The sequence below is a fragment of the Zonotrichia leucophrys genome, chromosome 3 (assembly GCF_028769735.1).
Source record: "Zonotrichia leucophrys gambelii isolate GWCS_2022_RI chromosome 3, RI_Zleu_2.0, whole genome shotgun sequence".
Taxonomy (NCBI): domain Eukaryota; kingdom Metazoa; phylum Chordata; class Aves; order Passeriformes; family Passerellidae; genus Zonotrichia; species Zonotrichia leucophrys.
This window is the reverse complement of record NC_088172.1, coordinates 50025059-50139993: the sequence shown is the minus strand read 5'-3', so window position 1 is coordinate 50139993 and position 114935 is coordinate 50025059. Positions and strand designations below refer to the sequence as shown.

Below are 114935 nucleotides of genomic sequence, written 5' to 3'. Positions count from 1 at the left end.
AACTTGTGATCAGTTTCACAGGTGAGCTGTCCTTGGTGAAGGTGGAGCTACTCAGTGCTAGGAAAAGCTGGGAGCATAACAGGGCTTTCCCTTTGGGCTCAGCTGCTAGGCTCTTAGACTCCTCCAGTCTGCCAGTGAACAAGTCCTGCCATTTTATTAGAATGTGAATTATTATGAATTTATTATTAGAATATGTAACATTTTTGAGTATATGGTATTGAGAATGACTACTGCTTGAGCTGCTGTGTGGCAGAAGTGGTATATTTAATTGAGTTTTTATTTAAGTTGGAAGTGATGTCTTTGACCTTTCTAAGTAATTGTGAAAAGCTGTTTTTTCTTTGACCCTTCATTGCAGGCATGGGTTATTAGGAGAATAAGAAGCCAGAAGCCAGTGTAAAGAAGAAGGAAATTAGGATTTAGTTTCTTTTATGACTAAAAAGAGTGAGAAAAGCCTGCTCTTAGTTAGTAGTATGTTTTCTTACTGAAGTACAAAGTAAGAGTACTTAGACTAGCACGTAAATAGTTAAATTTCAGGCAGCACAGGCTTGCATGAGACTGATGTACCATTTACATCCCTCCTAAAGTTTCAGAATAATAAATATAATGTGTGCTATAGTGCTTTCTTCTGTCAATGACTGCCATATGGATGGCTTAAAACCAGCCTTGAATCAATTCTGGATTGACATACAGTCTGGGAATAAGCTCACAAGAACAATACAACACTGCCAGCCACTCGATGACAGCACAAACAGCTTTGAGAACTAGCACAATGTGGAGGCAGAACACAATGCCCTGCAGTGCAGATCTTGGTCCCAGAACCAGCCCACTGTCTCCAGGACCATCCTGCAGCAGTGTAGCATCAAAAAGTAAATTCCCTGCTTGGCAGTTTTTAACGGTGCTATTAGATCTGCTGTTACTTTTACTGCTAAGTAAAAAGGAGATCCTGCTCTCACCAACTTACACACCTCTGCACTTCCAGCTCCTGCTCCCCTTTTCCCCTTTGCTGGTTCCATTTTACTGTACAGTGGGTCAATTCAGGTCACTGATCTGGCAGAAAACAAATTCAGCGATAGAAAAAGAGAAATAGTTCTATAGCAGATTAGTGACTTGGACAAACTCATTATGTGATGAGTACCAGAGCATGATCTGGAAAGAAGTGGAGACAGTGGCCTGAAGCAGAAGTTCCGTGTGCTGGGGAGCAGGATCCCTTCTTTTGAAGGCAGCAAGCCTGGTTAGATAAGTTCAGCTGTAACACACAAGCCCAAGAAACACTTCATGTGTACGTGTCGCTACATGTACATGTACTATGCTACACATAGTGCATGTGCACTACAGGAAGGGAATAAATTCTGTTGTCTGTCCTTTCAGAGTTGCTCACACTACTACAGGTCATGTTGTGACCATGTACTCACAGTAAATATTGGGACTGTTAATCGTTTTGAAACCCTCTAATTAATATCTGTGAGGTAGACTGGGTAAAATAAGGACACAGGCCCTCAGTGTGCACCACGCTCAAAAGCTGAGTGATCCACATAAAAATGTGTACTCTCCCATAGGAGGTTGCTCCTGGAGTGGTGTGGGTGTGTGTCTTTCATTTTCCATATTCCCTTCAGGACAGGCTCCCTGGCAGCCTACTCACAGCATTGTCCACCAAATCAGATTCATTACCTGATGTGCAACAAGCCTATAGTTACACACTCATAGGGAGTGCCCTAGGAGTTGATAAAAGGTATGTCCTGCCTTGGAGATGGAGATCAACTCTGAAAAGGATGTGTCCTATTAAAAACATTATAGTATTGTAAGTAAGCATCATCTGTTTTACTTGAAAGGTGGCCAGTTTAGGACAAGGCAGTCTCATAAAAAACAGCTATTCATTGTATTCTAGAGCATATGATCCTGAATGGAGAGGGGGCCCATCCATATCACCATCACCATCATCTCATTCACAGAGTGCAAATCCTGTTGGATACTATCAAAGGCAGGGAATAGGATAAAACCTTTCCTTCTCTGTGAATCAGTCCAGTGTCAGTGTCCTGCACTGTAGCTGTGACACTGCAGCTGATTTCTTTTCAGCTAGTGGGATTGAATTTTTTTTCTTTGTGTTCTCATGCAATGCATCTGAACATTTCCACACATATCTATGTAGAGAAGATGCATATTTGGAAATGAGATCTAATGTGAAAATAGATGTCAGCACCTAAATTTATTTTTTTTGTATTTTACAAACTAACTGTTGTGATACAGAGCACAATAAGCAATTAAAGCTCTTTGTCTGTAAACAGGACTAATATTTTGTTTTCGACTTCATATGATTGTTGTGAAGCTGCATAAGTGAAAAGAATATTGAGTTCCTAAATGCAGACTTTTGTTAAGTGCATACCTAATTTTCTGTGGCCATCAGCACAAAATAATAATAATCATGTAGAATAATTATCTTGCAAAAAGCATATGAAATGTGAACCTGTGGTGCTCTGGATGTTGTTAGAAAAAAATGGAGGACATAAGTAGTTTGGGAATTAAGGTAAAGTTTCTCTGCATGGGAATTGATTGTTTCTCCTTGTTCTGACCCCATCACTCCTGCTGCACCTGAAATCTGTTCAGAGTCACAGAGCAGCCAGGTATTGCTCACCTTGCTGTGACCTGTGCAGTTAAAAGCTGCCTTTTTGGTGCAACAGAAAACAGCTCTTACAGAAGCACAGACTACTGAGGCCAGAGCTTATGTTGGGAAATTCAGCTTTCTCCCACCTCCTGTCAGTCTTTTCCTGTTTGAATATTACCTGCTCCTGAGTGTTCTCATTTCCAAACTGCTGGGAGCATGAGTCTCCATAGAGCAAAGTACTTTGCAGTAGACCTGGTTAGAAGCTTTTTAGATGGAAGTCAGAGGGAGGTTTGTGTTTACTTACTGAGGACTCCTGTGGTCTTACCAGAATGTGACAACAGTCCCAGCAACAGAAAATCACGATGACTCTGGCAGTCTCCTGAGAAATGGGAAATGCAGGGTAGGGCCCGCTTTCCCAGATTCCAACAGGAATCCTAATGGGAATCTACTAGGAAAAGGGATCATGTTGCAGAAGTCCCAGTGGTGTCATAGCAGTGCCAGTGCTGCTCAGGCTCTGCAGAGTCCTGTTTGGAGGCACCAGGTGCACTGTCAGTGTTGCCTGGTGTGCCTTGGGGTGTGTTTGTACAGAGGACTGGGAGCCTGGGTACTGGGAGCTGGACACTAGGGACTAATATCTGGGGTTTGGTGCTCACATAACAAACACTGACAGAGACAGACCAGAAAGAATAAGAAAAGCATTATGGACTGAGACAAGAGTCTTTATTTCAGTACAGAACAGAGAAATGGGAGTTACTTTGCTTTGAATGCAAGTACCAAAACAAAAAAATGAAGCACATAAAGTACATTTGTGGAGTACTAGGAATCCTTGGATGTCAAAGCAGTGAAAAATTATAGCTGTTATGCTGCAGCATTCAAATAAATATTTACATATCTTTAAACTAATGCACTACTACCTTGATTTATGTTATATCACTGGTAACTTAATTTCCAGCAGTATAAGATACTACCACTCAAAAAGCTGTCTTAGCCATCAGTCTTTTAGCCAGGAATTTCTTCATGTTTAAAATGCATCGGTACAGAAGGAACACTCTTTACCAAGCCGGCTCTCCAAAAGCCCAGCAAAATCAGTCTCTTGTTGGTTTTTTTCCTTCCAAAAGAATGAATTTGATCCATTTTGTTAATTACATTGACCACTGGTTATGTATAGTAATACTGTAAATAGTGGGCCCAGTTCAAAATCAAGTAGCATGAATTCCTAGTAAGGTAATGAGAAAGTATTGTTTAAAGAAAAAAAGAGGTTGCTACACTGTCATCCTGCAGAACCAAACACAATGGCTGCTCAGGACTGGGCTTTTTCAATTATAGCACTGTTTTTCTGCTTGAATCAGGACAGGTCATTTGTTTTCTTAATAGATGTAGATGATTTACATCTTCAGAGGTACCAAAGCAGACTGACATAGTGGTTTGCAGCAGAGTCAATAGCCCCATTTACTGATTCAGGCATGCTTTTCTAATAAATACGCATTAATTACACAGGTATTGCTGTGAACCAAGCCCATTGTCCAAAGGAAGCACATTTCTTGCCTAATTAAAAGTCTTTACATAGGAATATGTTTTTATAATGGATTTGAATTTATAATGGATTTGAAAGCTGCTGTGCAAGTTATTAAAATCATGTGTCTTCCTGCTCACACTTTGTACCAACACAAAAAAAAAGAATAAACATGCAGTAAAATGTATCACCATTTAGAAAATAATGTGTAAAACAAAGGTAGGGATTTCCTAGCACTGTGCTGGGACATCTTGCTTCCTTTGGTGGGGAGGAAGATAAAGGTGTAAGTAATGAAATGGCTTCCCTCTCTTGCAAGTGTTCAAAGAAAATCAACAGGTGCATTTGGTGGAAAATGTGGTCTTTTTTTGCATTCATAGTCTTCTCCCAAACTGTAGTGAATAAAGACTGTGTAAGATTTCTGTTCTGCTATAAGTTATGTGTTTGGCTGCTTCTTCAAGGCAAAGTCAATGAGTGTCTCCTAAGACCACGTTGAAAAGGAACATCTTTATTAAAGTGTTTGTGCAATATGTATGCATATGTCATGTTTTTCAACCAGCCTTTCCAGAGCAACGTTTCCAGTGGCTGCAGCTGTTAATGCTGCTGAGCTGTCCTTTTCTCCTGATCTGGAAGTGGCAAGCTTTAGCCACAGCACAAGCTCCAAGCTCCCCCCTGTGGCACCACAAATTTTATTGTGCAAGGAACACACTTTGCTGTGAGGAATTCATAAGCAAGAGCTCTGAACGTTGAGAAATACTTGAGCCTGTTCTGGAATGATTTGGATACAGCTCATCCTCCTGAGCAGACCTCTGCATCAGGGCAGGAGAGCCCAGGGGTTTGCTTGTGCAGCTGGGTCTAGCTTAAGTTCTTTTGAGTAGAGGTGAGATGATAGACTGGGGAAGCATGAGTGAAGATGGATGTGTGCCACATCATTATTTAATTGTATCTTCTTTTTAAACAGTGAAGTCTTGCAGACCTTCAAGCCTTAATTTGATTTCCTCTGCCATGATTGAATTCACTGGATTTGTATTTACTTTTCCCACAGAAGTGAGAACAAAACCAGGTCACTCATCTTTCACAGCCTTTCTCCTGTTATAAATATTCTAAATAGTGCACTTTGTGCTCAGCTATATCTAAGAGAAAAGTAATTTACTGGCCAAAAATAGACACTCACCTGATCATCACTGTGTGCTGCCTTCTCCTAGTAAAACGGGAGCAGTTCTTGGGCTGAGAGATGGCAGTCATCCTGTGTGAAGAGAAGTGTTTTGTTTGATGTTTTCTTTTGCTGGGTGAGGGTAGCACAGGGTGCAATACATTTTATGTTCTGTTTCACAGCACCTTCTCTTGACAGCAGTGGATGTGGAACTTTGAAAGTCAGATTATGGACAGAAATAAAATGTAATGATCCAAGCCATGGTCTTCCTCAGCAAGATATGGTGGCCAGCTGTTTCCATTTGTGCTGACAGATCTTCATGCCTCATTCCACATGGAAAGGAGACTTGACTATTATAATCATTAGAGCATTTCCCTTAAAGAGAGGAATTTTCAGTTTCTCTCCAATAGGACTAGTAGGTGAAAGTATTACCATATTCTTATAATCCTTATTCTTGGTATTGGTGAGTGACTTTAAAATTTCTGAAACAACAAAGGTAGGTGACTTTACAATAAGAGAAAAAGATCTTGCTGGTTTTCCTTTCTGGCTCTTCCTCCCAACATCTTTCACTGGGGTTATTCGGGAACATTTCTCATCTCTAGTTCCATCAGGACTAAAACAGTGTCTTGTTAAGTTTGAGCTGCTAGGTATTAAAGACTTTGAAAAATTGTGCCCAAAGGAGCTGGAACTCTCTTCCATCTTTATTCATGGCCATACATAAATTACAGATTGTGTTTCTGTAGCTTGCCTCATTTCAGAGACATTTCACTGTGGCTAACAGTAGTTGCTGTAGTTTAGATGGGAAAAAAGATAGTGATGTGATTTTGGCTTAATGTAGTATCTCTAAATGAGGTTTTAAAATCTGTGCCTGAGGTTCTTCAGTAATTTTAAGAGATTTCAGAAATGGATTCTTTGTCCTCTTGGTTAGCACAAGTTAGTGAGAAGCCTCTCTTCAGAGGGTACTTTTAAACTGAAAAGCACCTTCTTGGGCCATCTCCCTGTGTATTCCTCCTCTCTCACAACTTCCTAGAGTCATCCCATGATTCATCCTGTGGTTATGATCAGAATGGTTTTGATTTCTGTGTGCTCACTGCCACTACTGAGAAGAGAGAAAACTGCTTAAAATATAGAGTCTATTTTATAGCGTGACAGTTTATATCAAGCAAAGAAAATGGAACTCAACATGACAAAGCTACTTGATGCCTTTTAAAACTATTTTTTCTGACACTTTGTTGAAGATCAGTGGATTCTCCTGAAGAATCAGGCATTTTTCTATTTTAGTGATGTTGTCTTGAAAACTCCTGTTTTAACTTGATTCGGAGTGTTGTCTCTCCCTGCACTTTAGCCATTCACCAGAAGGTGGGGCTTAAGGTATTGTCAGTGAGCTAGAACTGAAGGAATTTCACAAAATCCTTTGGATTGGAGAGTTTGGAATGTGTATTATCTCCTCCCTGTTTTGCAGAGGAAATCCTGGATCAGCATGACAGCTCCTCAGGCCACAGCACCTCGAACTCAGGAATCTTAGTGGTCCCAGACTGTCTGGTACCAGCACAATGTAATTAAGCCAAAATATCATCACCTAAGACACATCAAAGAACAGAATCATTGTACAAAAAATGAGGATGATTGTGTCCCTGCAGATGCTAGTGATGTTTGTTGGATTACTGGGAAATTAATGATTGGGAGAGAGAGGAGTGTTTCCTTGTGTTTCTGCCCCAGTCCCAGCAGGCACCGCTGCTACAGAATGACAGAACAGTTTGGGTTGGAAGGGTCCTCAGAGATCACCCAGTTCCAGCTCCTGTGTCATAGACAGGGACACTTTCCACTAGACCAGGCTGCTCAAAGCCCTGTCCATCCTGGCCTTGACTTGTGTCCCCATGGGCCAGAAGAGACTCAGCTTGATTCCTGTGTGGGGGTTTGCCATGCCCCACACACCTCTTGGCCATCTCAGGCTCATGCAAGCTCCCGGGGAAGACTCTCTGGCACCCAAACCACTGCTGCCTTGACGTAGAGTTGACTTGTCAGCTGCAATCCCTGCACTGCAGTAGCAGGAAGCCTTTTGGACAGCGGGGACCCAAACCCCACAGTGCCTTGGGGAGAAGTGTCTCAGGTGTTGAACCTGAATCAATTCTCTGTGAGGCTCTGACAGAGCAGCAGGGTGTCCACAGTGACATGTGTTACCGGGATGCTGCACACCAATGGGTTGCATGGAAAGAGCATTCTTGTGGCTTTCTGCTTATATACACAAGTTAAGTCCAGTCTGGATCATGCTAGGTCACATTCAGTAGATAACTGGAAGCTGGATAGATTTGTCTAGCTGCTTTATGGATGTACTCAGGATTAAGACTTCATACTGAACAGTTCTTGACTAAAAGCGCAGCATCTCCCTTAGCTTTCCTCAGCTCTAGTTTGGGAGGAAGGATAACTGCCTTCTCTGCATGATGCAGGGATAATTTGACTCACAGCAGCCGTTGTTCATGCTCTTTCTGGGTTAGAAACATGCAGTTGGGGTCCAGTTATTTGGTGGAAATTTATGTAGATCCTTTTCCTAGACGATGTGGATGGGATGAGCTTTTGACCATTTCCCCTATATGAGCTTTCTTCTGAAACTTTGACCTGAGTAGCTGCTCTCTATAGTGGCAACACATGTCACAGCACCAGAAATATCTTTTTTGGGTGAAACAAAAGTTTCACCTAGATCCTGTTTTGTCAATGTCCTGTCTTTGGGAATGGCTAAAGGCTGATGCCTAGGGAAGAGGAGAAGAATAGAGCAAACATAAAGCAGTTGTTCCCTACAGTACTTCTCTGATCAGCAGTGATTTCCAGCTGATGGACTCATTGAACTAGAGATGATGCCTTTATGTTCAATTGTCCTTTTAGAGACTTGGAACAATTCTAGTGGGCAGTTTTCCCAGACCCTGTTAGTCTTAAGGCTAATCTCCCACCACCTCAACTGAGAAGCTGTAATGGACCCATTGGAAATCACTTCAGTGTTGAATGTAACAGATTCCCTTGGTTAGCCATCTAGGTGCTGACAACACTGATTAGTGAAGATTCAATTCCTTCAATTTTACACCATTCCAATGAATGGTACAAAATCATTTCCTCAAGATAGGAAAACCCATGAGGGGTGGCAAAAATTTTGACCTATTGAACTGGAATGAGTGGTTTGATGTCCTCATGAAAAAGAAATGAAAAATAATTTTCTACCTATTTTATTTCAAAACAATAGACTTATCTCTGTTTCAATTACATGTCCTTTTTGAACAGTGAAGATAAGTTCTGCTGTGTATTCAAAACATCAATCCCTTTCCGGTCCTGAAAAACAATCAATAGGCTCAAAACATTATTGGCACCTAGCAGAAGCTAACCACAACTAAGAGTGAGGTTAACAAGGCCAACTCACTTGCTCAGGAAGTTTTTGAGACAAATCTGAAACAGTGTTCCTGTCTGGCAACAAAGAATAAATTTAGTGTTTTTCTTAGCTCTTAAAATGCATTTAAATGCCAGCATTCTCATGGGGGAAATTGGTTTCTGAAAAGAATTTGCATCAAAATTATCTTTGTACCCACTTCTTTAGAAACTGAGTTAATTGCTATTTATTTTCATAATCACTGTGCCAAGTATTCCAAGTATGAGGAAATACTGAATTGTGCATCTGACTTGCAGCAACAGATTTGCTCAGACAGCCTCATCTCCCAGAAAACTGATAGCTGTTGCCCTTGCAGGGTGGCTTGGATGGAGTGCTGCAGCCCTTACTCTGAGGCAGACCTGCTGTAGACCTTGTTTGTTCTGCTGCTGCCAGAGTCCAACAGGGGTGGTCTGCTTCTTCCAGGTTTCTTACAGCAGGAGAAAATACATTAACCCTGCCAAGAAGTACAGGCAAAAAGAGGAAAGACATACAAGAGCAAGGCACCAGAGGCTGGCAGGAAATTACCATGATGTGGTAAGGGTTTTTCAAAGGCCTGTGAAGGTAATCTAGATTGCCTGGAAATATAAAGGTGAAGGGAATTAGTTAAATTTCATCTGTCTGCACAGGTGTTCTTGTTTGAAGTGAAGATGACCTGGTTGATTCCATTAAGGCAGTTTCACTCCACAATTTTCAAGAGTTCCACTGGAGTTTTCTTGAGTTTTCCATGGCAGACACATCGTGGTAGTGTTCTCTTTTCCAAGCTGGGGCTGGAAGAAAGAAGGATAGAAGGAAGAGGAACTATTCTTCTAAGGGTCAGAAATGAGAGAATTGGACACCTTGTTAAAGAGATGAGGCTTAAGCAGAAATCAACCCTTCAGAGCAATTTGTCACTTGCAGAAAATCTACACAAGAGAAAGCAAGGCAACATCAAAGGCTGAAGGATGACAGAGGCTGAGAATGGTCACCTAGGGAAGGTTTGAAAGGTAAAAAGAGAAACCTTGGTGAGGTATAACCAGTGAGTGCTAGGAAGCAAGAGAACAAAAATAGAGTTAAGAAAATGATTCAGAATAATGCTCTGAAGGGAGTCGGTGCAAGACAAAACTGGAAAGGAGAAGGGCTGTGAAGGGATGTGAGAGGAAATGAGAGATTTTAGGGAGGCTGAGGAAGGTAAGAAAGTTGAGACATAGAAACAGTCATCCAGAGGTCAGCATAAGGGAAAGATGATATGCAGGAAAAGGGTGGAAGGGACTTAGAGGAATCTGGTATTGACCAGTCAAACACAGAGGGCAGTGCTAAAGCAGAGCAGTGAGGGGTAGTCCAAGGCAAAGGTGAGATCCATTCCAGTGGATTAATTTTCTGTATGAAATACACACCATATCTGCAGGGCAAATCAATGAAAGAAAGATGTCAGGTAATCAGATGGGCACCAGTATGAGAGGTGAGAGTTGGCGAGACTGTGGTTGAAAGGTAATGATGTGAGGGAAAGGTGATGACTTCCAAGTTGTGCCCTCCAAGGGAGGTCATCCAAGAGTATCACAGTGTCAGGATGGGACATGCAGAGAAGCTGGATGAATTGGTGATGACAGGAAGAGGGTGAGAAATAGTAGAGAAGTGTTGGAATTATTGATAATGAGAAGAAAAGCCCAGCAACCTCTTTCCACTTTTTATCCCTGGAATAATTAATTGTTAAGAAAGATGTGGGAAAGAAAATGAAGGAGTACAGTGACCACAAGAACAAAGAAATGGTGAGATGCTATTTGAGGATAAGGAAAGAAGAGCCATTAAAAAGGGAGGAAATATGATTAGGGAAAGGAAAACTGAGAGAAGACAAAACAATAGCGCTGGAGAGAACAGGGCAGCATGTGCAGTTGGAAAAGACCTTCTGAAAATGCCACTTGGACTCCAGGGTTCTTACAATTCTGAACAGAAAGGTATTGTCATCTTATTGCAGGGGTTCCATGCTGTTGTCTCCTTATCACAAAAGTTTCATACCTTCTTGGTGTTTCTTATGGGCACTGACTCTTTCTTCTTTACAAAGCAGCCAACCAACTCCAGTTCCCTTCTCAACCAGCCACCCCACTCTTTTATAGCACTCTGCTTCTCTTTGGTTACAGCTGTGGCCTGTTAAAGTCAGGCCTGTTCCTAATCTTTGATGATTGGCCCAGCTGCAGCTCCTTAGGGGTAAGATTACTTTCTACACTGTCTTTATTTTCTTATATTCTATCCCCCCACAGAAGGGGAGGAAAATGCAGGTCCTTGTGACTCAGAGGTGACTCTGGCAGCTGCACTGTGCTCAAACCACTACTAGTTTTTCCTGTGACAGGCTGAGTTCCCTCTCCCTTTGTGGTGCCTGAATCCCAACAGTCCATAATCCACAGTCCCATGCCACATGTCTCAAATAAAAGTGCCATGTCCCTGAAGTAGAGAGAGAACTTCACCAATGCAAAACCTAATGACAGAACACTCTGAAATACACAAATATCCCAGAAGAGCTTTGGCCTGTGCTGTGTTTCCAGACTGGTGCTTCAAGTATGCAGAGCCACCATGCATTGAAAAAACTTTCTTCTGAAGCAACAGCAAGAGAGCTGCGCCCCTCACAGCATGGTGGTGTCACATTCAACAGAGCATCCTCCGTGCCTGGGGCATGGGCACAGCTGCCCTGTGTTGGTAGTGCCTTCCAGCCCCATTGGGCAGCCCCAGGTGTGCCCAATCATGCCCTCTGAGCTGCCCCTGTGAGATCAGCCAGGCAACACTGGGCCACTCTGGGGGCATCCATCTAAAGCAGGCCTTCAAGTGACAAGTCCTAAGGGCCAAATATCAATCAGGAGCAGCCAGCTCTTGTAGGGTGGCAGGGCTGCACATGGATCTGGCCTTCCTCATGTCTCTGGTGACAGGAAGACCATTCATGAAGAAATCAAGAACAACCCTTCAATGTTTTGAGGATCTGCTTGTGCAATGGCAGCATTGTTTCTAGTCACCAGGCTGACATGAAGATTTAGGCATGGAGCTGCTCAGCAGGAGAGCTCTTTCTGAAAAAGAGAAAGCACAAACATCTCAGTGCTGCTGGAGACTTGCTTGGAGCATGTGAGGAAGCTGTGGGGCTTTGGCTAATTCCTGTATGCAAAATGAACAGGAGGGAGGACGCCTTGGCCAGGATCTCCCTTTAAAGATAGCCTTAAATAGCCTGCTCTGTGCATGGTTCAGAGAATTTCATAGGTCTGAGTGACAGTTTATTCTCATCAAGCAGTGTTTTGTAAAGCTCTTTGAGAAGCCCTGACTTGAAAATATATATAACATTGCGGGGGGAGGGGGGGAGGTGAATGATATTTTGGGGATGATTTCTTGACCTCAGAAAGTTAATTTATTCTTCTTTTCTATTTAATTCATGAAAAATCATGTCTGTTCCACACTTTTCCAATTATCTGTTTAAGATCTGCAACCACAAATATTTTGAGTCTACGCAAGTCACCCTAAAGGTTGAAAATCCTTTATCTTTCTTCCAAATATCAGTAGATACACCCACAGTTAATTTCAGGTCTTAAATACCACAGAAGCAAAGTCACTTCACTCTGCAGATCACGGTCGGCACTTTACCGTATTGTCAGGGTACTGTTACTGAGGGATAACGTGACCTCAGCAATGTGACTGACAGTAAATTCATAGGGTCATGCTGTCTAGCAACTGGAAGAATTAGTCTTGACTAGTGAGATGCCTCTCTGCCTTGTAGCTGTCAAAATCAAACACTAGTTTGAAATTCATTGCACTGGGTGCCTGCCAGAAAATGCAGTGCAATGCAGTTTATTTGAATTCCAAGTATCCTGAGTAGGGCTGAAGCTGGAGTAAACAATATCCCTTAAAAAACACTGTGAGAGCAAAGCAGTTGTAGTCATTAAGGAAACAGTAAGCCTAAGCTGTGATCAATCCTAGTTCTTTTCTTGCCAAACAGAGCCATAACAATAGCCTTCTCTTTTAACAGAAGGATCTCAGAGAACAAATATCCTCTACTGCTCTAAAATTACAGTTGTCCTCTCACTCCTAAGTTTCCAGGATCATGAGTTTCATGGAGGTGCCTATCAGGCATGGGCTGTCACTCACTTCTAGTGGTGGGGCAACAGGAGTGTTAGGGCAAACAAGCTTGGACAACTTTGTAAATCGGTGCAGTTTAAATGGGCCCAGGAGACATTTATTGGTTGGGAGATCAGTCCTCTGAGGCTCTCAAATTCACAAAGAACATCCTCTCAGAATCCTGTGACTGCTGACCTTGGTGAGAGCTCTTTCCCCACAGGACCAGAGCTCCCCATCTCTGTCTCTGTCCCCATTCCAGTCACCCTCCCTGTGCCAGAAGCACATAAGTGTTCTTGCAATCACTGAGCTGCTGGCCATGGTCTCATCAGACAAAGAGGAGCAGTAAGGATAACCCCTCCTGGACTGTGTCCTTCAAGCTCCTGGTTTCTGTCAGAGTAGCTGACTGCTGTAGGAGTTAAGGAGAGGAAGGTGAAAATGGGGGTCTAGAAATCCTAAACTCTTCATCAGGTAGACAGGCTGTGCTGCAGGGCCAGTTCATGCAGCTCAGATGGCCTCTACCCCCTGGAGTTGTCACAAAAATCTGCTTATTTTGGCAAAATGGCAAAAGTCAGGGGTTTGTGTAGAGCCTCAAACTCATCAAGTCTCTACTGGAAGCTTTTTTTTTCTTGTGTCTCAAAGATACCACCATCTGCAGTGTGGGGGGTACAAGCACTGTGCAGGAATGGCAGCTCAGAATTCCTCCATGTGCCTTTCCAGTTCAGTGCTCTTCCACTGTGGAGGGCTCAGTAGAGAGGGATGAGGCATTTTTCCTGTTTTAGAAGCAGCCACAATCATGTTTTATTTGGAAGAACCCTGTTTGCCCTCCATAGTAAGAGAGGCCAAACCGTCACACCTTTTATTAGACTGCTGCTTGCCGTGATGAAGCTTTCAGGACTCGACACCTCATTGTGCTGACTGAGCTTTAGCAGCTGAAATGGCCTTGAACCTGGACAGGCAGTGCTGCATCTCTGATGGCGCCCATCATCAAAGCCTGTGACAATCAGTGTCTCTCCTGGCAGTTCCCAGGGTGTGAGCACTGATGTCCAGGCATCACACTGGCAGAGATCTGGTACCACTGGGGATTGCATGCTTCAGGCAGTCAGCAGCACCCAGGTTTGACATGCTGCTGGACTTGGGTTTTGTGACACCAGGCAGGAACACAGGCAACTTGTTCGTGAGGCTTTAAATACAAATTTTGCAAAGACTTTCATAAGTAGCACTTATATTCTGCTATTTTAATGCTGACTAGTTGCAGTGTTGAAAGGTGTTTGGCAAGGCAGCAATGGTTCATTTATATCAACTCAGTCTCACCAAGAGATGAGGAATAGGGGATCATGACATGGCATTATTACATTCACTGTTCTGACAAACTGCATGGTAGAATAACACAGCTCTCTCCATATGCATAAACACTCAAAGGAAAATATTTTGCTCCAGAAGCTGAAGCAGTTTAATGGAGAGGTGCAGCATTACTGCCACTCTCTATTGTGTATGTGACAAGGAGTGGGAGAATTACAGGTGTGGCTTCTGTGAGAAGCTGCTAGAAGCTTCCCCATGTCTGATAGAGCCAATGCCAGCCAGCTCGGGAACAGATCTGCCAGTGGTCAAAGTTGAACCCTTGAGTGACAGTGGCAGCACCTCTGGGATGACGAGTTTAAAAAGAGGAAAAAATCGCACAACAGCAATTTCAGACAGAGAGATGAGAATGTACGAGAGAAACAGCTCTGCAGGCACCCAGGTCAGTGAAGGGGCAGAAGGAGAAGGTACCAAGTACCCGAGCAGGGATTCCCCTGAAGCTCCTGGTGAAGACCCCTTGGGAAGTACGCACTGGAGCAGGCTCCTGGAAGAAACTGTGGACCCGTGGGGAGAGAGAAGCTCACAGTGGAGCAGGTTGGCTGGCAGGACTTGTGACCCAGCCCCAGAACACTGTTCCTCAAGGATTGTATCTTGTGGAGAGGGCCCACACTGGAGCAATTCATGCAGCCTGTGAGAAGAACTCACACTGGAGAAGTTAATGGAGGAGTGTCTCCTGGGGGAGAGACCCCACATTGGAGCAGAGGAGTATGAGGAGTCCTTCTCTTAAAAAGGAAGGAGCAGCAGAGATGATGTGCTGAACTGACCACAGCCTCATTCCCTGTGTCCCTGTGCTGCACTGGGGGAGGAGGTAGAGAAAATCTGAGTGAAGTAACCTGGTGAAGGAGAGAGGGGTAGGGGGAAGGTGTTTTGGATTTATTTCTCATTACCCTACTCTGATCTGATTTGTAATAAACAAATTAATTTTCCCAAGTCAAGCCCGTTTGCCCATGACTGTAACTGTTGAGTGATCTCTCCCTACTCTCATCTCAACCCATGAACCTTTTGCTATATTTTCTCTCCCTTGTCCAGCTGAGGAGAGCAGTGATAGAGTGGCTCTAGTGGGCACCTGGCATCCAGGAGGAGCTGCTAAAATGGAGCTTAACAGAAGTAGTGTTGGGCATTTTGTCCATAAAGTCATAAAATCAGAGAATCATTTAGTTTAGAAAAGACTCTTAAAATCATTGAGTTCAACCAGTGATGATCTTAACACTGAACACTGACATTGCTAGAGAAGAATGGCATGGAAAATACATGTTTTCAGACATAACACAAGAAACAAGTCATGCCAGCTCTGCAGCTGCCTAAAAAACTTTAGTAACTCCTTGTTTGTTTGCAGCAACCTTTAATGACATAATCTCCTCTTCTTTAGTTTTTGTTTCAATGAGTCTACCAGATGGGCATAAAAGAATTCTGATTCCACTGACGCTCATCTGGCATTTTCATTTAACTTAAGCAGGTTTTTATTTTCTTCTGGCAGGTTTTTGTTTTTTTTTTTTAATCTCTGCCTAGAAGCTGGATTGGGTAAATACCCCACATATCTTCAAGAACACATGCCTAAACCATTTTGTTATTATAAAACCAGAAATCTGTCTTTTGCTTTGAGTGGGAGGGTTACCAAAACATATAAATGTAAATAATTAACAAATACATTAAAGAAACTGTTTCCAGGCAAATAAACCAGTGCAAAAGGCAAAGTTCAGCAAATAAATTATTGGCTACTTATGACTTGCCCGTAACAAGTATATATCTTCTATGCTGTCTTCTTTTTTTAAAATGAGCATTTATTTTACATGATGCAGCTATTTGTGCTGCTACCAACATACAGCTCACACTGAAAAAGGCAACCTGCAAGGAAAAGTAGTGGTTACCAGGTGCACGTAGTTTTACATTGCTGGAAGGTATTTCCTGTCTCTCTTTCAGTCTCTTCTCTCCGTTAGTAGCCTTCAACAGAATTGTACATTTAAATAATTGCATGATTAACATGCTTTAAACTGTTTCTGTTCATTTTGGAGTAAAATAGACACTTAGATTTATGCATTTCAATATTCCTAGCATTTTGTGCAGGTTTAGTGTTAAAACAGGTGCAAAACATTTACAAAAGAAGGGTCTCAGATCCTTTAAACAAAATGGTGTGGAATGGTGGTTGCAATTAGAGTAAGTGGTCAGAAACTGCTTGGCAGTGTTTAATGTGGCAATCCTTCCTTCTCGTGCATAAATAAAGCAAATGTCACTGGAATTTAGTAAAAGGCTGCTATGTTTTCACTTGGATCTGAAACTGTGATTGCAGATGGAGTAGAAGACACTCCACAGCAGATGTGGCTTTAGCTGCAGGATGCTGAGCCATGCCTGTGTTGTAGCCCATGCTGCCATAGCTGGGCTGATGCTGGGGCTGAATCCTGCTTGCTTGTATCCAACTGAGCTGCAGCCAGTGCTATAGAGAATTACAGAGGAGAGAAACTCTCTGTACAGAGCCCTTGAAATTGCTTATAAGTATCTGACAATTTGGCTCACTAAAATTCTTCCTTTCTATGTCTCTGCCTGCCTGTGTCTTCCATTTGTAAACCTGCCCCTACAAACTGTTTGGAGTATCATTTTTATCTCACAGCCTGCAGCTATCTTTCCTTTGCATCAATGACAAACATTCTTGAAGTCAGGAATCAGTAAGTTTGTTCACCAAATGCAAAAAGCTGTTCAATTAGCTGATATAAATAAAAGAGCTCCATAGAAAATGAAAGAAGGTGAGGCAAGAAGCTTTGCTGGACTGTGCCAGCTGAAGACCTGTTTCAATGGGTTTTCTAGAAATCCTGAAAACAAACTGCTGGTGCGTTGCATCTTCTCTACTCAGGATTTTCCAGCATATAGTGATTATTTGTCTGGCCTCATATGGCTTCAAGAGTATCCACAGAAACAAGACAGAAAGAATCAGCAAACCCAAATATCCCTTGTCTTGGTTTAAACTATAATTTAATCTAAAATGTTATGTTAGTATCAGCTGGGCTAATTATGGAAAATTAATTTCCTGCAAAGAACCAAATTTCACATTGCCATAGGAACAAGTCCATACTCACTGCAGTATGGTGTCTTTGTTGTTTCCTGAGTAATCCTCATTCTCAATGGAATTCTGTCTTTTAAATGAAAAACCTCCAAGACTGCACAGCCTACACAGGTGAGCATAGTGGATAGTTTCATCCAGACAGATGGCTGCACCCCTGCATGTTCCACCCTCTGTCTCTCCTGGATGCACTTGCATAGAGCAAGCAATGAAGAAACAATCGAGGAAAATAAAACCCCTTCCAGATTTGTGTACCCTGGAAAGATTCACCCTTTCCAATACACCTATATACTGTTTTGCCTCCAGTTAGTAAGTGCCATGGTTTTTCCCTTTTCAGAGCTGTGATTCAAAAAGCAGCAAGTGGGCTTGAGCCTACTGAGTAATATCATGCTTCCATGGGGATCCCTCTGCCCCCATGACCGGCTGGGGTGTGAGGAGGGCTGTGTGGGTGCTGGAGGGGCATGCTGAGTCCATTCCTCCTGCCTGGCCAGGTACCACTTTATCTTAGGCCAAGCTCAGACATCCTTGTCAGGGAGTGCTTGGCGCAGTCACCTTGTTCCACTAACTACATCCACTGCAATTCCCAAATGCCCTCCATGCACAATGACACCTTCCTCACACAGAACAGCTCTTGCTGCAGATAACAGGCAGGATTTGGATTTCTGTGATGCTGAGATCCCTGACTCTTATAGGTACTCTTTACCCAGGTTTACTTCCTAAACATTTTCATCTGAATGTCCAGATTTCTCAGTGTGGCTGGTTTTGGTTATTTTCTCTAGCTGTCATGCTTTGCTAGTGAAGTGTACTTTCTCTTAGAAACAGCTGGTGTGCCATGTGAGAATTGGATATCTTTAACCAGCCAGTGTTCAAGTCAGTCCTTGATTCATAATCCAGAAAAGGCCTTTCAGAGCTGCACTTTGGCATTCCATTCCTCACGATATGACTGATGGTATTGCAGTGGGAACCACATCCTTGAGAATGCCACTTAGGAAGGAGAGAAGCAAAGCTGAAAGGGGATAATGAAGCTGTGATGCTCAAGCAGGAGGGGTACAGTGACCAGTGATGCCTGGTGTGATGCAAAGCCAGGAGGCTGCAATGGACAGCAATCTACTAAAAATGTGACATTACAGATGTGCCTTAACTTGAGCTTCCTGAAACGCTGTCATCTAGAGACTCCTTCTGTTTGCCATGCTGTTTGGTTTTTAAAAGCCTGTCCCAGGCTGTAGCAGTCAAGTTCTAGGAAGAAATATTCCAGGAGTGGTGAAAGACAGCCTTCTGGAGATGCCCACATCTCAGCATTCCCTTTGCTTGTCCCAGTGTGGTTTCCTGCTTCAGTTCTGGATTACAGTCCCTACCTTGTGCATGGCTGCCACAGTCTCAGCTTGCTCCCAGGCTTCCTTACAGAGAGCAGTGATCGCCTTGCAATGAAAAAAAACCCCAGGTGTGGTTCTTTCTGCAGGAGGCTGCCCCATACCCACTATGGTTAAGCAGCTGCCAGGTTTGGCCCCCTGTTCCCACAGAGCTCTCCAACACCATCCCACTGTAACATTACAGGGAATGGAGCCTACAGTGTGTTCTGCTGTGAATACACATTCAGCTCATCAGTTAACACTGTCTGCACCTCATTTTGGATGCTGCAAACTATGAAAATGCACATATGTAACACAGGGCACAAAGGATACTGTGTTTTCACTGATACCAGTGAGGATGTGGCCAGTATGTCCCTGTGGGCTGGGGACCCTGAGCAGCTTGGCCAGGAGGGCCAGAGTGGTGAGTAGGGCCAGAGTCCCAGCAGTAGCTATGTCCAGCAGCAGAGATTTTGGAGCCACTCTGTGCCAGTCCTCGATGGGCTCAGCCATGGAGCTGTGTGGCAGCATGCCAAAGCCAGTATCTGGGCAGAAGCAGGTGTGGAGCCAGATTCCTGCGCAAACCCTGCCCCTGTTATTTGCCTTTCTTTGATTTGTACTTTTGTTTGTTTGGTCTGTTTGTTTCTTTGTTTTTTTTTTTTTTTTAAATAAAATATGATGTTTATTTTTCCTAGTATCTTTCCTCTCCCTTCATAGCAGGCAAGAACTTTTATGCTCATTTAGTTTTGCTTTGGTTTTATTTTTGCTTAGTTTCCACAGCAGGGGACCCATTATTAATTGTTACAGAAATATCCTTCAGCAATGCAGCAAAAAGTAGATGAGGGGTGTGGGCTGGAGGGTTGTAGGAAGAGACAGAAAAGTCGGACTGGGAAGTGCCTTGCAGATCTAACAGTATGTCCCTCCAGTGCAAGGCTACTGAAGTAAAAACCCCGTCCCGATATGGGGTGGAAGTTCAGAAAGAACAAAAGATGATGAGAAGAAGGAAGGACAATCCGATATAGAAAGTTCTGTATAGGGATCCCTGTGCCCACGCGGGACTGAATACCCACCCCAGCTGGGAGGGCACAGTGCCACTAGAGGAGAAGACAGAGGGCAGCACGAGGTGCGGGTAACACGCTGGGGGCCAGCTGAATTTCCCCTGGCTGCTGAGGGGCAGGCTCGGAGCTCTTCGGCTCCTTGGGGAGACGCTTCCCGAAGGAGCCAGGTGCGCTCCCGCCAGGGCAGGGGATGCTGCGGGCGCTGGCCGCCGGGGCGGGCCGGGGCCGGGGCCGAGGCCGGGGGGGCGGAGGGCCGTCTCTCGCCTCCGCGGGGCCGCCCCGCTGGCTGCAGTGTCCCGGCAGCCCGGGAGGAGGAGACGGCGGGGCGCGCAGGCAGCAGCGGGGCAGCCCCGCCGAGACGCTCTCCGGGCGGGCGGCAGCTCCGCGCCCCGCCGCTCCCGCCGCCCGCGCCCCGCGCCCCGGCCCCATGGCGGGGCCCGCCGCACCCTGCGCCGCCCTGCTGCTCCTGGCCGCCCTGCTGCCCGCCGCCCTGCCAGGTACGCGGGAGCTGCCGCCCCACGCGTGTCGCTGCCCGGCGGGGAGGTGCCCGGGGCGGGGGGCTCCGGGGGGACGCGGTGCTTGGGGATGCCCCGCGGCGCCGCTCTCGGCCCCTGCCCGGCAAGGGGACAAGCACAGCGGGGACACGCCGGCCGAGGCGGCCGCCTCCCTGTCCCGCACAGGCACCTGCCGCTGCCCCCGGTGTGTGCGGGCCCCTCGGCCGGTGCCCCCGAGCGGGGTCGGGAGCTGCAGAGCCGGGCAAGCCTCGGCACCGAGGGTCACCCAGCGCTCGGAGAGTGGCCGGGACCCTCCGTGGGTCGGCCCGCTGCGGCTCTGCCGCGTTTCGGGCAGCTCCGGAGCGCAGGGCTGCAGCCCACACGACGCTTGTGGCCAGACAGGAACAGATGGCACCGGAGGGTGACAGCCTCCCGTTTGCCTTCAGCCCATGGATGCCTCTTTCCCCATGGAACCTCGTGCTGGTCCCACCGTCCCGTCTGGGCTCTGCTGAGGAGCCCCTCTCAGCCCCGATGAGCGGCGCTGACACCGGGCAGCGCAGCGCTGCATTTCCCCGGGAAGCCAGGAGAGATCTCTCCTCTCTTCTCCTCGTTCCCGCCGCCGGAGTCCCGCGGATCGAACCCTGCATCAGCCTGGGCGAGGCTGGCGCTGCTGTCAGAGCTCCCCGGCCCGCAGGCTCAGGTTTAAGCTGCTCTGGAGGTGGCAGAGGTTGTGGGAAGCAGTGGCAGATGTGCCCTGTCCTTTCCCTTGTGGAAGCAGTGAGCGATCACTGCAGCCCCCGCGGCGCTTGTTGCACCGCAGACAATGCTGAACCGAATCTCCCCAGCTTGTGGCCGCAAGGTGTGCATCAGATAAGGACAGGGTATAGACACACATGTGGAGGCATTTCAGCGCCAGAATGTATCTGTCGGGGTTACAGTAGCCAGGGTGGCACAGGGACACTTGCCCCCAGGCTCCGGATGTGGCGGCTGTCCAATCTCCAGCCCCGTGTAGTCGCAGAGGAGCCGGCCGAGGACCATAGCATCCTCCCTGACTCTCCTGCAGCTCTGGGCTGTGCGGCATAGCCTGGGACTTCATGTCACCCGTGGCTCCTGGTGAGTTTCAGTGTGCAGCTAAACATGCAGAAAGAAATGATCTCCTTACCCTGGAACTGTGGTCTCTCTGCAACTTGCTGTGCACATCTGGGTTAAGCTTTGGATCACACTCCTGGAAGCGGTTTTATAATAGTGCTCCCTTGTGGCAGTGGTAAATGGAGGGGGAACTGCATCTCTGGGGCTGCCTGCTGAAAAGTGAGAGGAGAAGGGAAGGGAGCAGGGGAGTTTTTGTTCTGCTAGTGAGGGAAACACTGTGAGAAATGTCATAGCCTCTGAGGAAAAGTGTTAGCTGTTGAGCGCATGCAGGCTCTTGCTTCCCTGACTGTGTAATGTCTAAAGTGATTCTTGGAGATTCTGATACTTCACTAAAATTTTTGCATGTAATATCCATCTAGTCTTTCCTTGTTTGCAGTCCCACACCAATGTGCTGTAAAAATTAGGCCAATTTCTGAACAAACCCAAATGTGTTGGCATAGTGCTGCACAGAGCTCTGCGTGCTTCCCAGCTATGGAACTCTGGAGCACACCAAAACCTGCTGGAGTGGGAATACTGAGCTTTAACCCCAGAGTGGCTGGAGAGGACTGGATGTGGGCTGCATGGGTACTCCCTGCCCTTGTTGGTGTGCTGGCCATATTGAGTGGACACCACTTTCCTTCTCCAGTCTAGAGAGTAGTTTATAAGCTGCAAACACAGTTTATAAGCTATAAACACAGGCTGTGTCATGAGCAAGTGCAGTCTTAGACAAGAGGGCTGGTGGGTTCTGGAGTTCTTTTTCAGGGGGTAAAGCCATTGCTGAGCATTTTTGCTGCCCTTGGTCCTGTTTCTCACATTCTAACTGTGTTTGAAATGGTCCTGCTGACCACCTTTGCTGCATGTGCTCTGTCTAGGGGATCTGTCCCAAACTCACTCTGCACTTTGGAGCCTTTGTCCAAGTACCATGTCTGTGAGACAGGGAGGCTGCCTTGGCTCAGCAGACAGGCTCCAATGAAGTGAAAAAGCCCTTCAATTTCTGTCTGTGGAAAGAGAAGAAGGATTTTTCCCCAGTAAGGGTCTGGCATTGGGCTGGTGCTGTCATTGACTGTGTTCTGTTTATCAAAATAGAAAATCAGTGTGGGGCCTGTGCCCAGGATTGTTGTGGCAGTCCTCGGGCCAAGAAAGTGTAAGAGAAGGGTGTTGTGCTGGAGCCAGCTCAGGGGGCAGATCCCATTTGTGAATTGCCAAGAGGGATTTGTTGCTTGCTGCCAGATCCCATGTGTGGAAGAATGGATACTGACTACAGAAAACAGTAGTCACCCACCCACCTTATTAGCTTAAACAAACAGTATTCAGGAACCACCTGCAGCCAGCGGGAGAAATTTGGGAGAAACATTAAGAAGAGTCTATGGTCAGAGAAAGAGCCTTTCTGACAGCAGCACTAACTCTCATTTTCCTCCCTTGTCTAGACTGTCTGACACAAACAGAGAAAGCAGAAGGGTCTCCAAGGGAATTTTCCACTTCATTTAGCTCTAAGGAATGTATCTTCTCAGTTATTTAGGACAGTGCTGTAATGGTCTTAACTGTATAGCTCTGTACCAGCCTCTGGGTGTGTCAGATGTATGAAAGCTCCTGTGCTGTCCAAGTCTGTCATTCCAGCTCTTCACACTGCACATGGACTGATTTTGGCTGGATGTGTGGTTAAGATGCTTGCAGAAGCTGATCTATACAGAAAGAAATTTAGAAGGGAGGGCTGAGTCGATGATGCAGCAAGTCAAAGACACACCAGCAGGGGGAATGGGATCTTGTGTCTGTGATCCAGTGTCTTGAGTGAGCATTCAGTTGCACAAAAATGCAGCTCAGACACATTCAGTGATCATACTTCCCATGCAGGACACTGAAAAGTGACTTCTAAGTTCTCAAGATAACTTAGGTTGGACTTTATATCTGCTTCACATGCTATGCAGCTGTCTGCAGGTGGGCTGTTGTCTTCACATGAAGTCAGCATAGCAGTATCTCCACCAGGTGCAGTTTCTGGTGCCTGTCTAGGACCCATGGTTTCTCTAGCTGGGAGTTATGTAACACATCTCTGTCTGTCACTGAGGAAGTGCTCAGGAATGTGGCTAAGTTGGCATTGGGATGTGCTTGCACCAGGCATTAGGTCTCTTAAATTTATGCTGTTGCAGCTCAAGTATAATAGGACTGGAACCTCTTCCTAACCAAAGACCTCTAGATGGAAACTGTGTTTAGTAGCTTGGGTGTGATCCCAAATATGCAAAAAACTGCAGCCAAACCAACATTTTTCCCCTCCTTAGTTTTGAAGTGTCAGGATCAGCTTATCTTGTTTAACTTGAGTCACCTGTCTTCATAAATTAGTATTCCTTTACTCCCCCTTCACCTGCCCAAGTGAACCATGGCTAGGTGCATGCATGTATCATGGGAACCTTTACCTTTTGTTGTGCGTTCTTCTGGGAAATAGGAGGGGACATGCATGATAGGCAAGTCTCCCACAGACTGCTAATGCACTAAGCAGGAGAAGTGGTCACTTCCCTAGAGGAGATGGTGTGGACATCGATGTGCCTTCCTCTTGGGAAACCCCATGCTGCTATTTTCTCCCCCAAGCTGTAGGTGTACCACACTTTTGTGCAGCCTTGAGAGAGTTCTCCCAACCCTGCAGACTCTGTACTGATCCTTCAGGCAGGTGCCAGCACTCCCTGTTGTCTTTTTCTACCCCTGAATTGCCACGTGTCATTTCTCTTTTACAGCTCCCTAAAGCAGCAACACTTTCACTGATGTGCCGCACTGTGGGATTGTTTTTATTCCTTTGAATGCACATGAAATTTAATTCACTTGCAACTATGAGTGTTTTCATTATTCCCCAAGATGAGAAAGATGGCTTCATGTCTGCAGCCAGTGCCCCTGCCCAGCATGAGAGGGAGGGGTGAACTGCTGGGTTGTGAGGCAGTGGAATCCAGAGGAGAGCAGCAGATTCTGAAGCTGAGATATCCTTTCCCTCTGTAAAAACCTAAGTATTTTGCTTCCATGTGGGTTGAGAATTTTGGCTATGTTTGCACTAACTTCATAGCCTCTGAGGAGTGGTATGTCTTACATTTCCAGTTCAGTAGAGGAGTGATGGGTGTCTTGAAGAAATGTGAGGTTGTCTGAAAGATCATTTGTTGTGCGTGACCCAACAGAAAACCTTTGAAATCGTGTTTGCATTTTCTTATATGTGTTTGCTATACTGCTGCTTATTCTGCTGCACTGTTGGCTGCAAAACCTACAGTCTGTGTTGAATGTTCACAAACTGAAGTGCCAAAATAAGCACTGCCAAGATCAAGACAGTGGCTTAAATTGCACAAGATTTAAAGAAAACCAAGAACTGCTGAGATCTTCTGCTTTGCTGTCTGTTCTCTGAGTCTCAGGACACACGTTTCTTAATTTCCTCCACACCCTGGATGCCTAGGGATTTAGAGGAGTGGTGTGGTGTACTCCTGTGTCTCTACTGCTTGACTCTTACCAAAGAGGCATTTAGACCAGCAGGATTTTGCACTGCCCTTGTACCTGGCAAGACTGACTATGCACACTCTGACCCCAGCTCTCACATTTATTCTTACTTGAGGCACCAGCAGCTTTTGCCTGCAGCACCTCTCTAGTTGGATTCATTTCCTTTGGGGGTGTACAAGCACCTGGAAAGTGTCTGCTTTCCCTGATTTCTCTTTAAACTTTAGAGAAGGTTGTAATGAAAAATAACTTTTTCCACAGTGTACCACATGGTTGAGTGCTTAACTGCTGCACCAGTAGCAGAGTTAACGAGAGCAACATCAAAACAGTGTTTACACAGCGTCCCCCTCATTGCCTGCTCTTGGTTTGCCTGGGGAGATGAGAGCCTGTGCTGACAGCTCATGTGCTTCTGGTCCCCAGCAAGACCTGTGCAGGCTGCTGAGCTCCCTCTGCCTCCTCTCTGCTGGATGGGACCTGGTACCCACTTCTCTCCAGACCACTTGTCCTGTGTCCTGCCCTCCTAAGGCACGTGGCTGCTGGCTCACATAGCTCTGGAAATGGCAAATTCTCCTCCCCAGTTCCCTGGAGCTGCTGTCTGGGATGTCATATAAGGTCTTTTCTCCTACTCAGAGTTTCTGCAAATGTGTGTTTAAACTTCAGCATGTTTTGTACTGTTCACAGCACTTTCAGGATGGTTAAAACCACTCTGGGTTAAATTGTACCTTTCTCAAGCAGCAGTCACTGTACCTCACTCTCATTAAACTTGTAACCTCTGGCCCACTGTTTGCTCTTCATAAATGACATCTGTGCAGTGGGACACAGAGGCTTTTCCCACGTGCCAGGTTGGGTCGTGTACCCTGGCAATGTCACATCTGCATGTGCTGTGGTCAGAGCTGAGCACTCTTCAGTGCCTCTGAAATCAGCCTGAATGTGTCTCCATTTTGGTATAGGTGCTTGCATTTGGCAGGTCTGTATTTAAAGCAAATAGACTTAAGGAGTAGAGAAGCAAGGAAAAGTGGAAGAAAGACCCAAGATATGTAGAAATAGTGTGCTTTAAACAGAGACCTTTTCCTAAACAAAGAGAAATTGTTAGTTACATCAAATGTAATACTGAAATCCAGGGGTAAGGAAGGCAGTCCAAGCTTCTCCTCATCCTGGAAGAACCATAAAACGTACATCCAAATTTAACTATGTACACATTAAAAAGTGGTCTGGAGAAGTGTGCATTTTAAATCAACTCTCTTCAGTGAGTAACTCAGTCATCAAATCAGCTCTTCATTAAACAGAGTAAATTACTCTTTGAGGACTGTGGAGTGTGTTCATATTTCACAGTTCCAGTGCAGCTATTCCACTATTACATAGTTATTAAGTCCTCTTGGGCATCCTGCAATGATCCTGGTTCCAGCAAATCTTTCCGACTGTTGTATTCTTCCTGCACTGAACTGATTATTTTTCCATTGGAGGAGTTGGTTGTTCTTAATATATACATTTGTTGTAAAATAAGAGGCCGCTCTTCAGATGGTTATTTGTCATGTTTACTGTAGAGTTGACTACAATATTTTGGCTGAAACTTTTTTGGGAAAAAGTGCAGGACTGCTGGAGCTGGAATGTTAGTGTTTCTTCATCTCTAAAAAAAAGAGACAGAAATAAGAGAAATTGAATAGTCAACATAATTTGTTTTGGTATTCTGTTATGAAGTGCTTAATCCCTTCTTTCAGAGTGGTGTCCTTGGAAGGGTGTACAGAAGGGCTGGTATCGGGGAAAAACTACTGAGTATGCCTTAAAAATCCCACAATGGAAAGCAGCAAATGTAACTGGCAAAACACGCTGCCATGCATGTTTTATGGTACCAGAGAACAGCCCAAGCCCTGCTACCTGCCTGGCCAGCCCTCTCAGAGCCCCTGGATGCTCCTGCTGCTGAGGGAGGGGAGGGTGGGAGCAGCACCCAGTTCCCAACCCCAGCACCCATCCTGCAGCCTGAGAAGCATCCAGGCTTCCTGTTTTCAGCCTCGGGAAGACAGTGTTTAATTTTGCCTTTGCTGCTGAGATCTTGGGGCAGGTCTGAGAGCAGGACAGAGGCTGTAGTCAGATGGATGGAGAGCTGGATTTAGATGCTGTAGCTCCTGCGGGGTAGTGTCTTGCTTCATGTGGCAGCCCTATGGAAGCCCCTAACAGCATCAGAATCTGCCCCTGCATGAGTAACTGAGCTGCACTTTCACAGTCTGCATGTCTTTCCCTTTGGTCACCTTTTGAAGCCATGCCGAGTTCAGTGACATAATTGTGTGGTCTTTAGCCCGGGATGTGTTGCAGATGGCCTCAGCCTCAGGCTCCAAGAAGTTGGAGCAGCCTGAGGCTGACAGTGATCCAGTGACTTGGCCGAGGGCTCGCTGCACTTTGCAGGAGTGGCTGCTCTGGGTTATGTGTTTGCAGCCCTGCTGGCTGTATCAGCTGATCTTTGTGTCCCAGCTGTGCCATCGCTCTCGTGTTTCTGGTCTCCCAAAGGAGAGGTGCTAAAAACAATTTAAAACCAAATGGCAGTGATGGAAATGCTCCATTTGGCTTTGCTGGTCTGAGACTCCAGGCTGATTTCAGGTTGCATGTATTTTTAATATATGTATTTGATAAGTGTCTAAGGTTGTGTTACTGGGGAGGTGGGTTGGGATCACAAGGCCTGGTTTCATCCAAAAGTCTGAGACAGACTTTGAAAGTGACATCTCACCTTTCCTGAGCTCCACTGGCCCTGTTTTAAAAATGAGTTGAATGCTTTTTCCATGCTATGCTGTGCTGAAGAACTGCCCAAGCTAAGACCCTACTCCCTTCTACTTGAAATTTTCCAAACAAGAAGTAATGACTGATGTCTTGTGAATTGCCCAGTTGCCCAGAGCTAAATGTATGCAGAAGCAAAATTGCTGTCTGTACAAAGAAACAAAGTCAAAAGAATGAAATTAACCAGAAAAGCTCTTCTGTGATAGCACAGCAACAGTGTCGAAAACCTAGAAAGTCTAAACCTTAAACAGCAATATTAGCAAGCCAAATTTCCATGCTAGATGTGTACAGTGATGTGTTATTTTGTTTGCAATGTGGTGATTGCTCTGCTGGGGCGCTGAGCTCCTTTTCTTCACTCGTAATGACTACTGTAAGTCAAGCCAGTCCTCCAAGAGCCTGAGTACATGCTTAAATGGCAGTCAGGGGACTGAATGCTCAGTGAGCATGTACATGTTTTCATGAAAGCCCTTCCCAGTCAGGTCAGAGCTGCTGGGTTTCAGCTGCTGAGCACAAATTTATTGCCACAAGATGTCTCAGACCATATGTGCTCCTCATCTGCCCTCCCAGCAAGTCAGCCCCTGGTGCAGAATGTGCCGTGCCCCTTGGAAGTGCTGATTGCTGAGGGCCAGACACCTCTGCAAACACACTTTCTTGCCTCTGCAAAGACACCTGTTTAAATTACCCTCAGGGAGGGATGATGAGTGATATGAGACATTGTGGGATTCTGGTTGTGTTTGGGATCACATGGGGCTGGAAACCTGCAGCTGATGATGTGATGTGAGAATGGGACCAAGTGTGAAACCTTGGAGGGATGGAAACTGATTTCAAACTGCTACTTAAGTGAAATGAAAAGAGAAATGGCTTTGAACTGGCTTAAGTCTTTCCTTGTGGTGGTGACAAGGCAGCTGTCCCGTGTTATGCTAGCACAGGGCAGTCACAGGCAGCATAGTGTGGGCACAGTGGGAGTGTGTCTGGGAGAGGATGGTGTCCACGTTCCCACTGGGAGTGGAGGGAAGGAACCATCCATGTGTGTGTCAACAGAGGGAAGGGAGAAGGAAATACAAGAAAAAACAAGTTTGGTTTTTTTTCCCTAACACTAGCAGGGGGAGATGAAGGTCTCAGCCCAGTGGAGAGAGCTGAAGTCAGAGCTGAGGGAACTGATGGACCTCAGGGTCTGGTGGATGTAAGCATCAAAGTATCTGATGAGTTAGTGTGGATGTTTCTGAAAGAAAGTGGTATGTTTGAAGATGGGAGAGTGATTTTTAGCATATTCCTACTGTTCAACCTGTTGCTTTCCTTTGGGAGAAGCAAGATTTTTCTTAGGACTGGACACTTACAGAACAAGCTGCTAGTAATTGTAGTGAGGGTGGCAGAAGCAGACCCTATGAATCCAATCATAAGAGCCTCATAAAATTAGACACAGAGTTTGCAAGATTTTTGGCAATATGAAATGAACCATTTGGCTTTTTCAGCAGTTGGACCTTTTGCAAATATATTTTTTCTCTGCTTATGTTGTACAAATATATTTTTAAAACCCCCAAACTTTTGTTATGCTTGCAAGTAGTCCCCATAAAAACCAAGAGGGCAAATAGTGAAACTTCAAAATGCTTGTAGGAGCTTTTGAGTAATTTGGGGCCTCTTTGTATGGAAGGAAATCACTGTGTTTCAGGAAGCTTTGCAGCTTTAGCAAAATGTTTGTGCTACTGAATGGTAGCAGATGGCCAACCCGCAAAAGGTTAGCAAGTTGCTTAAGTTACTTGTAAAATAGCGCAAATTTCCTTGCCTTGCTCTTAGCAGCCAGCCTTGGTTTGAGGGATCCAAACTTGGACCTTGTCTCTGCTGTTGCTGCAGGGCTGCTTCCCCAGCACTGGCCACACAGAACACCCAGGTTCAGGCTGCCCAAAACCCTGTTGGGTAACCTGTCCTTGCCATGCAGATCCAGTCAAAGCCCTGAGACAGCAGAGATTGCCACTGCCACAGACGTAAGGGTTGGTTTTCATCAGAAGCTCAGGTTTGAAGAGAGAGGGGATTATTGTTCATCACCACATCATTATAGGTCACCAGCATTGGTGATGGGTGGGTCAGAGCTCACAAGCAAAGCAGGCAGTGCTGGTGGGTGTTCTGGTGTTAGAAAGCTTCATTCCTCTGAGCTGCGCCAGTGCCAGCTTGGTGTCACACGTCACCTCGCAGCAGTCACAGTGGCCTAATCAATGCACCCTTCCACTGCATCCTTCCTTCCAAATCTCCTACTTGGGGTGTTCAAACACCAAGCATTAATAACATAAAATAGGAGTGCATGTACATTGAACAGCCTGCAGGCTATGGCATGTTAAAGACTCTGGAAGTCCTTCCTGAGACCTGTTCTCCTGATTTTTGCAGAGACTTTGTTAACAGGAAGCATTGATTTTCTTCTTCCCCAGAGGCTCCTCTTGTTGTACATCCCAGTGGGCAGGGATATTCTGTGCTCTGTGGGGAGAAGCTGCAAGTCTTGAACGTCAACGTTGGAGGCAAAGTCAATGTAGCTATGTGAATTTTCTGTTCTAAATATCCCTGGGCTTACCCAAGGAAGATGGCATAGATTCTCTTTTACAAACCTGCCGAGCTGTGACTGCATCTTTTTGATATGTTCAGATGCTTTTCAATGTTATTAATTGGGTAAAATCTTTGCCAGCTGTCTCCCAGTACTTGACAAATCATGATGAGGTGAATCCAAGTGGCTGCTGCCGTATGTCTCAATTGTGTCTGCTCAGCTATGATAGAGTTGCTTATAACTTGTGAAACAGCCCAGGGCTTTGCATGAAGACATTGCTTTGAATATGACTGCAGAAAGTTGCTCTTTGGAAAAGAAATCAAACAAGGAAGTAATTTATCAGTGAACGAAGATTTGTGCCTATCTGAGCCCAACCTAATACAGACCTCCAAAGAATAGCAATCATAGTATTCTGTGCATTTCCCTGGCATGCACTTTATCTAGGATCTATGAGTTTTGCACTTTGGGAGCCTTGGAGGGTGTGCCACCAGCTTCCCTTTTAGGGTAGAAAGCTATATGTGTGCTTTCTGAAAGAACTTCTGCAATAAATAATGTGGAATAAAGTTAGAAGAATCAAAGCAGGTATTACTTCAAGACATGAAACGTGAGCTATTTTGTATTAGAGATAGATAAGTAATATTTTAGTGGGTTTTATTTACATTTTACATTAAGAGGAAGCAGCAAAAGCTATGTTAGTTTATGTTTTCCAGTCTCTGTAAAGAAACTTAATCTCTGACTGCTGCTAATGAAAGAGCAGAGACTAATGTTAAGCCTGAGTTTTATTCTTAGCAAACCGGCACCTTGGGAAACTAACTCTTCGAATTTATAAAAGGCTTTGAAATGTGAAATAAAAATGAAGTTTCAAATTTTATTTTCCTTCTATGCATGATGAAGCTTGAATTCCTACTCCCTGACTTTGTGAGTCTGAGGCATTTTTGGCAGTTTCGAATGGAAAGTTGAACATGCACTTCAACTAGAGATGGAATGGAAAGACTTTACATAAACATATGAATCTCCAGTAGATTAAAAAATCTGTGCTATTTCACTGGGTAAGGGAACAAATTTATCTGTATTTGAAGTGGTTTTGGAGAGAAGTGTAAATCAACTGTCCCAAATGTAAGTAGGATGCTTGAGGATGATTTGGTGACATCTGTGGTATGCATAAAGGAATGAACTAAATGCAGAGCCACAGCATCCAGCCCTTTGGATTCAAACCCAGTCTTCATTTCAGAAGTATCCTACTGATCATCTTTCCCCCCCCCTTTTTTTTGTATAAGTGAAAATCAGTTTTCTGAAATTTTCAAAATGCTAGATTTCTGAATAACAGTTGAAGCCATGAGGTTTTTTTTCCTAGTTGTGGCTTGGTTAACACTTGTTGCTGTGTCCACAAATGACAGATGTAATCCATTTGCTCAGTATTAAAGTGGCCAAAATTAACAGGTTTTTCAGGGGATGTGAAGGTGACTGAGAGTTGTCACTTTCCTCCCACAGCCTGTCACAAACCAGTAGAGTTTGGTTTGTAGTCTGTAGGCTCCCATTTGTCTCCTGCTTTGAGGATGGGCCATGAAACATCCCAGCAACCAATAGCTGGAAGAAATTTGGAAGGAAATTGGGTGTTTGGATAGAAGTATTTAATTGAAAATAAAATTAACAGATAAAGTGAATAATATGAATGAAGCATATGAAGCTTTGTGCTTTATGGATGTTGGTAACCGCTGTCTGATGAGGTTGGAGTGAAAGCTGGTGCAGAAAGAGAGCTGTGCTTCCTCCTGTGACTTCCCCTAAGCCTAGTCCATATCCTCCATCAGGATAATTATATACAATGTTTTCTTCAGCCTTTAAGTGAGCAGGGCCTCATTCTTCACTTGAGTGCTTCTATACATACCACCGGTTTTAATGAGATTGCATGGATGTGAAAGGAGAGCAGATTTAGGTTCATAAGAAATGATCCAGGTGCACAGCATAAAGATGCTGCCACGGTTTAGTTAGCCTCCTAATGAGCAGTGCAATTTTAATGGGTGTGTTTTCCTTTCTGGAGATCTATGGCCATGGCTGTGGGGAGAGGACAGAGCTTGGCTCACAGAGGCGCATGCTCTGGCTCTGCCTTGTGTCCCCTGCCAACCCACTTCAAAGCTGCCTGCCTCGGGCTGTGGGCACAGGGGAGGGAGCAGTGGTGGAGGGGATGCCTGACAGCCTAGAAACAATGCTCTCTTTTTTTACTACCTCACCTGTGGACATCCTTTGAGGTCCAGCTAGAGGGAAATAAGCTGTCTCATCTGCAAGCCTGTGTGGGGGTGAGGGTAAATGTCCTGGATAAGCTGCAGTGCAGTAACTCACACACCCAGAGCCCATGTCCAGTCGGGGCAGAGCAGCATCGTGCAAGCTCCATGCTGGTGTCAGTGCTGGAGAGAAGGGCGTTTGTGGGCTTGTAATTCTGTCATCCTTCCCATCTAGCCATTCCTGTGTGGCCATCAGCTGTGGTTGGAGTTTCACCTTCGACTTAAAGAAAGCTCTGCATATATTTCCTCGTGTGGAAATGAAACATCATCTCAGTGGCAGCTTCACAGAATGTGAGAAAGCCACTTAGACTAAGTCAGTCTGAGCAAATATTCTTACTTATTCCAGGTTTTCATGAATGGGGATGTCGCTGCTCATCATGGGTGATGCAGCCGAAATCCTGCCTGGATTCCAAGTGGCACTTGAAATATCGCCAAAAGGATATTCCCCTTTGGGATATTCCCAAAGGCTGCCTCTGACAGCCTTTGAAATGTTTGAGGGACAAGCAGTGGACTGGGGTAGTGGTGAGCAAAAGGGAGCCCTGCGCTCCAGGAACTTGCATGGAAGAGGCTGTTAAACTCATGAGTTTGCCCCTGGCACCAGTGGCAGATGGATGCATGAGTGCCCTTGCAGTGCCCTCAGGAGCCATGGAGCTGCTCAGGGGGATCCTGCTGCCTTGGAATCTCTCAAGGATTTCTTCTCCTACCTTCTCCTGCAGTCAGAGAGAGCAATATGAACTGTGCTTAAAACCCACTTCTTCCCACTAAGGAGAGTGTTGTCACTTGTGATACCAGTGGGCTTCTCTAGCACTGAGTAAGCTGTTCCCAGGGCCAGTGCTGTTAAAGACCCCAGCCTTTGTGGCTGTGCAGAGAGTGTGAGAATGGTACATCAGTGCAGGTAGAAGTCAGGGATGTCCCAGGGAAGATGTGGCTTCCAAGTATTCAGGACCATGTTGTGGGCTTCTCTTCTGTGCTGTCCACTTCTCTTAAGTGAACAGTGCGTTCTCAATACTTTCTTCGACAACAAAAATACACATTAGAACATAGTATGAGTCAAGTGTCCCTAATTTTAAAGAGGAAACTAACCAAAATTGTAGTTCTTTTAGCTTTGTGGCAATGTTTTTTTTGCTCTTAATTTTCCTGACATGATTTTGATGTATTGTGTGCTTCATCTCAGACTGTTAGAAACAAAGAAGTTATCACAGTTTATAGTAAATTAAGAACATGAATATGAAAACAACAACAAAGTGTAGGTGAAAGCAATGTGGTAACTACAGCCATGAACATGGTGTGAAAAGACACAGACTTTGAAGGGAGGTGTTTTATTCTGACAATGTCTTGCCACGGCATGAGTTGCTTGGTGTGGGTTCATGTTCTAATTTTCTCAGGCAAGTTTTCCTTCCTGTCACTGAGCTTCTGACTAGGGCTGGAGGACAGCCTGTACAAGGATTACCTGGGGGAAAACAAGCTCTGTTCTAGCTTCATCCTGTGCTTTTGTCATGTTTGTGGTTGCAGTCAGACTAAATTCAGACTGCACCATTTGAAGCAACCTCAGGCTCTGATTTATCTCAGAAACAGGGCTTAAGATGTTATAAATTGATATTTGTGCTATTTCTACAACTGAATGTCAACAGGACAACAGGAGCTGCTAGTAGAGACAGCCAGGAGTCTCATGAGGCAGTGTGGTATCAGCACTGGGAAACCTCAGGTGCATTTCAGAGGAGAAGCACTAATATTCCCTTTATCCTGCAGATGAGGAGTTGAAGGGGCACATATGGAATCATTTGGGGTCAATGGCTTTACCAGATCCATTGACACCTCAAGCTCTTCCTCCTTGTTGATTTAAAAGAAATAGGTGTTTAGTTATAGCTATAGTTTATAGCTTTGCTATAAACTTCTTTTTCTGTAAAATCAGTGAGTCTCCCTTCTTGCAAATCAAATTTCCAGTGACAGGCTTGCTGAAGCAGAGGTTTCCAGTGAAGCCAGGGAGCTTTGGGTCAAATTGGAGTACCACAGGCATCTGTCCCTCCTTACAGTTTTCCACTTCTAGGTTTAGAAAAGGTTAGACTTGAAATCAGTCAACAAAGATTGAAAGGATACCTGTATTAACATTTAAAACTTAATCAAATAGTATAGATCTGATTTTTATTTGTTATCAAAAACTAAAAGGCCGTAAGCATAATTCTGCTGATGGTACCACCTAATCCTCAGGCTGTTTTCTGAACTCTCAAAGAACAGCTGGAGTCAGAATTATGACTCTGTCCTGCAGAGAAAGAAAAGTCTTTATGTTGTCAGTCATTTTGGCAGTACCTCTGGCTGATATGGTTAAGCCATGCAAAAGAGAACAATCCACCAGAAACAAAATTATTTTCACCAGATGAAGAACTTCAAAGACTTCAAATGTAAGCAAACTAATATTATCAGGACCTTGAAAGATGCATTGATGAGAATCCAAAAGAAAAATAGACTAACATCAGTGTGAATTGGTTTTAGACAGCCAGGTGGAGGAAATGTATCTAGACAAAGGGATAGTCTGAGTGATAGGTTTATAAGCTGCCTTTCAGTGCTGGTTTTGGAGTAGCTGGTTTCAAAAACTCTTCCAAAATGGATCTGCCAAATGTTCAACTTCTTCTATATTTTACTTATTAGGGAATTGGGAATAATTATAGTTTTTATGACATACAAAGTACATTCTTCATAAATGCTGCTTCCTTTTCTGTTAGTGATTGAGGATTTTATTTTAGAAGGGTCACCCCCCTACATACTGTTCCTGATTTACAGAGTATGCTATATCCATCCATATCCATCTCACTGCCTGATGTTTGGAAGCTTTCAGGAGGCCTGCTGCTGGAATTGGTTTTATGTTTTGGACTCCCAGAAGTGGCTGCTGAGTTGAGCAGTGGGCTGTATTTCTCCAGGAGCTGAAACAGTGGCCTGATGTAAACCATGTGTTTTGGAGCCCAGGCCATGCACATTAGTGTGGGTGGCAACAAGGAGCCCCAGGGCCAGAGCTGTGCAGCCAGGAGAGCTTGAAAACCACCTGCTCAGTTCTTCTGGACTGTCAAGGGTTTCTGTCCTCTCATTGGACCTAAAGGAGCAATGACTTGGTGCCTCTAGCTCTGGAGCAGGGGTGGATTTCAAAATAAGTTGGAGACAAAGTGTGCTACCATGGCTTCAGCTGGGAACTCGGAAGGTTTAAGCTGTGAGAGCAGTGAAGAGCTTTGAATGCAGTCTTGAGTTGAAGAACTCAAATGAATGTGGTAAGGAATATTTTTAAGTGCTCATGAGACTGATATCAATCTCCAGGTGACAATTACAAGTGAAAAATTGTGCTGTAGTGGCACAGCTATGTTAAATAAAGCAAGGGGCTGTTTTTAAGCTATAGCTGTCCACGGCAACTCTTGAGAAGAATGTGGAAATAGAAAGATGGAAAATGCAAGTTTTAAAATAACAGTGGTGTTCTGGGAGCTGTATGGCTCAGAATGGATGGCTTTTGCTGTTGCAGCTCCAGGCCCAGTTGGAGGAACTGTTTCCATAAGTTTTTGTTGCTTGGTTAGAGCATGCAGCAAAGCACAGCTTACTTAGTCTCAGTTCTCCCTTGCCAAGTGTCATGATTTTACCCCCTTGTCATGCTGGCTGAAGACACTATCCATGCCTTTGTAGTTGTCATTTTAGAGGGAACCTCAGGTGGGCCCTTATCCATCCCTGCCTTTCTCTATGGCAAACCCTTGCCCAGCTATATGCTGTGGATGGTTCAACTGATACAAATGATGCTTTTCCATCACCTGTGATGCCTGTTCAAGCCAACCAGTCACACCTGCAAGGCAGCAGGGTTAGAAGGCAGCTCTGTCCTCCTGGTGACTGGCAAGAGGAGGCTGTCCTGCCAAGGAATGTGCACAGCCACATCCCTGTTGTCCATACCTCACCTGTGGTTGCAGTGACTGTGCACTTCATCTGTTCTGGTGCTGGAGTTCTTTGTAGTGTCCATACCTGCCTGGTGAGCAACAGGTCACTGATGATCTTCATTGTAAAGGTTTTGGCTGTATAAATATGCTGGCAGATGTAGACTAGCAACTTCATGGTTAGGGCAAGATACTAAGGGTGCAGTCTTCAGGGAGAGCAGACAATTATAGCGCAATAAGTTAATGGAAAGAGACCCCCAGCTCAGCCTGTGGATGAAGCCAGTAATGGTGAGGGCAACCCCATGCCTTTGCCAGATGGTTTCACCTCCTCCGTCCCCTCAAGGAACCCCCTAAACTGTTGTCACTCCAGTACTGCTTTTCCTCCAACTCAGTGAACAGGCAGGTGTTGGACAACACCCTGAATGGGCACTGCAGACCAGGGCCATGGCTGCAGTGTGCTCTGACAGCCTTTGTGGGGTTCCTGTGGGCCTTTGCACACTGGTTTGATCACTGGAGAAGCCCAGATGTGAGGCCTCCAAAACCAGTTGGTGTGAGAGGTAGGCATAGCCCAGCCTCAGAGGGCTCCCTTCAAAGGTCACTGATGCAGAAGGAAGCCTGTGCATTGATGTCAGTGGGAGAACGTGAAGCCTTTGATAACTCACTGTTGGTTTTTCCTAAGTCGTAATACACGTGTTAATCGTGTAGAATTACATTCCTGAGTTTGGAAAGTGCCCTGGTCCACTGTGCTCAGCATTCAGAGGGCTCTTCAAAGGGAGCACTGGAAACTTCTGTTGATGCTGTCAATTTAAAGAATGTCCTCCGGATGCCAGGTAACTCCTCTACAGATGTATAATTCCTTAAATCAGACATTACCGCTGGATGCTGGTCCTCTGCCTGAAACTCCTGACTGGAGCCCAGTGAATTATGGCACAGATTCCATTGTGCTTTGCAGGAACTGAAGCGTTCCAGTCCCTGCTTTCTGTGCCAAGCAGAAGTGTGTGGAAATGTGCTAAATGATTTTTTCTTTTTTTTCTGCAAGAAACAAAGGATGTTTATGTCTCTCGCCTCTACTGCTTTAACTGATTAGCTTATTTCCAGGAGGAGATCTGAGGTTGAGTGTATAAATTAGTGGCATTACAAGAGTTGGTCAGCCCACACAAGGGAAATTTGACAGAGCGTTTTAAAATGCTAGGGGACCCACCGACCCAGTAAGCCTCAGGGTGGATTTATTTTTCCATTTCAGTCCTACTTTCTCTTAGGTCATATACTTAGGCTTTTACATGTGTTAACTGCTGCAGTACTCTGAAGATCCCCACTAGAGCTCGTGTTCTGCTCTGTGCCAGGGCAGGTCTGAGGGAAATCACTGATCCCAGGGTCTTGTGCATTTAGAGCAGTCAGCACATCGCAGTTCGGAGGGCCACATCAGCACTGTTTGAGCTGGCTCACCCACTGCAGGAAATATCTTTGCAGAGTGAACTCTTCTTGGGATGGCCCCAGTCCAGCCCTCATTGAAGCTGGTGGATTGCTCACATTTTCTTAACTGAGCTTGGGTCATCAACTTAAAAAAACCCTATCAACTTAAAAAAAATCCAGTGACACTTAGACAAAGTGGGACATTAATTTTTGGGTGGAAAACACCTGTCTTCCTGTAATACTGTGTTTGTGCTCTTTCTTATTTTCTTTTCTGCTGATGTGTCTTGGGGGTAGCTATATAGTGACAGGTAACAGTCAGAGTATGTGAAGGTGAGGAGGAGAGTAGCCACCCCTGTGTGGGTTGCTGGATGAGAAAAGTGAGATATTCTTCTTTCCCCTTTGCTTTTTATTTATGGTAAAATGACATTTTTCTTTTCCTGTTAATGAGTAATCAGCAAAGGTTGAAAGCCTTAAGTTGCACAAAGGACTGCAAAGCTTAGATGCCTGGCTTTCCTGGTAAAGCTCTGCTTTCACCTTGCCAAATAGACTCTGTTTCATAATCTATTTCAAATCGGGTGAAAAAATAAGATGGTGTATCTGAATTGCCCCAACCCTTAAAGCCAATACAAAAGTGATTTACCTGTTGGAAGATAGGATGTGGGAAACAACACCTGTTGGGGGCATGAAGAAGAAAGAAGTGATCATGTTGCAAAGTATTTTTGAAAACAAAAAATTTTTCCTGGTGAAGGTCTGGCCATGATACAGCCAGTACATGAACACTGCCACATGGATGTGGCGGTTTGCTCTCTGACTTTCCTCACAAGCAGCCCAAAAAGGGCACCTGTAGAGTTGCCCTAGGATGTGTTTGCCATGTGTGCCCTGAACTTGAGTGTCAAGGCTCAAGCAGTTGCATTTAGCAGTGGCCAATACAATAGGTTTTGTGAGTATTAATATTTTACAAAGAGTCTAACCTCACAAATGGAATTAAATTTAGAATTGCCCACTAAGGAATTGCAAGATAGTGTCTCTTTTTTTCTTGTTCATTAGTTAACTAACATCTTTTGCTGCAAATACTGTTGACATCTTCATGGAGGTAGGGCTTGGACGCTTATGGAAATGCATATTATACAGAGTGTTGTTTCCCACAGAAATGGCTCAGAGATCTAGGAACTGCATCTGGCTGAGGTACTTTTCTAGTCCTGATGGTGGTTTTGAGTGGAAAAGCACAGGGTGTCTGTAAACTGAGTTGCTCAGCTCTGAAATTGGATTGCAGATTGCCAGTGGTGCAAGGTTCTTTCCTCAAAGGACAATTAGTTGAGCTTAGGGAGCAGTTAAAGTCTTCTTAAGACAGGAATCTGCTTTTTGAGAACGATAAATGAACTGAGTAGTTCTTTTCTTCTGAACTGCTCTTCTGAGCAATACTTTTTCTTTAACCTTTCATACTGTTTCATCTGGTAAAGCAGCAGTAGACTCAAGTACAGGGTTCAGTAAGTCTCATTTTATGCTTAGAACTTAATTTAAAATAATAATAAAGACCAAAACACCACATTTCCCCTAAAAAAAGCTGCAAAAATCCTGCCAATTTGCTGTTGCAATGCAAATTCTGATGATTTTTGGTCAAGTTGTCCATTGCAAAATTTCATTTACCAGCTACCATTTTTGGTCTTTTCTGATGACTTGTTATGTCTTAGCAGCTACAATTTCTGCCTCCAAGCTGTTACTTTGGTCATGGCTGGGTCACTGTACTCAGTCTCCCAGGCTTCTGCCTGTAAAAGAGAGATTGATAGTTGCTTATAAACTATATGGATGTTGTCTACTGGCTGTACCAAATTATGTGTCATCTCTGCAGCAGAACACATTTTTATAGGTCCAGTTTTCCAGTCCTGAAGTTATGGTGCACAAAGTGTAGAAAAGTTTTTGTTGACTATGGAGGGCAAAAGGAAAAATCTGTACCTGGACTTGTGGTGGTAAATTGAAGTGCCTGATTTTTTGTGACCTCAAATTTCAGTGACTTTTTGTACCTTAATAGGTTTGTCTTGTATGTTTTCCCCTGCAGTTATAGATTGATTGCTAGGGGTCAGTACTTCCCTTTTCTTCTGGAACTATTTTGTGTTTTCCTTTGCTAGATAATTGATGAGACCCTCTGAAGAATCTGTATGATTTGGCAAGTGTAAGCTGCCTCCTTGTGTGGTTGTTCAGAGGATGTTTTACCCTCAGCTTAGACCTTGTGCTTTGGGCTTACATAAGTTGTAAAATGCTTTCCTACAGTACAGCGACATTTTGGCAATACTAGTGGACGTTTCATCTGTGAGAAGTCAGTCTCAAGGCTTTAATCAGCCCTAAATTTTTAGGGCCAAGATACTGTACAGTTTTAGGGCCAAGATTCCTGCAGTTCTAAGTAATGTTGAATTTCTAGACTGAAGAGAGTGAAAGGGAGTGACTCTTTCTCATTTTTGAGACTATAGGAAAGCATTTTATTTTAATGTAATTGCAGGTAGATCTTTAGATGAGTTCTGAAGAAGATTACCAGATGATTTAGTTTGACCAGAGTGGAAGCTCAGAAAACTGTTAAATCAGTTTTGGAACAAAAGAGAAAATGCTTACAGGGGTAAATAATGGGCAGATGAGGAAGACCCAATCTTAAGTTCAGTCAAGTACTTGGTTACTTGGTAGCTAATTATTTTAAGACTGTTCCTGGGGAGTTCAGTATCCCCACAGGAAGGGGCATCATTGGGAGTTGAATGACTTAAATTAAGCATTGGATTTATTACTTCCTTCTCCCATCCCTTCTCTAGTGAGTGTAGCTTGTTTATGATAGTTCTGATTTTTTGATGTGATTTTTGTTGGTGGTGGTGGTGGTGGTTCTGAGGGATTTTTTTGAACATGAATAAGCCTGGCCAGGAGGACAAAACTCTGGTCTTTAGGATACAATGAGTTTCTCTTGTTGCTCACTGTCTGCAGAACCAGGGTTACCCTGCTTGTGGAAAATCAGATTTTTTTTTCCCAGAGCCAAGATGAGAGCAGGAGACCAGGATAAGGGGATGCTGAGGTTCAGGGGCTGTGACTGCAGAAGACAGTGACTCTGTCTTAAGGAGTGTGAAATGTCCTTCTGACTGGGAAGTGCCAACTCTTTGGCATGGCTAAACCTTGTGGGACAGCAACTTTGTAGGTACTTCTGTGGGGAGGTGTGAACCCAACTTCATCTTGCCCTGTGTGGCTGAGGTCAGGGCCTTCAGCCTTATCCCAGACCAGACTGATGGCTCCTAGGCTGTGGTGAGCTCCTGCTGCTGCTCTTCATTTTTAATGAGAAGTCCCTTTCTTGTAAAGCCTGGAACAGACTTCACACAAAAACGCTGGTTTTGATGGATCAGCAGTTATCAACAATGCTATTTTAACCATTGCTGATAACTCCATCTTGGATGCCTTTAGACTCCTGCCGGTCAAACTGTGATGAGAAATGATAAATAGAAACTGGAACTAACTAGTGAAATGGGAACAATGGTAGTAAAGTGTGGTGCTACCACGAGGAAAGTAATTGAATCCTTGGAAAGCCCTGGTTTTAAAATCTCAGCTGATCCCCTGCATTCAGCCTTAGGGTCGTACAATTCTCTTTGCCTAAAACCACATTTGTTTCAGATTGAATACTTTCCATATGGCTCTCTGGCTGGGCTGGTTCCTTTTGTATCCTTCATCCCTTGCAACTCTATTTTAATTGCAGATGAAAGCTGCAGCTTTGACTGGGGAAGCAGTGTTCTTCCCAAAACATACAGGGCTGCTGAGAGAAAACCAGCACAGTGTGCTTCCACTGCAGACTGGAAAAACTTCAGGCACCTGGGAGAGCGTGGCTGGTTGAGGGGAGGTGTTATTTCCCTCAGCCAGGGCTGGGATGCTCAGGAGAAATGTTGGGATCGAGGGATGTGGTGGCTACCAATGGCACATGGGCTCCAGTGAGAGCCTAAGGGAATGGGGCTGGCTCAGTCTGACAAATAGGAGGATAGGGAAACATCTCTCAGCAGCCAGCTGCTCCTTGATGGGAGGCTGCAAAAAGCCACTTCTTGGTGGGAGCAAGGCACATGTAGCCCTGTAATGCTGGGCACCAGCTGCAGGTAGCTGTTCAGGAGGTTTGGGTTGGAATTGAGGAAAATGTATGAGAAATAGCATAGCAGCAGGACTACGAAAGGGATCATACCCCTGCACTTGGACTGGTGATACTCAACTACTTTGAGTTATGTGTCCAGTTTTGGGCCACTCATTACAAGAAAGTCATTGAGGTGCTGGGGGAAGTCCAGAGAATGGCAGCAAGGCTGGGAAAGCTCTGGAGCACAGGTCTTATAAAGGAATATTGTGGGAACTGGAGTTGTTAAGAATAGGTGAGAAAAGGTCTCAGGGGAGACCTTGTTAATCTCTACAACTGCTTGAAAGGAGGCTGTAACATGGTGGGAGTCAATCTCTTCTCCCAAGTTGTAAGTGACAGAACAAGAGGAAATGGTCTCAAGTTGCATAAAAGGAGGTTTAGATTGGATACTAGGAAATTTTTTTCACTAGAAGAGCTGTTAAGCCTTGAACCAGTGTAACTTCTTAAAAGAACGCTGCCAACTTGTCAGCAAATGTTAAAAAATACCCAACTTGCATGAGATACCTTTTACAGTGCTCAAGGGATCATATAATGGGAGTTTGGGAAGTCAGGAATGAAGGCATGTGCAGAACAGATATTTTAGATATGCATCTGTTGGAGAACAGAACAATTAGAGATGGGTTTAGGAGAAAAGAACCTGCTTTTAATAGTAAAACTGTCTTCTGCTTCATTTTACACTGAACTTTAGCTCTTCCCAAAAAAATAATGTACCAGTGTGCCTGAAGTGGGGAAAGTGGGTTTAAAAAAAGAAAAAGGAAAAGATTTAAACAGGAAAGCTACAAGACATCCCCAGTTTCTGGCAGGAGTCCTTGTATTACGATATGTTTTCACTTTTAAGGTCTTGCACCAGTCTGTCTGAAGGGCCTGGGAAAAGGCACTGTTGAGTACTGTACATCCCGCTTGGAAATCTTGTTGTTTCTCCAATTTGGTTTTATAGAAACAATTAAAAAGCTGTAAAAATTATGCCCTTTGTTCTGATCTTCATAGATGTGCTTCCAACAGACATATGCGGGCTGTTGATATCATGTGCTCCATAGTAACTCTCATGGGGTTTGTGTGTGTGTTTGCTTATTTTGTGAAGAGAGAGGCATGCCAAGCAGACCTCTGAGAGCGCGAGCCCAGTCTCCAGATGGCAAGTTACCTTTTCGGTGGAGACCCCCTTATGGAGCAGGCTTCAGGGGTCCACACAGCAGATCCCAAGGCTATCCCCGTGGATATGGAGAGAGCAACCGAAGGATGAGCTATGCTCCAATGCCACAAGAGCGACAAAACCAGGAAGCAAGGAAACTGGGTGAGTGAAATTTCCCTGATAGCATCTGGCTTAGCTAGCACGCTTCTCTAGTCCCCTGCAGCTGCCAGGTGAGCACAGATAATGTGCTGTCCTAGGTATCAAAAACCCTTCTTCCTATAAATGAAAACACTTGTTATAATTGTGTCCTGTATCTTAGCAGAGTGAGGGCATTATGTAGAGAATCATGTAGAAATTGTAGGAGAACTCGATGCTATGTTAAAGAGACACCATGTGCAAGTTGTTGTATTAACACCAGAGGGAAAGGGTGGAGAGAAGAGCCATAGCTCAGATTCTGCTTGCATGTGGTAGGACCACTCTGAAATCCATTCTTTCTTATAAATGAAAAAGGTTACAGGAAACCTTCTGTTTTTTCCCTGCATGCACAGCCTCTGAATCAGTTCATGTGGTTTCACTACCATCAAGGAGCTCACAAGGAAGGAGCCAACCTGTCTATAGGTCATCTTTAACTAAAAGAAAAGTCACAGGTATGTTTCTTTCACATCTGCTGTCAATGAGTGGAGACAATTGGATGCAAAGAGATAGCTTTGTGATTTTTACACGGAAAGTCTTGGTGCTAGAGCTACTATGTTTTTCTCTTTGTGATAAAGAGCTTGATGGATGTCTCTAATTCTCTAATTCAAGCAGGATTAATAAAATAATACAATTTTGTAACATGGTTGGTTGAGTTTCTGAGGTCCTGTTTATTTTTTTTTCTTTAATCTTCTCCTCTCTGTCTACTGACAAATGTTACGCATTGCAGTAACTGCATGAGAAGACTTGATTAAATCAAAGCCAGCCCCCCCAAAATGATATGCCTTCTTTCTCTCAGATCTATAACCCTGTTTTTGAAGGGTTGATTACCAGAAGCATCAGCCCAGCAAAAGTTTTCACTTATATTGGAAAGAAGTGATTGCACGCTGCTGCCACGGTTAAAAAGGATGACTGAGATTCTGAATCATCTCCATGTCAGTGTGCTTTTTCACCCTCTCACACTGTGATAGGAATAGCATGGGAATGGCAAAGTGTTTAGGAAGTTTTGATGGTGATAAACAGCTATGTCAGAACTGAGAATTTTGGTTGAACTGTATTGAAATCCCATCTCACACCTTTTCCTTTCTCATGCTCACTTTCTTTCTTCAGGTGCTCCCATTGCAAAACTTTGTCAATATGCCCCCTAAGCTACTTGTGGGTAGTAGATGGGTCCTCTTGGCCATTTTGTATGGTAGCTGTTCAAACAGGTTGTTTGAAGCACTCAAAAACATTAAATAGACACTAATTCTCCCTTGTAAAAAAATTTTTGAAGAAGGTTTTATTGCCCTTCAAAATGAAACCCGATTTTAAAATCTCAGAATTTTCTTTAAGACAAAATTTCTGCTCTCCAGGTACCTCTAGCAGTGCATTTGCTGGAGATGGTGAATATCATTATGTTATAAAACATTTGCTGTGGGTAACAGTTTGGGGACTAATAGAGTATTGAAGGACGGTAGAATGTATTAGTACTGTAGTCTTGATGGCACACAGCTAACAAAAGAAATTAGTTTTCCATTAAATACCATCAGTAATCAATGCAATTACTTTTCTACACCCACCTGTATTTCTAAATCAGTTGTGATGTGTGAATATTGCATCAGTTGAAGACATTTGCTGGTTTTTATGAGAACTCTAGTGTTGTCAATGATATGCTGTTCTGTTTTGCCTTTTCAGAGGAGGAAGAGGTGGAGGTGGCACAAGACATAACTGTTCGAGTTATGTCCTCTCAGTCTGTGCTTGTTACTTGGACAGACCCACTGTATGAAAAGAGGAAGGTTGCAGCAAATAGGTACTTAGCCCTGGGTTTTTAAATGGGTGCTGAAGGGGAACTGCTTCCAATGCTCTACTGAATGCTTTTGCATTCATTTGATTGCTGTTGGTTATGAGAAAAATTTAGCTTGCCTCCTAGCACCCTGCTCGTTAGAATTTAGAGACTTGTGTGAGTGTTGTACTCCAGGGATTTACATCTCTTCTGAAATGTTGCCAGCACCAGCTCTGGTATTTATTTGGCTGCTCCAGTGTTGGTGTGTCACCACAGCCAGCAAATCCCCAAAGATGCATGGGCAAAGAAGGAATGGGGGACAAGGCACAGCTCGCAGAGGCGAGGTGTTGGCTGAGTTGTCAAAACAGACTACAGCTTTGAGATGACCATGCTGTGGGTGGAGTGGGAAAGACACATCACTGCAGTGGGAAAGATACCCATCATTGCACCCTGCATCCTCTGACCCTCCAGGAACCCCATGCAGCTGAGGCTGGAGCAGGCTGGAGCTCCTGTGAGTGAGAGCTTGGCTTGTGGCAGCATGCTGCAGCAGTTGGAGACCAAAACAAACAAGGAAATGGGCTGGAAACTGCCAAAGATCTGAAAGCACTGGATTGTGTTGCTCGGCCTGGGAACACTGATGAGCTGTGCAAACTGGGGCTGAAGTGCCCTGAGAGTCACAGCAGGAAAACTAGTAATTTTAGATGTTCTCTATTGCTTTGTGGAAGCAGTTATCAAGGCAGACAGGTGGGAACTGAGCCACTGGTGCTGCTCTGGGAGCAAGGGCCTGCCAGCAATCCAGCCATGCCCATGGCCATGGGGCAGTGAGATAGGGGTGTGGAACCACCCACTATGCCTGGCTCAGTTTTGAATAAGAATCTTGAAAGAGCCATCTTGAGAATCCATCCTTTGGGATGAAAGCAATCACACTCCATTAGAGAAAGGAAAAAAACATGCAGGGTTTTGTTGTTGGTACTTTGTTGTTTGCACTTTGTTAGGTTCTTCCCTAAGCCCCAGCAGGCTACTTGAGGGCAAAGCATCCCTGTCCCACTCCAGTTCTGCTATTGCTGGGCTTCCACATGCTCACTTTCCTTTTCCTGTGTTTCTGGTGCCAGGCAGTACAATGTTCGCTATCGGGAAAAGGGAGAATCGGCAAGGTGGGATTACAAGCAGGTGCCCAACCGGCGGGCACTGGTGGAGAACCTGCTGCCAGACACTATGTACGAGTTTGCCATCCAGATCCTGGAGGGAGAAAAGGAAGGCAAATGGAGCGTGTCCGTTTACCAGCGGACCCCAGAGGCAGGTATGCATTCAGAGGGTCCTTGGGCTAACACAAGGCATAGGATTTGAGCTGTGGAACAGGGCTGACTTGAGGGAAAGCCAGCCCCAAGTGATTGCTTGGGGCAGCAGAGGGTTGAGAGTGTGGGAAAGACCTCAGTGCTGCTGCCTGCATCCCTGTGGTAGTGAAGCACACCAGGAGAGCGCACTCAGCTGCTCTTGTAGTGCAAGGAGAACAAGGGGAAGTGGCTTAAGTATTTTTGTGGGATGGTTCAGCACCTTGGACCCCTGCAGCTATATGTGCCCCTTCCTTTGAGAAGAGCAACCTAGCTTCCATTCCTCTTTGTGGACAGCAAATTAAAATCCTCCCTCCACCATGGAGAAGCTGTCAGACCCTTTTGGTACAGGGAAATGCTCCATGACAAACAAATTACCGTGTCATTCTGGCTAAGCCACATAGCAGTCTTGTGCAGACTTCCTTTTTTTAAAATTATGGAATAAAATTTTGCTATGGCAGTCTGAGAGAGAGATGTGACAGAGACAAGCATGGACCTGAGCCATGTGTACTCTTCACATTTATCTTTGAAGTAGCTGTATAGGAATCTCTGCTATGGAGCAAAAGGTGTACGCTGTGCTGATTCTTACTTGCCTCTTCTGTGTATGGCTGTTTCCCAGCTCCTGCCAGCGCACCTGAAAATTTGGATGTTTGGCCATTAAAGGGGAAACCAACCTCTGTAGCAGCATCCTGGGATGCTCTTCCAGAGAGTGAAGGAAAAGTCAAAGGTAAGTCTTCACTGTTGGTTTCTAACTCCCTCAAGGAGCTGTTTTTCTCAAAGGCAGGCTGCTGCCCTGCAGTAAGCTGGAACCTTGGCTGTGCTAGGATTCTTTCACTTGATTAAACCCAAGCAAGATTTTCATGTTTCCAGCCCAGTGTCTCCACAGTGCCACTGAGAAGCCACTGTCACTGTCTGCCTGGCATGTCACAGAGGTTCCTGGGGTATCATGCATGCACATTTTATGTCTTCTTCCATTAATAGGCAGGTCAAAATGAGGCTCAAGAAGGAAGTTTCCAGAAAGATTTTCAAGAATTAGTTGTAGAGGAAAAAGTTGGGTAGTTGCCAAGAAAGTGAGTGGGTTTATGTTGTGTTTTATTTCTAGTTTGTCATGGAAGGAAATCCTCAGCTTAAGAAGCAAACACAAATCTGATTTCAGAAGATCTCAGGCATAAATCTTGTGTACTATAATGTTATTGGACATAGTCATAAAGATAGTTTGCCAGTTGGCTAAGATTTGCATAGAATTAAAGAAAAAGCTCTTTCTGGGATTTTTCCCTGTTTCCCTCTGAAAATGAGGCTGATTTTTTAGCCTCCTGTTCTTCAGTGGTTAACGAGATTGTGTTCTCAAATTACATAAGTTGTTGGAGGTCCCTTATCAGTGCTACAGCATCTCAGGATTTGAAAAATCATTGGCCTGGAGGGAGGTACACTGTGTCTGCAAGACCTGCTTTATGTGTTCTTCAGGACAGTGGTGGAATTCCTTCCCTTTTGAAGTCAGTAGAAGTCTTGCCAATTACTTCAATGGAGCTGCAGTTGTGTCCAAGAATCATTATTTCTGTAAGAAGGGTCATGCAGGGACATTATCTGATATTTCAAGTCTGCTCCTAATTTTGAACAATCTGTAGCCCTTTGTGCAGTTTTGTCTGCATTCTTATTAGATCCTTCATCCAAGGTAATAAAGATACCTAATATTTAAGGGCTGAATGCTTATACACATCTAATATATCATTGTTTGAGTATGAAGTGTTACAGGAGATGTCTTATTTTTAAACTAAATAAATGACAAGATATTTTTACTGGCTAAATAAAATCACTGAATTAGCATTCCATGGTCATTTTGATACCATGTGGTAATAAGGAATTTTTTTCTTTTGATCCTTTTGTTTTTCAATCCTGTCCTTTTTTGTATTTATACCACATATTAAAATAATGGGAAACAGTGTTCTCCAGTAGTCATTTAAGAGTTATCAGAAGCTACACCAGTGTCTCCGCCATGGAAGCAATGCCTGTGTAAAAAGAAGGAAAAGAAAAAAGATTCAAAGAAAAAGGAGCCGTGTCTTCTGATACCTTGATTTGTTTTTCAGTGGAGCATTAAAATCAATGATTTTTCCTTGATTTTGATGAACTGTGCATGCCTTATTTCTTAACACAATAAATATGGGGTCACTTTCAGAAAAAAAAAAAGATGCCGTTATATTCTAGATTTTTCTCATTGTGGCACTGCGGCTCCTCAGGTATTATTGTGGGGTTTTGTGTAGAGAGAGAAAGCTGGCAGCCCGTGAAATTTATTATCAAAACCCTGGTTTTGTCTGATACCTGTGCCTCTTACAGAGGATTTGAAAAGAAAACAGAGCTTGCATATATCTGACATTTCACCTGCACTTCTTGGGAGTATAATGGGAAGATTCCTCTTCATGCCCAGAATTGTATAGGGGTGAAATTTCTCTCAACACAGAAAGCTAAGACAGAGCACAGGTATCACAGTGATTCAAAACTCGAAGGTGAGAGCAAGGGGAGTTTCAAAGTGTCAACCAGACCTTGCTTTGCTCTCTCTGCCGTGGTGTTTGACCCTAGCTCTGGCTAAGCACAGTGTGTCATATTTAGAATTTGTTGGACAGACGTGATGTTGCTACCATTTGGCAAATCTGCAGTGCAGATATTTTCTGGTAGAAGTATCTCTTCTGAATAAGAACAAATATTCAACTTAACCTACATATATACGTGTATCTCTCTCTCATGTCTTTACACTCTAGCTGTTGACTCGGCGTGCATTGCCAGTGTATTAATTTTAGTAATGCACGTTCTAATTCATCCTACCCATACAGTCTGTCCGCTGGAAACAGGACTGTTTTCAGTTTCCTCCTTCCAACCGTCTGCCAAATCATTTCAGAATACATTCTTTCATACGCCCCGGCTCTCAAGCCATTTGGAGCAAAGTCCATCACCTACTCTGGAGCTACAACATCAGCCATAATAGATGGTCTGCAGGCTGGGGAGCGCTATATTTTCAAAATTCGTGCGGCAAACAGGAGGGGACCGGGTCCTCAGTCAAAAGCCTTCAGTGTCGCCATCCCAGCAGGTGAGCACCAAGCCATGAACCAGTGATGTAGTTCACCTACTCTTGCCTTGGTCCCAGTTGTGTTAATTCTTACTGACTCAGCTCCTCTGCACTGTGTCTGACCTGTGGGATTTGAGTTCCTTGGTATTGTTTTTGCTTGCTCTTTTCATCATTATATTGCCCAAATAAGTCTTTGTCACTCTGCAGCATGCAAAAAGTTATTTTTATGGACATTTTAGCCTCTTAAATAAATGCATGCCATAATCTATGACAACACTATGTGTTCTTGTTATCCAAAAGCCAAAGAATGCAATGCTCTGGGGTTTTGACTACTCTGTTCCTGACAGCTCCCACTCTTAAAAGTCACTTTAGTGTCTTAGATACTACTCCTTGTGTTTGGCTCTTGCAAAAAAGTTACTGTTGTAGGGACAGAATATTTGCTGTGTTAGCTAAAAAGATGGGCCACAGCCTAACGTGGGATAATGCAGCACCATGTCATCCACATGACTAAATTCTCCTGAAGATTTGGTTCCCCTGAAATGGTGTTGCAGTTCCTGATTTTAGAGATTTGATTTTAATTGGTCTGAGTTTTATCCAAGCTGTAGTAATTCCACATAGGTACCTTACTACAACCCAAAATTTATCTTGGCTGGACTCCACGGCTTGGTTGATGCAGTAATAATTATTGTCCCATATTCTCTTAAGTTTTGTTCTTGCTACCTGGGTGTTTTCTGCTTTTGGTCAGTTCTTATGAATCGTCTATTGTTGTGAATAAACACTTTTCTTTTTGCCTCTAGCTGCTCATGAGGATTCAGTTGCTCAGCAAAAGACAAATATCCAAGATAATTCAGAGGCTAAAAAGACTGGGAATGCTGGCTCATCTCCTTCTCAAAGTTCTTCTGTTTCTTCAAAAGCCCAGCTGTCACCTTCTTCTAAGCAGCTGTCTGCTCATTCACCTAGTGTTAGTGATAAAAAGAGTCTTCTTTCTGAATATAAGAACAAAATCTTGACTCGAGGGGTCCTAAGTAAATCTCAGTTACCTTCTAGAAAGACAGGAGAGCTGGAATCTGACCTCCAATCCACTGAGGTGACAGATGATCGTGATTCATCCCAGGAAGCTACAACGTCGCCGCCAAAAGCCCAGGATCAGAGGAGGAATGTTAAACCCTTGTCCCCTAGTCGGCCAATCCACCCTGTCCTTGCCTCAGGAAGGTTGTCTGTCCAAACCCACACATCTGAGGTGTCGAGCCAGATGAGCACAGAGGAACGTGAGCCACCAGCACTGTTACCATCATCAGCACGACACTCTTCTGCCTCGTCCGTTCCCAGATACACAGACAATGAAACCAAACAGTTGAGGCAAAGCAGCAACAATGTGCCTTCCAAGACCTCTTCCCAGCCTCTGCCTGCCAAAAGTAATGGTCTTGTGAGTAATGTGGAAGGGAAGCCTGACCCCGTGCTGGTGAAAGTGTCTCCTAAAGCTTCAGACTCCGGTCGCCAGGCCTCGCCATCGAGTCGGCAGTCTGCTGTCTCTCACGAGGCTGTCTCAGGCCATCGCAGTAGGTCTGGCTCTCTAGGCCGTTCACACCAACCTGCTTCCAAATCAGCAGACTCCCACACTCATGATAGCCACAATGAGTTTGACAGTGAAGAAGCAGAGGACAGAACAGAACAGCCAAGTTCCAGGTCACAGCAAACAAGGCTATCCTCAGGCTCCAGTTCCCACACATGGAAGGATTCGAAATCAGCTGCGGCGGCAGGCTCATCAAGGTCTGCTGTTCCTGGTTACACTTCACCTCACTCTCGCTCCTCCACCAGTGCCAAATCCAATGGAAAGGATGTTGATAAGAATTATAGGGAGGACTCACAAGAGGAAAACCCCTTATTTCCTTCTTTGCCCTCTTCCAGGCAGTCTTCTTCAGCAATCTATTCCAAGAGAAGAAATCCTGGTCCTGATTCTCGCTCCAGAGAGACACATGGTGAAAAATCACCCCACTCTGACTCAGAAGAACAACAAAGTCAAACAGCTGCTCCAGAAAAACATTCTCATTTGCAGTCTTCTCTTTCCAAATCCAAACCTGAAGAGCAGGGCAATCGAGAGGTAAAAGAAAAGCTTGCTCGATCAAAACCAAATGAGTCTTTGCCTAGAAAGACACTCTCTTCTCGTCTGCCAGTGGAGAAGGCCTCCCACTCAGAGCCTCCACAGAGGGCACAAACCAGCCCTTCCATCCTGCATTCAAGGGGCCGACGCCTCCCATCCCACCGTGCCGTCTCATCCCAAAGTAATGAAGAGTTGCAGGAAGAGGATGATGAGGATGAAACAGAAGGCAGTGACAGAGCAAGCAGGCACTCTGTGTTTCTTAAAGAGGTGTCCTCTTCTAGGGGATTATCTGCTTCTTTCTCTCAGGGAAGCTCAAGTTCATCTCAATCAAAGCAACAGCAGACAGGTTCTCAGGTACCTTCCTACAAGCCGAAACACACTCAGCCAGACTCCAGTTCTGCCAGTGATGCAGCAAAAGACAGCCAGTATAATCAAAGGCTGTCACACACTTCGAGACAAACTCGTCCTTCGTTGCCTGCTCGCTCAGGAGTTGCTACAAGAACAGCATCCCAAACAGAGAAAAAAAAGGGCTTGTTGCCCTCAAAAATGTCTAACACTGAACTTCCTCAAAAAGTTCTTTCCCCTTCTTCATCTAAATCTCATCAGTCAGTTTCTAATGAAGAGGATGATTATTACAGTGAATATGATCAGAAAGAAATGGAAGAGAAACCCACATCTTTGGCTGCAAAACGGTCCCCTTCTGTTTCTAGAGGTAACAAAAATGCATATGAAGACACTGCTAGCAATAAAAGAAAATCTATGGACACTCTTCTACCTCACAAACTAAGTTCTGAAGAAGAAGAGATGGAAAAACCTTCAATATTAAAAATGTCTCCTCGTGAATCACCAAGCAGCTCTGCCACAGCATCACAGACTACTCAGTCCTCTAACAAACATACCCCATCTAAACCAAGCTTTGTCTGGCCACGTTCTTCTGCATCTACCACCACACACACCATTTCTCCAGCAGTTTCTTCCACTTCATCTCCTCGTCAGCGACTACTGAACTCCCGGCTAGGGAGCCCTTCCCAGCGCCAATTTGTTAGACCTCCTTATAGACCAGGTATCCTGCCCTTGTTGTAATAATGTCACTAATTGTGTTTTTCCTAGAATCAGCAGCCAGATGAAAAGTCCTCCAGCAGGATACAGCTTCAGTTATTTAGTATAATTTGTTGCTTTTTATTTTGGTGGTAGCTGGGAAGCCCAGTTCTTGAGGACATTGCCTATTTGGTGTAATGTGGTGCCCCAGACCCTTTTTCCTGTGGTCTAATCTGCACAGGATCCCATGATCCGCAAAGAGGGTGACAGAGTTAGGGGCTAAATTGGAAAAGTTCCTTATCGAGCAATGACTTCACCAAATGCTCATTGTAAGCTCATTTGTACTCAGAATATGCCAGCCTCTCAGGTACATAGCTCTTCATCATGGATTGCTAAAAGCCTTTGTAGGTTCCACGGCGCCCATGCCTAGACAGTGAGGTGTTTCCTCATGTTTTCTGTGATGAATTTTTAAGCCACTTTTCTCTTTTTCCTAAGTAACAGCTCAGGGTTGCCCATGCCCATCACATCTAATACTTTTATGGCTGTGGTTTACCCCAAAAGTTAGAGGCTTGTTTCTGACAGAATATCTGCAGACCTAGTAGAATAGAGGGTCCACTACAGATCAAGGTATTTATTCTTCATGTCACCTATGGAAAATCCCTGACAGCCTCAGTGACCTTGCTAGGTAGAAATACCTTTTCTCCCTCCAATGCATGGACATCCAAAATAGTATTTAGTGACCTGAATGTTTTAGTAAATACCTTCTGTGTTTTCTGTAGGTAGTAATGTTTGGTTTGAAGTGGCCTTCCTGTTACACAATGAGGACTGTATATCTGGGCTGTTGCATCTGATATGCTTTAGTCAGACTCAGTGTTGTGTAGAGATTCACCAGCTTAAAGAGCTTTAAGGTGGGAGTAGACCTTGAATAATACCATGGGGGATGAGATGTATGACTGAAAAAAATAACAGATTTCTGTATGGAGGTTATTTAAGGTTACTACTAGCAATGCAAATTGTGAAGTTATAGCCAACAAGTGTTCAGTTAAATTTTTTCCCAGTCTATATTTTTTTCCCATTATATTTTTCTGGAAGCAAGTCTCTGAGATAAGATGTGAAAGTTGCTGCCCTTTCAGAGCTGGGGTGCCTACAGCTCAGTGCTACTGCTTCTCCACTTTTGACATGACTGTACTTCTGTTCAGCAGTAGTTTTTTAGCTAGAGAAGGAGATTCCTTCATTTCCCAAGTTAAAAATAGAGGAGTAGAGATAATTCCTATGCCCTCTCCTTTCAGTTTGTCACTACAGCTTTGTATAAGGATATAATTGAACAAGTGGTTGTGTTTAATAATGGTTTCTTTCTTCATCCCATGTCTGAAAGATCATTTACAAAGATCACAAACATTTTAATGACTGTAGTGCCATGAAGAATGTTGCCCTGCTTTCTTAAAAAAAAAAAATAGACCAAATTAACAAGATAGAGATGAACAATGAGTGTTTAACCTCTTCAGAAAAACAATTTCAGATTCTCGTGTCAGTTGCAAAAATCTGACAGTGTCACAACAGTTGCTCCAAGAAGAAGTGGAGTGCCTGGTTTGTGGAGTGTGGTGAGGCCTCTTTCTATTCTTGTTTATACTCAGACCAGCCAGAAAATGCATTTACTTGCAATTTAAAATATGGCTTGTAGGTTGCACAACTTTCTTCAGAATAGTTTGTTTTCTTCCCTGTTTCAGGTTATAATGGCAGACCAAATCTTACAATGAAAAATAGAAATGGAAATGGAAATGGTAAAGTAATTCCTGGTAATAATGGAAAACCAAGCGGACAGAAAGTAATCAATGGCCCTCAAGGAGCAAAGTGGGTAGGGTGACCTTCTCTCTAAATTCAAGATGTTTTGACCTTTTATTGTATTTGTATTTTCATTAAGAAAAGACAGGCAAGCAGTGCCCTCAGTCAATGCAGCTTTAAAGTGCTATTCTTAGTGGTTTAGTTTCCCCTGTTCCACTGAAATCTAAAGACAAATTCTGGGTTTTGTTATTTTAACATTTTAAATTTAAATTTAAATTTAAATTTACATTTAAATTTAAATTCAGCCTGATGGGTTGAATTTTAAACTATAACATTACTCCTGTTAAATTTAGAGAAACAGTTTTTCATCAAAATCAATGAGATTTGTGCTCCCCAGTGACTTGGGGACTCTTGACACAGTGGGCTCTTTGGTGTGCACTGTGAGCGGAGATTGCCTGAAATAGCTGCTGTGCCAAAGATGTGCTCAGCAATGCTTCTCCCAGACTCTCACTCCAGGTAGAAGCTCCTGAGCAAGACTTCTGAAATAAAAAGTGCCTCCATAACTGTCACAATGCTTTAAATGCACTTATGCAGGTTTTTGTTTCCTCATGTTTCCAGAGGTATATGCAGAAGAGCTCAGATACCATTGATAGGAAAGCCCCACAACCTGCATACATGCCCACACATTGTCTTTTAACATCCTTTACAATGAGTTTTTAACGAAGGAAAGCAAGGTAAAGAACTGGTGCTTCCTGTATGTTTTCCCAAGAGCTGAGCAGTAGGATTCTGTGATCAGCCTCCCTGGCATCAGCAGAGCTGCTTGTACCTGGCATGACACAAAAAGTCATTTATTTTATGGCCACTTCAATCTTACCATTTTCATTAGAGGAACATTAAAAAGTGCATCAAGTGTGTCACATTCAAGGGAAGCATTTTGACAAGGATGCCCAAAGTCCTTCAAATGGATTCTGGAAGTGGGCTAGGAAGGTCCTTGGAATGCCATGGGGCATTTCTCTGCCTCTTGAAGGGAAGGCATTGCTGCTAGCAGGATGAACACCTTGCAAAGCAAGAGGATCTGTGCCAAATCTGGTGCCTGGAGGGCTTCAGAGACTGATCTCATAATCTGCTGTCCTTCCTGCTGCAGCCTTTTTCTCAGCACCAGATGTAAGTCTGTCTTGCCAACCTGGAATTGCTGTTTCTGTCTCCTTCCCAGTTTCCTCATAGTACTTAACACCTTTTGCATTTTTGTGTTCTGTGGCTGAGTGTCTGTTACCTCAGGTTAAAACAGCATAAAGTTCAGCTATTTTGGGTTGAAATAGCAAAAAGGACTGAATTTTAACTGCATTTAGCTCTGGAATTCAGTCCAAGCTCTCAGATATATTTGCTTTTCGAGACAGAGGCTTTTCTTCAGTCTCCTACCCCAGTTAAAATCTTACCTACTTTGTTTTCACTACCGTTTCAAAATAAAGTAACTAGTCCAACATTTAATTTTTTTTTAGTTAGACATAATTCTAAATCCCATCTTCAAAATGGCTCAGTGTCATACTGAAATCAGTACTACAGGACTTCACCTTAGGAGTGGTGCAGCCCAAGAAAATCAAGGGATTTGCTCATTTGCACACGAGAGCTACAGTAGGTGATATGAATATGACTGTGCAGCTCTGGACCCCAGTTCCTGGGAATCTGCTTTATTCAGCAATCGTACTTCAGTGATTACTGTACATAAGTTTTAAAAGTTCCAGTGTGTTGTAGCTATTCCTGAACATCACACTTAGTGTCTGAATTTCCCCAGGATTTCTGTTGCTGTGAAATTTCATTTCACCTCCTCTTGGGTTAGCTAAACTTGAGTCCATCTATTGCTTTTAGATTGTAGATCTTGACCGAGGGCTAGTGTTAAATGCTGAAGGAAAATACCTCCAAGACTCCCAAGGCAACCCTCTCCGAGTGAAATTAGGAGGGGATGGACGCACAATTGTTGGTAAGTTACAGCTTCCTTCTTACAGAGAAAAGCTCTATAGTTGTTGTACATATGGTACAAATCTTTGAGCTGTTGAATGCTTCAGGCATCCCCAGGTCCCCTGCAAGCCATTTGGAGTGGCTTGTACCTCAAGTCAGCACATTGCAGGACCTGGGGAGGCTTTGAGTCACCCCGTGAGACTCCAGGATACGAGGCTGCCAGAATCACTCAAGTCCATCTCACTTGTATCAGCATTAGAAAGGACTGCAGAACTGAGCCAGACTGATGACTAGAATAAGGGTTGATGATTGTTTATATCTTTGTATACATAGGAGTAATTTTTCCCCACTACTAGTGCTGTACCAGCCATATGGATATGTTAGTTTCATTTTTTCTTCTAAAGCCTACCACAAATAGTAAGAAACTCTGTTTGTGTTCTCTGAAGACTGCTGTTTGCATGTCAGTTCATCTGTACAGACCTCTTGAATACAAATTCAGTCTATTGTTAACCTGGCTACCATGAATATTTATAGTACCCAGAATTTGGCACACAAGTTTATCTGCAGTGACAGCATCTTACCAGCTCATCCCAGATTTTCCTTGCATGTGTTTGACATTAAGGAGCAGAATATGGATTCATCATACATTTCATCAGCAGTTAGTTGATGAGAGTGACTTAGATGAAATGCCATCATTGTCTGCACACTGTGATTCTGAAATGAAACCTCCCTGGAGTGTTTATCAAACAGCTGAAAAATGTGAACACCACTGTGGTTTTTTTTGAGGTTCTTCTAAACCACTTTCCAGCTTCCTTAGCCATGGCTCTTTCCTAAGTAACACTCTCCTTCTCTGTCAGTTTACTTACAGAAGGCTCTATTCACTCTATTAAGTGCTTTTGTGGCATCTACTGTGATAAAACACAGTAATGCTTAATCCTATAAGCCTGAAGTGGATTGACGGTGAGATTTTTTGGTTTTGTTCTTTCTTAGATGAAAAGGGTGCTCCAATGGTGAGTCCTGATGGATTGCCTTTGTTTGGACATAGCAGATTCAGTAAACCTGTAGCGAGTGCACAAGATAAACCAATAATAAGCCTTGGAGGAAAGCCTCTGATTGGTCTTGAAATGATTAAGAAAACAACCACTCCCTCAACTACTACTACAACAATACCTACAACAACTACCACGACCACCACCACAACCACTACAACTGTTGCTACAACCACCACCAGCACCACCACCACTCCAGAGCCGACCACCACTGAGCCACCCACCGAGAAACCCGCACCAACCTGTCCTCCAGGCACCTACGGGGAGTATGATGATGAAGGCAACTTGCTCCTGGGCTTGGATGGCCTGCCAGAGTGCAATGCAGAAGGTAATTTCCTTTTGTGCTGTTTGAATTCCCGTGGCTGTGCTGTTTGTGCAGCACAGTTACACAGATGTGGAATGGTGGAGAATCTGCCTCTGAAGATTTTGGTCCATTTGATAAGGTAGGAGCTGAGATTAGAGCATATGAAGAAGTGTTTGGGTGTTAAATGGATTTTCACTGGCACATGCCAACTTTCACCAAAGCTAAGGTTTTTTGTGAAATTGTGTTGTTTTCAGCAAATTTCTTACATTGCGTTGGATCCACTTTTATATGTTCACTCACAGGGATACAAGTCTAAGCAGTAGCTTTGTGGTCAAAGCAGTTACATATAAGTTTTTCTCATTCCATTTCAGGCCAGGGAAGGAGCTGGAGGAGCTATACATTTTGTCTATGTTGTGTTCTCTTATCACAATGAATTCTGAAAAGTCTCTCTTTTGAGCCATGGTGGAAACAGCATTTGCAAAGTGAGATACTTGCTCTCTTGCCACCTCTTGGAGATAGATTGTCTAGCAGGAATGCAGCACAGCACAGATGAAGCTGGTGAAAGGCAACCCAGGCTCTGCACAGATAAGGCAGAGAGTTGTACACTAATTTCTTTAATATCTGAAGATATGAACCAGTGTCAGTGCATGTCATTTTTTGCTGTTGCTGTTATACAAGCTTAGGTTGTGATGCCAAACTGAAATCCAAAGTAAACAATATAAATGCACTATAAATGCAATATAAATGCACTAGAGTCTTTTGGTGTTGAGCCTCTTCTCTGTGGTGTTTTATGCTTTCAGCACCTGGATTGCAAGTGAGTTAGCTGCTTATTTTAATCCTCAATTCATTCTACCAGTGGGCAATAGCAGCACAGCCATAACTTTACCAGCATGTTGGCAGTCAGACATCTGACAACTGCAGCAGCCAGTTTTAATGGCTAGTGAAGCCCCTTTACCTTTCTCCTATACACCTGTGTCTCTTAAGTCAAAGTAGATTTACAAGTAGGTCATGAAACCATGGCCTAGGAAGCTGAACTATCACTTTGAAAAGGGCTGTGATATAGAAAGGTGTGGCTCCAGCAACTCACAGTGAGTCTAAGGATGGAAAGGCTTGGGAGAAGATCTCAGAAGCAGAAAACAAAATTCCCTTACCCACAGCCCATGACAGTTAATGAGTGAGAGATGTTAGCTCCTTGTGCAGGTGAAATTACAATGAGTTATAGTGTTAGTATTTATTAAAATTAGCCACCTCTGACACTGTGCAGTTACAGAAGCATGCTTGCATGTGTAGATATGCACAGATGTGCACACACACACACACACACACACACACACACGCATGTAAAAATCTTATCATCATTAAATATTAATATTAAGAGTTTTGCTTTTCCCTATGGAAAGTTCATAGTTCTTAGTGTTACAAATATTGTTATATATGGTCACTCTCATACTTCCAAAGTTGCCTAAAGGGAGCCATGATTTTTGGCAGTTAGAATCCCTCCCACAACCCGCAGCTCCTTTTACTTATCTTAGATGTTGATTACATCCTGTAACATTTCCTCTTTTTTGACCTGTGCTATTTGGTACCTGGAGGGCCTCTTCTGAGAATACACATTGTAAGAGCAGCAGAAATTCATGACATACATCTGGGGTTAAACTGAAGGTAGGCTCCAGAAGCTGAGCAACAAAATCCTTTGCAGTGTTACGTTTAGCAGAGTTGTAGGCTGGGGAATTTTCATGTGATTTTCTGAACACATTAAAAATTCTGCTTGGGCTTTTTGCCTTCTACCAGATGGGCTTGTTGAATCTTTGAACTTGATAGAGGCACGAATGAAAATTAAGTTTTTATTCAGGCTGTGTGTTCAATGAGAATGGCCTTGAAGTAACTCATAAACTGCCTGGCATTTTGACAGTGTGTTTGCCAGTGCCTCACAGTGGAAGGCTGAAAGGATGGTGCTGGATTTTTGCTTCTTACCTGGTTCTTAAGGCTCATTTCCTTATAGCTTTTGCAATACTAGTCCCTACCTGGGAATTTTGAAAGCCTCTCTGAGGAGACTTTTTCCATTTTTTTAAATCTTAGTGAGCTGTTTCAGGATTAGATAAACACAGGAAAACAGTCTGTCTGTTCCACAAAGAACTTGCTAGAAAAGTAAAGATCTTTGTGGTATTTATTTAATGATGGCTGTTATTGTTTAACAACGGAAGTGTATATTTCAAGAGTGGTAAACTACTACTCAATTATCAAAACAATGCAATTTTCACTTGACCATTTCCAAATTACTTTAAATTATATTTTTATGTTGTCTTTCCCTTTAATCTGAGTCTAGAAATTACTCCACATTGTTTAGTAAAATACTTTTTCTGCCAAAGCTTGATATTTGTTGCTAAGTGCTTTATTCACAAACAGGGTCTGCAAGTGCCAAAACCCAGCTACAAATGTTCTACTTAAGCTTTGGCAAATTCTTTTATCTCTGTCAGGATTTCTTCTTGATCCAGCAGAATTTATTACCAGCTTTTCACTATATTCGTCAGTCTTTAACTCTCAAGGAGGAGTTTGGCCACACAAGCGTGATTTGTTGGTGAAATCAACTAAACTTTATTCACGAGCTCACAAAGAAAAAAACAGATGGAGACTTAACCACACATTACTTGTGATAAAATCAAGTGATGGAATTTGTAAAACAAGTAAGACAGCAAGACTATCCTTACAGATGCCAAAAGTCTGTGGCAAGTGGTCATAGGAAGATTTGGCCCCATTTATTACAGGCAGGGTTTACTCAAGAGATTCAGCAAAGAGTGATGGTGCAAGGTGAAGAACTGCAGCTGGAGTGTGTACAGAAAATAATAAAATGAGAGGTCTGTTGGGAAGTGCTCTTATTGTCACCATGACACAGCTAATGCTAAACAAGCACAGTAACTGAAATTGAATACAAAAATAGAAAATTAAATTAGGCTTTGCTGGACTGTACATAGGCCAAGGACTTACTAGCTAATACGCATGGATGAGTTGAAATCTGCTCGTGGAAGATTTCAAATTTCTGCATATTTGATCCTCTTTATTCCTTGGATATAGGCAGTCAAAGGTAAGTGCATATGTTATAGATGTTGGTTGATGTTGGCCAGTTGTGGGTAGATGTGCAGAATTCAGCAAAGGATCTACTTTGGGACTGACTACCTTAAGAGAAGACAAGTGACTTCCAAGGGGATCATCTCCTGAAGAGTGCTGCAGAAGTCTACCATGAGGAAATATCAGATTCTTATATATGAAAGTCTGACAAGAATGAACCCATTTCCTGTGTTTTAAAGCATATTTTGGCATTAAAATCATGCAGTGTATTTAAAATAAAATTATGTTAGGAGAAAAAAAGCAGTTATACAATAATTGTTGGTTCAAAAAAAATCAGCAAAATTAAAATGTGTCATTCAGATTATATTTGTGAGGTATTTAACATTGACAGTTGAAACTTTGCACTGTTTGCAGTTCTGGTTTAGTTGAAAATAACACTATTGCTTCCATACTGAGTGTTACAGAAGTGTGAGCAATATATATGAAGTGTCTGGAGGTCAAAGCTGTCTTTCTCTCGTCTTTGTTCCAATGCTGGCCACTCCCCAGCCCCAGCAGTGCATTGGAGACTTCTGATGGTGCCTGCAGTGGGTTACAGCACAGTGCTTTTGTTTTGTTTGCATGGCTTTTTATGACTGTGCTGAGCTTTGGGTACCCTTTGGCTTCCCTAAATAATGTGGAGAAACACTTTCCTCAGAGTGTGCAGGAAAGCCTTTGGGATTCAACAGATGAGGTACTGGATGGTTGATGTATCTGGTGCTGAATTCATGTCCTGCAGAGATAATGAGATAATATCATGGAATAGTCAGCTGGGAAGTCTACTGGTGCATCTGCATTGGGTTTTGGGGTGCCTCAGTAGAGAGTTTTTGATGTGCACCTCATAATCATCTGTCCTTGCTATGCTTTCATTTGCATCCTGGAGCAATCTCACTCTGATTTCCTGAACTGAATTCATGCTGGATGAAACTAATGCAGAGCAGTGCTTCAGGATTACTCCTATGTGGCCCAACCTGTAATGGGCAGCCATTCCATAGGATCAGAGTAGAGCTAGTGCAGAGTAAAACCCCAGAAAAATCCAGCACTAATTACTTCATTCTACAAATCCATTCCTTTTGGGCTGCATTCCTTGCAAGACCATTGACATGGGCTATAAATGTCATGGCTCTGTGGGCTGTTTGTTTTTATACCTCCATAAAAATATTTGGGTAGAAATATTTAATTCCTTGGTTGGTTTTTTTGGCATATAATGTTTTCACATTTGCTGCTTCTGAGACTATAAAATATTGTCAAATCCAGATGTGATCTTTATATAGTTGCTGGCAGCCTACCTTTGCTCCAGAGCAGCTGGGGCCTGGGGCAGAGCTTCTGGAAGGTGATTACTCTTAATTTTATGTAGGAGCCCTGAGCTCAGTTTTCCCCAACAAAACTCCTGACTACTGCACTTGGCTTGTCATCTGTTATTCTCAATGTGCAGGGCAGACTGTCACTGCATTATTTGGAAACCAGGAAGTTATCTTTTTCTTTACAATTCCACTGGCTAAATATTTTTATATTAAACTTTATTCCAGAATTATTTTATTGAATTCTTACAGCATTTTTGTTTTCTTTCTCTGTCAATAGATACATTCTCAGGACTGGATTCAGATGTGACAGCAACTCCAGAAGCTTATGTGATATATGATGATGGTATGGGTAAACTGTAGGAGTCTATTGCAAGTGACATATTGCCTTTTTCTCTGTCTTCTTTCTTTGGAACTGGGTTCAAGGAGGCAGACTGGTAAATGGGAGCTTAAGCAAGTGATGGTGAGCTGGAAAATGGCTCTGCATTACATGTGAAGAGAAAGGATCTAAAACCATCTGTTTCTAGACATAAAAGTCCCTTTCTATCAGTCCTGCAATCTAACAGGAACATATTGAGGAAATAAATTAATTTTCAGGGCTGTGTCATACAGACAACTGCTTCAATCCTAGATTTACTTTCTCTGGTACAACTTCTAACTCCAGCCCTGTCAAAGTCAATTGCCTCCTCTAAAATACAAAATCCAGATAACATTCAAGCCCTGAACAATCAAAATACCTTAGTGAGTTGTTTCTTTAATGTGTAGTCTGCATTTGGACAATTAAGCATGCTCATACTGAATAAGATCACCTACATATAAAGTAAATGATCTGCTTAATTAATGTGGAATTTATATCAAAGAGATTTGAAATCAGATTAAAGGAAAAGAGGGAAATATTTTTTTAGAGTTAGATTCATGCCATCTTGATATTGTAATCAAGGGCATAACAACCTTAGCTAAAGAGGAAATGTCAAGTCACAGCATTTAATTGTAAGTTTGCATAGGGACTGCAAATTCTCAGTTATTGGAACTGAAATTCACTTTCTGCCATCTGTGACATCGGATGTTCTATCCCTCTTAGTCCTCAAATTCCTGCTCCTGCCCCCACATATGGAAGTGGCTTAGTACAAACCTCAGTTACACAAAAAGTTTTTTAGTAGAATTTATGGTTCTAGAACAATGAAAGATTTTTAATTTGTGGTTGTAGTGCTGGATCTTTAGTCTAATCAACAACAGAAAAACATTCAGAATGAGAGTGCAGCAGCTGAGTGGAAGATATTATAGACATTTGTACTTTTAATGCTGATCACTTCATACTGAAACTGACATTTAGAAGGTGGGGAGGAGGGAATGAATGAGGAAGTGCACAAGACATACATCCCATTTCCCTTACATCTCCATGGATGCAGAACATCCTCAGTGCACAGGTCTTTTCCCAGGCCTCCCCTTAGGTGCAGGTCACCTGCAGAAAACACATGCTTTAGCAGTTTAAGCACAAAACACTCAAGGACATGAGCTGAGTTTCCCAGCCTGCATGAGGTCATGGCAGAGATGCCAAATGCTACTTTGTTTTGTGTGCAAGTCAGGTAGCACAGCAGCTTTTCAAAAAGCACTGAGTTAAATAGGACTGAACATAATGAGGCTCATGTGGGACAGTTTGCCTTCCTTCATGGCCACAATTGGAAAGTTCCGGACTCAACACCTCCCGTCACAGGAGGGTTTGAGAGCAATATTGGACCCCTCTAGGGCTTTAGAATTGCAACGCTGAGTTTTCTTAGAAAGTAATTTTTTTCTCTCCCTTCTCTACTTCCTTTGACATCTGAGGGCTTTGGCCAGGGATTCAATTACTGTGCCATCTTCTCTTGGGGTTTGTGAGAGGAGGTGGCAGATACACATTCAGGATATTGCTTTACAAATACATTTGTTATTTTTGTCCTGTTTAACTGTGTAAGTGAGGTCTAAATCAGCAGTGACATGAGTATTCTGGGGCAAAGACTCCTCTCTGTCCATGACTTCGGTAGAAACTATTACAAGGCTGAACTTTGACCAACCTCTACAAACAGTTCTGTAAGGAGTGTGCAGTGGCCCCACCGGGCAGGGTGTGTAGCACTTCTTTGGGACTGTGGCCATGACAGAATTATTTCCCTTCTCATAGTTAAGCCAAAATTAAATGAAGCATGCTAACACTTTCATCTTGTATTTTCTCTGAAGACTATGAGTTTCTTGAGAGCACTTTGCCACCAACCACCACCACTGCCACCACTACCACTGCTTCTACCACGACAGAATTGGAGGTTGTCTATCCGGAGACCGGTGTTGGTGGCACTGGCCCTGTGTCAGAATATGACATTGCTGGGAAGAAACGCTTCACTGGTAAGGATGCCCTTTGCCTTATCTAGCTTACTACTTGTGCTGCAAAGAATTCTTGTTCCAGCTAGGCCAGCCCTTCAGCTGAGACCATTGCACAAACACATCCAGTAGACATGTGTGTGGTCCTTTTAAGGATTTCCACCTTGGAAACCCAAACAGCAGTAGTTATTTCCTTGTTTCAATGCTTGCTTGTTTATGCGTGGGCCCACAATGGTTTTGTTGAAACGGTAAAAACCTCTTTGTACTTTCAGTGTAAGCGCTCTGTTCTGTGTTCTGCATTGTGTTTGGTCTAGCTGAAGTGAGTAAGAGAGCAAGAGAGTGTCTACACCAGTTCAGCTTAACTGCATCTGACTTCACACCAGCATTTCCAGCAGGGCAAGTCTCCACGTAGGTGTGAGTCTGGGGGACCTGATTATTTTCCACTGATCTGTTCAACCTCAGTGATTTCACCCACCTTGCACTAGCATGTGTGCTTCAAAAGGTGCTCCAAAGTCAAGGAATGAATGGCACTTTGGATATGAACTTTCAAAAAAATAAATCCAGTAGAGATAAGTGTGATTTTGGTATTTGGACATTTTCTCAGTAGAAGACATTTGGTGAAGGAGCCCCCATTACATGAGCCATGTCTCCTGTGTACACGAGCCATTCAAGTGTGTAGGTTGGTGTTGCAGCACTGACTTCAGAGCTGCTCTGCTTCTCTGTCAGCTGGGGGCCAGAGGAGGGGGATTTGGAGATTGTAGGGAACATTCCAGCCTCCACCCCAAGCTGGTGACACCCCCTGCAGCCCTTTACATATTTCTGGCACTTGAACTGAGGTCAAGTCAGCTGCTGACTCACCTGGCATTTCAGAAAAGAGTTCTGGGGATGGAGAATCATCTTTGACATATCTTGGCTTCCCTTCCAATATCCACAAGCTTCATGTGGCTTAGAGCAAAACTCTGCTGCTGGAGAAAAAGACTTGTTTTTATATATGCCAAAACTTTTTCCAGTGCATCTTCAGTTTCCCTGTCCAAACAATTTCATGATGTTTCTATTCAGCTCTCTCACTGACAGTGCTTCTTGATTCATTTAGCTGGAGAGGCTAAAATTAACTTCATTGCAAGATCTGGAAAAAATTCCTTTAGGGCATGAAATCCAATAAGATAAACCAAGAAACGTTGGTTTATGAACATTTCAAGGCACTAGGGAAATAATATTACCATTTCAATGAATTGTATTATTGCAACTGAATAAACATTTCCAAAGCAAGTTTTATAGTCCTTCCTTTGAATGTTACGGTGACTTTTAAGGCAATAAAAAGATGGTTTAATCTTTTCCTGAACTGAAGTGCAATTCCAGTCAGTATAAAGCTTTTAAAAATAGAAGTTACAGGTTGGGAGCACATGCCTGGAAGGTAGGCACTCATGGCTCCTGGTCCCTTAGTACCCAGCGGACCACAACAATCCCTTTAAACTGGTTAGACTTCACCTTGGAATTACTCTTCATGTTTCTTTTGTTGTTTTGCTCCAGCTTCAGGATGTTTGTGTAAGAACCAACCACTTAGACCTGTAAAGTCTTAGATGATTGAAGGCTGTGTCAGGGATCTGTTCCCATGTTGGAAAGGCAGAATTTGGGTGACATTTTCATCCCACCTTCCGGAGGAGCTGGAGGTAGCAAGCAGAGGGTGCTGCAGTCAAACTGCTCTCTTCTGCCTTTTGTAGCAAAGACAGTCCTTCCATCTTTGCATAATTTGGTAATAAAGTTGTGGGTGTGGGGTAGGTAAACCTGAATGTTGGCATCCCATTCGTCCTGCTCATCAATCAATTTGGCTGTAAGCCATGCTTTGTTGGCAGCAGTCTCTGGGCTGCAAGGTGAGGAATTTTAAAATGCACCACAAAACATGACTCTCTTAAGGAAATTGCCAGCCTGTGTGCTACTCTGGGATCCCTCAAACTCCTTACTAAATGCTGCCCTTCCCTGTCTTTTCTAGCTCCTTATGTGACCTATCTCAATAAGGATCCAGCAGCTCCCTGCTCCTTGACAGAGGCCCTGGAACATTTCCAAGTGGAGAGCCTTGATGAAATCATTCCCAATGACTTCAGAGAGAAAGATCAGCGTCCCCTGAAAGCCCCTCACAACATCACCGTTGTGGCAGTTGAAGGCTGTCACTCCTTTGTCATTGTGGACTGGGCCAAACCTGCTCAAGGAGACATGGTAACAGGTACTCTCCTGAGGGTTCCTCTCCTGATTGGAGAGAGGAGAAGGGGAAGGTTTTCCTACATGACCACTTGTACTGGTGTCTGCACAGTCAATGTGTCACTTAAAACAGTGAATGCATTACCTCTCATCTTTTTGCCTTTACTGTTTTTAAAATCAAAATTCACAACTGGGTGCTGTCCTCTGATGTAATGCTCCATCATTATTAGCTAATGATAAGAAATTCTTACAGGCCAGGATTTTTCAGGAGAGTTAGGCATGGAATCACTTTCATATTCAAAGATGTTTCAATTCCTTTTATCCTTAAAATGTACTGTGACACCTAGGGATATCATTTATTTAAAATTTAATTAGAATCCTCACGACTATTTCTCTTTCCTGTTTACAGGCTATCTGGTTTACAGTGCATCCTATGATGACTTTTTAAAGAATAAGTGGTCAACCAGGACTGCAGGGTCTACTCACTTGCCCATTGAGAACCTGAAGCCCAACACACGGTAAGGATATGATCCACTCCTTTTCAGTTCTGTTAAGGAAATAAAGCAAATTTTGAGAGTTGTAATTTGTTTTTCTTGGTCTTAGTATAAATGTTTACATCTGGTTTAGATTTTACTCATTCTGTTGGACAGCAAATTGTTCTATAAACTGCACAACAGCCTGATATCTTTACGGTATTAACCCTGGAGCAGATAGCAGTGTGTACATATGTTTGTGTGTATGAAAACACATATCAGTAACAAAGAAAATATTGTTTTAAAATGCATTTTCTAATCTTTTAGATAATCAAATGTTGGGGGGAAAATATACTAAAATATACTAAAATATGCTAAAATAGACCCATGGTTTGACTTGATGTGATGTGGGCCATTCCAACATATGTGTGGCCAAGATTTGAGGCCTAAAGGCTGCTGGGGAAGTGCTACCCACTCGTCTGTTTTTGCTTTCTGTTCACATGAATGTGCTGGAAGAGAAGACTTGGTGGTATAAGGTGAGCTTCTGGCAATCGCTCATAAGTCAATTTAGCAGGAGTTTTAGGTCTTTATCTTACAAAAAATCTGACAGAAATGGTGGAACACGAATGCATGCTTCACATGATTTGTGAAGATTTGTGGAATAATTTGTGGCGACTAGGGGCAAAGTAAACAGCTACAGAGGGACTGCATTCAAATTACTCCTTCAGAGAGATGCGCAGTGTCTCACATACTTGTCTCTCAAATTCTGAGCCTGAAATTCTTTTGGTGCTCCCTTGGGCTCGGCCCTTCACACGCTGCTGTCTGCAGTCTCTCAGGCACTGGTGGAAGGTGTTGTTCACACGGTGGAGAGAGGCACTGGGATTGTGGGCTGGAATTAGTATGCATTACTTGGTGGTGCTCTGCAGATGTGAGCATTGACTGCTTGGATAGGCACATAGGGTTTGTGCTAGGACAGCACAGAAGAAGGAAACGGTGTCAGCCAAAGTATCTTTACTTTCCAAGACAATTCATAGGCAAAATGAAGGTTCTGAGCATTAAAAGTAGTTGATTGAGAGCCTCAACCTAGAAAACAGAATTGTTTGAGCATGGCCTTCATCTAAAACCTTAATAGACAAAATGATAAAATAAGATAAATAAATTATGAAAAGCCAGTGCAGTGTAGCCAGTTGGAGGGCATATGATGAGGCATATTTTTCTGACTACATCATGACACTTCTCCAGACTCCAGCATAGTCTCACACAGGTTTGCCCCTGCAGCTGCTCTTGCTGTCTGGGAAACATCCAAGCACCAACAAATCACAGAATGTTTAAAGTCTTCTCCACAGAGACTTCCCTCCAGCCAAAGAGTTCTGAGGACATGACATCTCCTTGGGAGGGCCAGAACCCGAGCAACTTCTGCAGCAGCTCCTTATGTAGCTGCACAAGGGCCATGTTCAGCAGAGGACACCTGCAGTGTCAAAGACCTGGAAAATTAGCAGGGGAATTCTAATTATGGAGAAGCAGGATAAGCACATTCAGAGCACCTACAGAGTTAAAAGTGGAGAGATAAGATGTACAGGAAAACACGGTCCATCTTATCCCCTCCTGTTCTGTCTACAGGACTGTCAATCACACGCTTCGTGAGGCATTCTCTTACATATCCAAGAGCTAAAAAAAAGGCCACCTATTCAGAAGATTGGTAATCTAGACCTTAGTGACAATCTTTGAGTCTGGTTCATGGTGTGTTAAAACAAAGTTACTTCACAGTGGAGAGCTTCAGTGGTGTACTCTGTGTCTGATAGTGCTCTCCTTACAGAACATTGTTGTTACAAATGTACACAGGGTGGTATGTGGCACAGATCTCTGTGTAACAGGTGAAACCTGTTACAGCAAGATAGAAGAGGTTTGAGATCTCCTGTTCCTAGATAGTGATGGAAGCACTATGGAATGCAGACCCTTCTGCCTTTGTACATCTACATCCTTATGACTTGAGGACTCCCTTTCCCTAAACAACTCTCCTCTTGCTGCTAGAACCTGTTCCTCCCTACACATCCCAGATTCCTCTGTATGCCCAGCCCTTTTCCCCTTCACCAGTATTCATTCCTCCACTCTTACTTTGTCTCCCATGCAGGCCAGGGAGGCATTGCCTTTGCACCCCCGCTTCTCCTGGCTGCAGCCCTGCATTTCTTGTTTCTGTGCCATTTCTACCTTCCAGCTGAAGCTCCTCACCTCTTCAGTCTTTCAGTCACGTCTCCCTCCCTCTCCTGATGCCCAAAGGAGTTGAAGGCCAGGGATAACTCTGCTTCTCATACCAACACCTAAAGGGCTCCAGAGCACCAGAAGGAGTGGTTGCAGTGAAAGCTCGCAGGAGTTCTGCAGCTGCTATCCATGCTACGCTCAGTGCAGGGGAATTGGTGGGAGTTAAGCTGCCAGCATGCCTGAGATGGACATTAACTCCAGGCTTCAGGTCACAATTTGTCTGTATTTGAATGGAGTTCTATAGGAACAGCAAGGTTATGGATTCATGCTTCTCCATGAGCCTAGTGATTGTCTTGCTGAATTAAGGTTTCATGATAGGGAGGCTCAAGCAGGTGCCACTCATTTAACCAGATTGTTTCTCCAGCATCTTCCTGAAGATGATATAATCCATTGGCCCCTATAGTATGCTCTGTGAAGGCAATGAAGGCTTCATGTGGGGTCTGTGGTGGAGAACGAAGGATCTTTATAACAGAGAAATGTTATGTATCAGCCATTCTCATTTACATTCTTCAAACCCACAGACTGAATTGATTGCATACTTTTTGTCTTAAAAATAACTCCCTAACCACTAGGAGAAGATACCATGCCTAAGAAAATATGGGATAAAAGTTGAAGTTAATCTAAAGATTTTGTGTCTGCATTGTTAATGAATTTTGTGAGAAAAGTCTGAATAGGTAATTTACTGTAAGCAGATGCTGTTGGCTACTGGGCATCCCACAAGGGGCTATGGGTGGTGCAATTTTGCAGCATGCACAGAGTATGAGAAGCAGGTTGGCATCCTGGCTGAAGTCAGCACCAGAGAAGATTTCAAGCTGTCAACATATCCTGGAAAACATCTGCCTGTTATTTAGGTTTTACAAACAAAAGAGAAATCTATGTTTAATCCATGTCATAAATTTTCTCCTGAGGCCTGGTCTGACCTCCATTTGAGAAGTGGAAGTTCTTCCATTAGTGAAACTCTGGTCAGCTTCAGTGGGTACAGGAGCTGCTTCCTTGTGATTTGTGATTTTAAACAGTAGAATGACTTTATTAAATCTTTAAACCAGTAGTTTTGACAAGGTCCCTTCCCTAACTTTAATTCTCAGCTGTAACAGAAGATGATGCAAAGGGCTGGACAGCATCTGCTCCACCACTAAATCAGTCTTATGCAGTCAGAAACATTATAATCCTTGCCATAAACATTTCAGTCCCTGTCCTGAGCATGGTTAGACTTTTTCCTGCCTTTTTCAGGAGTGCTGTGTCAGTGCCTGATGGGAGTAGCTAGGTAGTCTCATTATTTAAAACACTGTTCTTCACCCCCATATCTCCATGTCTTCTGAAATCTTTCTTTCTGTTCACTTGGGTTTTGTTCCATCTGGGGATATTTTGATCCCACAGTGCCTGCTACCAATCCAGTGTTTTACAGAGTACTTCATAGAAGGTTCTTAAACATTTACTCAGGGCTTACAACTGCAAACAGAGCCTGGATCATCTGTTTCAGGGGGCCAGATGCACCAAAAATTATATTTCCTTTCTATAGCTCCATTGCAACAAAGCCACGGTATGTCCAACAAGCAGCATCAACCACAGATGGCTGCTTTGTGCCACCAGGGCCACACAAAAGAGCTAAGATGTCCATGAAACCATTGCCCTGGGCAGATGGTAGACCTATGTGGCACACACCTACCTCATACCAGCTCTGCAGGAAGCTCCTCTGCCAGCTTGGCTCTGATGTGTTGTTATAAAATTAGTTGTAAATATTGATGAGGGATGTAGTGGTGGGCCATTTCAGATGGAAGGAGACACTTTGCATTAGACTGTGAACCTGCAGGCCCTCATTTGCACTTTTTTCTTATGGAGGAATGGTGTAGTTGTAGGCAGAGGACTTTAGCCCTTGCTGTGGGGGTGCATCCTGCCATCTCAGCCTGCCGCTGAGCAGAGTGCAGGGTGAGGATCCCTGTAGGCATGCCTTTGACACGTCTGGAAAAAGGAATTTGCAGCTAACCAATTTTTTTTAAGAAGCTGCTTCCCTAATTATCATGCTGAGTGATTATCTCACTTTGTGCTGTGAGTGCCAGCTATTTAATTCCAACACCTTGAATTAAGTCAAAGAATAATTTTTCTCTAAATGACAACTGTGTTGAATGATTAGTCATGTAGCCTGAATGACAAAACATGCTATATATTCGGTGCCCTGTTACAGTCCACTATGTCCTTTCTTGACGTATCACTAGAATTGGTATATAAAATCTCAAAGGAAGTTTATTCATCGGAGGAAAAGTCTTTTTGTTGCCTGTATTGAAAATGAACAACAAATGGTACTGCATCTGTTGGGATTCTTCTGTGCCTAATGGTAGCAATTCGCACAGTTCTGGCTAAGCAAAGTGTAAATCAAATTATATGTTGCAAATTTTGTTCATGTTTCTATGTGATGAAAACCAGTCAAGTTATACTGATTTGAGATTTCCTGGCAAATTCATCAGCTGAAGGATTCTGACTAATGAAAATGTCAGATTCCTGGACGTAGAATGGCTTTGGCAATTTGTTTTTTTATTTGTCATGTCTGAGAAAGAAATATATCCCAACTGCATTATTTTATTGACCTTCTTAATACAGCAGTCATAGCATTGTCTATGTTTAAATCACAAGTCAGCAAATCATGAGATCTGGCTCTCTGTCTGGTACAGCTAGAGCTTTCTTCTGTGTATAAAGGCTTAGGAATAAATTTTGCAATCTAGTGACTTCATCACTCCTTTTTTTTAATCACATAATTTTATTTTTTTTTAGAGAGTCAGGCAGGCAACATGAACCATCATATGTCCTAGGTGGGCTTCTAGGTGGGTAAGAGGACAGCTGAATGCAGAGTTGTCCTGACTGCATAGGTAATCAGTTCCTGCATCATGCATTGGCTACAAATCTGTGTGGTTTTCTCCACTTAAAGAGGTGCACAAGGTTCTTGGGCTGCTCTCTCTCTGTTTTGAGGGGGATTATGGCACTCATATGTCTGATGGGAATGCTTTGAGGCTACCATTAATGCACGTGTATTAAGTGTATTTAAAGATACCCAGACAATGCCACTGTGTTGAAAGGTGATATCTGATTATACTTCTTTAGAAGCAGTGGGAAATCAAGCATCCATGCTTTCCACTGTGCTTTGAAGGGTTATGAGAAAGGTGTGGGCTGGAAGACATTTTTTCTCCTGCTTTTCTGAAGCAGTTACAGCAAACACTGAGCTAAGTCAGGTAAGCTTGGTGCTGTGTTGCAGCTCTTTTGAGAACCACAGTGAGGAATTGCTGCCTTGTGTCCCATCCCTATGGACAGGCTTGTGCTGCACACCCCTGTCCTGATCCAGGTGACAAGAGCGCTAGTGAAGGAGGTGTGGAGGAATGCAGGTGCCCCATGAGAGCATTGGCAACTTGGGATTAAAGCAGTGTTCAGGCTGCCATGCTCTGCTTGAGTGGCCAGAAATGGAGAAGCACATGGGAGGCTTTTTGCCTTCCCTCCTCTCTTTCCCCAGACATGCTAAACACTCTTTTATACAAAAAATCTAGTTCAGTAGTTAAAAACAGGGGCAATTTTTTCTGCCAGCAAAAGGATTGTGCTGGGCATGAACAAAATGCACAGCCTTCCTGAATTCTGCTATTTATCATTTTCGTTTTCTTTTTGCCACAGCATATGTGTTTTTAAAAAAAGAACTCCTGAGTTGTTTGTGAGCATCATATACTCATTAATTGAAGGCAGAACTGGCTGCAGAGAGCAATAGAGGAGTGGTTTTCTGGTTTCAGCTGCAGGACATGGCAGGGACAGGGGACATGTCCCTCTTGCAGATGTGGGAACGTGTCCCACAGAGGGTCTGACCATGCACGTGCTCCAGGTCCAATGAAGATACAAGGTAAAGCTGTTGCCATGGGTGAAGTCTAGCATATTTCAATTCTGGTAGCTTCCACGTTGATTTCACCTAGATAACGTACCTGCAATATTTAAGGAATAAACTATATGCCCTGGCCCATAGCCTGGAGATAACCACCTTGTTTCTTGGCAAAACCCAGTGTTCATGTGAGTACCACCCTTTGGCCAAAGAAGGAGGATTTGCACATAACTCCTACCTTTTCATAAAGGTCAGTTTGATTTTAAGGCAAAGCAGTTCACCTTACTTGACAAAAGACATTCCTTTTAATATAAAAATAAATCCATTTTGCCAAAGGGCTGGTTCGACCATGTCCCCTCTGGTTTGTCACTGTGAATGGTTTCAAATGTGCTCAGCTGTGCTTGGGTCAGAGAGGGGCCTTTCAGGAGGGACCTCCAGGCCCTGCTATGTGGTTAAGTCTGAGAGCGCTTCACCAGGAAGAGCAGCCTGATGTTTTTGATGGAGCAGATTCCCTTTCACCAGCTGTGATACATCAGGCCTGCCATTCACGTGGGACACTGTCATGTGAGGTAATCCAGTGCTTGGTGGCAGCCATCCATGAAAGTAATTACTTGCCCTGTTATATGTGTAGAGCTTTTGGACATGTCTGCTTTTGGATGAGAGGCTAAATCAAGATCCAAATGCTATGTGGATATTACAGAGGCACAGTAATTTTAATTTTTTTTTATTAATTTCTTTACAAGAATGAAATTGAGCAAGCAGGCAAGAAAGGAAAACCTAATCTCAGGAATTTAAAAAATGCTGTGCTGGAAATTTTTAAGTAATCTTCTATTCTAGTTGATTTCTGTTGAACTGATACAAATATAAAAGGAAAAGAAGAAAACATTAATCTGGGGGAAAATGTCAGGGTAGGCATCAACTAAAAGTCACTGTATAAAAATGTACTTAAACATATTCTTCTCTAAGGCTGAGGATAAATTTGCTTCTACTGAGCAAAGAATGGAGTTCTACTGATGATTCATGTGCTTTGAGTTAAGCATGTGATTTGAATACTTTGGAGGAGTCAATAATACATCATGTGATGCTTTCTTCTTTTGCTCAAGTATTGTGATCTTAATGCTGCTGGAGTTTTTACAGAAAGGTCAAAAGCTTAGCTTCTGATCTCATGTAAGTCTGATGCTGTTTCTGTTCACAGTGGTGTTTACACCACTGCTTCCCTAGGAGTTAATCTGGTTTAAAACTGTTCCTGAGATCAGAATTTTATTTCCTTGCAACTTTTTCTTTTAGTCTTTTGCTATTAGTTGTTTCATAGAAAGTGGATGTCGTTGTGTGTGGTTTTTGGAAGGGAGATGATACATAAATAAGTGTTCCAAAAATATGCATGGGAGCAATTGCAAAAAGGAGACATTTGTCTGTAACAGCCAGCTCATACTCTGGCTCAATATCTAACTCCATTTAATGCAAAGGATACTCAGTGGAATTCTTCTGCTTTGATTCTTACCCTGTTTTAGTATTATTTATAATTTAGCAATTGCAATGGAATCTGTTTCAATATTATCTCCCCTTTCTTCTTGTTTCAGGTATTATTTTAAAGTCCAAGCAAAGAATCCCTTTGGTTATGGACCTGTTAGCTCTTCAGTCTCATTTATCACAGAGTCTGGTATGGTTTGCTTTTTATTTTCATCTCAAAACTCAGAATAACAGATGTGGCATGACTGAAACCAACATGCCAATAACAGTGATTAGTCTGGACTTGCTGCTTTCATATTATTTTTGAGTTTTTAAAACTTTAATTATTTTCTTTCAGTTAAGCTGGGAAAATAAAATGCGCTTCTAATGCCACTATGAAAATGTAAGTGATGTTAAAGTCAGCTCCAGGGGAACAGGAAGTTGAATTTCAAAGGCAAAGGGCTACTAATGTTCAGCAATACAGAAACAATGGGAAGTTTAAGGTCTTTGATAGATTGTCCAAACATTTAGTAAATTAGTTTCCTAATTGTGAACAGCTAAACAGTTGGAAGCAGTTGTCTCTGGAAGAAATACAGAAAGCAATAGTTCCATCAGACAGGCAAAGTTCTCTGGTTTTTTGGGGTTTTTTTTTGACAAGGAATGCTGCTCTTTAACAGGGTTAATAGTACATTCAAGAGCAACATCCCCTTCTAAAAATAGTAGATTAAATGAGCTAGTTTTTGCCTGTTTCTTCTTCTACTTCCATTGAGACGGAGACCAGTGACTCCACTGAATAATAAAGAACAAATTTTTCAATCTTTACTTGAGTGAAAGGTCTTGTTGTTTCTTGAAAATTTTGCCCTTTTGGTGGCATAGGGTTTACACAGTCTCTGCCCTTGCTCATTTGGCTTCCCTCTGAAGTGCTCACTTCAGAAGCTCCACTAAGAACTGTGGAAGTAAATCATCACAGAAGGGAGACAGAAATGTGAGATGATTCAATGGTCCTGGATAACATATTCAGATTTTCATTAAATGAATAAGAGGCTCAAGTATTAATCCAAGGAAAATATTTGACATTGTCCCAGATGGCCAGGAAGGTCAACGGCATCCTGGCCTGTATCAGCAATAGTGTGGCCAGCAGGACCAGAACAGTGATTGTGCCATTATCTTGGCACTGGTGAGGTCCCACCTCATGTCCTGTGTTCAGTTTTGGGCCCCTCACTACAAGGAAGACTTTGAGGTACTGGAACACATCCATAGAAGGACTGTCCAGCTTTGGAACAGGCTGCCCAGGGAAGTGGTGGAATCACCATCCCTGAAGGAATTTATAAAATGTGTAGATGTGGCACTGAGAGACATGGTTTAGTGGAGAACTTGGCAATGCTGGGCTGGCAGTGGACTCACTGATCTTTTTCCATCCTGAACAATTTCATGATTCTGTGCTGTATCTTGCAGATCATTTTTCTGCTGCCAGCATATGGGCTTGAATGCCTAGTTTTCCCATCCAAAATCAGCTCCCTTGTGAGTTTTATTTAACACATTACATACACCAAATGTAAAGTTTTGTTTGCAGCACTGATCTTTCATTTGTCATGGCCAAAGTGGCTTTGCAGCTGGCACAAGTACAAAAACCAGTTTCTAAATGCGAGGCCACGTGGTATAGTTACAGTGATGGAATATGTCATAAGAGAATGAAATTGCTAATTCAGATTAGAAAGAAGAGAAGAAATTGCTAATTCAGAATTGCAATTCAGAGATTGCTAATTCAGTGCTCTTCTAATGCAAGTGTAAGGCTTGAGCTGATGAGAATATTCAATAAAGAATGCCATCACAGGATGAAGCACCTTATGGAAAATGTTCAATCAGTGACTCTGTATGTTTCATGTTATAAAACAAGGTTTGGAACAAAATAATAATTTTTTTATGGGTTTTTTTTTTTTTTTTTTTTTCTAGACAATCCTCTCCTCATTGTTAGGCCACCTGGTAAGTCTTACTCTGTTGTTTCATTCATGAAGTCCATAAAGCCTGTGCAAAACAGTTCTAATATAGGAATTAGAAACATTTAAACATGAAGTTTTAGGTACAGTTTTAAGTGGGAACAAGTAGTAACAAATGGGACTAATTCATAAAACATTTTTTGTCTTAGAATCTCTTATTCTATTTTCTGAAGACAAACCTTGTAAAGATGTGTTCAAGGAAGCACTTGATTTTTGCCCATCTTTTTCCCTGGTACAACAGCTTTAATTGCTTGTTAAATAGCAGCAAACTATGTTGCTTCAGTATCTGTGTCCTTCAGTTGCCTAAGCATAGCTTGAGTAGCAGCATCAGGTTTCTCTCTCTCTACTTCTGGTGCTCATCTGTACAAATCATCATGCCCTTATAAGTGCTAAAAAATTCAAGGATTTATTGCTGACCTGAATAATATGCCACAAAGCAGTTTAGATTGCTTTGTATTTCCAAATTTGCAATAAGCTAGTTCAGCCCATAAACAGAAGATCTGATTTCCTGGTGCTGGGGCTAACCTTGCTGACATGAACATTGGCAGTATAACCCCAGCCAGTACGTGCCCTTAGAAGAGATGCGGGAAAAAAGACCTCATGGTTACTATGCTCTGTTAGCTTTCCTAAGGAGCTAAAATGGTTGGTTCTGGATTTTTTGCCACACTTTTCATGAAAACAGAGTCCAGTATATCCCTTCCTTCTCTGTTTTATTGTGCTTGCTAGCCTGGTTTCTTTGTGTCCTCGGAAGTCTCTGAGGATTGCTGATCAGTGATTGCTCCTCACATGCAAGGGTTTGCAGGATTTGGTCCATGTGCCCAGTGAGAGGAAGAATGACTAACAGAAGAAACTTCCAATCTCATTTGTAAACCACCTAGAAATAGCAGAATGAAAACAGAGCTTTGGGCTGTAGCTAGAGAGAAAAATACCAGTTATCACATTGGAAGCTTTTTGTATCATTCTGTATACATTAATACAACAGCATATTTCAAAATAAATTATATTGTCTTGGCAGTACAAAGCAAATATTTAGGTAAGCCAGTAGGGATATTTATTCTATTGCAATACAATTAAGCAGTCTTATCTTATGCAGCAATGCTCTGAGTAGAGCTCCACAGGGAAGGTCTCCCTTGTCTATTATTGGAAACTAACCTGTTTTGATGTAATCTGTGAAAACAAAACAGAAAAGTACATTTTTGGTATGATCTTTTAAACAAAATAGCAGGCTATTGCTCACCACAGAGTTCTTAACATCTGCTCTTCTGTAAAAGGGTTATGTTTTGCCATCTTAAAAGGCAAGTCTTTGTCAGACCTAAAATCAGGCTGTGTTAAGAAGAGAAACTGTGTAATACTAGGTAGAGAAGAAGTCTTACTGAAACAATTAAGACTGTTTACTTAAAGCTGTGGTTCAGTACATGAAATCAGATTTTAATAATTTTAACAGTTATTTTTGTCTACTGCCTAGGAGGGATTTAATAAAGTCTCTGACTTTATTTTTAATAATATTTTTTCTTGAAGTACTATTTCTGAATATAAAAAAGTCACGCATTAATCTGTTGCAGCATGTCTTCTGAAACATATTATTAGATGTTAAACTCTGCAAAACTTGGCCTGAAGTGTTAGAGTCTGTCCCTAATGTGGAATTTATTTTTTTCTACGAGGGGGTGAGCCTATCTGGATCCCATTCACTTTTAAGTATGACCCCACCTACTCAGACTGCACTGGCAAGCAGTACGTGAAACGAACTTGGTACCGCAAGTTTGTAGGAGTGGTTCTTTGCAACTCCTTAAGGTACAAAATTTACCTCAGTGATGACCTGAAAGGTAGGCACCAAGATTGATTTCCTACTACACGATTAATTGTCTCTTCATCTTCTGGTTTTATTCATTTCATATGTGTCAGAATTGTGTGACCACTATGTGAGATTCCTTCTTGCAAGAAGAATTAGCAGTAGCTCTTATACAGGTGAATTGCCTGAGATAATGAAAAAAGCTTTCCATTTTATTGAGCTGGGGTAATGGGATCATCTCAATCATCTTTCAGACTGTGCTCATGACTATTGTAGTGCCTTGGTATAGTTTCAATACAGTGTTTGAATAATAAGAGATAAAGGGCCCTGTCTGTTTGAGAAAGAGATCTCCACAGTTTTTAATTTTCATTTGAGACTGAAGTAGAACTAATGGCATTGACATATTGATAGTTTTTTGCTTTCACATGATATATTTCAACTAATCCAGTTGAAATTCTCTCCAGCTGTCACCTGTAGTGCACTGCCCATGGACTTACAAAATGGGGACTACTCCTTACTGAGCTGTAACCCATTTATTTTCCATAATTTCTGCTTCCATACTGTGAAGGTAGCATGCTCCCTCTTTCTGGTCACTGTTTGTTCATTGGTAATACTGTGTGTGTCACTGCAACATTCTTCCTGCTTTCTTCCACACCTACTTTCCTGGTGGTAACAAGTATCCCAGATATAAGTATTGCTGAGTTAACTAATCTGCTTGTATCACTCTTCAGATACCTTCTACAGCATTGGGGATAGCTGGGGAAGGGGTGAGGACCACTGCCAGTTTGTGGATTCACACCTGGATGGAAGAACGGGACCTCAGTCGTACATTGAAGCCCTGCCCACGATCCGAGGTACAGCAGTGGGGGAGTGGGATGCTGGCCAGGAGCCTGGTAGCCCATCTGTAGGATTGGGGGGTAAGGAGGAGAGCAGGGAGTGGAGCTCTGTCCACAGCTGCTGCCAGCTCTCCCAGCTGAGAGCAGATTTTGCAAGTCCCAGAGGACATGTGGGTGCAGAGAGAGAGAGAGAGAGACAGAGACAGAAAGGAGCACATGATGCAAATACTATGCAGCAATAAAATGCAAAAATGAAACAAAAAATAATTGTATTGGTCTGTGAAACCTTTCTCTTATGCATAAGACCTGCTTCACTGAATCAAGATTTAAAACCTCTTTCATGTGCCTAAAGGGACCAGCTATATCTTTGCAAATACAGCCTTTGGGAATTATTTCTATTAGTTCATTCAATTGAAAACATAAAGGAGTATGTCTAGTGACTTAAGGTCAGTACTTTTATTCTGGTCTGGTAGACTCCTGTCTCAGAGGGAAAATTCTTACCTTGAAGGAGTTCCTCTGAGCAAATTGCTCACCTCACATCAACAGGTACAAGACAGGTTGCTTCGCAAAATGAAACCAATCATAGAAGTCAGCCAGTCTTTTCAGTAACCCTGTTGGTTTAAATTATTCAGTTAGCTTTAGTGGTTTCCATGTTAAATTATGTGTTGATATTCTTTGCATGGTGCTGTTACCAGGAAGAAACTGAAATAGTCATTGATATTTATATATCGTGGTGAAGTACTGCACTTCTTAGCTCAGAAGACAGATGACTAATCCAGATGTGTATATACTAGGTCTAAGAGATAGAGAGCACATAGAAGTTTTATTATTGGCACAAGCCAGGGGTGTTTCAGATGTTCCAACGCACGAGCTATGCGGACAAGAATGCTGCACCTCTTCTAATGCTTTAAGCAGTCACATTCTTTCTGCAGATGAATTAAAAGGGGAAGGGAGTGCTTAACTCAGTATTTACTGCATGAAATGATACCTTTTTGTTGTGTAAAAAGCAGACTTTTGCTGATAGTCTCTTGAGACCTGTGAGATAATGTGATTTGATGGTATTTTTTGCCTCAGAGTCCTTCATGTATTTAAACTGACTTAGAAACTTCATAAACACAGCTGAAATATGCCCAGCTTTTGGAGTAAAATGCAGAAACTCTTTGGCAGACCATAGCATTACACAATAGTTAAAGAGATTTTGAGCAGTAAAACCAATCAGAGGTACAAGAAATATGAAGGACCAGAGTTAGATCATTCAAGAAAGATCTTGGCCTAGCACCAGGACTAGCCAATACCCTTTTGATGCAACTCCCTGCCAGACAGTTTATGAATTTTCGTTTTCACTGTGGGATTGAGTCTCCCTGCATCTGCTACTTTTGTTGAATTGCTGTGCCTGTGTCCTGGAATACAGATGGGTGCTTTTCTCCCGACAGGGTATTACCGGCAGTACCGGCAGGAGCCTGTGTCCTTTGGCCGCATTGGATACACAACACCCTACTACTACGTGGGCTGGTATGAGTGTGGTGTGCCCATCCCAGGGAAGTGGTAGCAGTCTGCTTGTCTGTCTTAGGCAGACCATGCTTTTCAAATGAATTCTACCAGAGGACTGCGAGCAACTGATGTGGAAAAGGAAAAATAAAAAGATAAATGGGGCAAACCAGTGAAGACCAGCTGCTCAAGAAACCACCGTGAAGACAAACATGGACACCCTTTACCAGCCTAAATTTGTGGTGCTACTTGATTTCTGCTTGGAAGCAGGGATAGGATATAAGTTTCCTTCTTTCCTTCCTCTTCTGTGTCTTTAAGGCACAAAGAGAAGGTTGCAATGTGTGCAACCTGTGAAAATTAGAACTGTATTAGCCATGAAAATTTGGAAGTTTATTATATCTTACAGGAACGACCTAAGCATGCTGTGCTTGCTTAATGGGATGCTAAACTGTCTTTTGCTGCCCGATGGGCCTCCCCTATGCAAACATGCCATGTAACTGGCCACCCACCAAAGGCAGTATATTCTCCTGAAGACTTACCCTGTGGGTTCATCCACTGCTGGACTAATCACCAGGTCACAGTGTAAATTCACTTTGAGATATATCTGTATCTATATCTATATAAATACAGTACTGTACATCTGCAGAAATACTTCTTAGAGATGCTGAGATCTTCTTGTTCACTAGATAAATATGTTTGGAATTTTTATGTAAAAGGTGCTGTTAATTCTTTGAAATATTGCTATGCACAATATATTAACTGAGGAAAGAGCTGTATTCTTCTTGTGAGTACTGTTAATGTCACATTTGAATTATTGATCAAGACCTGTGTCCCACTTCCTTGGCAGCCTTTGGACTGGATATTCAATGGGTTTCTACTCCTCTATCTGTGTTAGAGTGGCACTGTATAGTCCAGTAAAAACACATACACAGCAGTTCATCAGCATCCGTTACACTTTCTATACTTTACTATTTAAAAAGTTTTAGTGCAACTTTCCTTCAATCCATTCTCATCTTATTTTGTATGTTATTTATTCCTTGTCAGTATCTTTCATGTTACTGCACAGAGGCATAGGATGAGTAACTTGGAAATTAGAAACTGCTTTTAACTTAATTGCTCTCCAAAAAGAAGCCCAAGCCACCTATACAGGAGTCAACTAGCTGGAAGCTCATTTGACCATGGGGACAAATTGGGATACACTTCTTTTTAAATACTACCAACATCTCTTCCCAGCAGAGCAGAAAGCAGAAAGTGACATGAATGAAAGGTGTAATTATTATTTTTTTTGAAGGCATTTGGAAGCTTGCAATAATGTTTCATGGTAACATCTCAGGAACCTTTGCTCATGTTAGTAAGACTCACCTGTTCTGGCATCCTGGGAGAGCAGCAGTAACCTGGAGGACAGACCCAGTCTCTGGTCCATCTTTCACTCTTGTTCTAGCTTACATGTAGTGTAGGTCTAACACCTCTTGAGTTGCTTCCTGTAGTTATTTTAAATTGTATGGGGGCAAAAAAGGTAATTAAAGTGATTAAAAGAGCATTTTCTTTTTCATGGTAATTTGGGTTTTAACATTTTACTTTTGCTCACATATTTTTGCTTCAGTACAGTGCCAAATATATGGTCTTGAAGTATAACTTTTTTCCCTAATAAACCTATGATACATGGTCCAATTTCTATTTCATCTTTTCTGGTCATCTGTGTCAAGTAATCTATGTGAAAAATTGTTAGCTTTCAAAAAGTCTCCTTGGGACAGGACTAAGTGTCAACTTTGTGTAAGGGACTGGGAGCATGTGAATGTGTTGTTCTCTTTAGAAGATGGTTAGCAGCTAGTGTGAAGTTACCAAGGGCAAATCATGCCTGACCAGGCTGATTGCCATCTTTGTTGAAATTACTGCTGCCATGCACAGGTGAAAAAAGGGAATGTTGTTGGTTTCTATAAAACACTTGGCATGGTTTCCCACTGTCTGCTTGTAGTGAACCTTGGAGAGTTGGTCTTTAAGGGGAATGTGAAGTTAACTAAGTTGTAAGGCTCAAAAGGTTGTGCTCAAAAATAGCACAAAGTCCAAATGATAGCTGGTTGCAAGCACCACCCCCAGGGGCTGGTACTGGATCCAGTACAGTCTAATGACCTGGACCATGGGATGGAGTGCATGGATGCAGTACACCACCATCAAGCTTGCCACTGATACTAAACTGGAGCTGAAGAGTTGTTTATGTGCACAGAGTGGCTCAAAAGAGGGACGTCTATGGGCTGGAGAAATGAGATGCCAGGAAACTCCTGAAGTTCAGCAAAGGGAATTGAAAAGTCCCACATGTTGGTCCTTGTGGCAATACAGGCTGGGATGACTGTCCAGAGAGCAGCTTTGAAGAAGAGCTGCATTATATCTTCAGAGAACACAGGTAAATTCTGATTTGTTCATCTGAAGAGACACAGTTCATTCATTCCCTACTGGAAGTAACTTTGAGGTGGGACAATCCCATTCAGAGATATCACTAGGGGTGAAGATCTGAGACAGTGGTTTTTTCTGCAGCCTCAGCTGAGGAGAAACTGGGTGGTGCTGGGGTTGGCACTCTTCTCCTCCAATATAAATCTTCTCTGAGGTTAAACCAGCCAGGGCAGAGTCAGCTGAAGGGCACAGCAGGGAAACACATGAAGTACAATGGTATACAGTCTGCTGCCTTCACTTTGGGGTCTGGATAAGTCCTCTGTGCTGTACGAGGTGATCTGATTGACACATTTGCATCCTTTGCCCTGTGTGTAGGGTAAACATATTATCGTGATACTAGGTAGTTTCCTGAAGAGATTATACTGATCCTGCTCTTTGCTCATCTAAGAGGTGCGGGGATTACAGAGGTGACTAAAAGCCATGGGTCAGGAAAGCCATGTCCCAATCCAGATCCTCTCTCCAAGGCCCTGTCAGTGTCCTGAACAATGGGCAACCCTCCCCTTTCCTTCCCTACTTCCTTGCTGTCCCCATGGTGCACTGGTCCTGCCGTGCCAGCACAGAAGAAGCAGCACACCCCCTTGGGAGGCAAACTGCCTCTCAACTGAAGCAGCTGTACAGCTTTGTGGCTGCCCTGCATATCAGGGAGTGCCAAACAACTCTGGGTACTGCTAATGGGAGAGAAATGCGTCTTTTCCTCTCTCAGCTCTCCTCCCATGCCCCTCTTACTGACAACACCACATCTGCATCTGGTTTTCAAGCTCTTGGCGCCAGCTCAGAGAATGCCATGTCCCTTCAGAGGCTCTGAGGGGTGTTGCACCACCCCTCTTTCTTGTCTAAGTGACCTTGAGGGAACAGGATGGAGGAGGAGGATCCCCACAGAGAGAAAATCTGCACAGCTTGGGCCTGCATCGCCTCCGGTCCAAGTCTCTCAAGGGTGGAGGGATGCCAGGGCTCTGCCTAGTGGGGAATTGTACAGAGCTAAAAAAGAAAGGGATAAAAACACAACAGAGGAAGGGGTGGGGAGGAAAAGACAAGCAAGCTGCTCAAAGCATTGTCTGCCCTGGTCAGTTCCAGATGCAAATCTCTGATCACTGTACCATATTTTTGTGAGAATTGGGATTTCTGCCTCAAAGGCAGCAGAAACAATTGCCAACATGTGACAAATGCCAAGGGTTCTCAGGGGCAGCCAAAGCCCTGTATGTGGACGCAGCATGTGAACAGAGGAACTCTTTGGTGATGAAGGAAGCACTGAGTGTCACTTGGAAAGATAATAGAAGGCCTTTCTGGGAGGTAACCCAACCCTCTGAGCAATGTGAAGTGATCCTTGCAGTTCCTCTCTACGAGGAACTATACAGTTTTCTGTCTGCAGAACCCATGTCCTCTTTTCCTACCAAGCAGATGCTATTCAAGTGAAGAGCTGTCTTCCTCTGGCAGAAGAGAAAGAAGAAAATGCAGAAGGGAGTGAGGTCAGTGTGGCAGTAACCCAGCTCTGCTTCCTAAGGCAAAACTGGCATCCATGGATGTTTAAAGTCCCACCCAAAGAGCCCTGCCAGCCTGCCTGAGGGCCCTTAGCTGCTAACATTTGAAAACAAAGCCTTGCCTTGTACTGCTGCTCTCTTTCTCATCATGCTTGTGTGACCCATAAAGCAGGGAGTACTCCCACAGGACTCCTGCCCCATCACTCTGCCAACTGCATCACAGCAGTCAGTGAAATGCATGAGCCTGGTGAGAATGAGCACTCGAAGAGAATAACACCGGAATTGTAGCTGAATGCAAAAATCCTGATGTCAACACTGGAGAGTCAAGTGTGAAAGGCAACAGCCTGAGGGCCAGGTCCTCGGGTGCCATCAGTTGCCATACCTCCTTAGGGCCAATTGTGTCACAGTGGCAGTGTCACCCAGCTCCAAACATGGCCTGACCAGCAGAAGAGCTGGAGAACCTCCATGTGTCCCATGCCAAGGGAGCACGTATTTGTGTTGGTGAAGCTGAGCCACAGACCGAGCTGCATGAGGAAGTACACAGCCAGAGGGCTCAGGGATGTACTTCTCTCTTCAGCCTGCACATGGAGTATCTTCTGCCCTCCTGAACAAGGCCAGCTGGAGGACATCAATGAGAGGATGACCGTGATGGTTAGGGCACAGTACATACCGGGAAAGGCTGAGCACTGGGTTTGTTCAGACTCGGGAAGGGAAGGCTTGACTGGCAGTGATTTGAGATCTCAAATGGCCTAATAGAATCATAAAGAAGATGGACCCACAAATTTGTGAGTCATATACACACTGAAAGGCTGAAGGACAATGGACATCTCTGCAACATGAGAAATCCAAGAAATATTAAGAAAATGTGTGTATCATCAAACATATCAAGTACAGGGACCGCAGCCCAGAGAGGTAGGGAAAACTCCATCCCTGAAGGTGCTCATCACTGGCCTGGATAGCACCGTGAGTCACCTGATCTAACTTTGATGCTGGCCTTGCTTTGAAGTTCATGTGTGTTGGATCTGATTTTCAAAGCTTCCTCCAACCTGGAGAATACAAGTCTATGAGTGATACCATAACTGCTCTATTATGCAGCCAGACAAAACAAGAACAAAAATTTCACAAATAACAAAGTTCAATCTCCACACATTTTCCACAGTGGATTTATTTATTGGACAAAAATAATCATAAATTCACAGAAAGGCCAAGGTGGGAAGGGACTATTGAGAAACATCTAGTCCAATCCTGCTGAAAGCCAGATTAGCTATAGCAAGACCACATCCTCTTGCATTTTAAAAACCTCTGATGATGTAAACTCCACAGTTTCTCTGCAGCCTGGATCAGTGTTTAACCACCATCCCACAATAAAAAGTAATTTTCTTTTGTTTAAATGGATTTTCCTGTATTTGAGTTTGTTGCCCATTGATTTTTGTCTGTGATTGGATGCCACTGAGAAGAACCTGGCTCCATCACATCAGGGATATGATTCCACTGTGCTTTCTCTTCTCCAGACTGAAAAATCACAGGTCTCCCAGCCTTTAGTTTATCAGAAGTGTTCCTTCTCCTAAATGGAAGTTGCAAGATTATTTTGTGAGGAAGTGAGGGAGGCCCTGAGGGCAAAAGCAGGGAAGGGGTGTGGTCTCCTAGACTCCCATGAAGAATTTCTGACCTTGGTTTCTTTTTGTAAGTAGTTCCTGCACATGCATTCCAGATGTGACTTGTGGAAGCTCTCAACTGAGCCTGAGGATCAAGTCACCCATGACTGTGGGCAATACCCTCATGGTTTGCAGAAGGCCTTTGGATGGCAGGAGATGCTGTTTGGCCAGGACTTATAGCAGGTCCGTGCTGCGGGGGATGAGTGGACGGGCAGAGGACTGGAGGTTTAGTTTGGATATCAGGGAAAATATTTTTTCACCCAGAGGGTGGTTGGGCAGTGGAACAGGCTCCCCAGGGCAGTGGTCACAGCACCAGCCTGACAGAGTTCAACAAGTGTTTGGACAATGCTGTCAGACATGCAGTGTGACTCTTAGGAGTGTCCTGTGCAGGGCCAGGAGTTGGATTCAATGATCCTCATGGTTCCCTTCCAACTCAGCATATTCTGTGATTCTATTCTGTGTTCATTCATAATTTCACACACATTGTGAGAAAATTCTTTTCATGAAGGCACAGTTTTGGTTCAGGGGCAGTGAAGTCTATTCTCAGGTAATAGAGAGAATCTTCAGGAGGAAGTCCATTACTCACAAGACAAAACTTGCAGTGTGCTCTGTCTGAAGCTTTGGAAGGTTCTAAGTTGAAGGAAATACAAAACCACTGTGGTCCTGCTGGGCTTTCACTGGTGATAATTTTCCTAAGGTTGTTGCGTGCAGTGTGATTTTCTCAGGAGTACTGTGGGCAACAAGAACCAGTTAATCTTGCAGGAGGAATGAAAGCATTACTGACTGTTTCCAGGAGGCTTTCAAAGTCAAGAAATGGTCAAGATTCGGTCAGGGCTGACCATTTCCCAGTTAGCAATAGTAATAGCAATAGTGTTTCTGCCCACCTAATTGCTTTCCACACTTCCATCCTTCTAAAGGTCTTTGTTACGTGAAGGTCTTCTTCATCATTAAAAATATGGGCTGAATTTCTTTAAATTGCTGATAAAATCCCAGAAGCTTTTGTTGATTCTCCAACATTTCCCTCTATTTTTCTCCTTCCTTTACTTTCTTCCTTTGGTAATTGGAGATTCTTTCTTGGAGCTGAGTGTCTTTCTTGAAGCACTATGTCTTGAAAGTATGATCTAAGCTATATCCAAAAATATTTCACAAATTCACTCAGAGATTATTGTTCCTCCCTGGCACCCCTGGGCATGATCTGTATTGTCCCACTCAATGCCTGCTAGAAGATGTTTAACCTGCCTTGCCCATGCATTTCTCTCCTGCATAAACACAGCAGATGTTAATGCCATGAACTCCAAAACAAATGTAGCAGCATTTCCCCCTTCCCTCTGGTCAGTAGTATCATGAGGGAATAAAACAGAGGCAATAAAACACAGGAGAGGGCCTGCGGTCAGATCTTTGCTACTCCACCTCACCCAACATCTTTGCCTTCATGTTGGCCCCTATCTTGCCTGGTCCAGGCTGCAGAACCTCTCCTCCTGTGCTGCCCGTGGGTATCCCCACTGAGCAGGAGTGCCTGCATTGCAGGTCTTGCTTGGGGCAAGCCCATGAGCTGGAGCCAGCCGCCAGTGAGTCACCTTCTCCCACACTACACGTGCCACCACACTGGGTGATGAGAATCATTTTGGGTTGCCTTGGAAGGTCAGTATTCATCAATCAGCTCTGGAGGGGAGGGAAGGGGCTGCTCTAAATGGCCCCTTTAGAGTGTTGCAGCTGTGTAGCCTGCTCTTAGGCTGGGACAACCTTGAGAAAGGCAGAGGGACAGTCTGAGAAAGGCAGAGCCCATCTGCACAGCTGCACCTGGCAGCCCCACAGACATCTGAAGGCAGATACTGGGAGTCGCTTGCCCAGGGCAGAGCAGGGCAGGGTGAGAGCCCAAACCTGTGCCATGGTGACCCATAAAGACAGAGCTGCCTAAAGGCAGAGCATACAGAGGAGAGGCTGCCCAGAGCAGATACACTCTGTATTTTTTTGTTCTCTACTGAATCAGCAGAGTATGTAAATACAAGTCAGCTGAGGTCTATTTAGTTTATGCTGCTAATCAGCAGTGAATAAACAAGAGAAAATTGTTCCAAGCTCTGAGTATATTACAATTTCCTCTCCCTAAATGTGAGAAAAAACAAAACCTACAGAATGAATAGTATTGTCAACAACAGCTTTAGGCAGTGCAACCTAAACAAAACAGAGAAGTATCAAACCAGAATGAGGATTTGTCCACTCATTTCAAGCAGCATTATGGGTTATTGTTACATCTACTCTTCATTTTTTGGTACTCTCCTGCTCTGAAACATTACCTTGCAAAACTGCACACTGATGGTCTTGTCCAGTGTACTGCACCAGCCTGGCTCCTGCACAGATCATCTGTGGTGATGCTGCAGCCCCTTTGCTCTCCTACCAGGTACTCTGTTGGTCCTCCGTCTGCAGAGGCTCAAAACTGATCCTGCCAACAAACATGGAATGACTTTCAAGATGACAGGGAATCTTCCTCTGATGGGAAGGCAGGTGATTCCCAGTTTTACTGCTTGCTTTTTGCACAGAAATGGTCTAGATTAGGTCAGGGCTGACCATTTCCCAGTTATCTTCACTGCTGCTGCAGTTCTTATTTTTACATTTTATGGTTATATTCTTTTTCTGGATTTTCAGCTTCCCTACTAGAAATATGCTTTAAGATCTTTTATTGCAAAGAAAACTCTGCTTTGGTTTCTTCCTTTTGAAATTTTCTTCTGAAAATTATTCTGAAACTGTGTGCTGAGAAATCTGCTTGGACTGTTTTTCCTTAAAACACCAAAGGTTCAGAAACCAGAAAATCCCTGTGTTGCTTAGAGTAACTGACATGCCATTTTTTCTTACAGTTAGGTAATTCTTATATTTATTATGTAGTATATTATAATATTTTATACATCAATCAATATATCAGAAGACATTTGAGTAATCTGTACTGAAAACAGAATTGCTTCAGAGACAGCATATAAGATATAGGGATAAAATGTTTTATGAGAGTTGAGTTGCATCTGAAGAGAAAAATGTATGACACTGAAGGATATAGTATGGCAACACATGGTATGTAGCAAATTCTTAGTGAGTTCTAGCGATATGCTAATATTTCTAATAAGTGGATTAAGTGGACATTAGAAAAATTATGATGCTTACAACTTGGAAAATTCTGAAAACATTTGGAAGTCTTCCACTGTTTTACCTTTTACAGCACTCTCAGGAGACTGAATGTCCCTTGGTACTGTCATTTACTCCAAACAGCTCGAGGTTAATCAAGCTGAGTGATCAAAATGTGATGCACTTTTTGTGATCCCTCAAACTTCTGAGATTCCCAGGCTTTGGCTTCCTTTGCAGAAAGAGACAGACCACAGTCTGCCAAACGGAAACATTCTTGGTTCAGGAATCTTTGCTGTGTAGCTTAGAGCAAGCTGCTGAAGATAGGTGTCTAGCTTCGCTGTGCTGGGGGATGTTCCTGTCATCTTGATATATAACTGCAGATTTCCTTTCTCATCATTCAAATTTTCATTTTTACAAACATTCTGTTCACCCGAGAGGTCACAGCTCCAAAGAAGAGCTTCAGGCTCGTGAAAATTTTTTCTTGAAATAATTCTCTAGTGTGTCACTTGGCAGATCAAAATGTTGTGGTGTGGGTTAATATCTGCACCACATAGGATGTTGAGATTTTTATAGCTGCTGGTAAAACAAGTGAGATTGCCTAATTTGCCTCTCTCCCTTCAAGGCTTTGGTTGTTGGCTCCATTATTGTGGAGATGAGCATGCTTCTACATGTGGGCATTCACTTTTCTATGGCTGCTATCTTCCACCAGCCACATCAAATACAACACATTTGTTTTCCAAACAGAAAAAGAGGCAAGAATTAGTACAATGATTCTTCGGCCTGGTGTCCTCTGAGGTTTTGCTGATTTTGCCAAGTCTCCCTTGTTCATCCCTTGCATGCAACTGAGCCTGAGGTCTCCTGATGTTAAACACTTTGTATTTCATTCAGTAGCAGTGCACCAAACCAATGCCAATTTGATCCTCTTGGTTCTCACTCTGCCAAAGAACAACAGGAAAGGAGATTGCAAGAATGTCAATGGAACAATGTCTGAGGGTTTTCCTCTACAAGAAAACCCCCTGATAAATATTATCCTTGTGTTAACGTTGCTTCATGCAATTACAGAAGTATAAAAGGGACTCTTTGGAATCCTCGCTGACTCCTGATGCTTCACAGGACTGGACCTCAGATATCTTGGGGATCTCTCAGCATGGAACAAAAATGGGTTTCTGAGTTTCACTGCTCTTGAGAGACTTGTGCATTGTTTAGGGAGCCCAGTTATAGGAAAAGACCCTCAGTATGGGGTCTTGTTTTCAATCTTGCATCTTTTGTGCAAGCTTTTTTTTCTGTTGTTGTCACTGAGCCTGAAAAAACTTTGTAAAAAGGCACTTTGGTACAGACTCCACACATTTCACACACACAGGTCTGTAGTCCTTTCCAAGGTCTCAACTAACAGCTGGAATTGCAACTTCCTCCTTCATTTGGGCCATCAGGGTGTGGGTTAGCCAGCTGCCAACAGCTGCAAGGAGACAGTCTGGAGCTGGAGGCTTCAGACCAGATGATTAATCCCCTTCCTTTAAACCCCTTAAACCTCCTTTCCTATATTGCAGTAGAAGACCTTTTCACTTCTTGAAAATGCAAAATCTGCCTTCTGAAAAGCTGAGGTTTCCTATTTAAAAAGGGTCATTAATAAGTAGTTCATTGACTTATTACTGGACTGGGGACAAGTTATACTTACATTTCAGTTGTCAGCCTCCATAGAAGAACATTTAGAGACCTTGCATTTAAAATGGTATATAAAATTGGACAACTGTTTACAGATGCAATAAATAGAATGTTTTTGTTCGGTCTCATGTTGTATTTTCTGCCTCCATGCGCTGGCAGGAGAACAGGGCAGCTCTGACCACAAACTCACACTGTGGGTCAGCAGAGATGCCTCTGCTGAGCTTCACCTGAGAGGGTCATTACTTTGAGGCCAGAAAGTGACTGAAGAGAAATTAATATTTGAAAAAGAATGTACAGTGCCACATAAAGTCTGTTTTCCATTTCCCCCCTTCCTGACTGATTCTAGGCATCTGTTTTAGTCACACAGCTAATGTGGCTTTCTCTTCATGCATACTATCGTTGTTTCCCTATTTTGTGAGAAATGTTTATTTGGCTACTGTTATGTTGCTTTGTGTTTTATGATGTTGAACTGGGAAGTGATTCTCCTCCAAGATCTGAATAGATCTAATGGGAAATAATGCACGCCAGAATATACAGGCATGGTTTGACAGAAACAGCCAACCCTCAGATAAATTGCAGTTCTTGCACTAAGGTAGGAAATGGACCCACAGAGAAGCCAACAGAGCAATGCCAGGTCTACATTTGGCTTCCCTTTGATGTGTGGATGGTCTAGTTGATGTCTGTGTTGACATGTGTGATGGTGGTCACAGGGGTCTTAGGATGAGGGAAGAGACGTAGATCTAACTCCATGTTACAGAAGGCTTGATTTATTATTTTATGATATATATAACTTAAAACTATACTAAAAAGAATAGAAGGAAAAGTTTCATCTCAGAAGACTAGCTAAGCTAAGAATAGAAAGGGAAAAGAATGATAACAAAGGCAGCTGCCTCAGACTCTCTGTCTGAGTCAGCTCTGCTGTGATTGGCCATTAATTACAAACAAGCAGATGAGACCAATCACAGATGGACCTGTTGAATTCCACAGCAGCAGATAACCATTGTTTACCTTTTGTTCCTGAAGCCTCTCAGCTTCTCAGGAGGAAAAAATCTTAAGGAAAGGATTTTCATAAAAAGATGTCTGCGACAGACAGCTTAAACTACTCTTGAATTCCAGGAAGAGCTCAAGGAATGGTGCATCCACATCTGAATACATCCTACTTGCTTAGACTTGTATTCCAGAGCTGTCAGCTTTTTGTACAAAGCTTGAGTAGCCACATTCAAACACATGAATTAGCTTATCCAGTTTGTCCCTGTGAAGCCAGCCGAAGCTAGCCAGCTGTCGAGGGGCTGGGAGCCAGCTACAGAACAGACTCTACTGTTCCTGAGAACAGCCAGTCAATCAATCACATGCTTTTTTCAATGCTCTATGATGAATACTTCATAGGAACCAGCTACAGGGGAAACTCCATATAATAAATGTTGGCACCACTACCAACATTTGATATTTTCCACTTGCAAACGGTCTTTGAAACAAACTGCACTGTGCTTCCAGAGTTTCTGAGCAAACATGCTCAGACAGTAAGTAACTATAATCTAGAGCTGCAGGAAAAGGAAATGGAGGGTAAAAATGCTTCCTCATCCTCCAGAAAATAAAAGGGGCACAAAAAAATTAAGAAGGTGAATGTGGGTGTTAAAAGAGACCTTTTGGAGGTCTGCCATTAACAGTGAAGGAGAGATGTGAGCTAGGGCAGTGCTGGGGTTGTGTGTCAGGGAGATGTGGGAGTCACCTGAGACCAATGGACTTTGTTTTACTGTAACCTCTCTATGTGCCTGACACAAGACAGAAGAGCTGCCACATGCCAAGACCTTCACTAGAACTTTGCTTCCAGTGGCCAGAGAGTTTCTCTCTGAGCTTGTAGCACAGATGGTAGTAAGCAAGAGGAAGATATTTAGGTATGGTTAAGACATATTCCCACAGGAGAAACAGTTGAAAGCAAGGAGATTTGAGTGCCCTTCAATGGCCAATAAAATTGGGACAGGCCCATAGCAGACTGAAGCTGTCCCAGGAAACATTTGGAGATGAGAAGACAGTCCAAGGATGGGATGGTTAAAAATCCATTGTCTTTCCCTGGAGGTTGCTGTGAAAATGAAGTAGCAGAAAACTTGGCATCCAGTGTGTGGGAAGCCAACTTCTATGAAAGTGGGAGGAAGAAGAGTTAATTGCTGAGGGAGGGAGGCAGAACTTCACACTGGGAGGTTTTACTTATTTTATGGAGCTTTTTCTGGGCTGTAGAACTTTTATGGGTCTCTGAGGTAACATCTGAGCTAGCAAAAAGTCCTGCTGAGCTGGAAAAGGCTCAAAAGTGCAGGGAGCTAGAGATAAGAAAAAATATGTAACCCAATTCATATTTCCCCTTTTTGTAATCCACACGTTATTCACATGCCGATAATTTCTCTTTCCACTCCATCCCCCACCAATAAACCTTTCAAAACACTGAACCATCAGATTTTTTCCCTAAAGAACATTGCAAAGGTCCTTAATATCTTACACTGAAAAATAGTTTTGCATTCCTAAGCCTTGCCATTTCTAAGATGTTTGGGACAGGGATAAAAATCCATCAAGAAATGAAAAGTCTTCAGCATGGTTTGGGGTTTCAGTGGTTTCACTGTTTAGCCTGTGCTGAGAAGGCATTCCAAAGTACACAGCTCCTGCTAATGCCACTGCCAGAACACTACTCCCTCATCCATGTTTTAAATAGACCTTCCAAGTATATGAAGTAGGAGAAAGGGCCAAGAGTGGAAAGTGCAAAGCCCTAACAGAGCCAGAACATTCTGAGGTGGGTATCTACATTACAGACAGACCATGGCTGGCCAGGATGGGTTCGTGTCTGCCCTGTACTGCCAGTACAGCACATAGTGTGGTATGGAGCAGCTCTAATGCTGTGCTTTTCAAGCCAGATCACTTTCCTCTGTGATGGAGACATCCCTTTCCAGGTCCAGGCCTTCCTTGCCTCCTGCAAGTCACAGGTAAGTTTGCTGTACTAAGTAGTTTCCACGACTGTAGTTCTTTTTCCATTTTATAAATACAATGCTGAAACTAGAAGGCTATTGAAATGCAGACCCACATTAAATACCCTGTTTGGCACTTTGAGGTACTATAACAAGCCCTTTAGAAATCTATGGAGTGCAGCAATCACCAAAAGAGCCCTAGCACCCCCATCTCTATTAAGTCTCACTACGAATCCAGTGTTTACAAAGACTTGTTCTGAATTTAGCATCTTCTGTCAAGGAAATGCTGAGTTATATGAACACTTTTGAAATGTGATGTTTTCTTCAGAGCAGGAGTGAGGAACATGTTCCTTGCTGACAGCCAAGTAGGCCCAAGCGCTCTGGCAGGCCAGGCTCCTTGATGATGTCCAGTAATGGAATGGCATAAGCATGGAGGGAAGTCAGATGGCTGGGGACTGTAAGACTGATGTCACAGACCACAGCTGTCCCCTAGCCAACCTGGTCACCCATACCTTCCTCCACAAATTCGACCAGAAGGTATGGGAGGCTGCTTGTAAGTCTCACTGAAACTCTCTTCTGCAGGCTGAGCAAACCCAGCTCCCTCACTTCTACTCACAAGAAAAGTGCTCTAGTCCTGACCATGCTAGTGGCCTTCCACTGAAATTTCTTCAGCTTATTGATGTGTTCCTGGTATTGGAAACTTCAGAATTCCACGTGGTATTCTTCATGTAGTTTGTTCAGTGCTGAGTGGAAAAAGCAGACTCTTCCCTGAATCTGCAGGCTGTGCTTCTGCTCACATAGCCCAGGGAGCTGCTGGCCTTCTCTGCTGCCCTTGGACAGAAAGGACAAGAAAACAGTCCTGATTTTGCTCATGCTTTGTGGAGGGATAGAATGTAAGAAAATAAAGATAGTGCAGAATTTAGTCTCACACCTGAGGAGTTGCAGCTGTACTAATCTCCAAAGGTTAGGAACAGGCCTGCCCTTAACAGGCCACAGCTGTGTCCAGTAAGAAGACGAGTACTACAAAAGAGTGGGTTAGCTAGGTGAGGAGAGCTGGTGGAGTTTGTTGGTTGTGCTGTGAAGAAGAAGGAGTCAGTGCTGTGAGGAGCTGTCTGTGAGAAATCACCAAGAAGGTATGGGACTTTTGCAATAAGATGACAACAGTGCTTAAATTAGTCACTAATTTTATCCTGACAGGCCTGAGAGGAAAATTTGGATCAGAATAAACAGCTTCCAGCCTCAGTATTTGGGTTTTGTCTCCCATTATGAGCTAAGGAGAAGAGCAACAGGGGGATGCAAAAACCAATTTAACTAAAATAACTACAATACCTTGAACCAAAACCCAGTGAATCTCTAAACTGCTAACTACTAAAACTTCAAGGGATGTGCATAGAGGAAATTGCTGTTTATCTGATTCACACAGCTAAATTCACCTCCCAGCCCTACACCAAGACCTTTTTGGGCAGGCACCTCCTCCCTGTGGAGGTGCAAGACCAAGGTCTGTGGTGCTGTCAGCCTGAATCTTCAACTGCTCATCCATTTTCCTACGCATCCGTGTGACTGGTGCACAAAACGCTAGCCATGAGTTTTCTGGGACTTAAGGGACCTGGACCACCCCTCTAGGTTCCCCTGAAAGCTCTGCTTTCTGAGATTCCCATGCTCCCTTGTAAGTGTGTCCATATACTGAGCTGCATGGCTGTACAGAGTCCCTGCTCATAGTGGAACTGTATCCAGCACTGCAACACACAAAAGAGATACAGACATTCAGAGAGGTGGTGAAATGTTGGCTTTAAGAAGTCAGTGAGAGCCAAAGGAAAATGTTTTTATTCCTTCATCAAGCTGAGCGGACTGTTTACATCTGTGATTCCTTCTTCACATACTTTGCACTTATGATCATGGTGCTGCTCGGGAAACACTTGTATGGGCTTGAAGTCAGCTGCCTACAAGATTCTGGAGGCCTGGGGGAACTGTTGCCACCAGCCAGCAGGACAATGGCATTGCTCTGATCAGAAGCCTTGGAGCAGTGTCATGCTGCATTTCAGGAAACAAGAAGACTGAATTACAAATTTGCTGAAGGGCTGACTGCAATGAACCTGGAAAGGTTGGCCATTCCTGGTACTGTATCATATTCTTTCCATCTGCAACTACAGATTGCATTTTCAGTAAAGTTTGGTTAATTTAATTTCCAGTGGTTTTTTTCTTATTCGTGATGCTCTTTGCTCTTCACGGGTGTGACTAATAGCAGAAATGTTACAATTCTTTCCACTTTCTTACTGCTTGTATTTGCAGCCAAGCATTGTCCATCCACAAGGTTTATGTAAGTATAACCAGCATTTTGCTGGCCATTGCTAAAAGTATCCTTATAGATAAACCATTTGAAACACTTTCACACAAGAGCAATTTCCACAGGTGATTTCTGTGTGGTCCTGGGAATCTGCAGAGGTTCCGGCTGACTGGAAGCTGGTGAACACTGTCTCAGTTCTCAAGAAGGGAAAGGAGGAGTGGCTGAGGTCACTTGGTTTGTTCAGCTTGGAGAAGAGGAGACTGAGGAGAGACCTCATTGTGGTCTTCAGCATCCTCACGAGGGGAAGCAGAAGGGCACATACCGATCTCTTCACTCTTGTGGCCAGTGAGAGGGCTTGAGGAAACAGCGTGAAGCTGAGTCAGAGGAGGGTTAGGACAGGTATCAGGAAAAGGTTTTTCACCCAGAGAGTGCTTGGGCACTGGCACAGGCTCCCCAGGGAAGTGGTGACAGCACCAGCCTGACAGAGTTCAAGAAGCATTTGGACACTGCTCTCAGGCACAGGGTGTGACTCCTGGGGTGTCATGCACAGGGCCAGGAGTTGGACTCGGTGATCCAGATGGCTCCCTCCCAACTCAGCATATCCCATGATTGTATGATTTATTGACTTATGGGCATTTGCAGGATCAGTACATGATTTTATTTAAGAAATTTCCAACTTAAATGGAGGAGCTAAGTCTCTATGGATCCTGGAAAATGTTTCAGGTCATTCAAGATAAAGATTCTGAACTCTTTTCAGGAGTGAGAATCTATTCCTGGACATAGAGACTGCAAGCACAAATGAAGTACTGACTTAATTTAGAAGAGAGATTGGAAAGAGAGAAGAGCTTAGATAGCCCTCAGCCTTAGAGTGTGCTATTTAAATATTGCAACTTGTACAAAATCACCAAGTGTTAGTCTACTTCTCACTCCAAAGATAGTTGTGTAAATTAAACATTTTTTAAACAACAAATTCACACTTCTCCTCGTTTACATTCTTGAATTGGAGCATTTTGCTCTCATAATGTTTCCCATAAGATTGCAACAGCTGAGCTCAAGAAATCGAATGCCTCTGATACATTTCTGCTACTTTGATTTTAGAAGTTAGAGGGCAAGCAGAACACCAAGCACTGCAAGAATTGCCCTCAAAGATAGCAAACTTGTCCCTAAGAGCTGACAGTGCTTCATTTGGGCAGCACTGTGCTCTTGCATGACAGCTCCATCTTCCACTGAACTAACTGCATCTGTCATCCCTGTAGGGGTAGAGATGGCTCAGTGATCACAGAGAGGACAGAGCTGCAGTGTCTTCCCTCTTTGGTGCCTGCTCCTCCAGGCAGGAATAGTTGTATAAATTACAATTAAAATGAGCCTGAACTACTGGCTCCCTTCTAGCTCAGTCCAGAGATTAGGTGATTTATATTTTTACAGGCTGGATGAACTGCAAGCATCCTGGCAGGTATTACTCACATTCCAGCAGGTAGCTCTCAGCACCTGAGTGCAAGCTGAGCTGTTGCCTTTTTAGCTAGGCTTGTTAGCACTGATTTGGGAGAGGTTGCTGGAAAGGAGCTTTCTCCCTCTCCCTTTCTTCACAATGACAGCTTAGTGTTTAACTGTTAATCACTTCCTACACACTAGTTTCTGTACTCACAGATATTTTGGATGGGTTAGATCAGCATGGTTTGCTGTGGGTGTGGAAAAAATTCAGCTTGTGGAGCTGAATATAGTCAGTGTCCCAAAGGCAGCCACATCCAGCCCTGTGGGTTCATTTCACTTCTGGTGCCACTGACCCTTCCTGGGCTGCGTGGCTGTGCCTAGGAGCACTGTGGTTCTGTCTGCTGTAATGGGGGCAACGTGGGAAGTTACTCTGCTGTCCCTGCATTACAGAAGCCTGGGGCTGTGGTGACACCAGCATTCATCTGCAACAGGAGTGTGGTTTTGAGGTGTGTTTTTGTGCCTTCTCCATGCATAACCTGCAAAGATTTGTACTGCAGACTGGCCTCAGGGAACTCGGACTGGCAGGTGAAATGAGTCTGAGAAGGGTCCCTGGGAGTCCCTGGAGCATGTGCCACATCTCCATGGGCATCTGAACCAGGCTAGAGGAGAGCTGAGTGCTGTGATGTGGGTCCTCAGCCCTGACCCACTCCCAGACCTATTCCAAGCGTGCTGCACTGCATGTTGGTGCAGACAAAGTCATGGCCTCCTCAAAAATCCACCTTGCTTATCAAGCACAGAGTTTTGAAAATAGCTGAGCATTCCTTGGAACAATTACATACAGCAACATGAAAGCTGGGAAATAACTAAAAACTAATCCTGCACACAGAGAGTGAATCTGGGAAATCTGGTTTGGATAAAGGCAGCCCAGCCCTGAACTTTCACCGAGTTTCAAGCTGCAGTCTCACGCAGTTCAGAGAAATATGTTCACCTTGCCCTGCTCTGACCTCCTCCAGAACCACTTCTACTCCTGAGAGCCTCCTGCTGCTTTTTACTGCTGTAAAATCCCCTTGTAGCATCCCTGTGTAACCATGTGATCTTTGTAGGTGCTTCTGCTCCACTTTAAGATCAGAGGGCAACTTGTCTGAATTTATGCTGTGGTGCCTGATCTAGTCCAGCTAACAATCATATGCTGGAGAACTAGAGTATATGGAAATATTTTGAACACAAAAATTAGGGGTAAAATCTTGCCCTTACTGATGTGCATAGGAGACTTTCCATAGTTTTTGGCTGGGTGAGGTTTCAGCCTGCAGCAGTGCTTGCCTTTAACATCACTGTGAGGAATGAATGTGGAGTCACAAGGTCTTTAGCAGACTTCAAAACTAAAATGGGAAAGAAATGCATGCTAGTCAGTGTTAAAGAAATTTGTCAACCTGATATTTATTTTAGAGCAAAAAAAAAAATTTACCTCTGTTCTCCCCACCTTAAATGGCTAAAACATTTCCTTGCAAATAACTCAATATTTCCAAATAATTTTGCCACACAACCATGAAGAACCTCAATGTTCATCTGTGTGGTGGTCACAGCATTCTCCTAGACAGGGGGTCTCCAGCACCTGCAGCACAGCTGGCTGGATTTCCTGTGCAAAGGAAAGAAATTGACAGGTTTTGTGAAAAGACTCATCCCATCCTGCAGTGGGGGAGAGATGTAGCTCTAGGCAAACACCTGAGTGCTGGTGCGTGCTGCTTCCTTGAGGTAGGACTCGGATGCCTAAACAAGGCCTCTCGCTAAGGTGCAGAAGTGTATCTTGTGTGGTCTCTAGAGATGAGCATGGGAAGCTGTGGGACACCTGTAGGTCTGGTGTTTTACCCCACAGCTCCACAGAGTGCCAGTCCTTAGGCACCCATATTTCGGCAAGGGAGTGAAGGTGAATGCATGAGGTCTGCAAAGCCAAAATTCTTCCTGGCAGCACCCCTGACACTCAGGGAGCATCACTGTGAACCCTGCACTATGGTAGGACCAAAATATTTGTCTTCATTAATTTTGGTGTATCAGACGCACAGTGAGAATAAGGGCAGGGAAATTGGGCCTGTATTTGCCTGGTCAGTGAAACCAAGAGATACCCCTGACTGTTGCCTCCACAGGGTCAGAGAGAGGGCACCACCAATACCTTAGAAATCCCCACTTGTCAGAGGATCACTTTTGAAATAGAGATGTCTTAAAATTAATGCCAAGGACAGCAAACACATTTAGGCTAAAGGACAAATTGCTGGATGATTGCAGACACAGGCTCTCTCTTTTATTTCAGAATCCAAATGCCATAAGGTTTGTTACCAGTTTCAGACTTGAGTGATTTTTTTTTTTTTTTCTTGACTGGAGAGGAATGATGAAAACCAAGAAATTTAGTACTAATGTTCTGCATCTGTTTGACAATCAATTTCTCTTTGCTTTAAGTGTGTTCAGCAGCTCTACATCTCTACTGAGTCAAGGATATTTAGTGAGCAGCAAGGGTGAAATATATTAACTTCTAAATAGCTCCATTAAAATTGCAATGAGAAAAACAGAGAGAGAAAACTTCAAAGTTCTAACTCTTGTATGAGTTGGCATGTTCCCCTTTGTTTATTATCTGTACTGGTACAGTGCCTGCATCAGGGAGCAGTAGCCTGCTGTGCTTTGGAAAGGGGCTAACAAATGTGTCCCTGCTCTGTGGCCCTGACAAGTAAAGTCAGAGAGGAAGTGTAAAATTGATGGAATTCAGGTGACACATAACTGAGAGAAAGATAAGTTTTAGGTCCAGCTTGTGGAAGAGAGAGAAGGTAGAACTTTTTTTTTCAAATGACAAAGCTGTAGGAAATTGAACACAGTGGAATCCATTTTCAGCACTGATTTTCTTTAAGACATTAAACAATAACTTTTGTTCTCAGCATCTTTTTCTATTCTGGTGGTGGTTTCCTTTTGGGAGCAAATTGCTCAACTTGTGTATGGTCCAAGGGCCCGTTCCTGATATGAATGATGTGTGCACACAAAGGCTGGGTGGGAGAGGCTCCTCCAGCCCTATAAGGACTGTCAGGATCTGACATTATTTTTTGACTAGGAAAGAAGAAATGTTTAAGTCCTGGAAGAAAAGAAAAATTATACATAACCATTTCAAAGGAAATGAACACTTCACACTGAGTGACTGGATTCTCTATTTTCCAAATCTTTATTTTGATTTTGACATTTCAAAAATGTTTCCAAATGTTTTTTGGGTTTTTTTTCTCAAATAAAAAATCTTTCAAAAGGGAATGTCATTTCAAATGCTAGAAAGGAAATCCTTGGGATGCCAGAGAGTCCAAATGTTCAAACTATTCCCCAACTTTTCTTTTTGCACTGAGCCATACAGGGGTGTGGGGACTCTGTGCAGTGGCAGCTCCCTGTCAAGATGTGGGGAAGGCTACAGACAGGGGTTTGTCCATGCCATGGCTCTGGTCAGCTTCAGGAGGACCCTCACCCACCACCCATGTTGCCTCCCACTCCATGCAGAAGATGAGGTTTTGTGTGGGTGAGGTTTTGCCCCAAAGCCATAAGGACTTTTCTTCCTTCCAGCAGCTGTGTCAGCAGTGACAGCTGGAGGTACTTAGAGTATTCAACAGCCCCATTTTTGTTCCAGTTTGCTTCTGACCACATTAAGCTCTCTTAAAAGGCAGGTGTTGCATCCTGTTCTTTTCAGACAGGACACACGTGTTCACTCACTGTAGAGATGGGGGTTTCTCTGCTCACACTGGCTGCCACTGTATCATTTCAGAGAAAATTGGTGTGAAATGACAGCCAACAGAACCATGGTAAAGCTGCCAGGCAAACATCCTTGGTTCTTAGGGAGAAGTAGCCACCTGGAGGGTTTTAATGATATCAAAGACTTTCTGAACTGGTCCTCAAATGGGATTTCTTAGCTTTAGGATTGCATCTCAGAATGATATGTAAAACAATTCCATTGTTTTTATCCACCTGCCTACCAGAATCAATGATGCTCCAGCTTGCCCCCTCTGAAGTATAGTTCATGACATCTTGAAAGCCCTAAACTGAGTTGGATCGCATTCCCGGCATCTTCCAGGCATCCCAAATCTGAGTTCCCAGAACCGCTCTCCCCTAAATCCTTCCAAGCTGGGCTCCCTTACTCAGTGGTTTTGGCTGCCACAGGGAATTTGTGGCTTGAACCTTGATGGAGTCTGAGTTCTGCTATCAATCAAAGGAACATTTTACTGACGCTGTGAAAAAAAGAGAAAGAAAAAAGATAAATGGAAAAAGGAAAGGAAAAAAGAAGATTAAAAGAAAGAAAATAGGGGATAGCATGTAAATTTGGAAAGTATTGTGACTTGGGAAGCAAGTATAGATTGGAGATTTAGGGAAAATCCCACAGCGTTTATGTCACAAGACTTCATCCTTCTGAACTGGAAAGGACAATAATGACAGAATGAATCTTGGAAAGAGTCACTGGCTGTGAGGTGTTTATTTCCACTCCATCAAACAAGTGAAATACTGGACTGCAGTCATTTCCATTCCATAAAGTTATCTATGCAAGTACATGGGAGAAACTCAAGTCCATCAGAGGAGGATGAGTCCTTATGGCAATCAGCAGTTTTGTAGCTCATTATCTCTTTTTTTCAGCTCATAAGATTGTTTTCCCCATAAATATTTCAGCATCCAGGAAAATGTGGTGGGAAGCCAGAAGCCCAGCATGCATTCAAACCTTCTGTCATAAACTTGGTCTCACACTGAAGTTGTCCTGAAGCCTGACCCAACTGTGAGTATCATCTTACACAAGCTTGAAGACAGGAGGACAGCTGGACACCTTCAGATGCCCAGGGTAGCTGTCTGCCTTAGCCAGATAGTCTGATGCACAGAGATGGAGGGTGAACCTGGCTCCCACCCCTCCATCTGGACAGCAGAAGTGAAACCAGGCATCTGCCTGCTGCTGCTGGTGGCAAGTGGAAATAATGTCACATATTTTCACATTTTATCCATGTGGCCACTGAGAAGCAACATTCCCAAACAGACTGCTTCAGATGCTTAGAAACAAGTTCTACAGGGGAAGCACCAGCATATTTTTGCATAAAATGTAGCTGAGCTTTCTCCCTTTCCTTGTAGTGGATACCCTGCTCCTGCTCACCACCTCACTCTCCTTCCATTCCTTTCCAAACTTTCATTTTTCACAAAACTATGCAAGCAGTGTTATTCCTTACATGGAACAACAGTGCAACAAGCAAGAGAACCTCAGTTATGACCAGGCATCCTTCCAAGGAAGAAGAAAATTAACAACTGTGGCTCCAAAACTCTTGGAAGGGCTGTGTTGAACATATGTCTGTGGTAAACAGAAATTTCCAAACCTTAATAAAACACCTTCCTTCTTATAACACAGATGGAATTACTGGAAACTTACTGTGCTTAGTAATTGATCAAGCTGTTTAAAATAGTAAGAGAAAACATCAGTTGCAATGTCAGTGAAAAATATTTGCAAAAGTGCTGATGAATATGATTTTAATCACATATAAAATTGTGGTGAGAAAAAGGAAATTTCTATTGGATACTCTCCACAGTAAACCTAAATTTTTGCTTGGTATTAATCCACCCTGAATAGCTTCTGATCTGATTATATTTTACAATAATGTGGGAAGGCACACCAGGCAAATCATTCACTGTACTTTGTACAGGTAACTTTTCCCATGAAAAAAGAACAGGAAATTAATGCTGGGAAAAAAAATATATATTGATGGACTTGCCTGATAATTTTAAACCTTCCCCCACAGTCGTAGAGGAGAAGGTGGTAACAAATGAGTGGTCCTACACTGGGAGACTGGTACATTTCACAAGCAATACCCATCCCTGCCAAATCCTTGAAGGAGGCAGACATTTCAAAGGCAAGTTTAGGATTCTGGTTTGGTTTCTTGTCCTTGGAGGGGCTGTGGGGTGTAATTGCAGATTCAGCTGAGTTTTTGCAAAGCTAATGCAGAAATAAATATAATGACAGAGTAAATTTCAGAAAAGTTTAAGTCTGGCTTCCATTTTTGTTCTCCTAAGTCAGGAAATTAGATTTCCATGGGAACATCTACAAAGACCTTGGTTTATTCAGCCTAGAGGAGATTGAAGGGAAAACTAATACCAGTCTACAGCTTCCTCACAAGGGGAAGTAGGGGTAGGTCTCCTTCTCTCTGGCCACCAGCTGTAAGACCTGAGGGAATTATAGGAAACTCTGTCACAGGCAAAGTTTCTTCACCCAGAAGGTGGCTGGGCACTGGGATAGGCTCCCAAGGGACATGGTTACAGCACCAAACCTGACAGAGTTCGGAGCTTTTCAAGAAGCTCTCAGGAACGCAGTGTGATTCTTGGGGTTGTCCTGTGCAGGGCCAGGAGCTGGACTCAATAAATGACCATTGTGAGTCCCTTCCAACTTATGGTGTGTTATGATGGAATGGTGATTCTATAACAGAGCAACGTGAGTACAGACATACATAAGATTACCTGAGCAAGGCGTCCTGAGGACCAGAAATAAAGCAGCCATTGCAGCATGAAGGTTGCCATCAATTGCTTTGGCTCAGCTGAGGTGAAGGTGGCTGTCTCCCCCTTCCCCATAAGCTCTAGGGAAAACATCCTCCCCGTACTTCAGTCCCATCAGCCCCTCTCCCAAAAGCTGGGGTGTGGACACCAGACTTTTCCATGGAAAGGTCCCTGGGAAGGGTTGTGATTACAGGATGCAAAGACAAAGTGGTCATGTTCTCTGCTGCTAGGACTCTTGTTTGCCTGGCTCATCTGAACCTTAAAATATTGAGTACCACCTCTCATTTTTTTTGTGGCATTCCCACTAGAAGCAGCATTGTTTAGCTCATAACATTATGGGTGCCACTTATTTTAATGATGTAAAATGCTCCATTTGCAAACAATTATGATTTGGGTATCTAAAGCAAAAATGAAAAAGTGCACCAAAAAAAAAAAAAAGACCCTCAGCTCTCTCAGATTTAAATATTTCTCATTTTATGCTCCGGATATGAAAAGGAAACTTGGAGGAGATCAGATTGGAAATGACAGTGCTCTTTTGAATTACAAATTGCAGTTTGTTACAGGAGCACTGGAGAGACATTATCAGCAGAGTGTCTATAATTTGTTGACATGTTCAACAGTTTGGAATTAGGTACATTTTAATATAGATGCTTATTTTAATCACAGTGTGCTATCAAGGATTTTCGTGCTGGGATTTGACCTCTTCTCTGTGTGAATTCTGTGTTCCCTAGTACCAGAAAGGCTTATAAACACTTGTAGCTGCCCTCAGGATTGGAGCTGGTGCTTCTGCACAATGGTGGAGGAAAGATCTGTGAAGAGCCATGCAGCCCTGCAGCTTTTTGACTCCAGGAACACCTTTCCCTTCCATTCATTTTTTCATCTACTTGTGCAGTTTCAGTTTTCCTTTATTACCCATTTGCAAAAGCTCTTCTATAAGGAAACAACAGAGCAGGAAAAAATCTCTTTCATAATGCTTCCTTCTACCATGCAAGCTGTGACCATTTTAAAATCCCCAGGACTGGGGGTGATGAAGTTTATCAGGTGAAATCACAGGTGTTTCTCCTATTATTTAAAGTATCGTTCTTGAGAGGGAAGGGTGCAAAGCCGCATCTCAGATTTGGCCTTTTGACTAGCATACATCTGCAGGGAGTTTTGGTTTCTGTTCTCTGTGGTTGTTTCATTTTTTCACACACCACATTCAGCATTAGAACTAGCATTGGAAAGAGTACACATTGAGCCATTTAATAACATGTTATGGTTTATCTTCTGCATTTGTGGCATCCATTAAAATGTGCATTTGGCCTAGACTGTCCAAGAAGTGGGCACTGCAAGAGTTCCAACTCTGATTCAGGAAGAGAAAAAGATTCGGAAAGTTAGTTATGGGACCAGCTCCTGAGCAGTGTGCTCCTGAGGTGGCAATTCACACTAAATGAAGGTGGTGAAATACACAACGAGTCCAAATATCTGATCACAAAATCACCAGGAAAAAGTAAAGTAAAAATTGTCTCAAGATCATGCCTCATAGGGGAGAAATTCTCTATACATTCTTAGAAATATGTAGGTCAGCATGGGGAAATAGGGAAATTGCCATGGGAAAATTTGGGATGGGGAAATCTATTGGAGGCAAAAATCTCTCCTCAGTTGTCAGAGTTTGGCTCATTGCAACCCAGCTCTCACCATATTCCCTCAGTGTGGCAGAAGAGTCTGAAAACAGAGATGAAATCTGAGCATTGCTAAACTACTTGAAATGTGAAATTGCTTTAGAGGAAATTTCTAAAGAAAGAGGTGGGAGAAAAACAGTGCCCTTTATAAAATTGTCTTCTTTTTCCCAAAAGAATGGAATGGCAATAGTCAACTTGATTTGCCTTGCTAAATCTCTGAAGGACTCTGAAACAGTGAAACCCACCTCTGGTGTTGTCTGGGACAATTAAGCAACGTTGGGTCGGGAAAAACCTGGGCCTCTGGGTCCTGTCTTTGGGAGTGGCTGGTGACCAGGGCTGGTCTGTGTGTGCTGGGATGGGTGGCAGAACCCACATACTGAATGCTGGTAGCCACAACACCTTACAGCAAATTTCAGACCTTCAGCAGGTAAAGCCAGAAGCCAGAAATTCATCATATGCCTCAGGAAAGCAGAAGGCAAGGTCAGGCACTGTCAATATCCTCAGCCCATGTAACAGCAGAGGATTAATTAAGTTAAAATGAAGATGGGCATTTCACCTTTCTCCAGAGTTGAAACAGAACAGTCTGTAAAACAGCAAGTTACCCTTCTGCCACGTTGAAATTTCAAACCTGGAGGAAGCCTGGCTGTGATACTGATGCTCACCGAGCTGGGCCCACAGTGATCTGTTCAGAATGGGGCTTGTTTCCCTCTCTTTGCCTCAGACATCAGAAATAGTTGATGGGAGTGTCCTGCAGAGACCAGGAGCAAGACTTAACTCCACATTGAAGTGCCTGGGGCAGGGTGTGACACACCCTGTGAGTGTACACAGGTGCCACACTGTGGCTGGCCGGGTATGATGCAAATTCACCCACGAGCATCTGAGCCTGCTCAGTCTCTCCAAATGCATGAACAGGGGGTGGAGACACACAGACGCACAGTCCATCGCCAACCTGCTCCCTGTGGTTTTCCTTTGCCAGAGGTGTGCTGCCTCTGTACCCCTTGCTGCACTTCACCTCTTCAGGTGCCAGAGGACTGGGAACAGCCACTCCTGCACGCTGCTGGACACTGCTGGCTGGCAGCCCCTTGGCCTTCTGCTGCTCTGTGACCAGTGGGTGAAGTCATGCAATTGTCTGCAGCAGGGAGAAATTTGAGACACATGCCCAGCTCTAGGCTGTAAACACATCCATCTTAGTGCTGTTGTCACTTGCATGATTAAAAGGGGGAAAATGGAAAGAGACAAAATGTCTTTGGAAGACCAACTTGGTGAAATGGGAAAAAAAGATCAAAAAGGAGCTTGATTAATGGACTTGCATCCAGGCCAAGAGATACATACACTGAGAAGTGCTTTGACTTATTCCTGTCCACTTCTCATTTTGAGGCACACTGAGGTAGGGCTTGAGTTGCTTGTGCCATGTGCACACTGACACCGCACCAGCAGTGATGAGGAGATTTACACAGACTCATGTTCCCTTGCCATCTCTTTCCTTGACTGTCTCAAGAGGGATCTGGACAGGGATGGGAAGCAGACTCTGACAAGCTTTGGTGTTATGTCTCCATTCCTGTCACAAAGTTTTCAGTTTCTTGTACCCCTGAAGTGACTATGGCCCAGGATGAACAGTCAAAACTGCTACAGCAAGTAATGAAGTGAAAACTTTGCAGTCACTGAAAGCTGTCTCTCACATTTAGGCATCATGCTGTCTCTTTCCCAGACTTGGCAGGAGCATGAAAAATTACATGTCCAACAACACCTCAACAGTGATGAAAGTGCAGAGTTCTGTGCATTGCTTAGTAAAACCAGTTCTGCTGTCCAGGAGAAATTCTGAGCCTTCATTTGGAGAAGATGAGCAAAAGATAATCTCTCAGTGTGGACTCTCCTGCCTGCCTGGATATTAACAGCAATGGATAAGGTGGGCTCTTTCTGTGTGAGATTTGCTAAAGACTAAAAGCAATACTGTCAAAGAGCTCTTTTGGTAAAGCTTGGCTGAGCACTGAAGGAGTGACAATATTTGTCACAAAGCTTTGGCTTCATTCCCATACAGCTGTTCAATACTTTCCTTCCCAGCTATAAAATGTAAGGTTCTAGTTTTACTAGCTGGAAAATGCCATCAGGATTTTATGCAGAGATTCCGCTTGCAGTTTTGCCTTGTTAAAAGTTTGGTTTGTTTTCCAAGTCAGAAGACCTTGTTCTAATGCAGGTCTAAAGAGCATCTAGGCTGTCAGCACTACCCAGAACTATTTTTTCAGCTTGTCTTGTACTAGAAAGACTGACTTCTCCAACCCCTTCCCCAGGGGAATTCTGCTGGTGAAGTTAGAAGAAGGCAGAGCAGCCTTAGAGTGAATGGACAAGCTGTTAACCTATTCTTCTTGCAACATCATATCAGAAATACATTGAGGGCCTCTTTCACTAATTGACTCTAACCCTGGAAGAGATCTAGTAATTTCTAAAAAGAGTATGTCATGGCTTTTGCTTTTAAGAATCTGCAAATGTCTGGATGCCCAGAAGAACAGATGCTGAGGCTCATCAGTAGCTTGAAAGCAAGGAGCTACTACTGGCAGGCAGAGCTGTGAGAAGTAACATAATGGAAAAAACAACACGTTTTCCATGTAAAACTTCTCTGTTAAGTAGAACACGTCTGCATGAATTTTTTAAGCATTAAATAGTCTTCAAATCTCATTCCATCTCCCAGAAAAGAGGAAATATAAACAGGTCAAATGCTGGGAAGATGGAGGAGATGGAACTGGTGACTTGCAATCTGGTTGTGAGGAGACCTTTGCACCATGGGTGATCAGAGATATTGTGTTGAGTACCCGCTGTTGAATTTCTTATCTGGCAGGCACAAGCCATGGGGCTGAATTCCGGCTGACGTGAGGCTTGCTGAAGCAACCGTGTTCGTGCCAACATGCAGAACCATGTATTTGTACATGGCAGCTAGCCTTGGCATAGCACATGTGATCAGTCCTGCCTTCCCCTCCCCACCCCAAGGGACATAAAATCTACATTCCTGTAGGCTGAAACAATCTGAATGAATGAACGAATGCATGACAGAATGCATCCAAAAGGCATTGCATTGCATGGCCAGGGACACAGTCCAGTTGATGTGACTGAAGGAAGTCACTTGGAGGACAGCTTCCCTTAGGGCAAGAGCCAGTTGTGGAAATGGAGGATCTCTGACATGACCCCTAGGGAAGGATGGCAGCCCCATTTCCCAAAGAGGAAGGAGTAGAAGAAGTGCCTTCCAACTGAGCTGTTCCCAAACTTGCTAGCTTGTCAAACTCAAGCTGCCACCCACATTGGGCACAAATCCCCCTGGCTTTGCCTTTCCGATACACACCCCAAGCCTGTTTCCAGAGAAAGTCTCTGCCTGCTGGCTGAAGCTGCCTGCGGTATGGCTTGCACCAGCTGGGGCCCCCGATTCTTTTCCTTTGACGAAAGGGCTTGACAGCTCTTCAGTCTGGCAGCTCATTCTTCCATGGCTTTAATGAGGCCTGTAATTGTTATGGGCTACAGTAGTTAATTTTGGACTGCAGAGGCAGCCAGTAATTGGATAGGAAAAGAAGGGGTATTTATATTGCCTGTCAAATCGACCTCCCTCTTCCTCTCCCTCTCCTCGTCTCATTTGTGACTTTCTTCTACTTCTCATTGGCTCAAGGCACCACCTCATCCTCCTGCAGAGGTCCATATGGCTTTTCCTTCCCCTGCCTCCCCAATAATGCCAAATTTCCCCTACACTCTTTCCTAGTGGTGCCAGATGCCATCTCCCTCCCTGCCTGGTGCACTGCCCTCCCAGCCCAGCCCCAGCCCAGGGCACACAGTGGTGGCTGAGTGCTGCTCCTACCATGGCCAGTGGCCCTGCCTGCAGAGCCAGGTCAGCCAAACTGGAAATGTCAGTCTGAGCGGATTTTTAAATTGCTTTCATTTTTCAGTCTGACTGAATAACACAGGCACAGTTCCACAGCAGAAAAGACTCGTGCTGTTAAGCAAGGAACAGCCCAAGGAAGGCCAGGAGCCTTCCCAAGAGCAGAAAAAGTTTCAGCTCAGCGAAGCCATAACAAATGTACTTCAAGTCAGGGAAGTGATTAAGTGGTCTACTGTGTCAGAGCTTCAAATTCTGCCACTTCAGGACAGAAAAGAAAGACATTTCAGCAAAATGGAGCCAACTTTCTTTCACAAAACTTGTGACATTCTGGATACAGTCTCAGAGAACAGCTGCCAAGTACAAAGACCTATATGACTGCATGTTGATATCAATGTGCTTATTCATCAAGCCAATTCCTTCATAAGGTTTGCTTGCCCTGAGAAGATTTTTAAAAGTGAGAATTCGTCACAGAAAGGAAAAATTTTAATTCTGCTTGAAGCAAGTTATCCGAGCAGAAAAGGTAATTTCACATGCAGGGTCAACTGCAAAGCTGTGCTTTACTCTGCTCTGGGCTGGCAAAATGAGAAGCAGGTCTGTGTCAAGGCCTTTTTGCATCAAAAGGCCTCAGGAAGGCAGCTGGGGCAGCGCTGAGGCATGGCATGGCAGCAGAGCTGAGCACAGGGTTCTCCTCTGCCATCAGAGGCCACAAAGCACCCACAGCTTGGTGGGCTGGTGTGCTACTGGTCATGGTGCTGGTTTTAGTCTGGGAAATGCTGCTTTCTGCTCCTGTCCTAATGGCCTAGCACCGTATTTTGCTGGACAAGACAACATTTTAAGGCACTCTGCAAATTTCTTTGTTTAATCAGGCCCTGGCCATCTCAGTGCTGAGACCTGCTGATGGTTTGCTCAGGTACACTGAACTCAACCATAATGACTGCAAACAAACTGAGAGGTTACTGCTTGACACAGATCTTCAGACCTCCAGCATGTCTACCAGGATAAATTAGGCTTGTGCAGGTGCCTAATTTTTATTTTTCCTTCTGGGCCTTTTGTATAATAACAGTGTAATGGAAATACCCCTGTAGGGTCCAAGGCCAAGGCAAGATTTTTGCATTATAAACCACCACAATTTCAGAGTGAGGAGGTTGCTCTGGAGGCTTTGAGATGAAAGGTGCTGGCTGAGCTGGCAGGTGCATGCTGACACTCAGTGCTGTTCAAGCCCCCAGGACTTCAAAGAACGGAGACAAACCAGGAGGTGAGGAGAAGAGGGAGTGTGGGAAGCAGCTTAGGCAGCTGTGTCACTTGGCAAGGCATTTTATGGGCAGCATCACACACGAGCCTGGCAGCACAAGGCAGACAGGATTCTGCTCCTGCCCCAAGCAGAACTTGTGCAATTGGTAGGGTGGCTGTTTCTGGTGTGTCATGTTGATGCCCTTTAGGCTTGTGGCTGGATCCCTGGGCTGGTGCCTCAGTTTGAAGGAGCCAGCCATCCCACACACCAGGAACAGAACGCACTTCTGGCAACGAGGCTTTTCCATTCCACTTTGGTGAATGAAGTACCCTCTGTCCTCGTGTTAAAACCATGAGTTGGTTCTTTGCTTGCACAGCAGTGGCATTGCAGGCTGGAGCTGCCCCTGCAAGGCAGAGCTGGACCAAACCCCTGGGCTCTGGTTTTGCCAGCTCCAACAAGCCAAGCAGGCTTTCTAGCACAACAGCTGTCTCCCAGTGAAACAGAGATGGGGAACACACTTTGAGGGGGAGCAGTAGGTTGCCTGCAGTTTAAATCTCCTGGCAGCTGAGGTGCTCTGGTGCAGGGCTGTGCAGGGGGAGAAGCCAGTCCCAGCAATCTGCCAGGGGCCGAGCTGCAGTCAGTACTGAAGCCCAGCTCAGTGAGATGCTCTGCACTCCCCCCACCATGGCCAGGGAACAGCCCAGCTCTGAAGGCTGTACTGCTCCTTGGGCATTACTGCATGGGTGTTATGGGTTTTTCCCCATTTTTAATTTGCTGACAGATTTGTTTCTGAAAGCTTTTGAGTGACTAGCTTTGCCTGCTAATGTCAGTCATTTATCACAAAGCACTCTTGTCTAAGGTGCCTGTTGCAGAACTCACAGTCTCTCAGTGCTGCATGACCACATGGCCTTGGTGGCAGTACTGGAGTCAGATCTCTGGTTTCCAGGAAAAATCCATGCATGGGTATGTCTGCTTAACCTGTTTTCTTCTCAGCCCCACTGGTACGTAGCAAGCATTTTCTGCCTTCATCATGTCCTGTCAGCAGATTCATTGATCTCAGTTCTGGAGAGCACAATTGGATTTGATCTGTTAATTTTTCATGGTTGTTTTCCAAGTGGTTGTTTCCCCGGTAGAGAAACATGACTTCTTCCAGTTCTCCTCACAAGTATTTTGTGTAGGACACATTCAATTATGGGCTAATAGTTATCCCAGCAGGACACCCCTGGAGGCTTGGGTTCCTCACTAACAAAGGATGCTGGTTTTTGCAGAGGTATTTCAGCATACTGCAGCATTTCTAGGCAATCAATATCCAGCCTTAACACTGAGGAATGGCTTGTTTCTGGATGAGCATCACTTTTTCCTGTATGCTGTAGTCTCACAGCTCCCAAGCAGACAGGAAAGTTTGGACTCTAGGAGTGGAATATTTTGCTGTGAGGAAAGTGGATTACTAGAGACACATGACATTGGATATCAACATGTGAAGGGCAAAACATTAATTTTTGTTTTAAAAATGTGCTGTTAGAAATTGCTTTCCTAGCAACAAACCACCTTAGTTTGCCAAATGCTGAACCTTAACAGCACCATATTTGTGCTAGTTCCATCTGTTTCAGTTCAAGACAAGAGTTACTAAGTGAATCAACAGCAAGCAGCACTAGTGTAATAAAAAGTATAATATAATTTTCATGTAACCTTTCATTTCTTTGAAAAACTGAAATGCAGTGATTGTCCCAAAGCTTCTGGATCACAGGGAAGAAGCAGAGGAACCCTGGTATGAAGTGTTACTGACTTTATGCTGCTCACTGATACACTGTTGGACTTAATGCAGCTATAAATCCCCATTTTTTATGTATTTCCCCAAAGTTCTGGTTAATGTAAACAGAAGATTCTGAACAGTTAGATGTATGGAATAAATGTTTTCCTCATCTTTTTACAGTGTTTCTTTAAATAGCTTTGCATCTCAGCCGGCTACACATTCTTTCCTCGAGGAGAAGAGACTGGGCTGTTGGTTTCTAAAGGCTGCAGCAGTGAACATCACTGCAGGTACCTTCAGCTGGGGCAAGGCTACATTGCCTTCTTCATCAAGAACCCTCTGCACCTGAGGGGCATTTGATCTCACCAGAGACAATTCTTGTTCCTTCCTTCCATCTTCTCACAATTTCAATTGCTAATTTAATCTACCAACAAGCAACTTCCTTTTCTTGACCTGTAGTGGCTGGTGTCCCTTCTTAAACTGCAACACATATTGTTCTGAAAAGAAATGGGGATGGAGTAGGAAGTTGCTTTGTTGCATAAATTTTGATACTGACATGGCTTTCCTCTAAGGCCTTGGGTACACTTTTTAATGATTCTCTTCATATTTCCTGTCTGCTGGATGGTTTCTGTCACACAAAGACCTAATGAGGAACATGCTGGAAAAAGTTTTGAAGAGAATTGTCAAGCCTCTGGATAGATCCATTGAGGACAAAAAGGGTCTTCTTCTAGGCCTGCTCTACCCAGATGCAGATTTCTCTCTTTGGGGTAAACTCATGGAACCAGGGACACAGTGGTTGAAGGAAGATCTTGGGAATTCTTCACTGTGAGGGTGGTGAGGCGCTGGAGCAGGTTGCCCAGAGAGGTTTTGGATGCCCCATCCCTGGAAGTGCTCAAGGTCAGGCTGGATGGGGCTCTGAGCAACCTGGCCTAGTGGAAGGTGCCCCTGCCATGGCAGGAGGGTTGAAACAAGCTGATCACTAAGGTTTCTTCCAACCCAAACTATTGTATGATACTATGAATTTAGTTTGAGATGCAACAGAGAGCAGCTCCAGCTGCAGCACACCTTATCCTGTGCAGCCCTTGTCAGCATCGTGATCAGATGAGAGAGGCAGAAAGTGTCTGAGTATTTGCAGAGCTGAGGAAGGGAGTGCATGCCTGTGGCATCTCCAGAGGAGCAGATTTCACTAGTGTCAACTATAAACTTATGTTGTTATTGTTGTTTGTTCCCTTTTGAAGCATAGTTCACAGGGAGATATTTAGAAGCAGCATGAAATTATTATAAGCTTAAAAGCTTTGCTTGACATTGTCAGTGTCCACAAGCAGGTTCAAATATTCCTCCTTCCCTCTTTCCTGTCATTGTCCTTCAGTAAGATTTGGATGTTTTTACACAGAGCTAAATGTGTGTTTCCATTTGGTGTGACTGGTTTCATATAAGCAGTAAAAGAAGGTGCTAAGATCAACTCTAAACCCTACTCTCTTGTGCTCACTAAAATTTACTTAAGAAATATTTGTAAAGTACACAAAGTCAGAGGTCAGGGAATGATTTTCAAGTGTTCACACATTAAATAAAGTGAAGATACTAAAAAATGCAATCTTTAAAAAGTATCTTTTTCCATAGGAAAACATGGTTTGGGCTTATTTATTTATTTAGAACACACATTTAGAAATATACACAGCTGAAAATGTCAAGAGTTTTTTAGTGAAGCAATGTTGGTCATGTCAGAAGCAGTAAACACATCTCACCCAACAGAAAGAGACTGTGGCTGGCATAATAAAATAACCACAGTTGTTCTCATTCCAGATGAAGCTCAGTTTAGTCACAATGTTAGCTGTGCCTTCCATCATATGGGCACTAATGTTTCCAAAAGAATATTTGTAGAGAAATAAAGCAAGCAGTGGATTACAAGGAAATCGATTCATATGTTTTCCAGAGAGCTGAACTTCTGAGCTTGCAGCGAACATTGACTGCAGGTCACTTGGGCTTATATCAGTCTGATTACACTGATTCCCACAAGGAGAACTGCATTTTGTTCCTGCTCTGATATCCAAAAGCTCTTCAGTAGTTAGCTGAAATGCAAAAGACTGTAAGCATTTTCACTCTCACCTTTCAAATAGCTGAGAGAAAATTTGTCAGGAGAGCTGGTTCAAATTACCATTATTATTTCAGCCACAGCTTATTACACAAACAGGGTATTTAGCATATGATAGGAATAGAGATAAAATTAGTTTAAGGAACCTAATCTAAATTTATTCTCTGGTCTAAAGTGTTATATTTGTCTCAAAATGGAGATGTAGAAATGGGCTGCAGCCATTTTCAGTGGGGACAGCTTGTCGTGACATATCCTGAGAAGCATTGCCCAGCTGTCCATGTGTGACAGCCACACCAAACAACATTGCACAGGTGGGATGTAGAATGCTTCCAAAAAAGCATTCCAGCTCTCTGAG

The 114935-nt window shown here is 43.5% G+C and overlaps 1 protein-coding gene and 1 long non-coding RNA gene across 3 annotated transcripts; one reads left to right on the top strand and one right to left on the bottom strand.

The window, feature by feature from the left end:
• Window positions 1–8846: 8846 nt before the first annotated feature.
• Window positions 8847–10770, bottom strand: LOC135444866 (uncharacterized). Its single transcript, XR_010439328.1, has 2 exons — window positions 10667–10770; window positions 8847–9441 (listed from the first exon to the last, which is right to left on the bottom strand). It is a non-coding gene; the product is annotated as an uncharacterized LOC135444866 (long non-coding RNA).
• Window positions 10771–19920: 9150 nt separating this feature from the next.
• FNDC1 (fibronectin type III domain containing 1) lies at window positions 19921–82090 on the top strand. 2 transcript variants are annotated; one of them, XM_064708126.1, is made up of 20 exons: window positions 19921–20048; window positions 42736–42945; window positions 43332–43430; window positions 44650–44764; window positions 45850–46037; window positions 46688–46795; window positions 48959–49147; window positions 49924–52290; window positions 53993–54120; window positions 55914–56025; window positions 56994–57380; window positions 62040–62105; window positions 63971–64132; window positions 66099–66329; window positions 66714–66822; window positions 74464–74543; window positions 76286–76315; window positions 77991–78152; window positions 78850–78972; window positions 80388–82090. In XM_064708126.1, exons 1-20 carry the CDS (start codon window positions 19979–19981, stop codon window positions 80501–80503), a joined length of 5052 nt encoding a protein of 1683 aa, XP_064564196.1. In that variant the 5' UTR covers window positions 19921–19978; the 3' UTR covers window positions 80504–82090. The 2 variants fall into 2 exon arrangements, with proteins under 2 accessions (XP_064564196.1, XP_064564197.1); XM_064708127.1 differs by lacking the exon at window positions 19921–20048 and adding an exon at window positions 36097–36201.
• Window positions 82091–114935: the final 32845 nt, after the last annotated feature.

Excerpts from the sequence above, each read along its gene's own strand:
- FNDC1 (XM_064708126.1), top strand. The coding sequence starts at position 19,979 with ATGGCGGGGCCCGCCGCACCCTGCGCCGCCCTGCTGCTCCTGGCCGCC. Across the intron at positions 52,291-53,992 it reads TAGACCTCCTTATAGACCAG|GTTATAATGGCAGACCAAAT; the intron begins GTATCCTGCCCT and ends TCCCTGTTTCAG. Across the intron at positions 76,316-77,990 it reads CCTCATTGTTAGGCCACCTG|GGGGTGAGCCTATCTGGATC; the intron begins GTAAGTCTTACT and ends TTTTTCTACGAG.